At 41.4% G+C, this 105,371-nt stretch overlaps 2 protein-coding genes across 2 annotated transcripts; one reads left to right on the plus strand and one right to left on the minus strand.

The window, feature by feature from the left end:
- Positions 1-14,601: 14,601 nt before the first annotated feature.
- eps8a (EGFR pathway substrate 8a, signaling adaptor) lies at positions 14,602-39,191 on the plus strand. Its single transcript, XM_071527631.1, has 22 exons — positions 14,602-14,694; positions 16,697-16,773; positions 21,711-21,778; positions 22,223-22,384; positions 23,167-23,316; positions 23,664-23,746; positions 23,849-23,985; positions 25,164-25,237; positions 25,878-26,004; positions 27,580-27,668; positions 27,777-27,851; positions 27,955-28,103; positions 29,133-29,316; positions 30,051-30,187; positions 32,025-32,136; positions 32,516-32,656; positions 33,052-33,087; positions 33,366-33,389; positions 33,480-33,723; positions 34,165-34,348; positions 35,586-35,718; positions 38,461-39,191. Exons 1-22 carry the CDS (start codon positions 14,630-14,632, stop codon positions 38,569-38,571), a joined length of 2,562 nt encoding a protein of 853 aa, XP_071383732.1. The 5' UTR covers positions 14,602-14,629; the 3' UTR covers positions 38,572-39,191.
- A 7,499-nt stretch (positions 39,192-46,690) lies between these two features.
- On the minus strand, positions 46,691-78,557 carry ptpro (protein tyrosine phosphatase receptor type O). The gene is made up of 26 exons (XM_071527625.1): positions 78,405-78,557; positions 75,903-76,173; positions 74,827-74,982; positions 73,650-73,802; positions 72,486-73,049; positions 72,194-72,355; positions 71,588-71,784; positions 71,073-71,193; positions 70,237-70,430; positions 69,424-69,535; positions 67,801-67,964; positions 64,080-64,200; positions 62,227-62,360; positions 59,289-59,427; positions 58,049-58,169; positions 56,056-56,124; positions 54,467-54,550; positions 53,168-53,203; positions 51,711-51,792; positions 51,139-51,229; positions 50,900-50,976; positions 50,595-50,729; positions 49,494-49,616; positions 49,239-49,393; positions 47,913-48,048; positions 46,691-46,795 (listed from the first exon to the last, which is right to left on the minus strand). Exons 1-26 carry the CDS (start codon positions 78,555-78,557, stop codon positions 46,691-46,693), a joined length of 3,855 nt encoding a protein of 1,284 aa, XP_071383726.1.
- Between the last annotated feature and the right edge of the window lie 26,814 nt (positions 78,558-105,371).

Here is a 105,371-nt window from a genome sequence, read left to right on the forward strand (position 1 = left end):
TACACCTTACATTATAAGGCTTTCATTCCATTTTTGACCAGTTTGTTTCTTTTGCGTTTCCTGGTTGGATGCGGCATGGTATTTACACTTTGTTACTAATGTGGCCAAATGTGCATCTGACCACCTCTGGATATTATGCTTTGTTTTTACTCTATCCAATTACAATCCAGTCACCCAGGATAGGTGTAAAGGAGTAAAGAGGGTCTCAACCTTTTTGTTCATGACAAGCCTTTTCCTTTTCTTTGCCGTTTTGCCAACCTTTTCACAGCAAGCTCAGTAAAAGAACACAATACCATTTTTATCCCTGGTCTATCTCTGCTATTATGACTACAATACTTTACTATATTACAGTGCCAGAGTTGAAAACATTGTGAGACATAAGAAAGTGTCAATCTAGTCTGGCTTTGATCCATACAGTTTCATTACATCTGGCACAAATGTCCACTTGGACTCAAGGATAAACTGATCAGCATTTGGTGGTCAAAGGTCAAAGGTCACTGTGACCTCACAAAAGACGTTTTTGGCCATAACTCAAGAATTCATATGCAAATTATGCCAAAATTTCACACAAATGTCTAATAGGATAGGATAATAATAGGATAAAATGATGAAGTGATGACATTTTATATCCAAAAGTTCAAAGGTCGACTTCACTGTGACGTCATAATGTTTTGCTTACCACTGTAGCTGAGAAAACAATCTTGGGTCATTCTACAAAAACGGTGGAAGTGCTGTCCTGACCTAATAATCACATTAATTATATATGTTCAATAAATAAAGACTGTCCTTGCGATGATAAAACAAAGTTTATTGGTGGAGGCATACAATCGCGAGGCGGTTATTGCTAGTCTACTTTGACATGTGTCACATCAGATCAAAGCTTGATGATGCAGTATATCTCAATAAAGAAGGACATCACTGCTGATAGGATTCCTAGTTTAGGACCAAATGCCGAAACATGTGGTAGATGTTGTTCATTATAGCAATGGCCTTGGTTTTGATTTAAGCCACACAATCACATCTATCTATCTTAAACACCATGTAACAATCCATGAAAACAAAGTTTCCTACCGGCGTCTGTTGAAAGGCAACAATGATGCGATTCCTTCCTTGTTGCCGTCGACAACAAACAGCAGCAGAGTAAAGGATAATATGATTGCATGGAAGGTCAAAGCAAAGAGAAAACAAAGGGAGATAAAATCTTATCAATGGCCTGTTCTGCAGTGCAGCTGTCAGCACTGATTGTTATGACTGATGTGGTCTACTGTTCCAGGATCAGTGGTATTACAGGGACTCTGCTGCTCCTAAAATAGTCTTAAGTCTTACTTTTTCAGCAGTTTCTTTCTGCTGCATGTCCACTCTTATATTAATACAGAACAGGGTTAGTAGTACATTATGCCTCCTATCTGCTTTGCTAAACACAATTAAACTTCATGTCCCTGAACAATTAATTTCCTGCTGTTCTTTTTCTTATACTGCTTATTTATAGTTTCAGAACTTTCATTAGCAATTTTCAATCAGAAATAGGCTGTTTTGACAGGTTTGTTTATTCATTTTGGTTATTAAATTTGCCTTGAATTCAGTTCCAGGTAGCATTGAAACTAAGTAGGCATTTGAAAGTCCCATAATCACCCCCCCCTCTCACACACACACACACACACACACACACTGAGCAGAACTATATTCACCTACACTTAGACACCTTAGTCACCACATTACGCCCAATTATCTCCAACCTTGCTATTGCTCTAAACAACAACAGGATAACGGGAAAGCTGAAACAGCCCGCAAACCATTTCAGAAACTAAATTGTACCAAAAATTCACCGGCTAAAGGGACGACTCACTCTGCTGGCTCGGAACCCTGCTGTCCCCATCAGCAGTAATAAAGGCATTGGGATTATTATGGATTATTAACATTGATATTAGCGTGCAGGACCTTCATTTCCCGACTGCATCTCACTGACGAGGCTCATCTCGCGTTGAATCGCGTTCTTCCACGTTTGCGCACAGTGTCGCAGTATCGGGCGTTAATTAGAGGCCAGATTCCCAACATGTGCGGGTGGAGTCCAGTGGCAGCGGCTCAGGAGTAGCAGTCAATACCAGTTGCTATGTTGATAGATATGGATTAGGCTCAAATACACCCCAGAGGTGTTGAAACAGTATCTGCACTGTGCCTTAATCAGATCCTGAATGGCTGTAAATGGGCCCCATGCTAATTTATGGGGGTGACTCGATATGAGCAATAAGTCTTATGTGATTGCACCACTGAGTATAGTCATTTGTATTTTATGGAGGCATTCCTGTTTTTGAATTAATTGTTGAATTCTAACTGAGCTGTAAATCTCGTGGCCTATCGCTTCTCCAAGGCTCCCCACCTGCTCTTGCCTTTGTGGCTTTTTATTATTATATCACCAGAAGCTCTTGAAGTGTCCTCGCTCTCGGTATGTAGGTTATTCGGAGCACACGAAGCGCCAGAAATAAATGAGTCGCCACTCCCAGCAGTGTTCCATTGGCCCGGATGCTCTGGGGAATAAGAGGACAGGAGCTCTGTATCAGCAGATTAATCAATGCACAGCAGAGGCTGCTCTCATTCTCTTAGCCCGGGCACAGTGGTCATGTGTTGTGTGATCATTAAATCTGAATCAGCACAGTGTTTTCCACAGTGTATCAGGGCATCTGCAGGTTTCATTCTTTAAAAAAAGCAAAACAAGAATAAGGTGAAAAATACCTCTAATAACCGGATTTAAGACATTTTTAATAGTTTTAAGGCCTTAAATTGAGATAATTTATGAAGACTTGACACTTTATAAGGACCTGAAGATACCTTGTACTTAAATATTATGTGAGGATACTTGTATTGTCTGTTAAGATAAAGGTATAACATCATTTGGTGAGCGCACGTTGCAATCCAAGACTGGGGTCACAGACTTTGTTATATTTATTCTCTGGGCCTAATGGAGAGTAGGAGTCTAATATCCCAGCACCCTTTACTCATGAGGAGGAGGTAGGGATTAGTGTGTGTGTGTGTGTGTGTGTGCGTGCACGTGGATATGGATGTAAATCTTCTTACAAATCCTCTTTACTTTCCATTGTGGGACAGTAGCAGAGGAGGAGACGTCGGTACTTTGCCGCTCTGTGCTGCAATAGAGAAAGTCTGAAGCAGGAAGGGAAAGAGGGAAATTCAAATGACGTCTGTATGATGTAAGACTGGATACAGGTATGACCGGACTGGACTTCAGTTAAGACTTGTGTGTTTGGAATAGTTTGCTTGTAATTGTAACCAACTTCTCGATTAAAAGTGCTACGTGTGTCATTTTAACATCAGTAAATCATAACCACATTAATTTTGAGACGGTACAAGTGAACAAACGAGACCATCACTGAGAAGATTGGCAGCCTCTATTGGCCTCTACACTGCATTTTACATTGTATGCCATTGGGTCAGATTTGGCGGGAAACTGTATTGCTGATAAATTCTATTTCATTACTCTAACTGCATTGTTTCAGCTGGTTAGCTTACTTAGTCAGAATGCATTCACACAAAAATTATGTGTCATTTTTAACACATCTTTGTGTCTTCTTTGGGACAACACACACTTGCTAATGACAATACATTTGAACACAACATATGTTATTAACATATGTTGTGTTGAAAAGTAACACAAATGTGTGTCGCCCCAAAGAAGACACACAAATGTGTTAAAAATGACACATTCTGTTTAAGAGTGTATTGGCTGTTATCAAGGCTGTTATTGGCTCTTAAGGCTCATTCATGCTTCACGCAGAAATGGATATATATGGAGTGTGCGTGGTAAAAATGACATAACTGTCCAAAACGATTGGGTGAGGTCGCTCACCACCTGAAATTTGAAACAATGATTGGCTGAAGGATTGGCTGAATGATGAGGAACTGAAACCACTGGACAATTATGGTGTGTTTTGTCTTGTTGCGAGAGAGCTGAATCTTCCTAATCTTCCCACAGCGGCTCTAAAGTACTGGAGTTTTCAGAAGTGTGATCGCCGAGAAGTGTGAGAAACATTAAAGCCAAGGTACAAGAGTGGCACTTCTGCGTTCGTACAGAGCGTACACGTGTCTAGCCATACAGCAATTATCCTTCTTCTTGCTCTTCAACACAAACAATGCCAGGGAAGGGTGGGGGGGACAGGTAGAGTAGCGTGGAGTTGATTCAGACTCTGATTCTAATTGTGCGGGGGGAGATGGAATCAACTCCTTGACCTCTGAGGAAATAGCCTAAAATTAATAGATTAATAGACAGAATTCATGCAAAATAAGAAATGTGAATCATGTTGCAAGAGCAATCATAATTTTGCACCAGCTTACCTTAAATGCGTGAAATGATGCTTTCACGCTCCATCTCCGCCAAACAAAAACACCTTAAAGAGGATGTTTGAAATTTACATTTTCGCATTCCCAGTCTTATGACTGAATTATGGAGATTTGTCAGTATGAATTGCATAATGGCCTTTGATCCTCTTCTTGAGAAACACAGACAGCAGCGCCCATTTTCTCATCCAGTCCGTATATTGAATTACCCTGTAAGCTATTCAAAAGAGGGTTTTTCCTGTGTGTTTATCATATTACTTCTTCAAAAACAGTCAGAAATAAGTGCTTGAGTTGAGATCAATGGTGTGTATTGAACATGCTGATGTGGAGCATCTTAATCTTACTGGTTGTGTGTCTTCCAAAGAGTGCTTGAGGACTTCCCGTGAGATCATCAGAGGAATTGGTTTCATAATGAGAATAATGAGATATAGGACACTCTGATCAAAACTATAACTTTTGGTGTGATTTCTACAGCTTTTAATAATATGGGATATCATTCCATGCTGATAAATATCTCAAGTATCTCAAAAACATCTTAAATATCTGAAGGTCTTGGGTCAGATGCCTATCCGTTTTGCAGTCCTGCATGGTCAAATGCCTCAATATAAACATCTGAAATCCTCTGCTGTTGCATGACAAGCAGAACTGACTCCAATTATGATGCAAATACTGTGAAAAGGTGGTAGAAATTATGGTTTATGTGCCCTCAACATGGAGGACTTCTCACTGCCTGAAGTGCAGTTCCTCATTGGTAAGTCATTAACAGCTTGTTTGAAGAGTGGTTTAACTTTACTCGGTCTTGTGTGATGAAACAATGGTCGCTATGATTTACCATTGACAGACTGACTGGAAATAGTGGCAACCAATCATTTTCCAGTCATTGAGTTATTGCGTGGTTTTCTTGGTGGCCTTAGTTGAAAGGCAAGTTTCAGGCAATGTTGATCTGTTGGATAATGTAATGTGTGTGTGTAGGCTGTAGTGTCAATCATCCTCTCCTGCCCAGAGGTAATAAGCAAGGTAATAAGGTGGTGTTTCTTTGAAAAATAAAAAGTTCTTCATTAGATCAGTTCTTGTATCGGATACCACTGCTCATGGAATTTCTAGAATATTATGGAATTTAAAGAGCTGTTGTCCAAGGAAAGTGAGGAATGGATCGCCATAGCAGAATGTATTTTAGAACTTGTTTCACACATTCATTGCAGTAGATGGAGGTTTTCAGGCCTTGGGGTGGAAATAAGACTGCTTACCTCTTTTGAAAAACAGCAGAAACAAACCAGAAAGGAAGGACATTTGTAGGTTATGGAAGCGTTCCAACTTAGTCATGAAAAGGCACGGAACAGTCATGGAAATGTACGTGGGAACCCTGAGTGTGGTGACTAACTTGCGGCTGTCCAGCATAGCAACAGACTATCTCAGGTAAACTTTATGTTTGCACTGTTCTTGGAATGACATCAGAGGTCCATTACATTCCATTTCTCCACCTCGCCTTATCTCGGTTAGATATTGCCCAAGAGCTCGAGTAAATACAGTTGTCGCTAAAAATCCCCACACCGAGCGTGTAAGTCTTCCATCTCCCCAACAACATGGCTCAAAACCGACTGTGATAATATATGAAAGCGGCATTGCGGTCGATGTAATGGGGCTGGGTCTTTTCACTGCAGATGGTGGGGTCTGCGTTGCCATGGCGATGCCTCACACTGCTTCTCAGTGTATCTGCGGTCATCACCCGTTTCTTTTTTTTCCCGTCTTCAGGCATGCACACAAATACATCCATGCACAGTCAACACCACAACAGCATTGTTTATCATGATGAATGCAATTGAATTCAATACTGAATTTTATATACTTTTGGTATTTTGACCAAATGTCTATTGATCGTTTATTGAAAGAAATGTATAGTGTTTTCTTTCATTGGCAAATGTCACCCACCTGTGATTTGAGGGAGGTTGTTTGATTACATACTTGTTTTGATATCTTTGTATAATTGATATCCCGTTGATATTTTGATTGGATTCTACACATGTATGCATGAATATTTTCAGTGGTGAGTTTGTGTTTCATGGTTTGAATGCTGTTTCAGAGGCTTTTCCTCCCTGCCAGTACTTGTAATATTTTGGAATGTGCTGGTATAACATTTCTAGATAGTAAACTTGCTATTGAAGTCAAAATTGTGGTATGGTGACAGCACTACACCCACATGGCTTTCTTCAGAGAATACCACAGTAAACCTCTGCTGCAGCCCAGGTTGTCAGTGCAGTGAATTACCTCCCAGGCTGCAGTGAAGGGCCAGATCAGGCAGTAGGGGAAAACAAAGTGTACTTTGTGGGGATGGATGCCCAGCCCAGGGCAAACGGTGATAAAGGGCTGTGTGCTGCTCATTAGTCAGTTTACCATGGACATCTGCAGTCCTTAGATTTCTGTGTTATGTAATGGCCCAGCCCCGACATCTACAGGTCTGTTTAGGACCCTGAACTTTGTTGACCGTCTCTCTTAATGTTTGTTCCCATAGCAACTTGACGTGCATTTATGACTCGTCTGTATTGATGTCAGAACATGACTGTATATTTAGCACCTGGATGTTGTGGCAGCCTTTGTACTTTCTACATTCCTTCCACCATCTGTCATTGCCAGAAACTCTGAAATCTTTAGCTGTTTGCTCCGGAAGAACAGCGCTCTCTTCCTGTTTTGTGCCGTAAAGCAATACAGCAGATTTCCCGCCAAATCCGACCCGGTGGCACACAATGTATATTGCAGTGTAGAGGCTGCCAATCCTCTTGGCGATAGTCTTGTTTGTTTACAGTGATAATACTAATTTCTCAAAATTACGACAGTAATGATTTATTGGTGTGAACATGACACACGTTGCACCTTTAAGAAATCATCATGGCATATAAATCAGGATTGATACACACACCAACAGTGGTGCTTGGTTCCTGCTGTTGCAGTATATTAAATAGCTTTGCTGTGGCCGAGTGCCTCTAACTATGACAGACACTGCTGGATCTACAGGGACACATCTGCTGCGAAACCACCAGCTGTCAATCACCTCTCAGTCTCCGTTCTCCATAGCAGCATCAGCCCGGTCATTACAGCTCATCAGCACTGGAGGCATATATCACTCTGCTGGCTTCCCTCTGACAGTCTCCATCTCCCTGGGCAGTCAGGAGAGAGAAACGCCCCCGACCGATTGTCTCCAGCCCCGTCCCGGATAGGTGTTAGAACAGGCTGCGGGGTGACAGACAGTCTGGTCACAATGCAGCCCTGCTGGGACGGCCAGGAGACAGCGGCGGAGGAGGGAAGGGGGATGATAGGGGACGACTCACAGGGCTAAATTTGCATGAGTACCTATAATGAGGGTGATTAGAGGACAAAGGCCAGTTGGTAGTTAAAGTTGAAGCTTTGTTCCTCACACGACTGAGTGATAAGTCTGCCTACCGCCAGCTGCTAGGCCTGATAAGTCCATCTATGACCTCATCCATAGGATTGACTGTGGGAGGTTTTTGCCACATCTTGCAGAAACCAAAGAGCAGAATTGCTGTGGCGCACTTACTGCAGAGGTGGTAGACTGGGGCATGTAGAGGCCAGTGTGTGTGTGTGTGTGTGTGGCACATTTGCGTATTTGCGTGACCCACATAATGACGACACATCAGGTTGTTCATCTATCATTCATATGGGGTGTCAGTCTACCACCACGTGTGTGTGTGTACTCGTGCTACTCTCTGCTTCACCTTGCTTTATCCTTCATTTTCCTTTGCAGTTTTGGCCATTGTTTGTGTATTGAATGCATTTTGTATGCATGCAAATGATCCAGATGAGTTTTGGTGTAGTAACTGCTGAAACTGTTGTTTGGTGTTTGTTTGAAACATTTTTCCATCGGCCTTTCACTCCTTCCACCATCTGCCATTCCCAGAAACTCTGAAATCTTCCTGTTTTGTGCCGTAAAGCAATCCAGCAGATACCCGCCAAATCACATGCACATGAGATGCACATGAGATGCCATTTGGATAATGAATACATAATTCTTATTGACCACAGCAGTGTAGTAGATATTGCATAACAGAAAGCTTTATTACACTTTAACTGCTGCATGGAAGTTGCATTACAGATATCCAGCAAGCGTTTTCACATCCTCAGATTTTTGCCTATAGAGACTCAGAAAATGTTCTATTCTCTCTGTGTAGCTTAATGTATGACCCACTGCTGTCTGCCACTGCCTCCTGGCAGACTGCCTACAGCCTTTGAGGCCCATCAGTAGCCGTTTCATCCCTGTAGAGACGACCTGGCATACTGTGAACTCTCTCTGTCACACTTCCTCTTGGCCTGACCTCAGAGCCAGGTCAGCTAAGCCAGGGAAAGGCCAGATAATGATGTGTAACCTCCATTAGTCTAACCACATGAACCGCCCTCCACTGTAGTGACATTACAGGAAACAGACTTACAACCGCAGATACTGTTCAAGATAGTGAACCAGGGCTGTGTTTTGCTGATACAGTATAACCTCATGATAGGGATTTAATGCAATATACTTGCTGCTGGAAAAGTGTGTTACATATATAAGTTCTTGTTTTGACAGCCATAGGCTATGGTTTTCAGCAGCTTGGATTGTGAATCATTTTGCTGACATGTACAAATCCTTGGCCAGCTGGGAGATATAAAGGAGCTTCATAAGCAATATACATGCTACTTAGGATACCCCCTCAATTCTTAGTAAAACAAAAGTAGACTTCCTTGAGGTCACAAAAGTAAACCACCTGGCTGCTCAATCTGTTGGCTTCAGGATAAACTAACCATTTACCTGTTGTTCAATTATTCACTAACTGATACTGGTTTGGTTTCTTTGCCATTAATAATTATACACCGGGTGCCCTGGGACATCTTAATAAGAGAAATCAACTAGGCACATAGTGGATGTGTGGATTTTAGAGCATCATCCCTCTAAATGCAAGGCAAAGAGTGTGACCATTTTCCACTGTTGCCACTGATTTTTTTTTTTTCCTTTGGTTCCCCAGACCTACTGGTGACCTTTATCCAGTTGATACAGCACAATGACATTCTAGGCACAGCAGTATTAATGTCAACCCTGGGTTTGCCAGGGAGGCTCTTGCTCTCCATATCTTTTCAATTTATCTATCGAGCCTGCCCTGATAATGATTCAGATACATGAAACTTGGCACAGGACAGTTTCTCATGGCTCCTGTATGTAAATGTGTAGCATTTAATAAACCATTACCACATTCATTTTGAGTTTAATGCGGTAATGGTTTTTGATTAGTATAATTACCATAAACAAACAAGACCATCACCAAGAGGCAGTCTCTACCAGCCTCTACGCTGCATTTTACATTGTTTTGTGCTTTACGGCACAAAACGGGAAGACGGCGCTGTTCTTCCAGGACAAATGGAGCTAAACCTTTCAGTTTCTGACAATATATGGGAGACTCAAAATTCTCTCAAAAAACACTCTCACAAACAATACCACTGGTGTGAGATAGAGGCAACCAATTGTCTGGACCTTGGTCTCATTTTTTCACGATAATTACGACAAGATATCACAATTAGTTTAACGTATTGATGTGTCCTATATGTAGCACTTTGTAATTCCAACTCACCAGTTTTGGTCTTAAACTTAAATCTCCTGGAAGGTTAGATTCAACTCTTTATCAAAGGCGATTGACATTAGACCCTCTACTCACTGTGTTTGGGTCAGTGGACTTGGACCCTTCCTATAACGGATATGAAGGACAAGCTGTTTCCCTCTGCATTTTGTTAGCCAGACAAATTATTTTACAGCATTAGAAGTCAGAGTCTAGGTGTGTACTAGAAAGACACAAGACTTTTTATCTGGCAACCCATCATTAGCTAGTTTTTACGATCACTGAGGTAGACGGTCAGTGCCACATGATGTTGTTTCCCATGTTGATTTCAGTATATATTTATGTGTATAATTTTTTCCTTCTTTTCCATGATCTATTTCTTTTCCGCTCTTTGGTACTTCCATAGAGGATTGGTTAATTTGGTTCATTAACCTTCCAAGGGCTGACTGAGGGTTAGAGGCTAATTTTAGCCCTGCTGCTGCGACAGTAGCGAGCAAATTGATTCTCCATGCTAGGTGGGGCAGGGTGGGATCAATTGTGTGCCACAAACAGCCCTACTGATCCTGGGCAAGCTGGGTGTCAGGGAGTTTTATGAGAAGTTACAAAGCAACTCCTTGCAGCCTACATGCTCACCAGGGTATTAACGTAGTGGCTAGGCTAGCTAGTAGCCCTACTGAGAATTGGGGAGTGAGGATGTTAGAAGAGCTTTTAAATCACAACACTTAGGCTTGGACGATATCCAAATTTATACCTACCCAAAATATCGCCATATATACAATATTATCGAGGGGGGGTGGGGGTTCCGTTTTTTCCCCCAGGTTTTTATGGGGGGATATTCGATTTTATTTCGAGGCTATAAGATTAACAATTATTATTAACAGCCTAGAAATTTGATCTTACTATTCAAGCATTGGAAATATCGCGATATCCACAAAATATCGCAATATTCACTATATTGCGATATTCGATAATATTGAATATCAGCCAAAGTCTAACAACACATTTCAAATTGGTCTACTACTCCATACTGGGATTTACCTTCAAAGTGTTTACAATTGAAAGCTAACTCAGCGCTAGTTTCCTGCTTGCTAGCTGTGAGCGTCTTGGCTAACATGCAGTCTAGATCAGTGATTCTCAACCTTTTTCATATCAAGGACCCCTAATTTAGTCCACATTAGAACCACAGACCCCCATTTGATGAGATTTTGTCTCTCAGACCCAAATCTGAGAATATTTTTATTGTCAGATATGATTTGTTCCAGAATTCCATGACTATCTGTATTGTAGGTAGAGAGATAACAGTGAAACTATGATGAAAACACTCATTCTTCTACATTCTCTAATGTAGGAACCCCCTCAAGGACCCCTGGTGGTCCCCGGACCCCACGTTGAGAACCACTGGTCTAGATTACTGATCTACTGGTCTAGATTACTGTGACCGACTACAGTTGATGCTAACCTGAACACTTATTAACAAAAGCACAAAACCGGCCGTTGAAGAGCATTCCAGATCTTCCTTCAATATTTCATTTTCATATTTCCCTGATGTCATTCACTAGTTTTCCAGTGAACATCGTCACACTTGTGAGCCATAATACATATTTCCCATTTGTTTCTTGACCTTGGAACACCTGCCTTTATGTTATTGCTGTTATGCTTCTGCTGTCAAAGCAGTGATCGGGCTGGACTGGCTCCCTCAGATGTATTTGTACAGTGTCAGATACAGTATGTCTCACCACCCTTAACATGGTCCCCAAGGTTTCCATTCACACCCACAATATTGCTCGAGCCTCCTGTCATTACCCCATCCTCCCTGACTGTCGCTATGGCTACGAAGTCCAAAACGGTGCTTGAATTACCCCCACTTGAATAAAACATGAAGAAGAAATAAACTGTAGCCCTGGGAAAAGTAATCACTGCACTGTACATAGAGCAACACTATGCCAGCATAGTGAAACACACACACACACACACACACACACACACACACACACACACACACACACACACACCTCTCCACCACGATTCCATCTCCTCATAAATCACCTCGGAGACTCTTTTGTGCCGAGGCCTTTTAATTTCAGCCTCGCCACTCTCAATTTGGATGTGACATTTCCCCCATGGTCTATAGGAAGGTTTTAATGATTTGTTAATGAGTGGAAAAGATGGGAATGCCCTTTGTTCCCGTTTTTAACATGCCCCATGCCTGCTCTGTTACCTTGGCGAGACCTGAGGACTGTGAGGTTTTAGATGTAGTGTGTCATGAAGTAACTTGTGTGAGGGGCTTGGCGTCGTTTGGAGCCTCTTGAGTTGCACTTCAGATTTTGAAGTCATGCTTTACTGGAGGTAATACAAACACTGGGTGGAATGGAATGTGTATGGCTCTCACATGTTACTGAATAGTAAAACAGTCCTAAACCTATAAATTCTGCCTTTAGTATTCCATTTAGATAGCCCGTATTTGTTTACTTGAACGGTTATTAAGTAATTTATGACATTTATTGACCTATCGGGGACCACGGAATTGCATCAACATTGACAGGTCTCTGGCACAGCCTATGATGTCCAGTAATTCAGTGGTTCTCAACGTGGGGTCCGGGGACCACCAGGGGTCCTCGAGGGGGTTCCAGGGGGTCCCAGGCAGATTGATGAATTGTTCAACTTCACCATTATTTCATTTACAAGAAGTTACAAGAGGACTGTTTTGATAATAGTTTCACTGTTATCTCTCTACCTACAGTACAGATAGTCATGGAATTCTGGACAAAATCATATCTGACAATAAAAATATTCTCAGATTTGGGTCTGAGAGACAAATTCTCATCAAATGGGGGTCTATGGTCCTAATGTGGACTAAATTAGGGTCCTTGATATAAAAAAGGTTGAGAATCACTGCTGTAATTGACACAAATAATAGTCATATTTTCACAATAAAGAGGAGTAAGCTAGGTAGTTAGGGCTGATATCCATTAGAAACCTCTAGATCTAATATATCACCACTGTGTGCTATATCCACACAAGCTTAAATAACCTGTAAGCCCCTGCTAATGTTCCCCAGTCACTGCTTCTTTGCCGCAGCTGTCACATTATTCCTGACCTGTATTTCCCAGGTCAGAAGAGGAGTAGATGGCTTGCCCCCTGGGGACGGTTATTAGGTTATCACTTGTGACACTTACAAGGGGGCTCCATTTTAAATATAGCGAGCTAACAGTAAACATGTCGTTGCCTACGAATGATGCAGTCCCCCTCCGGGCCAGTCAGTCACAGATATGGCATCTTGTTTTGACCTGTAGTTGTGACCTTTATTTTACCCTTGCTTACCCCGGAAAAATAGACTCTACATGCCTGGTCTTTTTCAGCAACACCCTGCTTCATATTCATACATATTGCTTCTTTTTCTCTGTCCTTCCCAATGGTAGTATAGTATAGACAATAGTGTCAGAACATAACATATCTCCAACTGACTCTCCAGATGAGAAATACATTTGGATGAAGAATGAGGTCTGTGAACCCCATTATGTTTGGCAGTGGGGTGGCTGTGGTTCACTGACTCCAATAACTCTAACTATCCCTATCAAAGCTTAGTGTTTACACCAAGATTTATACCCTCACGAAGAATGCTAAGTGTAGACATTAGCCCATATCCTGGCCTGTCATGAAGCCATTGGAGAGTGAGAATGACATTGCATTCATTCTCACTCTTCGATGGGTGAGAATCTTTTGACTAATTGGGCTGCTGTGCTGTCTGCATTCCAGGTGGCAGGACAAAATTATTATTATTATGAGAAAAAAGTGGAATACACAGTGAGATCCTCAGTGGAAATGGCTCTTCTCAGACAATATCACAACGTCTGCATTACTGAAAGTGGGTAGTCCTTTCATGTGCTGAGCAATACACAGTCAAGAGAAGGAGCAAAGTGTTGTCAGGCAATACCTCCTGCAGCATTATCAGCCATTTCTGAACATATGTGTGGGAGGAGGGAAGCAATAGCTGATGAATGAAACCTTGAAGGGTCTTATCATTCAGAGAACAATCTAGAAGGCCTCTTCTCTTCTTCTGTCTGCTCTTTACTGGAGATAGCTTTATCCAAGAGTTTCAGAAGGGCAGTATACCAATTCAGTGGTCTTATCTTTACTTACCAACAGAAATGACGCTGTCTTCTAGGGCTGAACGATTTTGAAAAAATATCTAATTGCGATTATTTTGACTGATACTGCAATTGCGATATGATTTGTGATATTAGAGGGAATGATCATTTTTACATCATTATTCTCATTTTCATTGAAAAACGTATTAAAATGATTATGGTGTGATTTTTATGGGGATCTGTACCAAACAAAGATGTTTTCATAAGTCTGTAGAATATGATGTGTAGGCCGGGACATCTCTGCAGCACCACAGTATTTAATTTAAAATGGTATTCTGACACACATTTCACCTTTAACAAATATTGCGCCTCCTGCGATTTGAAAATTGCAGTAGGCCATATTGCGATTTCGATAAAATTTCAATTAATTGTTCAGCCCTACCGTCTACAGAATGATACTCGCTTTTTCCTCTAAGGATTGTTATGGACATTGACACACTTAATCCTTCTTCATGCTTTATGCAGAAACAAGTGATTGTGTGATTCATCTTCATCTCCCCGTCTGTTCCGTCCAGGTGACTGTCTACCGTGAAGCCCAGGATGAATGGGTATGATAACCCCGCCCTTGCCTCTGGCATGTTCGGCTCCTACAACTCCCAAGTGAAGTGAGTAACCTAGTTTCACCCTCCTCACACGCCAAGACTACTTCCAGTAACAGAATGACGTCTCTCCCTTTGAGTTTACAGGTGGTTGTCCGTGTCAATTTTCTCATGGCCATGTGTGCACCAATAAGGGTTAATAAGGTTCAATAATGGTTTTGTAAATTAATTCTTCATTTAAAGGCAGTAATGTATCCCATGTTTCCCTACCATTGAATGGGTGTGGTGGGTCACTCTGTCTTAAAGAGCTGCTAACCCTAAAAGAATTTCATTAGTCTGGGACTCAGTGGAGAGTTTTAGTGTCCCATGATGGTCTAAATGCTGTTTCAGAGGCTTTCAGTGTAAAATTCTAAGGGAAACACTGAGTACTTGCAATTTTTTGGGGCATGAAAATGATTCAATTTTAAGATATTAAATAATGGCACAAAATATTGGCTATTTGCAGCTTTAACACAAAACAGTATTGGTATCATCCTCAAAAAAAAAACATGACGGTCAAATGTGAGCACCAACTGCCCTGCTGCTAATTGATCCACTTATTAAATTATCCGTGCTAATTTCCCAAAGTCCGTTTCCAATTGAATTCCTCTCAAAGCAAATGTAATGGAAACACCTTAGGGTGTACAGGCAATGAGGCTAATGTACCAGTCAGGAGACCGAGGACCTGATCTAAAAACCAGCCAGTGACCCAGGCTGTAACTGAACCTCGATTTACAGGGACCTTTAAGCTACAGTCCTGCAAACATACAGTACATTTCAGTCTAGGTTTGCATGCGCTGTAAGAATACAAAGAACCCTGATTGACCTGCCAAAGAATCCCGTCTGGAATGGAATAATTGATTTGGAATCCGAAGAATCAAGCTCTCTAGATTGTAAAGTTCACAAAGTTGGACTGCAAAAGAGAACAGCATCCCATCCCTGCTAATTGAGACGATTTAGATTCACTCTATTTGCCCAGATTACATTGTGGTGTCAGGTATGGACACTGGTATGACATCTTATCCTCCCACAAGAAGTTATGAATTGAACCGTAACACTAAAATCCAAACTGTCTCCTACATTGCAGTGAACAGTGCTCCGTCTACAGAAATCTGGACTCTCTAATGTTAGATATGTGGATATCCTTTGGTATAAAGCATCACAGACCAGCCTGGTTGGTAAACATGAGCATGCTGTGTGCAGTTTACAGACGTCACCTTACAGGATTTCTGGGTATTGAAGTTCAACAGTTGCCCCTCCGATGCCATTTGGACCCAACTTGTGAAGTTGGCTCCAAGGCAGTGAATAGCAACAATCTGTCAAACTGCTGCCACTCTGGTTCCTCTCCATTCAGTTTGGAGTGCAGCTGAAGAGGTGCTGGTCCGTGCCCAGGCCTGTCAGCAATGTGAATTAGAACCATGCATTATTAATCAGCTGATCAATTAGAATAAGCTTGGGAATGTGAGAAAATATCAAGTGTCAAGGAGCTCATTAGTGCCGGTGACACACGAGCCCATCAGTGTTCCCACAGACAGATGACGGCCATCCTGTTCCGCCAGCCTTCTGCCCATGTTCAGTTAACAGGCTGCATCATGTCCTTTCATATTTAGACACTGTTAGACTGTCGATCATCACTGCTGTGAGGTTATGAGAGGAACAGCACTTGTGCTTCCTGTATTTTACAAATGTAGCATGGGAAGTACAACTTGGAATGTGTAACGTTAATCAGTAAAATCTGTATTTTTCAACCGTTTTTGGTGTAAAATCGAGCTGCTTTGGATATAAGGTAAATGTCTGAGAAATTTGACAGTCTCTTCTTCTTCTTCTTCTTCTTCTTCTTCTTCTTCTTCTTCTTCTTCTTCTTCTTCTTCTTCTTCTTCTTCTTCTTCTTCTTCTTCTTCTTCTTCTTCTTCTTCTTCTTCTTCTTCTTCTTCTTCTTCTTCTTCTTCTTCTTCTTCTTCTTCTTCTTCTTCTTCTTCTTCTTCTTCTTCTTCTTCTTCTTCTTCTTCTCCTCCTCCTCCTCTAACAGTGGCCATGGCTCACAGTCTCCTGAGCCCCCAGAAAATAAAGCCAACAAAGCCAAGTCCAGTGCCAAAACCCTATACGGTAAGTTGTTCCCCCTGCCTTGAAGAGCTTTCTAACCCTGAAAGAATGTAATTAGTGTGGTTTTCACTGGAGAGTTTTCGGGTACGTTCACACCTGGCCTGTTTGGTTTGATTCATCTGAACCCTAGAGCGTTTAGTCTTTTAGTGTGGTTCGTTTGGTCAGGTGAGAACAAAGCTAAGGTTTGTTTTGATGACAGGTTACCGAAACTGTCCAATGAATGAGTTCCCTGTCAATCCATGTGACCTTTGTTGATCTCTTGGTTCGTTTGTTACAAGGCGGTGTGAACTCTAAACGAACTAGACGCTTTTTCTGGTATGATTCGGACCAAAGGAAACAAACCGTAGGTGTGATCGCACCCTTAGTGTCCCCTGATGGTCTACATGCTGTTTCAGAGGCTTTTCCACCCTGACAAATATACAATTTTGGGGGAAACACTTATTTTTTTTAGCATGAGATTAATCAAATTTAAGGATTTTGAATGTCGGCACAAAATATCAAGACAAAAAAATGCGGTTTTGGTCCTTAAAAACCTGGTTAGACCCTAGTTACGTTAGTAGTCTATTATAGAGCTGCATGGTTCCAATCTATAGCGGTATTAGGATGCATAACATGTCCCCCAACTGTCTTCAGATTGCGCCCTAGGCTCTTGAAGCAGCGAGTTGAGAATACACATCACATCTACAGCATGTTGGTTGTCCTGGTCAGTTACAGTGGGCTTTTCCAGGTGGCGCGCCTTATCTCTGGCATACAGATCCACTTAAGATGAATCAGAATCTCGACTTGTAGCTCTTGTTATCGCCAAACTCAGGACCCCACCTCTCCTCAGACTGCCAGTAGATGAGGAATGAGTGTTTTGGAGGGTTTATTCTGACTCAAGTGTGTACATGTCTGTGCCTGACACACTCTGTTTAATAGATATGAAGTCAGTAGCGTAACTGCTTACTGTGGCATGGAAGCATCTTACTGCTTTCACTTTTGGTTTTCACCATCTGTGTAAACTCAGCATTAGCTGCAATTGCTCAGTCAAAGAGGGAGGGGGTAGGGCTGGGCGATAATTCAATATTTACTTTCAGTGGACTCATATCGTGATGATATGAAGATATTTTGATATCGTGACACACATTTCTGCTGTGTAAATTGATGATGACAAGCATATTTTACTTAAAAACTCTGATAAAATGCATCTGATAAAAAGGTATGGTAGGAATATTATTTGAAAATTTCGGTTTTGTTTGACACCACGCCTAACATCACCATTCGGTTCAATGAGATGAACATTCATTTGATTATTTAACGTGATTTTGCATACATGAACCATATCGTGATATATATTGATATCGAGAAAAATCCTTATGATTATCATGATATTGATTTCAACCATATCGCCCAGCCCTAGGAGGGGGGATATTCTGTTAACTGGTGAATCCTTGGCAGCAGGGAGACTCAATCACTGGTTATCAAAGGTTCATGTAAACAGCTCAACCTGAATAAGACTTCATGCGTTACTCTGCCATGTAAACATAGCTACTGGTATGCAGAGTTGCTGTGCTCAGTTGAACATGGATTCCTCCTCCAGACCCGGGCAACACCCACTACCACGAGTCAACCTGCTCCCATCTCCGTTTGGCAACACGACCACGCGGAGAGGGGGGGGGGGGGCGGGGTTAACCCCCCCCCCCCCCCAGACGAATCGAAAGCAATCCCCGGCGGTGCTTTTTTTTCTTTTCAGCCGATCTCAGTCGGGAGCTCCCCCCCCGTCTCCGCGTGCGTCCGCCGGAAAAGCTTTTAGCGGTCAGCACCTCTCGGCGCTCCCGCTGCGGCGTTCCCTGTCGGTGAATAAAAGGAGCGCGTGTTTACAGCAGCGAGGCGCCGGAAAAAGCCACTTTTGAGATGTGTGAAGGAATAGCGATGCAGAGAGGTGTGTCACGGAGTCTGCAAAGCTTTTTATTGAGCTCCAGTGGGTTTTTGATATAAAGCTCAAAAATCTGATTGCGTCTGAAATGAACTGATTCATAGGATAGAGGGGTAGGAAAAGTCAGTGAGTCAGCAGTAACTGTTTTTGAACCTTTTTGTAAATGGTCCATGAATCATTATGGGAGACTCGAGTCGGATAGCGTCCTCCTCCTTTCCTCTCACGGATATTCATTTATCCAGTTTTCCTCTCATTACCCCATTCCCACATTCACAGGAACAGATGGAATGTATTTCCTCCGCTCATCTGCCAAACATAAAAAGAAAAGTAAAAGCGAGCTGAGTAAGCTGCGTGTGTGTGTGTGTGTGTGTGTTAGTTTAAGACCAATATCGAAAGGCCGATACTGGACTTTTCCTCCCTGCCAAAAATTAAAATTCTGGGTGAAACATTGAATCCTTGGAATCATTTTAGAATTTTTTGACATGACGGTCAAATTTAAAGATCATCAAATATCAGATATAAGCAGCTTCAATCCAAAAAATATCAGCACCAGTATCGGCCTTGAAAACCCACATCGGTCAAACCTGTGTGTGTGTGTGTGTGTGTGTGTGTGTTGGTAAGTGCATGCCTGTGTGTGAACGTAAAGGGCCAAGGCTTCACAACCGTCTGCAAAGCAAAAAAAACATAACTAACATTCAAATTTGGATCATTTTACCAAATGTATCTCCATATAAATGCCGATCTAATGAATCCCTAACATTAAGAGCTATTGGTTTATGCAGAACAAACTGCTGTTGACCTTGCAGCCCTCTCTCTCTCTCTCTCTCTCTCTCCACTGATGTTGCTGTTCTCTTCTCCAGAGAAACTAAGTCAACCTTCCTTCCTCTCTCCGCCTGCTGGAAGTCTGAATTATTAAGCTTTCCTCACACAGTCACTGGCGGCCATCGTGGCTTATGACGGCTTGTAAGAGGCTTATGCAGGGTTGAGGAGGTTGCCGGGTTCCGGTGTGATCCTGGACCACTGTCCTCTCTGACCATATGGCCACAGGACCATACTGTTTAAATGTATACAGGGATGAACAATGCTTAGGCCTAATATAATGCATAATATGTCAATGGATGAGTAAACAGGGGGTTAAACTGGGATCCTGTTTGTCGTAATGATAACCATACGCAGTCGTGAATTTACAGCTTTGCTTTGCACTTAATTTTTTTTACTGTTTTGTAAACTTGTATTTCAAGTTTTGCACACTTGCTATAAAACGTTCTGTAGCTGTAATTCCAGTTTGCATACTTGCTAATGTATTTTGCAGGCTTGTAACTTAATGTCCTGACACGCTTGATTTATATTCGTGCATGATTTCATCCCAAAACCTCCTCAAATATGAAGTTACAAGCTTGCATAATACATTCAAAAGTGTGCAAACTGTAATTACAGCTACAGATCTTCTTATTGCAAGTGTGCAAAATGAAATTCAAGCACATAGCAAAGCTGCAAGTTCAGAAAAATGAAGATATTAGTATAATTATTCTGTCACTATATTAGCTCCTAAGTCTTCATTCACAGTTTCTGGCCAACTTGTTACATTAATAAACAGCAATTTGCATCATCATATAGGTTACTCAAATGTTTCCACGGACAAATGGAATCTCAACTTCTTGAGTAAGTGGTGTCCGGCAAGTATGCTGTGCTTATGTAACTGGACTTCTTACCCCTGCAATATCGTAACCCTCAACCCCCCCCACCCCACCCAGGCCCAAACCATCAGACATCTTCACCCAGTAACCGAACCCCTTACCTCCAGCTGAATCATGTTATTTAAAATAGTAGGGCTGGGCGGTATGTCCTGAGCTCCATATCACGATATATTGTCACATTTACCTCGATAACGATAAATGAAACGAACCTGACTTGAATTTAGCGCCAGATGAACATGTTTTTTGTGCCATGGGAAAAATACTTTGCCTCCTTACACAAGTTTATTCCAGTTCCCATGTTCAGTTTACATTATGGCAATGTCACATCTCTCTGCAGTCTGCAGAGGGAGGGGGCAAAGTCGTATAGTAAAAGATGTGTCGTGTCTGTTTTGGTAAATTTTCGATATACCGTCCAGCCCTACAAAACGGTGTATATGTGGAATCTGTAATTAGAGTGCGTTTGTGTACGGCAACAAGCAAGAGATGATGCCGACTTTACAGCTTAGCCACATTGATCCCTGCTCTAGATTTGAAGGTAAACGCTGGATGATGTGTGGTCATATTTTTTCATACATTTAAAAATTAATTGCTCTAAAATATGTAGACAACACCGCTTTATCATTCAAAGTTAGGCAAGCTGCAGAGTCGAAAACCAAAAACCAGGCCATTGCAGTATCCGTTGTGTGTCCTTCCAACTGGTTTGTTCCCCTTGAGTGTTGTGCAATTTTACCCACTGGATCTACTCCATGTCTTTCCCTGTAAAAATCCATGATCTTTTTATACTTAAAGGAATAGTTCACCCAAAAATGAAAATTCTGTCATCTACTCATCCTCATGCCAAATGAAACACAGGTGAAATGTGTTAGTCCATATAACACACAGGGAGGTTGCCAGCACAACTTGGTAGCAGCCTTCTCCAAAACAACTGAAGTCAATGGGGACCTGTTCTTTAGAGTTCCAAAACAAAAACAGCCAAACAATCACACTGTGAATAGAAAGACCTATACACCATTATTTGTTGCAAATCAATCAGCTGTAGTTAAGATTTGCACTAAATGATGGTGTAAATATACTGTAGGTCTTTTTGGAACTCTGAAGAACTGGTCTCCACTGACTTCAGTTGTTTTGGAGAAGGCTGCTATGGAGTTGTGCTGGCAACCTCCCTGTGTGTTATATGGACAAACTTCACCTGTGTTTCAACTGGCATGAGGGTGAGGAGATGATGACAAAATTTTCATTTTTGGGTGAACTATTCCTTTAAAAACACCATCAATATAGTGACTGTATAACACCATTATGAACACTGTTTCTTAATCTGCCTTCTTCAGAGCAAAGAAAACACTACACCAAAAACAGTATCAACAGCATGACGGACACGTCGCAGTACCATGTGGAGGTAAGATGAATACAGATGCTGCCATGGATGAAGAGTTTAGCATCAATAAATCATTAGTGCATTCATTTTGAGATATTAGTGTAATTACTGTAAACTAACGAGACGGTCACTGAGAGGATTGGCAGCCTCTACCAGTCTCTACAGTGAATTTTACATTGTGTGCCACCTGGTCGGATTTGGCGGGAAACCTGCTGGATTGCTTTATGGCACAAAGTTGTGCAAATGTTGATCCTCTTCAGTAAAGCCAAAGATGCCAGGGAGGGGGAAAGGGTTTATGGGAAATGTGGTATTAATTTTGAGAAACGCAAGCACTAATAATACCACTGGCATGAGATAGAGGCTACCAATCATCTCATCCATGGTCTAAAAATGATACATGTAGCACCCTTTAATGCCTATTATGCTTTTATGACAATTTGATTTCTGCAACTGTATTATTCTCAGCACCTGACCACATTCGTGCTGGACCGCAAGGACGGCATGATCACCATCGACGACGGCATCAGAAAGCTGCGGCTGCTGGATGCCAAGGGGAAGGTCTGGACCCAGGAAATGCTGATGCAGGTGGAGGAGAAGACAGTGAGCCTCATCGACCAGGAGACCAAGGTGGGCGTCGGCTCCCACATGACTGGGACTCGCGTCAGATTCGAGTCACAATTGTAATTGCTTGAGACTTGACTTGATGCATGAAGAGAAGACTTGAGACTCGACTCGACTTGGGTTCTGGTGACTTGGGACTTGACTCTGACTTGTACTTTGATGACTTGAGATCTTGTGTTTGTGTAAATGACTTAGATTGAAAGTGATGAGATTTGTTCCAGCAGACGACTGGATTTAAATTCTGTTTTCTGAATCTGTATGGAATGATTGAATTTATTGAAGTTGAAACTGATTCTAGAAATCAAACTCATGTTTTTATCCTATTAAAACCATATTGCATTGAAAAGTCCTAGATATTTCGTTTTCTTTAAGATATTAAATTGATACTGGACTCTTGATTTGTTCTGACTTGACATTAATGACATGGACTTGACTTGGACTTGACTTGGTAATCTACATTTAGACTTGAGACTGACTTGAGACTTGAGGAAAGTTGACTTCACATCTCTGTTAAATTGTCATCCTCAAGAGCCTTAAAGGATAAGGCCGGTGTTTTTTAATGCATTGCTTACCGTCAACAAATCCTATGAAAATTGTCCATTGTGAGAGTTAACTTAAGAACTGCTGAAGCCTTTGACACTGCATAAAGTAAAACTTTTCATGCCAGTTTAGATGCCTAAATTCAGTTGTGCCAAGTCACTGACATCACTGGCGTGGCAGTAGACTTTACTCTTCATATTTAAACCCCAGTTGATTCCCGTCAGACGAGTCTGGGCTTGTCGTTTCAGAACGAGCTGGAGAACTTCCCTATTGGGACGATCCAGCACTGTCAGGCTGTGATGAACGCCTGCAGCTACGACTCCATCCTGGCTCTGGTGTGCAAAGAGTCAGGTCAAGGCAAGCCCGACCTCCACCTCTTCCAGTGTGATGATATTAAGGTAACTTGCATGTGGTGTACGTTTCCAACACAGCATCAACAGGGTGGGTCCTGAAAACGTCTTAAAATCAATTATCTCAATTTAAGGCCTTAAAAAAATATTTGAATGTCTTCCATCCAGTTATTAGAGGTCTTGTTTTTTTCATCAAAGATTTATTAGCTTTGTTCAGGCTGTTTTTGCCAGCTTTGTTTCTTTTGTTTTTAAATTGGTGTTAAAATCAAAATAGCTTTAAAAAGGAAATTGGTTTTCTGCTGATTGATGTTACTTATGGTTCCTCGTGTCCTGTCCTCTTAGTATGTGCATTACTCAGCTATGTACTTACATTATCTTTGTTGACTTTCTGCTAGGCTAATCTGATCCACGCAGATATTGAAAGTGCCATGATTGACGCCAAAGGTGGCAAGGTGAAAAAGAGGCCAGACGCTCTCAAGTAAGCACCGCTCCTAAACATCAGCTGAGATGCTTTAGCTCTCTTTCAGTGCTGTTCTAAATTGTCTCTGTCTGATTGGACGGTCCCTTTGTCTGTCTGCAGGATGATCCTGAAGAGTGACGGGATCATCCCTCCCCCTCCCGCCGCCCCCGCCCCCGAGCCCCCAGCCACTGTGAATCAGGTGGATGTAAAGAGCAGAGTGGCTGCCTGGTCAGCCTGGACCACTGAGCAACAAGACTGTGAGTGACCTCATGTATATGTATGTATACATAGACAATAGGAATGTAGATTGTTATAATATTTTCTTTGCATTTTTTAAAATGCATTTAAACAGTCAATTTTAAAAAGTGAATTTGATCATCAAATAAACTTTGACATGAGATAAATAGGAAATTTTCTCCTGGTTCATCTTGCCTCATGGCTGCCTGCCTGGTTCATGTATCATTTTTAAACATCAATATATTATTGTCAAATTTATTGTGACACCTTGGTATAATTACCGTAAATAAATGAGAGCATGGTGGAGATGATTGGTCGCCTCTATCTCGCACCAGTGGTATTGTTAGTGCTAGTGTTTCTCCAAATTAAGACTACATTTCCCATAAACCCTGCTGCTTCCTTTCTCCCTTCCTGGTGTGTTTGGCTTTAGTGAAGAAGATAAACATGTTGCAAGTGATTTTTCCATCGGCCTTTCCCTCCTTCCACCATCTGCCATTTCCCGAAACTCTGAAAGCTTTAGCTCCGTTTGCTCTGGAAGAACAGCGCCCTCTTCCTGTTTTGTGCCGTAAAGCAATCCAGCAGATTTCCCGCCAAATTCAACCTGGTGGCACACAATGTAAAATAAAATCCAATCTTAAATCCAATTCCAGATATATGGAAGCCCATTTCCGCCAGTGTGATGAAAAAAAACGGTCCTGTAAGTCATTATTTTGAGAAAGTTTCTCATAATTTTGAGATACTAAGTCATTATTTTGAGAAAGTTTCTCATTATAATGACTTACAGGATCTTTTTTTTTTCATCACACTGGTGGAAATGGGCTTCCATACAGAGAGCATTAGAAAGGTCTTAAAAATTCTTAAATTGGCTTTCTGAAACCTGGTTGTGCGGTTGGACGATCTGTGGCAGAAACACACACACACACACCTACCTCCCCCCACTCCCCATAGGGTTACAGATATCAGTAATAACAACAATAACAATGACATTAAATTACGAATATAATATATAATAACATATAAAATTAGATTAAAAGGGGGAAATCGAACATGCTCGCTGCAGTATAGGAGTAATATTATTCTTTGAGTGCATTACTTTAGCTTTTACCACTCCTATCAAATCCACCTCCTCTACTGTAGAATCTCAGTAGTAAAGACGGAACCGGACGGGCTAATCTCCTGTGTGTTTTCCTGCTCCCAGACGAGAAACAGCGGCGGTACTCGGAGGAAGACGGCCCGGCGGAGATGACGGCGGCCAGGGTGGACCGAGACGTGGTGAGTTCAAATCCGTCCGGCCGTTTTGTTCCCGGATATATCCGCCCGTCGTCTGCCTTCATGTCATGTCCAGCTTCACTGCGGGGTCACGGAGGTGCATAGGGAGCCAGATGAAGGATTTAAGCTGATTTCACAATGTAGCAGTATTTTAAATGTAATCTGAGTTTTTTGAGGCATCGAGAAAAAAAAAATCTGGTTACGTAAAAGTAAAGGGATCGCTCAGATATCAAGGCCTTGATAAATTTGTACTTTGGCTTTGTTAGCTTAAGTTTAATCATTAGATGGAGTCGGCTGCTTGGCGTGCCTTGAGTAAATCAATGCAGAATAAATGTCATTTTAAGGACATGCTAGAAGGTGATATGAAACGCTTAACCCTCCTAAATCAGCTGAAAATGTGTTCGAAATTTTGTTAGAATCTTTTAAAACATGTTTCAGCACACACACACACGCACAGATTCCGGCATGGTGGGGATTTCCACAGACCGGTGAAGCAGTAGACACTTAGTCTAATGGACTACAGTACAGCAGTGTGTTTTCCAGCCTTGAGCCTCTTGTATCTGGAATTATCACAGCAAACACAATAAGACAGGGGTCTGGCGTGGCCTCGGGAAAACAAACTTATCGGTGTTGTGTTTTGCAGCAAATCCTGAACCACATCCTGGACGACATCGAGTTCTTTGTCACCAAACTTCAGAAAGCCGCCGAAGCGTTTAACGAGCTTTCCAGGAGGAAGAAGTCCAAAAAGGGCAAAAAGAGAGGCCCGGGAGGTGAGTCTGGACCCGGCTGTCACCTCCTCTGACTGACACGTTGCTTCAAGGCAGGACACATTTATCATCTGCAACATATTCTTGATGCGGCACGGATGTAATGTTATTCTTACTTGTACACAATATGATTTTGAGAGCGTAGATGGAATCCACATGATGTTGCACAATGCGAGGATTGTAGTCCCAAACACAGTGTCACAGAGATCTCAGTTTGGCAGCAATTGCGGTCTTTGCCTAGGGCAGTGGTTCAACCTTGTTCATATATTTTTTCTATTTTTATTGTTAGCTATGATTTTGTCCAGAATTCCATGACTATCTGTATTGTAGGTAGAGCAATGACAGAGAAACTATGATCAAAACAGTCATTCTTCTACTCTCTAATTGTGTTAACTTCTTGTAAATAAGATAATGCTGAAGTTTAACAATTCACCAATTTGCTGGGGACCCCCCTGGAACCCCCTCAAGGACCCCTGGTAGTCCCCGGACCCCACGTTGAGAACCACTGGTCTAGTGGAACCCAGAAATGCCTGGTTCCGGATAGTTTGCAGAATTAGAATTCGACTCATAGATCCACTAGGTTTTTTTTTACAACTAATTGTTTTAGTTCCATAATAACATGACTTCAAAGGGGCATGAACTTAATCTGACTTTTATTGCCCTCTATTGGTGATCAGTAGAAATTGCAACAACATAGACTGTGCCAATGGGTGGGGAGTTGTTGTTCCAAACAGACCACAGACCAGAAAGTGAGTTTTGAAAGCCAGAAATCTCAGCAACTGGCCCCAAGTCATTGGTATTTATCAACATCCCTATCAACCCCCGCAGATACATTACAGCCAGTTTGTGCTATGGGACAGTAAAAATTGTACTTAAAGCTGCAGTAGGTAGCTTTTATTATTTTTTTGATTAACATTTAGAAGTAATAAAAATGAATCGCCACGTTTTGATGGTCAAAGACGAGCAGGATAATATGTCAGAATCTCAGAAACAGCAGTAGGCCCATTCCTCTGCTGTTCTCATTTCAAAGTGAAATATGTGGAAACCCATCCGACCAACGAGGGTGAAGTCTGAGGCAGAAGCCGTTCCTTTTGTTGGTTTGATTTTCTGCAAATTTGATCTCTTTCCTCCTTACCTATTGCAGCATTAATGCACTTTTATTTTGAAAGATTAAGCAATACCTTTTCCAGCAGCACACTTGAGTTCTATTTCTGTTTGGAAGGTTTGGATTTGATGTGGGATCTTTGAGTTGATGTGACTGGCCGGGTTCTTCGGGGGGTGAAATGCAGCCTTACAGACAGACTACAGGGCCAAAAATGACTTTGTCTCTGTCATGTGACGACCTTGCCAGGTCCAATATTGGTGATTTTCAGAATGACATGGTCCTCTATGGGTTGAGAAAACTCCACCAGCCTTTGGCTTATCAAATCCTCTCAAAACCCATTGGATAAACTCCACATTACATGGTGGTCGGGCTAAAATCAAAGCAGTGTTTTTTCTTAGTTCTTGAAAATTTTTATTTTTGGATTGTATTTTTTTATGCATGTCAGTATATGACACAATGGTTTTGTCCACCAGAGGGCGTTCTAACACTACGATCCAAGCCTCCCATTGAGGAAGAGTTTGTGGACTGCTTCCAGAAGTTCAAACATGCGTTCAACCTGCTGGTAAGAGCATCTGTATTGGCTGCACACTGCATGTTAGCCGATGAAATCTTTTATTTTCTTTACTTTTTTCCCTTCACTGTCTGCTCATGAATTTACTCTGACCTACAGGGGAAACTGAGGGAGCACATTCAGAACCCAAGTGCTGTGGATCTGATTCACTTCCTCTTCACTCCACTGAGAATGGTAGGTCATGTAGTTTTTAACTTGCATACACTCATCTAAGCCAGTGGTTTTGTTTGTCTAAATCCAAAATGGTTAAAGTCATCAATCAATATTCACAATCCAGGTGATCCAGACGTCCGGCGGTGTGGATCTGGCCAAGAGCGTGGTGGTGCCACTGCTGACCAGGGAAGCCATAGACTTCCTGCACACATCAGGCACAGCAGAGGAGAGGCACCTATGGGTGGCACTAGGGGAGGGCTGGACCAAATGCAGGTAGAGTTCGATTTCCGAGTCCCGAAATGTGTTTTTCCTGCCACACCGGCAACTTTTTGAGACAATAAAATTTGAATGCCTCAGTTATAATTTCTCAGTTGTAATTCTCCATATCATAACATACACCTATTTAACAATAAATGCCCAAAAATTTACAAAACCTTTATTTTCTCGTATTATCAAAATCTTATTGCAGTAGGAGTACATAAAGTCCAAACAATAATACCATTACAGATTTTTCTTTTTTTTTTAACTGAAAATCTGCTTTTGTCTCTCACTGTTCCATACAGTAACCGATTCTATACACAAAATAGCATTAAAAATGTGTAGGATGATATATTTCTACAAAAAAAATTCTGATGATGATTTTGTCCAGTAAAATTATTCTTGGCAGACATGTTTTCAGAGCATTCTGAATCTCTGAGTATTGCTCATGGCATATGACAAGTCTGGAATCATAGGGAAATCACTCTGCTTCACAGAAATTGCCACAATGTGATAAGAATGATATGAGTTTGCAAATGGATTATCATGTTTCGCTGTATCCTACAAAGCATATCTGGATGTCCAGCTGTGCAGGTGGAAGTAATTCATTGCTGCAGATGATGAAAGGTCTTTTAAGGTTTTTTTCTTCAGGAAGCCCCAGAAAGCAAAATCGATATGTTAATGACATGGAACAATCTCCTCCTGCAACAAGAAACATGTATGGTGTGACTTGCCTCTGTGATTGTAGGAAATCTTGAATTATGTCATCATTTTGATGCTTGACTGTCGTATATCTCTGTCAGCATTCCCACTTGACATGCAATTTCTGGAATATCATGGAATTTAAAGAGGTGTATTCCAGGTAGGGAAACTCAGGGAATTTGATAAACTCTCGGTGGAAGTCGAGGAATATCAGGGAATTTTACAAATGGGTCACTTTACAGGAATATAGCAGAATGTATTTTCCAACTTGTTTCTTGGAGTGGAAACCACAGCGGGAACCTCGCTCTCTCCTCATCCACTCCTCTCACTTTTTCCCTCCAGGCTGGAGTGGCCTAAAGACCACTACTTCCCTCCGTGCGTGTTGCGGTTTCGGGACGGCTGGGAGCCTCCGGCGTTGCCCTACGCTGCTCCGTCCCGGGAGCAGGAGCTGGCCCAGCTGGCCGACACCCTGGCCCACGCCGAGATCCACAGGCAGGAGGAGGTGAAGCACAGACTAGCCCAGGAGGTGAGACCCCGAAGGGCGCTTTTTCATGGAAATCGACATGAATTGCATCCCCCCCCCTTTTGAACACAAATGCTTGAGCCCACCACCGCTATAGCCTAGTGTGCTCCCGTTCAGCTGTAGCCAGATATACCTCTGGGTAATTAAGTGCTTTAAAGTTTTGAAAATTCAACCGGTTATCTCTCACTGCCAGTCAGGGTGCAAAATCAACTTGGAGCTTGAAATAGGAACCAAAAAAAAAGTGCATTACCTCCTGCAGTGTAAAAATTACACACAGTGTGGGGGAAAAAAGCCTTGAGTGCTATTGAAATACATGGTTTGTTCTATCCTATTTTTCAACACAAAGAAAGTATTTATTTTTTAATGTGTGCACATGACTAATATTTCAGTAGGCTTAGAAAGTGCTGCGCATGAATATTATATATTTATGTTTGGAGAAAGATATGTTAAACAAACAGGAAAAAATGCTGTAAAAAAAAAATAAACGGGCAGAAATTCAAATGGGATTCATCCAATATGTGGTAGTGAGAGAATAAATATAAGAGGTGTGGTTGAACAAACAAAACAAACTAGTATTAATAATACAACTCTTAAGATAACATACCTCCATTATATACTGATCATATATAGATGATGATGTGAAAAATGTTTCCATTTCTGTCTCCTGTGACCTATTGATTTGCGTTACATGTATTTTCTCTTCTTTCTTTTTTCTTTTTTTTTTTTTTTTTTTACAGCAAATGGCAGGACCGAGTTTCCCCCCCCCCGCAGACGGGTACGCTTTCAGCAACACCGCCTACAAACGCATGCACCTCCTGGACCAGGACATGGCCGTGGCCGCCTTTAAGCAGGCCGTCAGCCGCCGCGTAGACCGGTAACGTTGAGGTCACATGACCGAAAAGGCGGCGCACCCTGGAGAACTGCTCCCACTTTACTGTCGCTAAAATCACCCCCCCCACCCCCCACCCCCCCACCCCCCCTCTCAACTGGGGGAAATATGTGTGTGGTCTTCTCTGGTGTCCGATCTGTTCATCTCCTGATTCTAACCGTAACATTGCTGATATATCTGTATCTTTGTGTCTTCTTGGGCGATTCTGTGCCCTGCTGTCCATGTATTAGTAGCTGTTGTGCCTCGGTATTTATTTCAACCTACGCAGGAGTTACTAGGGTTCGACTGATATGGGTTTTTGATGGCCAATGCCGATATTTTTGGATTGAAGCTGCTGATAGTTTGTGCTGATTTTCTGTATACTGTATATATATAATTTTGACCATTTTCAGCCCCAAAATTATTCCTCCTGAATTTTATTCTTGTTGGGGTGGAAAAGCCTCTGAAACAGCATTCAGATCATCATGAAACACTAAAAAAACTGAAAGCCAGAAGAATGAAAGTCTTTCAGGTGGGTGAGCAGTAGGGCTGGGCAATATATCAATATTATACCGATATCGTGATATAAGACTAGATATCTTCTTAGATTTTGGATATCGTAATATCGTGATATGGCATAAGTGTTGTCTTTTCCTGGTTTTAAAGGCTGCATTACAGTAAAGTGATGTCATTTTCTGAACTTACCAGACTGCTCTAGCTGTTCTATTATTTGCCTTTACCCACTTAGTCATTATATCCACATTACTGATGATTATTTATTAAAAATCTCATTGTGTAAATATTTTGTGAAAGCACCAATAGTCATCCATACAATATTGTCGCAATATCGATATCGAGGTATTTGGTCAAAAATATCGTGATATTTGATTTTGTCCATATCGCCCAGCCCTAGTGAGCAGTTCCTTAAGGCAGGTTTTATAGACTGAGACCCCTGAAGCTGTTGAGTAAAACCTCCATCATATTGGCGGTGGATAACATTGACTAGCCAGTATCGGCTCGATATATCAGTCTAACCCTAGAACTAACTCTCATTACTTGCACTGTGACTTACAGTGACTTTATTCAAATGTCTCGCCTTCTAGTTATGATCATTCTTCCTCTTCATTCAACATTCTTTCTCAGACTGCCTCTGAAAACTTTGGCCACCGATTGGCCGCCTGACTTCCCTTGGTGAAGAGCCTCTAAAGCTAATCTCTAACTTTACCCTTCATTTGTCTCTCAATAACCTGATATTAAAGTTGGGACACTTCTCCATGGCTGTAATATTATTATTGGCAAGTAGCAGTCACTGTTTGGCTTGCTCCCATTCCCATTATATTTATTCATTCAATAGCATGCATCACTGTCTTGTACTCAGATATCATCTCATCCTGTGCAGTTTTTTCATTTTGCATGTGTAGCTCCTTACAATTGTTTAGTCAGTTGTGTTCATGATTGTACACTGTGTTGTCAAAGTTGTGTTTTAAGCATCATTATCTCTTTGTTATAGTACATAGATTTGTTAAATGTGTCAGACATTTCAAGCGTAAATTAAAGTGTAACTAAACCTGATATACAAATCTGTGTAAAGCCTGACATCTAATGGTAAAATGCATGCCAATACATCACCTGGCACCACAGATCAGCCAATAGCAGATGGCCATTTCAGCAGCATGCTTTATCATTAGATGTCAGGCTTTACACAAATTTGGGTTTGGGGTTTAGTTACTTAAACGTGCTCTAACAGGTAAGTGCTGAATAGTGACTAATGGTGTCAATAGCTACATAGATTTATTTTTCTGTAATTATACCTCTAATGTTTTAATCTGATTATATGTTTCAGAAATTATGATGCTGACAGCAGAGGCCAGCCAAAAATGTTTGCCAAATCTAAATATGACTTTGTGGCAAGAAACAACACAGAGCTCTCTGTTCTCAAGGATGAGGTTGTTGAGGTAAACAAGCTTTTTTTTTTCTTCAGTTACAGTTCTGCTACAGTGTAGCCATGAATGCTAGCTAGGCGTTTCCGTGGTTACAATGCTGCTACAGTGTAGCCATGAATGCTAGCTACAGACGTTTCTATGGTTACATTGCTGAACTTTTTTTGCGGAATCTCTAAAATCATTTTAAATCAATATTTTGGGAACTGGTCATTATGGCAAAACAATCCCTTCAGGATGATCTCCACTTCATGCCGGGGTCTTGATTCACCCTGCTGGGACCAGCTCACTGTACATTATCCATTACGTAACAACCGACAAACTATAAACGAAATCCTAATCCCAGATCAGTGTACATCAATAAAATGTAACCCATGACACACTTCTCCAACAGGTTCTTGATGACAGGAAGCAGTGGTGGAAGGTCCGTAATGGCTGTGGGGCGTCCGGCTATGTGCCAAATAACATTCTGGAGATCACCAAAGCGGTGGACATAACAGGCAGAGGAGAGCCCATCTACAGCCACACCATACAGGTAGGGATGAACATGAACATACCCTCACAGAACGATATGCATTATGCAACTTGCTGACATCATTAACATCATTATGGCTTTTTTTATGGCTTTGATCATATTGTGTCATCCTTCTTGTCATTTTTGTTAAAGTGGTTTTTTTTAATCAATATTCTTACCGATATTCTTATGACAATGTAATAGTGCAGTGCAACCGATGGGTTTGGATGGTTGTAGTCACCATGAGTTCATTATATGCATCACTGTACTATCCTCTCTTGCCATGAGGTCATATCATGCTCTGTAAAACTCTGCATGCTCCTCATCAACTTTATAGTCACATCATGAGTTTCATTATCCGTTAAATGACTTCCTTTCATCTCCATCCCATGTGTTCTCCATTTTGACAATTAAAGCTTATGATGCCAAAGAAGGAGTTTGAGTTGTTCAAGGTAGGGCGGGTTGTGTGCCGAGTGTTTCTAGTGGAATTGCTTCCTCGCTTCCTCTTTCCTCTAGGCTCCCGGTTGTTGTGCTGCTGTTGTGCTAAAGCTGTTTTCTAGGATATGATCTGTTTGCTTAGTTAAATATTAGAAGCTCGCCACAATACAAGACAAAGTAGACCAATAATATTACAGTAGGTAATTCCCCTCTAGTGAGTTTGCAGTGCTGTTAGTAAACCATAACACCCTCTCACTATCACCGTGTTTTATTTTTCATTTCACCCTGCCAGCAATTACTGGGAGAGTTGAATGAGGTAAACAAACCACATCTTTGGAAATTGAACTAGAAGTGAGTCTGTTCTTTCGCTGGAGACAAAGCCTCATTTCCACCTGTCCTCTATCAGAAACAGACCACGAAGACAGACTTCATCCCCAGCAAACCGGTGGCGACGCCGATGCCTCCGGCTCCCATGCCCCCTCCTCCAGCCCCCGCGAGGCTCCCCACGCCGCCGCTGCCCCCCCCGGCCGCGGAGCCCGCCAAGCCGGTGGCCAACAGCGTGGTGAGCCGCCAGAACAGCACGACGTCCAGCGACAACGGCAGCGTCACCATGAGGGACCACGCCAACCAGCGGCCCCTACCCGCCAGCCGTGAGTCGCTCCATTACGGCAAATTGATTGGTCTTTGAGATGTGTTACATTAAAAGTGCTATGTGTAGCATTTTAACATCAGTAAATCATTACCAGAATTTGAGATATTAGTCTAGTTACCTTAAGAAAAAACGGGACCATTGCGGAGAAAATTGGCATCCTGTACCGGCCGCTACACTGCATTTTACATTGTATGACACTGGGTCAGATTTGGCGGGAAATCTGCTGGATTGATTTACGGTACAACGGGAGATTGCTTTGTGGCACAAAACATGAACCATTGTACTTGCGAGTAATATTCCAACTGCATACCATACATCCTCAAGATCATTGTTTATCAGCAAAACCATGGACTTTACTACTGTAAAAATATTTTCTATTTGGTTTCTGATCATTTGCATGCTATGTGTCCGAATGGCTGGTGTCTGTTTCTCCCTGTAGGCCGGAAATCCAACATGGAGGAGGTCCAGGATGAGCTGATGCACAGGCTAACTCTGGGCCGCAGTGCCCAGAAGAAGTTCCAGGCTCCGTCTCGTAGCACCAGCCTGCCCTCCATGAACATCACCTATGACTCCACCCCAGAGGATGTCAAAGCCTGGTTGGAGGTGAAAGGCTTCAGCCCAGTGTAAGTTCTTCTACTAAGGACATGATATGTGTCTGGTGGGTTCTTTCCTCTTCTTGCCTCTTCTTGGCCTGTTGTACAATCTCCAGCTCCTCCTTGAGGATCTCCAGGCCCTCCCAGGCCAGCTAGGAGATGTAGTACCTCTAGTGTGTCCTGGGTCTAACTCAGATTCTCCTCTCAGTCCTTCGTGCCCGGTAAATCTCCAAAGGGAGGCGGGGGTTCATCCTTACCTCAACTGGTTCCGCTCAATGTGGAGGAGCATTGGCTCGATTCCGCGGTCCTCCAGCATTGCTGAGTTCCTCACCCCATCATGCTGCAGAGAAACCTAATTTCTGCTGCTTGTATCTATGATCTCATTCTTTTGGGCAGTACCCATAGCTCATGACCATAGCTGAGGGTCAGAACGGTAAATTGATGATTGACAGAACTGAAGCCTCAAAGCAAAATTTACCTCTCTTCGCCACCGCGGTTCGATATGACCACATTCCTGCAGCTGCTGCACCTAACTGTCAGTTAAAGGATAACGCTGGTGTTTTTTAATGAATTTCTTACCGTCAACAGATCCTATGAAAATAACAAAATCAACAATGCGTTTGCTCTACTCCCATTACTTTCCACGTACCTTTTTTAGCCTTCAACCCGGAAGTCATTGGCTCCAATTGTAAGCTAAAAACCTTTAAATACAGCTCACAAAGACATAGTTTCTATTTTAAAAATCGCTAACTGTTACCACGAAAAGTCAGGCTGTTATTACCAAATCAAATTCAAATGGGAACAAATTCTTCATTACGCTGGGGACTATTTTCTGTGCTACGGAACTACTTTCCTGAGATGGAAAATGTGTTTACAGCCAGCCTATCAAGTTGTTTGAGGAAAAAGTCGGCTGGCCCGGTGCATCGTGATGATGAAATATGCTGCCAGAGCAATGGCATCTTTGACGTGTTTTTAATAGTTTTTTTAATACAATGGAGTTCTATGGCTGCTGGGACATGGCTGCATTGGGCATCGGCTACATGGACGAGACTTGTTGGCAAAACAAAATCATTGCTGATTTTGTTATTTTCATAGGATTTGTTGACAGTAATAAATGCATTAAAAAACACCAGCCTTATCCTTTAATGTCATAATACCTTCTACCCTCATTCATGTAGTATAGATTATTGTGTGATCTTCAGAAGGGTTAGGGAATTTCAGAGGTATCAAAATGCTTATAGATGGTCTTGGTCTCTTCTCTTCCCAGCACCATCACCAGTCTAGGAGTGCTGACAGGAGCCCAGCTCTTCTCACTCAACAAGGAGGAGCTGAAGACTGTGTGTCCAGATGATGGAGCCAGGGTCTTTAGCCAGGTCACTGTCCAGAAGGCTGCTCTCGAGGTGGGTATCACGGGTCCGCCATGGCATTGCTGCCATGGCTACAGTTGGGGTTATTGTGAATTGACAAAACATATCCTGCTGTTGAGATACTTTTATTTCTCTGATGCATCAATATGTTAACATAATTTTTTCTTCCATTTGAGAAGTTGCCTTATTCTGTGTGCTTTATCATGGGAATTGGGGTTAGACCAATATAGCGGGCCGATATTGAACTTTTATTAGATATCATATATTGGCCAGTCAGTGTCGTACACCTCTGATATGATGGAAGTTCCTTCAGTTTTTTTGGTTGTAAATTAGTTCTTCATTTCAAGGCAGCAATGTATCGCAGAGTTTCACCTACCATTGAATAGATGGGGTGGGTCACCTTGCCTTAAGGAGCTGCTAAACCTAAAAGAATTTCATTAGTCTGGGTTTCAATGAAGAGTCCATTTTAGTGTCTAGATTAGATTTTCTGTGAAAGGTTGCCTCATGCTTTATTATAGAAATGATTACCAGTGAGTCTAGTGTTACATTGTAATCCACAGTTTTGTTTCAGTATGTCAGTCAGTCTTTAGGATAGTCTATGGATTTTATGGCTGTTATTTTGAAGTACGTGCAGTGAAGGTGTTGAGATTGCAGGATGCATGGTGGCTAGGTCTGCTGGTCTACAGTGTCATGAAGCTGATATCCCCCAACTCTGGCAAGGTCTGGTCTGTGGTGTCTATTTCCTACCTGCAGGTTTTCTTCTGATCCTCCTTTGATCTTCTGATTCTATTGCCACATTGATTAAGGTATTGTGTGTACAATCGAGTGTGTACAATCGATGTTCACGGCTCTATTCTGTTGGCCAGCTTTAAAGGAACTATACAATTTTTAAAGTAATTGCACACGTTTCAGCCCATATAGTCTGGCATGCTTATGTCCTTGCCAAATAGCATTTTAATTGAAAGTACTGTATTAGATACTTTTTCGTATTTTCTTTCTCGTTCCTAATTCTGGCCAGCAGGATAACGCACCAAACCTATATTGTGTAGCAGTATTTAAAGTAGTATCAGTATATGTCTTCCTAAATAACTGCTGTGGCTGTACAGTAATCCTCCTTTAACTCCCTGAATGCACCAGCTCCAGAGTGTTCCACTTCCTCTGCCAGTCCCCATCTACATGTCTCTAACCCTCACCACTCACCCTTTGATCCAGCCCGCCCTGTAGATATAGAAGATGTAGAAGCTTGTCTGGCTGGAATGATATCTGGAAGAGACAAAAGCTCCGTACTATACTGTGTTTTCTGTCTCCTGGCTTTGGACGGCAGTCAAATTAATGTTAAAAGTCATTTCCAAATGGCTGTGCAATGCTTGCATAACATGGAACCCCATCTCACAATTATTTTAATTTGTCACACATAAGTATAATCTCATAAAGATTTCATTTCTGCTCTATTCATGTAAGTAGTTGTTGCTGCAGTGATGCCTACAAATCTAATACTAATATTCACTAATACATATTACTATAAACTAATACATATTTATTTTATTTGGCTCCCCAATAGCCGTTGAGCTGACAACAGCTCCTTTTAACCTGCGGTCCAAAAAATGAAATTGAAAAAAATTAAAATGTTCTTTACTTCCATTCACAAAGTACTATACTTATACATTCACTCTATTCTTTAACCAAACATCACTCTTAAAGGTGCTACATGTATCATTTTCAAACATCAATCACTGTCAAATTAATTGTGATGCCTTGGTATAATTACTATAAACAAATGAGACCATAGTGGAGACAACTGGTAGCCTCTACCTCACACCAGTGGTATTGTTAGTGCTAGTAATAAGGACCACATTTCCTATAAACCCTGTTGCTCTCTGTCTCCCCTCCCCTCCGTGAGGAGAATAAAAAAAAAAATCCATCGGCCTTTCACTCCTTCCACCATCTGCTGCCAGAAACTCTAAATGCTTTAGCTCCATTTGCCTTGGAAGAACAGCGCCCTCTTCCTGTTTTGTGCCGTAAAGCAATCCAGCAGATTTCCCGCCAAATCCGACCTGGTGGCACCAAATGCAAAATGCAGTGTAGAAGCTGCCAATCTTCTCGGCTACAGTCTTGTTTGTTTACAGTAATTATACTAATGTCTCAAAATTAAAGTGGTGATTTTTTATTCATGATAAATGTTACCTATAGCACCTCTTTAATATGGAATATTGAACATTCATAGTACATGTTCAATAACTAGAAACTAATGGTATGTGCCATTGATAAAGTTCTGTAGGAATCTCTGGATCAGCTCTCAAAACCCTTGCAGCATCTTACCCTGTAAGCTTTAAGAGCCTTTTCACCTGAGAACTTCAAACATGTTCCCTGACTAGACCAGATGATTCATGTAGGCATCCTCATCCATGTGGTCTTCATGGCTTGGAGTGGCAATTTGGCTATGCGTACTTCCTCAGGTCTGGTGAGGGTATTCTTATTAGGTCCTGAATGACCAGAGGATTTTCTCATCACATTTGTTGAGAAAATGTTCTCAGTTCCAGGAATGGGACAGGAGATCCGCTCAGTAGCTTCTTGGCAAAGAACTGTCCAGTAGCTTCCCAGCTGATAAGGCGCTCCTCTGAGTTTTCAACTGGTATCGTCTTCGAATTATCTGACCATTTATCTCTCTGGTTCTCTGTTGTTTTATTTTCTTTCTCGCTTTCTCTCTCTCTCTCTCTCCTCGCCTCTTCAACGCTCTGTCCTCCCTCTCTCTCTTTCCTCTATCTGTATCTACAGAGGAGTTCAGGCTCTGAGCTCCAGGAGATCATGAGGAGGAGGCAGGAGAAACTGGCGGCCAGTACCTGCGATTCAGGGGTGGAGTCTTTTGACGAAGGCAGCACCCACTGATCTCTAGTTTAAACCCCCCCCCCCCCGCTGTCTGTCACTATTGTTAATCCCCAGGCGGCGACCGACCACGCTGAGTTCCTCAAGAAAATGCGGCGCAGGCAGGAAATTTTCAGCTCGTCTCCGTAGAAAACAGAGCGACCGACCTTTGGGACCGTCCAGTATGCGCATAAGTACACAGAGCAACCACAAAACGGAGAAGATTCTGCCATGTTTGCCTGATAATTCATGTGAAGTTTTGGAATCGACACCGCGTCATTTTCTGGTTTGACTGACGCAGGTGATCAGAAGAGTTTTGTATATCTTTGGTATTTGAAAAGACTGAAGGAAAGTTGTACACATTTTCTAAAGCAAAGCCTCTCAGTATTTATTTAGGAGAATGGCTGTTAGGTAGTTGCTGTTTATGCTTACTGTCGGGTTGATGATATGTATGTGAAACAGAAGGTTTCAGAAATTGAAATGAACCAAAAACGGTGAATGTTGGGTACTCCTAATGTGCTGACTATTATTTCAGAAGAAAATAGTGAATAACAGACAATATAATTGTATACATTTCTGAGAATTATGATATTTATATACATCTTCCGTTTTTTATTTTACGGTTATACCAAAAGAGTAACTTGATATAACTGATAATAGAATTGACAAACTGAAAAAGCGAAGAGGTGAAAATAATGATTATACCTTTCCATTAAATGGACAATAACTTTATAATAATATCTAATTTATGAAATCCTACCGTTTATCTAAGTTCAACAATTTAGGAGCTAAGCAATCACAAAGGAACAGATTTCTTGGATGACATCATTAGATTTAGCTATTAGCATTTTTGCACAAGATTAAATATATGTAAATGTATATCTACTATTGAGATGAATCAAAAATCAACCCTCTAAAATCATTCATTATCGCAATTTAGTATTTCTGAGGAATGTGTATTTAAGGAGGACGGGAACAAGCGGGTACTACAGATGTTCTCTGTGCAGACCTGGACTGCAGCCACTGTAAATCTGTTTCTTTTGGCTTTGTCTTAAAGGGAATGGGACTATATTCATCCATATACCGAAAGGAATGTAGTCCAGTCACATAGTGATGTGAGGTATCTATGCTGGCTCCTTGGTTTGAACATAATAAACCATGGGATGCGCTTTCTCCACTTTGGATCCTCCACAGTACCAAGGGGATGTTTAAAGGATGATTGGGACATTGTCCCATTGTCAGCTTATGCATTAAATATAGACACCAAAATCATCTTGTGTCACCCGGTAGATCTTTGGCTAACATGCTATCCATGCTAACACTTTAGCATGCTCTATGTTGAGTGATGGTAGGCTACTAGCATTATCTCAATTCAATAGTGAGAAAATGAGAACTTGTAGCAGCTCTAAAGCTAAATGGTCAGTAATCTTAAATGATATGCAACCTGTCTGGCAGTTTTGTGGAGGAAATACATTAAATATGATAGAAAAATAAGTTACTGTTTTGAACTACCTTCCCTGTTTCTGTAGGAAGTCACGGTGGTGGGCGATGGGTGATGTCACAGCTAAAAATCACTGAGGAGTGGATGAATACGTGGTTGCACACCTAAAATAGTTCCAATTATAAACCTGGCTACATCAGCTATGTTGAGTTAATATTTTGTTTTGTTTTTTTAATTTATGAACCTACAGGCCATATAATAAAAACCACTAACAACTTTTTATTACTAAAAGGTCAGTCTTCTTACTTTGGATAATGCTACTGCTATACTATTCTAAAGTGTTAGCATGGAGTACCAGAGACAATGATCCACCAGGGACCCATGGATGATTTCGGTGTCTATGTTCTCATCACTTAACAGGGAAAATGACCAACAGACCAATCTAGCAAAAACTTGGTGGATTTCTTAAAGCCTGTGTAGTGGGAATCCAAAGTGAATGTCATCTTGCAAAAAATAATCGACCAAAAGCCGTTAAGAAATTTGGTGGCTGCAGAGGAAGTTTGTCAAACAGAGGAAATGCCATAAACAAGCAAAAAAAAAAAAGGATTATATTCCAACACAGGGATGAAGCTTAAAGCCCCACGACTGTTCTTTGGAGCAATTACTATACAGTAGCCTACTGCTATTACAAGAACACCCACTAGATGGAGAGAATGTTATATAGCACATGTATAAAGTAGTGTAAATGTCTGCACATAATTTGTACAAAAAAGTAATCGACCAGTACATTTTCTGTGTCATTGGTTGTATAGATTTTTTTTTTTTCCAGTTTTGCGCTTAATCTCTTGGGCCATTTCCTTGATGAGGTTGAGAAAGCATATGGACCCATGCATGTGTAATATGACAGGGTGAAGTGAGACAATGGTAAATGAATGAAAATCTATTGGTCTCTATTATGACAATAGGTCCTTGCCAGACCTGTAGCACAGCACTGTATGATGTTAATTCTTAAAGCTAAATAGTTGGCTGTAGAATGGTCCACTTAACAATTTATGGTTAATTGCTGTTGTGTTAATGAAATTGAGGGAGAGTTGTTATATTTAGTTGACTGTCCCTGATACCCAAACAGTTGTAGGTGTCAATCAAAAATATGAGAATTGAGAATTCATTGCATTGCAAATTGCAATTGTATGTGTATAGTTTTCATGGTGCCTTTTTCACATAAATCTGCTAATTCTGCAATAAACACTGTTCCAGAAACACTCTTCTTACTGTTGACAGTCTATACTCTGTTTGACCCAGCAAAACTGTGCAGGCATGAGATAACATAGTTCCCACTGTTCATGGAATTCCTGGAATATTATGTGATTTTGTGGTGTATTTCTGACTGGGAAAGTCAGGGAATTTGATGAATTCTCTGGGGAAGTCAAGGAATATTAGGGGATTTTACAAAAGGGTCACTTTACAGGAATATAGCAGAATGTAGTTTTCAACTTGTTTCACACATTCATTGCATTAGATGAGCTCAATTGTGGAAGCCTGCGGAAGAGGAATAGAAATGAAAAAATGTAGTTCTTATTTAGAGATTAAACACAGAATTTGACTTCAGAGAATCATTCTCAGAATTCTGTCTTTATTCTCAGAGTCTCAGAATTCTCACTTAATTCTCAGAATTCAGAGATTAATCTCAACTCAAATACATTCTAATCCTCTTCTGTAGAAATCAGCCTGAAACATTAACACACAAGAAAGGAAGAACATTTTTAAGTTATGGAAGTGCTGTAACTTAGTTATGGAAAGTCATGGAAATGTCATGGAATTTTCCATCAGAACGACAGAGGTAACCCTGATTTAAGAGACTCTTTGGAGCGTTACATAGCCTGTATATAGAATTGTTCAAAAGAGAATTGATATTGCAACATTTTATTTGTTTTTCCAACACGCACACACACATACATTAAAACTCTGTGATGACGATCCAAGGTAAAGATCATCCCTCTAATTTTAAGTGACACAATGCACAAGAATGGCACCAATGACGTACAAGTTTCGACTGGACACACACTGAGCAAGAGAAAGAATTGTAAAAGAGTGTACAGTGCCTAGCTATTGGAAATGTCTGTAGATTTTCTGTCCGTTTCGACAGCCGTACCAAAGTGCGTTTTCGCCGGCCACAGCCAGGGTTTTTCCGTGTCCACACAGTGGCTTCCAGCACCCAAGAAGAACATTGAAGATGCTTTCTAAAAAGCTGGGCGGTCTTTCCAAAACATCCAGCCGTTCATGTCGACACTGAAGCCCCCCCCTCCAAAAAAAAAAAAAACGAACCATCGTCGTAATGACAGAACTTAGTTTCTGGCTCAGGTAATGATGATTCACATACACAACAATTAAAAAAAAAATCAAACCTATAAAGCAACAAAGTCATTTCCACAAGAATTACTTTGTAATAACATGTCGAAACATAATAGTTAAACAGTAGTAGTATGTACAGTACATTTGATATCTAAGAGTGAAATGTAACCTATTTCAGAATGAGTGGCGACCACCCCGAGGTGTCAAACCTCTAATCTCTGCCTGGTCCTCCGATCCAGAAACAGGCGAGGACTTCAGACTGTGAAGAATCAGTATGATCAAAGGCCAGTATGAGAAATCGAAGTTGGCGTACTGCAAATATCCCATTTTACAAGTAAACATTGAATTGTCCAACGGCCTGATAGGCTCTGGCTTACCTCAGTTCTTGTGCACGTTAATTGATTTCTCCCAGTTTTTACAACCTGGATACAAGGTAAGGCCAAAATAACACGAACACCAGCATTAAAGAGGAACTAAACCCCAAACCCAAATCTATGTAAAGCCTGACATCTAGTGGTGAAAATCATGCTACTGAAATTGCCATCTGCTATTGGCTGATCTTTGGTGCCAGGCAATGCCACCTTCTATAGAGTACAACAGGTGGTGACATCACCTGGCACCAAAGCTCAGCCAATAGCAGATGGCAATTTCAGTAGCATGATTTTTACCATTCATCATTTATGTGTTAGCAGTGATGAGCTTTAAAGGTCCCATATTATATTTTTTTTTATGATTTTGTTTTTTAATATACTATGGTTCAGGATGAGAATACTGTTTTTCGTGATGTTTTGCAAATAAATGCAGTTTAGTTAAAACTTCAATTGAATTAGTTCAATTGAATGAATTTCAAGATGATGTCCTCACAATACTGGACCCTGATTGGCCGACAGCAATCCTCTAATTCAAATGAGGTAAACCTGCTGAGTGGAGGCTTTCCAGTTCAAATGTGGCAAACCGATTCGACGGATTTCAGTAATTCTTTAGTGAGGGGAGCCAATCAGGACCGAGTCCAGTTGTGATGCATTTCCTGGAGTTCAACTGTAAAAAATGACAGATTTTTGAAAATGCAATAACTTTCAATTGAAGCACTCAAACAAAATCAAATTTTAAAAATGTCTTCATTAAACATCTTTGATCAGATATGTATATAAATAGGAAAATTTGAATTCCTGCAATATGGGACCTTTAACCTAGCTGTTGAGAAGAGAATGGACTGAAACCTTCCCAGAAAAGTGATTACTCTTCATTAGCGAGCCAAAGCTTATGCTGGTTCATTATTTTGACAACCTGAATAGACTGTAAAAACTTGGTAAAAATCAAGCCGACCATTCTCATCTGTAAGCACACATTCTCTACAGTCCTCAAGGGTGGGAAATGTGGATTTTCTTCATTGCCCTTCAAGTCAAATGCTCTAGTAGAAGGATGATAAATGAAAATGACCGCAAAAGATGAGATCCTGAAAACTAGTGGACACCGATGCTCGAGAAAATGGCTTGAGAACAATTTCTGTACAGTAATCATGTATTCAAGAGACAGAGATATGCTTAGTAGATATGTTTCTGTCATTTCCCAACCTTCGGAGACGGAAGGGAACCCAGATATTAGGTCTCCACGCAACTTCTTCATGGTACCGGCAGTTCCGCTCTCTTAGTAATAGAACTAGTCGCTATCTTTAGACGAGCTACGATGGCTCACTTTACTCTAAGTGCCAGATATGATCGATTTCTAACATGCACTGTTCATTTCGAAACACGATTGTTGCAACCAATGAAATGTAACGTACCCTGGTAAACTGGAGGTTGGGACGATGACGTAAAAAAACCCCCGTCGTTTTAGGATATCCTACCTCTTCGGATTCAGACGCGCGTCCTTCTTTAGGAAGAGCCCACAGTGCACGGGACGGAACGAATATCTAGCAACACCGCTGTACAGTAGTTTTCCACAATCAGAAGCAGCAGCCACAGGGAGACGACAGCAGAACCCCCCCCCCCCCCAACCCCACCCCACTCCCTTCTTCTTCTCTCAGCAGGTCAGGCAGCTCCAAGGCCTCAGTGCAAATACAAACTACATCGCTACAACCACAGTCTCTAGCGTCTAAACTGGCCTCCGATTCTACCGCGCCTTTTTTCGTATGGGAGTTGGCAGCTTGAGGCGACAATGTCTGAAAGAAAGGCATTTCCCTTGAACCCGTTCCGTGCCCTTTTTTTTTTTTTACGTCTTGTGCAGACCCAGCAAACATTTGGACGTTGAATCGACGTCGATGCCGACGGCCCCCCCCGCGCTGAAACGAAAAGTCGAGACGACGTCCGCTTTCGTCCGTAGCTGCTACCTGCGTCGTTTGCCGAAATCGGGACCTAAATATCGTTCGGATATCGGTTCGAGACACTTTCCAAAAGCTGTTAAAATGCTCAATTTTTACTTTGCCGTAATATCGTACTGTAAAAATGCTTGTGCTCGTTTGGGTGGACGTTGGACTTCGCCGTCCGTCAAATGCTTGCTGGGTTCCTTCAGTCTATATCCTCAATCCGCAACGCCTGTGCAGCACTCCTGGCTACGAATTGCGTGTTCGAGCCTTGGAGCAGTCGCTACAGTAGTAAATCATCAACATGTTAGTCCCATGGAAAAGTATGGGTGGCAGTGTAACGTTGCTATTGACAGCCGTGGGTCGAGTCGGGCCCGTTCTGAACCCGACTCCTCGCTTTCCTTCGCTTAAAAGCCAGGAATGCTGGACAGTGCGGAAGATGTGAACACTACGAACTACCCAGTGAACGCTACAGTCGTGTCAGAGAGGGCGGCCGACGACGCGGAACGAACTGTGAACCTGATCGGCTACTCCCGAGCACGCGAAATGTCACTTTCTAAACGGTGAGCCACAGTAGCTGGGGTGTAAGCGGAGGAAGAGGCCAGTGTGCTTGCTGGTTTTTCAGCTAATCCTGAGATAAAAAAAAACCATAATTTAACGAGAACTGCTGACCGACTGACTCAGTTCCGCCCAATTTGTCGCCTCACGTTGTCTGAATGAGGACGGATCCACATTGGGTCCCTTTTTATAGACATCCATTCGCTCGGTAGGGCTCGTACGCTCCAACTCCAACCCCGTGTACTCTTCACATGAGAAAGTCCAGTTCAGAGGGCAGGATTGTGGTTGAATATGTGGTCGGTCAGTGAAGGCTCCTTAAGGCAAAATTCCATCCCATGCTTAAGACCAATTCAAACAAAAACTTGATTTCTTTTTTTTTTTCTTTTTCTTGTGTCGTCAGATATTTTGCTGTTTTTTGGTACTGATGATGAAGCGGATCTCTTTGCAGAGAATGGATGCCTGAAGCACAGGAGGTTGGGTGTGTTCACAGCCTGCAAGACAGGAAAAAGGGACATTCATTCATTCTTTCAATGTAGCTATGAACAATTCATCCTTACCAGCCTTGCCTATAAATAAACACCAGTGGTGGAAAGTAACTAAGTACATTTCCTCAAGTACTGTACTTAAGTACAATTTTGAGTTACTTGTACTTTACTTGAGTATTTCCATTTGATGCTACTCTATACTTCCACTCCACTACTTTTCAGATGGAGATTTGACACAATGGATAATATAACAAGCTTTTAAAATACAACACATTGTTAAAGATGAAACCAGTGGTTTCCAACCTTTTTGGCTTTTGACGTCTTACAAAAAGCAGTGTGTAGTTGGGTCACATTTCAGATGTCTGTGAGTTGTTAACAGCTCCACCAAATAGTGATTTTTCCCTCTAAACCTCACATGGTTTCATTTCAATAAATGTTCAAATGATCCAATATTTCAGCAAAAATCAAAGATTAGAGAAAAAGTCCCAAAACTGAAAACAGATTTGTGTATCAGAACTTTGTTTTTTCTTCTTTCCTCTCCCATTAATCATCTCACAACCCCTCGGATTTATCCGGTGACCCTTTGGAGGGGCCTGACCCCTAGGTTGGGAATCACTGGACTAAACTAGCTAACTGTATATAAAGTAGTTCAAACTAGCTCCACCTCCAGCAGCTACAACAGTAACATGCTGCTTACACACTGATGCTTCAGTATTAATAATCTAATGATGTCATATATAATAAAATATCAGTCAGAGGGACCAAACCACTACTTTACTACCATTACTACCATTACTTTAATACTTTAACTACATTTTGCTGCTAATACTTATGTGCTTTTACTTAAGTAGGATTTTTCATGCAGGACTTTTACTTGTAATGGAGTATTTTTACATTGCTGTATTGGACTTTTACTTAAGTAAAGGATCAGAGTACTTCTTCCACCACTGATAAACACACACTGAGCTCTAGGGTTTTTCTTACGTCTGGATGACTCTGCCATCATTATGTCTTGCTGGCGTTCTCGTAGATGACGTCACTGGTGATGGACTGCTGCTTCTTCTTCTTCCACATTAGCAGGACACACTGGTGGATGAACACATACTGTTCCTAGAAGAAGAGAGCACAAGAGAAGGTTAAAGTGAATTGGTGGATGTTTTTGGTCAATTATTTCTTCACTTAAAGCTACTAACGCCAGAATAATTTCATTAGTCTGGGTTTAATGGAGAGTTTTAGTGTATCATGATGGCCTAAATGCGGTTTCAGAGGCTTTTCCACTTACTTCCTACTGTCCACATTGGCACCATTGTATGTATGTGGCATAGATCAGATTTGTGTGTTCAGGCAGAGACACGTTGAAATGTCTCATATGCACTAAATGTCTGTTGGTACATCATTCTTAAAACTTGGATTTCATTTTCAACTCAATAGTAAGATCATTTAATTCATGGCCAAGGTATGCTTGATTAAAAAATAACAGATTAAGTGGATTAAGCTTTGCATCCATTTTTTATTTCAAAATTTTGAGTTAGACATTGAGTTTCAGTTCCTTGCTTTGATTTTTTTTTTTCCAGTTTTTAAGGTACAGAATGTAATTTTCTCAGAAGATGCCAATGTTATGATCAATGTTGTTTTGAAATGCTATTTTATCAATTGACTTTGAAAAGTGAATCTCTTGTATGGTTGAAGCCTTTAACAGTTGCATTAGATCACATAGAAAGAAAAGCCTGTGTGGCCTGGTGAATACTGTTGTTACACTGGGATGATTACATGCTACTTTCATTTCCATTTGGTCACACCATTGTGAAAGTGGCACAATTACTCATCAGGAAATGGGGTGGTGTGGGCATGAGGATTTTCAGTTTCATGTGTTCAGTCTCAGAGGCACTTGTAATTCATCAAGAGCTGCATGGACTGCTTTATTAATCAGATGTACGCACAATTTGAGAAACTGTTTTAATATGTGCACTTTTATGTAATCTGACATATGGCTGGAAATTGTAAGTCTAGATATCTCAGACTTTCTGAACTTGTGCTGCTAATATTGGTCATTACTTAAAATACATCCTCATTTTACTCATTGAAAGAGCTTCCAGACACTGGGTGTTCAGAACACAAATGGAAAAGCTTTCATGAACTGGCTACAGGTTGAATCTGTAGCGGTCGGGGATAGAGAGTTGCGGACATTTATTATATGAAAATGTTAGAGTATTAGTTAAAGCTTTACCTCGGTTTGGACCATAGACAGGCGATGCGAGCGCATTTCAGACACCATGCCCAGGATGTCAGCAAACTCATGCTCTCTGATGTGCTGCATCAGACGGTCCAGAGCAATAAACGTCCCTGTCCTCCCGACTCCAGCACTGAGGAACACCAGGAACACCGTCAGCAGGAGGTAATTTTTTATTTTATTTATAGCTTTTATTTTACAAGGACGTCCCATTGAGATTCGGAGACCTGGCCAAGAAGCATGGACAACTGACACAAGTACCATGACTGTAAGTACTCTAGATCTGGACAGTTCTCATAATGGGGGGATGAAGCATTCCAATATTAATAATGACTATACAAGAAGACATTACATCATTCCTACATTATTGATTTCTTATGGTTGTAATTAGTACATAAAACATGGCCCTCACCATTACCATTAATCTATGCTCCTCTCAGACTTGACGTTCAGGATATGAGCCATCTTCCTGCTCGTATACCTCTGACCACTTTGTCAATACTGAGAAGCTGGCCACACCATTACTGTGCTCATCTGCTTGGGTCTATGACTCAATGTAGTCTATGCTGCTACAGTAAATTACTGCAGACAGTGCTGTAATAGAGGCTTTGGGTCTCAAATCTAGCAACCACTGAGGTCCACTGGAGAATTAGCAATGTGCAAATAAATGCTAAATAACAAGTGAGCTAGAAAAAGAGATGCCTAAAGAAGATTGTGTGGGTACAGGTCAATTCAGTAATATTAAAATGAATAGTCTGATAAGGTGGATTTGTTTCCAAATGTAGTTTACTGTGACACAGCAAACATGTCTTTAGCTCTAGTCTCTACTCCAAAACACTCTGAGTTGTAGCTTGAGAAGAGTCAACTCAGTTAACCTGAACAAACAGTTGGTTTTGGGCTTTGTTATTTAGCTAACTAGCTACCAGGCTAAGCATCTACTATACATTAGCTAGTGCGCAAATCAGTTGCGTTTACAGTGATAGACAGTGATAGGCTAGCTAACAAACACAAAAATCAATCTAATATAGATTCATAGTGGCAAAATGTTCAATTCCCAAAACAGCACATAAATGTGTATTTGATTCTTTTGAGGTAGCCAAATACATTATGAACTGAGGATCTCCAATATGGCCGCCAGGGTGCATTAGGTCACCTGAAAGCCCTCTACAGATTCATAAAGAGCCATCCACACTCTCGGCAACATTTAGTGTAAATTCAAGGTCAGTGTGCTGTGAATACTGTAAATGTTTGTCAGTTTATACATCCCTGGCCTTCCCATAATGCTCTCCTATAGTATAATGTGGGTGGGAGAGCCCTCCTCACCTGCAGTGGACTATGATGGGGTCTTTGGTCCTGTTGGCCTGCTGGCGGACAATGTGGACGAACTGCAAGATGCTTTCGATGGCGTTGACTGTGGGAACGCCATGGTCCGGCCAGGAGGTGTAGTTGAGATGCAGGACATCTTGAGTCTCATCGGCCTGCAGGGGGCGACAACACAGGGATGAATGTGGATTAACAACAGTCTGCAGGGCTCAACACCTCTCTGTACTGAATGGTAGCCTGCACTGTGCCACTCACATATCCCAGTCTGAAGCTCCTGATGGTCCATTCTGGTGACTCTGTCTCTGAAAGCATCTCCACACTGATCTCTCCATACATCACAGGCTCGTCCGTAAAGGGCCAGTAGTGATCACATTTCACCTGCAAACAAATGATACAGTGCATAAACTATTACACATCATTGTAGGACCATGGCCTGCAATATCCTTAGCCATATAAATTAGCAAGCAGTTGGATACATTATTCAAAATGCAGTAGCACATGTTTTAACTAAGACGATGACAACTGACCATATCACATCAGTTCTAAAATCTCTACTGGCCTCTGATTAGCTCGAGAATCTATTTTATATGCTTCCATATAAACCAAATAGATGTCTTAAATCAGTGATTCTCAACCTTTTTCATATCAAGGACCCCTAATGTAGTCCACATTAGAGCCACAGACCCCCATTTGATGAGTTTTGTCTCTAAAACCCAAATCTGAGAATATTTTTTATTGTCAGATATGATTTTGTCCAGAATTCCATGACTATCTGTATTGTAGGTAGAGAGATAACAGAGAAACTATGATCAAAACAGTCATTCTTCTACATTCTCTATGGTGTTAACTTCTTGTAAATGAAATAATGGTGAAGTTTAACAATTCATCAATTTGCTGGGAACCCCCTCAAGGACCCCACGTTGAGAACCACTGTCTTAAATCATCTGGCACTGGCCTTTCAACCATCCCTAAATCAAGATACTATATTTTTATCCACTTTACTTGTATACACTTAATATACAAATATACTTTTCTATGCTTTTTAAACGTTACCTCTCCTGCTCTTATGTACCTTTATGGTGTTGGTTATCTTGACGCTTAAGGCTTTCTCTTTCATGACCCTGAACTGTTTTTAGACTATTATTATACAATGCAACTATTATGCAAACAGCGAACTAGCTTCATGAATTTAAAGATTATTTTTTGACACACGGCGAAGAATGACAGGAAATAGAGGGCAGAGAGGGGATGACATGCAACAAAGGCCATGAGCTGTATTTGAGACTGTGACATTGTGAGTAAACGGTACACCCCCCTGGTTTCCTCTCGGGATGAATGGAGAGTTAATGGACTCACCCTTCGCCGTTCGTTGCATTGTGTGAGCATGACAATGATGGGGGATTGCTGCTGCAGGACCATCTTCCAGAAGTCGTTGCGGGTCTCAGGTAGGGGGCCCTGGGTGGCGATGTACTCTTTAGGAGACTTGTATCCCTAAGAAGGTAAGAGACAGAATGGACATTGTCAATCTTTCCTTCCTTCCTTCCTGTCTACCTTGGCGGTCGCCCAAATGACTACAGTGATGATACAAACTCTTTCATTGAATAGTTCACAGTTATGGTTCTCAGGCTGGCTTGTAACTAACTCTAACATGGGCCACTCACTGGTATGTAGTTGGCATTGATGTAGTCCGACCCTTCATCGTTGTGCATAGAGATCAGCTTCACACGGCTGAAGTCATCTAGAGGAAAGATTTAAAGTTCTCATTAGTCGTGATTTTGAACACACTCTATGATCACCTTCATTTGGCGTGCTAGTTACAGGCAACAGAGGGTTTATTTCTTTACTGGATGCTCTCAAATTGTGTCTCCCCAGCCCCACAAAGCATCATCGAGCCACTCACAGGGAAGGATGTTGGTGTAGCGGTTCTTCGGCCGGTTGACCGGCAGGTCTGCTGCGTCGTGGGAGAGATCCAGGCCAACGCTCTTCAGTTCCTGGAAAACATGCAATTTGGTAGGGACTTAATGCAGGGTTCCAACTGGTCATAGAATTCCTAGAATATCATAGAATTTGAGGAGGTTGTATTCCAGACAGGTAAATTCTCTGGGGAATCCGTCAGGGAATTTTACAAATGAGTCACTTTACAGGAATATAGCAAAATGTATTTTAAAACTTGTTTCACGCATTCATTGGATTAGATGGTTTTCAGCCCAACTGGAGTGGAAACCAGACTGAACAAACCACGAACAAAGAACATTTTTAGGTCATGGAAGTGCTCCCGACTTAAAAGTCATGGAATTTTCCAGCAGGGCCACAGTGGAGCCCTGGTAAAGGTAATACGCATGCTTTAAAATGCTTTAAAGAGTAATCATTTTCATGAGGGCATCTGGCCATTTTATGGAAGGCGACCCCAGCTGCTGGTGGAAATGAGTGCAACCGTGCGTAGCGGGACGATTTCACTTTCGCATTCCCTACCTCAAACTGCAGGGAGAACTTGTAGGCAGAGTCTTTGCTCATGTCTTTGAGGTAAGTGTCAAAGTCATCCAGCTGGACAGGGCTGCAACAATAATCCAAATGTGTCAGAGAAAAAAGTACAAAGATATTCAAGAGTTCTTCATCATTACTTCATAAATCTCAGTATGACATCCCATCTTTACCCTTGACAAGGTAACATTTTGTTTTTATCTAGACAGTGGACAAAATGTTTTAAGCAAATAAACTCATGACGTCATTCACAGTCTATGGCATCCATGACTAGTCTAATGTAATCTATTGAGAAAACAAAAGAGCATTCACCTATACCATAAATGCTACAGTCTGTATAATTTATCTCTTAACCTTGTTGATTTGTTGAATCTCATTGGTTGCGTTAAACCTCAGTGTGGAGTCAAACCAGTTATTCGGAGCGCAAGTCAGCTAACTGGCAAACTTGAATGGCAAAGAAGGAATGCTGGTCAAAATATAACAAAACAACATAAACGGTAATGACTTCTTTTTGTCATACATTCATGACCATGGCATTCATGATGATTCATGATGGAAGGTCAGCAGTTAGCTAACTAGCTTACCTAGATGGTTTGAACTTGGAAGTTTGAACTTGGAAGGTCAGCTAGGCTAAGTAGCTAATATAGCTGGATAACTTCATATAGCCTGATTGCATTTTTTTCACTTAGTAGCCTAGGATTCATAATATTAGCCAATACGTCCTCTCTTACCCTTTGCCTTTTTCACTGGGCTTCAGTCTTAAAGGGATGGTCAAGTTTTGAGCATTCCTAACATCCAATTCCTGTACTGTAACTGTAATAAAAACATTCAATAACTGTAATAAAATAAAATAATAAAAGCTTGTGGGTGTGGCCTAAATTGACGGACAAGCCTATGACATGTCGGTTAAAGCGGTGGTAGGCAACTTTGGAGAAATGAGCAAGAGTAGTTCTTTGGCCCCGCCGGCTGAGGTTTAACTCAACCAATGAGATCGTTTCTGCCTCCAGAGAAAGCTCTGCCTCCGATAGATGTTTGGAGAAGTGAAATTCCAATCTGCTCATTATTACCAATATCCGTGTGGATTAAACATTGTTTGTTCACAGTAAGCAACCCTGTTTGGAGTTGTTATGATGAGAAAAGCTCTCATTAAAGAGGGTTCAAATTCAGTTTCATCCAGGATTAAAGATAAAAGGCTGGTAGTCAAAGTCAGTGCATTTTCAATTGTAACTGGTGCTGGTGTGATGACGTGCTCCCATCTTAATCTGTTGGATTAGCAGGACTCAAATGCTCCCTGCTTTGGGCTTCATTACTAGCTGAAGGCTGTTATTAGCGGAAGGGTAGCTAGATATGTTACATGCAGCTTTTTAAGCACAGACACACATATATACACACACGATCTTGAAGTGTACACAAGCTGAAAAACAAATGCTTTGGCTTAGTTGTGTTACCTTGTTAGCTTCCGTTTCTTTAGAGCTGTCTTGCTCCTACAAAATACAGAGATGCAAAGTACTCATGATGTCTGCATGTGTCTGGCACAACTCCACTCTCCATTCAGTAACTACAGTAGTACATTATATACTACACATCATCATACTTAGTTTGCTTAGCTATTGACCCATCTAGCATCGCATATATACTGTAAACAGTAGAGTTTGACCGATATGGGTTTTTGAAGGCCGATACTGATATATTTACACTACCAAAAATAAGTATTTAGTGTTTCGCCCACAATTAGGGCAGAAAAGCTTCTGAAACAGCATTTAGACCATCATGGGACACTAAAACTCTCCACTGAAACCCAGACTGACCCCTCCTATTCAATGGAAGGGAAACTCCGGGATACATTACTGCCTTTAAAGATGAACCACATGACTGGCAGATATCTGATTTTTTATAAAAGACCAATATCGGTACACAATATTGGCAAGCTGATATATCGGTCTAACCCTAGTAAACAGTATTTTAGAATAAATAACCCCATCACAACAGAATAGGAATATCATGCTTAGTGATTTGTTGCAGTCATCTCCACAAACTATATTATCTGCACTGTGCAGACAGTCACATATCAAACACACAGGCCTATCACACTTACAGTACTGTATCTTTCACTCGTCCATGCTTCTGTATTTGCATTCTGGAGTCAAATCTGGTCCTTCAACCAGCAACATGCACTATAGCACCTGCAGCCTACTAGACTTTACAGTGTAGAACTATGCTACAAGCAACCCACTACATACTGGCACTCTATTCCTAAAGTGAATTCTACAAAAAGAAAACAAGAAAGATGGTTTATCGCATGCAGACACCATACAGAGAGCAAAGCCATTGTTAGTACCATGCTACATACAATGTTAGTAGATACAGCCTCAGAATGACTTGGAGGAACTTAAGAGTTTGAACAGATCAGAGTTGTCCAACCACAGACACAGCATTGCAAGACAATGTTCCACATGTCAGAAAAATGATCTGCTACGGGTTACTTCCCATTTTCCCCATGAATGGCACTGGACTTACTTTTTGCTTTTTATTCCTTTTTTTGTTTTAATTTCACAATGCTACTGTCAGTGTTAGGGAAAGCATTTTGGATCCAGAGGTGATCTGGCGGCCCCTTCGCTGAGGTTGTTTTCATGTAAAGGGATAGCCTGTCTAGTAAAACAATGTCTAGAATCAATACTGTAGTGCTGTGGCTTTGCTAAGACATGCCCCGAAATGCAGTGGTGTTTTGGCCAACAGTGCTTACTTACCAAGGATTAATATAAAAAGCCAAAAGATAGTCAGTCCAAAGGCAGGATGGCAGTAGGGTAAGGAAGGCAAAGAGGCTTCTTCGCCTGAAGGGGGTTCAAAAAAAACAAAAAAAAACAAAAAAAATAACAAAACACCAGGAGGCGATAGGTTGGGACAAAACATGGTGCTCCATTAGTAAAGTGGCACAGAGCGATCGAGAGGTACACAATTAGTGCTCAACACAGAGTTAATGCATCATGCAGCCTTGTAGAAAGTGTACCCTGTTGTTTCACTGGTGGCTTGAGGACAATAGGAGTCTGTTTGCCGCTGCAGAGTGGAGGTCAATGGCCACTCTGTCTGATTTAACGACCTCAAGCGTGCGTATAGATGGCAGCCTGCTGCTCTGACATCACTTGGTCCTCCCAGCCCTCGCCCCCCCCCCCCCCCCCCAGTAATGCATTGATAAGTATTGAAACAGTTGACATTTTGCACTGCGGGACGGGGTAGTGACGTCAAACCAAGTGACTGCCACCTTCATGAGCCTGATCCAGTGGTAGATTTGCAACAGAATCGCCCCATTGATCTCACTTTCCCCCCTTTGCAATTTACTTCTTCTCTCCAATTACTCAGAATCAAGCTTTACTTGCCGCATCGCGCTGCTGGAACAGATCTAACACCAAGGTATGCTAACCATGCACAACGTATAAGCTTTGCAGAAATTAGATCCACATGAACACAACATTACCAATGCTGTCACATTAAGAAGAAGACACTTTGATGGGTATGTGCATTTAGTGATGGAAGGTATGGTGAAAATTCAATAGAATTGCAGATGGAAGCCAAGGTCTGCCTTAACTGACCGTCTTTCAGCTGTTATATTAATCGAGATAGTCCTTAGAAAAGGAGTAATGCTGTATGTATCAGCCAGATTGTTGTTTACCAATGCTGCTATATGGGTGAGTGCCCATTTTGGAGGTTTTTGCCTATTCCATGAAAAAATATCAGGTATAAATTAAAAACATTATCATTTCCTGTATGGTAGAATGGCACAGTTTACTCCAAACTCTACATTTTGTCCGATTAATCTAAAGATTAAGGGATGTGCTGCACTTTCGTCATCAACAAACACCATTTTAGCCGGGCAAAACAAAGAAGGCAGGGGGTCTGGGCCTCATACGGTTTGGTGAGCTCATCATCATTGCCTGGCGCTATGTAAAGCGCTGCGGCAGAGCTAAAATCAGTCGGTAAGCAAAGCGCTACATGGTCAAATCCCTAATCTGGCTCTCCAATCCCCCCATGCCCTCTAATCTCCATCTGATTTGGACTTTCTAGGGTCTCGAGTGACAGGCTTTGCCATCCAAACTGAGGAATCTGCATGTGTGATTACTGAGGCTAACATAAGTCAAAACAGCAAGGCATAAATCTCCTAAAAAAAAAAACCCATACATGTCCACTTAGGTCTCATGACTGCAAAGTGGAGTCTGTCCTTTCATCTTTTTTAGGATCAAATTAGATTTTAAACACTTGAGATTATGTGGTTCACGTTGAAAATTAATGGCTGTGCATTTAATCCCAATTTGAAGATGAAGAAAATAGAGGAAGGTCCTACCAGTTGTAGGGAAGCTTGCCATCTCTCTCAAATGAAGCAAAATTGACAAAGGTCTCCGCCCCGCACTCCCTGAAATAGAAAACATCAGTAGGCAACATTAGGTGTCAAACAAACGGATCACACAAAGCACATGTCGGAAAAAGTGGTGTGAACCGTACAGTACATTTTAGAGAAGTCAGCATTATTTGATGACAAATCAGTAAATAAAGGAAGTGAGAGGTGCTGCGGGGTGAAAGTAACAAGTTAGAGATTAAAACTGCGTATGGTCAAACAAGTTGATTATCATAAAGATAAATTCAAATTTCATCTCCTCTCATTCACCACTGACAACTTACTATTATGTGCATGCTAACTGTTAATTAAAAGCCCCGTTCATTAATTATGTCCATCCTTTTGTTTCCACAGCATAAAGACATGGAGGCCTGTCTGGGCCTCAGGGTGCATTCTAGTTCATACTAACACCCTAATACAGTGATTCTCAACCTTTTTCATATCAGGGACCCCTAATTTAGTCCACATTAGGGCCACAGAACCCCAATTGATGAAATTTTGTCTCTTGGACCCAAATCTGAGAATATTTCTATTGTCAGACAGAATTTTGTCCAGAATTCCGTGACTATCTGTATTGTAGGTAGAGAGATAACAGTGAAACTATGATCAAAACAGTCTTTTCTTCTACATTCTCTAATCACGTTAACTCCTTGTAAATGAAATCATGCTGAAGTTTAACAATTCATCAATTTGCTGGGGACCCCCTGGAAGCCCCTCAAGGACCCCTGGTAGTCTCCGGACCCCACGTTGAGAACCACTCCTCTAATATAAACCCCATTGGGTATAAAAAATTAAGACCATTGTATGAGCCCACAAAGTGAGTTTCTCATGCTATTCAATATTGCCAATATTGTCTGTGGGTCCAAGTACTGGTAGGTCCAAAATCACCAAACTTATATCAGCCAAGTTGGGGTTCAGGTGCAGAAATACCCCTCATACCCTCCAAAAGTCCAATCTCATATCATGCAGAGGTTAGAAGCTGAAAACTCAGTCAGAAAATTTTAATTTGTTTTCATTTATAAATACAGAGGGTGGACAAAATACCAGAAACACCACATGAAAAAGGACTTTAACTATGAAGTAAATCACAATTAGATAATCGGTTGTTGACTGAATTCTGTGGTCATTTTTGAGTCTGTTGTTTTTCGTGGTGTTTAACAACTATTCTGTTACAGTAAGTGTCCGTCTGTCTCTGTTGGCGAGTTTCCACTTGCCACCACTGTTCCTCTTTGCCAGTTCAGTTTCTCAGTTTGGCATATGCTGCCACGATTTCCCAGACTGTTCCACTTGCCAAATTAAATTTGCAGTATTTGTGGCCGATACTCCTGCATTTCAGGCACATACTATCTGTCCTCTTTGGATCTCTGTTAGCTGCTTCATGTTGCTTTGAAAAACACAAATATAAAAGTGATTGTCCAAACCACTTTTTAAGCTGACACATACTTGCGTTCAACAAGTCCCTTTTTCATATAGTTTTTTTCCATGCTGTATATTTTCACCACCTTTTTCCTTACAAAAAAATGTAATGGGAGTTTTAATGTCTGTAAGAAGTTAGATCAAATTTCCTTTTGAGTATCCAAAGTCTACAAAACTCTGAAGACGACAGCTTCCTCTGCTGTCATGTGAAAAGGTCCAATTTTGGTATTTTCATGTTTTCACTTGAGATGAAGGATTACATGTTGCTCTGTGGGTTGAGACAATTCTATGACCCTTGATTTTATGAAACACTTTCAAAACCCTATTGGATAAACGTAAAAAATGCATGGTCGTTAAGCTAAAAACACGTCTGTTTTTCTTAGTTCCTGAAAAGTTGACATTTTGGAGACACAAGGTTTTCGGTGGGGATAAATGATGAAAATAGTATCTGTTCTCTTTATCAACTCATTTTGGCATTTACCAAATTACATGAGAGCTTATGGTTTATTGTTGCTGAGTTATCTACCTGGTCATCTGCAGATGCTTCTTGCGGAGAACCAGCAGGAAAAGCACCAGCAGACTGATGAGCAGGACACTGAGGACAGCCAGAGCTGAGATGGCTGCCACGCTGGGGTTCATTTCTTTAGCTGCAATCACACACACACATACACACACACACACACACACAGTCATCAAGACTAACCGCATTACTAGCCTTACTAGCTGTGCTAAATGACTAATTCTTCTAATTTTACAGTCAGCAGTAAGCAGAGACGGTATGTCTGCATCTACATTCCACACATACAACCAACCTGAAACACTGGTGCTTTGGGTTCACTGGTATCTATTCCCCATTTCTCCTGTCTGTCTATTTTTACTAAGGCAAGGAACCACAGTTAAAAACTACTGTAGTGTCATAAAATATACAAAACAATCAAAAACAACTACAAATTGTTTATCTATACATTTTTATACTATCTGACCGCTAGTTTTGACCTGCTGCTTCTCAACAAAAATAGCTGGTAATTTACAGAGGCTTTTTTCTATTGCTTGTCATTTTTATTTAAGATTGCAGATCAGACACGTAGCATTTTATAAATAATTCATCAAAAATCCCTCTGCAAATTACCCACTATTTAATTATTCATCAGCATGAAACAGGAAAACGTACTCTTTATGCACTGAGAAAAAGAAAATCTAACTGATATGCAAATGTGCGCATTTTGATGAAATAAACTACTTTGAATATGTTAATGACAAAACAAATAAAAATCAGAATGCAAAGTGTATTTCCGTCCATATTCAACATGCAAAATTTCATTCTGATAACAATGGAAGGATTTCTTTTTCACCCTTTGGTGCCTCGGCTTAAGGTGCTATGTGTAGCATTTTGCAAAATAAAGACCACATTTCCCATAAAGCCCTGTTGCTTCCAGTCATAAAGAGGGCGTTGCTGTATGGCCCTCTGCTCGATTTGTTTTGAAGAGCAAGAAGAAGGATAAGGCCTTGAAAACAGCCAATATGCATTCTGAGTATTACAAATTAAAAGCGCTTCCTGTTTTGTGCCGTAAAGCAGTTTTCCCGCCAAATCTGACCCAGTGGCTCACAATGTAAAATGCAGTGTAGAGGCCTCTAGAAGCTGCAAATCTTCTCGGAGATGGTCTCGTTTGTTTACGGTAATTCTACTAATATCTCAAAATGAATGTGGTAAAGATTCATTGAGCGCCTTTAAGGCAGGGAGAAGGATACTGGACAGCGCCACCTACCCACGGTAGTGATGGCGATGTACGCAGGCTTGCTGGGGGTGCTGTAGCTGTAGCTGGTGACGGTGCAGTTGTACGTGGAGGAGGGCATCAAACCCGACACCGTCACCACGTGAGAGCTGGCCGTCTGGGGCTCCCGGGCCTGCGGGAAACAGCCGGACACGTCAAAACCCAAACCCAAGAACTCTTCTTTCCCGCTACACTTTTCCCAACATCGTCTCCGAGTCCGCTGAGGTCAAATCCGAGTCTTAGCATGCTTTAAATACCCACGAAGGTGCTGACAAACACATGACAGGAGAGAGAGAGATCGGCTGTCACACTCTCGGTGGCCCCCGGAGGAACGGTCCTAGCCACCTCCGCGACATGTGTGAGTCATTCTCCTTCAGTTAATTACTCTGATGAAGTGCGGGAGGGTTTGAAAGCCCTCCTGGCACATTGGCAACCTGCTCCGGCAAATGTCAGCGAGCCAGCAGAGCAAAGCGCCCTATAGTGCAACCTTTTCCCCTCGGTCCGCCTCTGAAGTTGCTGTTTGGCGTTAATAGTCTATCACAAAGTGGAGCTCTCCTCGGCAGTTAGGCTCTCTGTTTACAACGTTACCGTCTGCACAGAGCTAGACGGAGTGAAAACAATAGCATGTGGGCTGGAAATTAGGATTGTACTTTATTACTCTGAGATCAACCTATCAGCCTGAGAATCCAAATAACAGTTATTAGATCTGATTATACTCTAAACAACACAACCTCATTAATCCCAAAGCCTGGTTTAGAATGAAACGATGAACATGTTAAAAGCAACGGTTCCACTCATTGTTACACATTGCACATATATTGATATTTGATCATTTTTCTATTTTTTCTAATTCTACACCTATTCATAATGTACAAAGCCCACACTGGCTTTCTGCTGGTGCTGGTGTCACTGCTGCTATTTTACACCCTGTTAAAGCTGGAATCCAGACTTTTTTTTTGCACATTTTCATTCACACATTTCTACTTAAAGGAATAGTTCACCCAAAAATGAAAATTCTCAGTTTACCCATGGGGATCAAGAAAGTTTCATCTAATCTAATCATCTGCTGGTATTATTCCCATTCACTGTCTTGCTCAAGTTTAGAAAGTCCAATGTAAGACTTTTGAGGACCTGGAACTGAATTTTAAGACCAATTTAAAAACCAAAATAAAGAAACAAAGCTGGCAAAACCAGCCTATGTCTGATCGAACATAGCTGTGAAGCTGTGAAACTTGGACTAATAACTAAGAAAAAGGACACCAGGGTATTATTTGTTGATTTGAGCCTGGCTGTGTTTAGTAGGGCAGATAGGATGCATAATGTACTACTAACCCTGTTCTGTATTAATATAAAGAGTGCACAAACCTTAGACTTCTAATAAGTGGATTCAAGACATTTTAACAATTTTTAATACCTTGAATTTAGATAATTTATTTAAAGGTTTTTCATGCATTTTAAGAAAGAAACCCTACTGTTAAATGGAGCTGGCTGATGAAAGCTAATGAAAATCTACTTAATCATTAATGTTTTCCTGTCACCCCCACACACAAACTACCAATTTAGTGCATGGCAGAAACTTACTCTACACAACATTAAGTAAACAGCCAGTGGCTCCACTGTTGTAATCACTTGGCCGGGCACAACATTTAAACCTGAGACCTTTTCACTGCAGTTTCCAGGAATATTTGCACTAAATTATGAAAGAGCAGTAATAGGGCTGTAAATGTGGTGGGCCATGTGTTAATAAAAGCTAGCTAATAAGATACACTTGGTTTCCCCTGTAGAGAACAGGAGACATAAAATCGTTCAGTGTGCCGCTCTGTGATTGTGTCTTTTAATTTAAAGTGATAATCTGCAAGATCCACTTTTTTTTTTTTTTTTTTTTACAATTTTGTCTCCATCTTTGGTGCAAAGTGCTCAAAGCTGTGGTGTTTCTGCACTGCTCTTCCCAGAGATCACCTGTCAATCAAACAGTGTGGGCGGAGCTTGGATTTTCTGTTGATGCAGTTTGAGTTTCTGTAGGTTTTTCTCTTTTCTTTGTCTGTTCAGCCTTGGTGGCTATCACTGCTCATGCTAATAACTACCCAGTTCTTCTTCTGTGTTTTCCAAACAAATTGGAAATGTAAAACGCATCACTTCCTGTGCACCAGAGTGGTTTTCCCAGGAATGACCTACCAGACTTTTTAGAAAATGAGAAAGCTTTCATGAGCTGGATATAGGTTGAATCACTATTGTGTTATATCAACTGGGGAGAGATTAGCAAAACAGACATATATATGAAAATGTTGCAATTATACTTTAAAGGAATAGTTCACCCAAAAATGAAAATTCTGTCAGCATCTACTCAACCTCATGCCAAATGAAACACAGGTGAAATTTGTTAGTCCATATAACACACAGGGAGGCTGCCAGCACAACTTGGTAGCAGCCTTCTCCAGAACAACTGAAGTCAATGGGGACCTGTTCTTTAGAGTTCCAAAACAAAAACAGCCAAACAATCACACTGTGAATAGAAAGACCTATACACCATTATTTGTTGCAAATCAATCAGCTGTAGTTAAGATTTGCACTAAATGATGGTGTAAATATACTGTAGGTCTTTTTGGAACTCTGAAGAACTGGTCCCCACTGACTTCAGTTGTTTTGGAGAAGGCTGCTATGGAGTTGTGCTGGCAGCCTCCCTGTGTGTTATATGGACAAACTTTACCTGTGTTTCAACTGGCATGAGGGGGAGTAGATGATGACACAATTTTCATTTTTGGGTGAACTATTCCTTTAACCATTGCCCATGAGACTGAGATGTCAGCAAATCAGCCAACGAACAGCAGTATTCAAACAAAGTGAAATCAAAACAAGTTCTATGTGCATAAATCCTTTTTTTTTTAAGGTCTCACACTGTATCCATTCCTTGACATTGTAAAGACCCCTTTACCTTCAGCTCTTTGTTGGGCCGGGCCGGTTTACACAGCACCTGGTAGTAGTCCACCACTCCCTCCTCCGTCCACAGCAGAGTCACAGACGAGTGGGTCGCGTTCACGGCGTACAGCGACTTGGGTGGAGCCGGCTCTGTTGAAACACACAACGCCAAAGAAAATCCTTCAGTTTCGGCTCATGAGAAACTACCGCCGCAGTCCATCATGCTGCTCTCACACCCAGAGTACTGCGCGTGTGACACAAGCAACACCAGGGCGAAGGCTGGGCTCTACCTCACACCCCGAGACTTCCTCTATGAACAAAAATACATCGATACGCTCATAAGAGGAAGTGAAAAAATTGTGTTTTATATTTACTTTTGAGGTGGAGATGCCTTGTCAATGGCTCATTTCAGGTCTGAAAATAGGACATGATTTTTTTGATTATTTTAAATGGGTGATAGGAGGATAAAGCCATGGATCTGACAGAGGCTGCAGGTGTATTCGCCAGGATTAGCAGTATGATGAATTCCCATAATAAGTGACAGTTCATATGCGGGTGGGCGGGCTATTTTTATAATAGCTGTTCGGCAGAGGGCGGGCGCTCACACCCCTTCTGCCTTTCTTGGATCTCCTGTTCAAAAATCATAATGAGACCAAATTATACTGTGTAGACACAAAGCTGTAATGAGGTTTCTGTTTCTGTTTCAACGATAAAAACTAAAAATCTCAATGGCAATACTTGACATGATGCTCGTCATGCAGATTTATGTCAGGTCTAAAAAGGTGGTAAACTATTCTGCAAGTAAAACAGTGGGTCAACTGAGTTTAGGTGGGTTTACCCTCCACTACATACATGACTATAAGGCTTCATAAGTGCATCATAAACTCATTATGCATGCATGATAATTATTATAATCAGAGCATGATTTTCTGATGTTTGTCTGATGATTTTATAATAAGAAAAGTTGGCATAACCCATTAGAAGCAGAAATGAACTTTTCTTACAATATCATTTTCTTATAATAATTAATTTGGGTAACAGTTTACAATAAGGGTGACTAAGTTAAGGGTTAGTTCATGCTTAATAAGGGTTAGTTAATGCTTAATAAGGGTTAACTAACCCTTAATTAACAGTTAACTAATGTGTTATTTACTAATGGTGTTCATGTTAACTAATGTATTCATTTATACATTATTTAAAAAACCACCAAAACCACTCGGGTTTATAAAGATGACTATTAAATAACGTATAAATTAATACCTTAGTTAACATGAACACTATTTGTAAATGGTTACCAGACACATTAGTTAACTGTTAATTAAGGGTTAGTTAATGCTTATTAAGCATTAACTAACCCTTAACTTAGTGACCCTTATTGTAAAGTGTTACCTCAATTTGATATCACATCAACAATACAACTATACAGTTGACCCATAAAGCATTCAACCCCCTTAATATTTTGCACATTGTGTTTTATTGCATCATCCTCTGTTTATAATTATTGTCATGCACTTACAATGTGTTTATAATGTATTTAGGATGCCTTATAATGACTTATGAGCACCACTTTAAGTAAAGGTTTACTGAGAATTTATCTGCTTCTAATCGGTTTATAATCTACTTATAATGCATCAAAATGAGCTTCAAGTTAACAGTGTTAACCCATATTTCCCCGCTTTAATCACAAAATCCTTCTTCTCAGACTCTCAAGACCTTTTCTGTAGCCTTCCGCTGGTTTGAGAAAGGATGAGAGCCGTGATGTAACGCAGCATCACCCCCCCCCCCCTCCCCCCCATCGCCGAATCCCTGTATTTCTACACCTATATATATGTGCTGACAGCGTGTGCGGGAGAGATAGAGGCGGCTGACCTAGTTTGATGATGTTTGGCATGGACGTGTTCCTGCTGCGCTCGGTGCAGGCCGTCACTGTCAGGTTGTAGATGTCTCCCGGTGGCAGGGGCAGGCTGGCCCGCATGACGTTACGAGTCACCTAGGATGACCAGGACACACACACACACACACACACACACACACACACACACACTGTTACTCCTCGACAAACCGAGAATGATGTCCGCGGAAATTGAGGTACAAGGCTCAGTATCAATCCACTGGGGTATTTTGTTCAAAATTCAACACCAGATCGGTATCTTCCAGCCCTGCTGTTCCCATAATAACTCAGTAAATCCATACATGTAAGAAATCCTTACTCTTTCCCATTCTTCCCCCCATTCTGCTGTGTTGAATTGTCAACTACATATTCTTACATAGCTCCACAACTGTTTATATTCTGTTTTTATTGCTTTAGTGAATAGTATCCTATTAACTTTGCAGCTGCAACAATGCAATTTGCCCACAGAAGTCCTTAAAGTTTCATCTTATCTATCTCTGCAGTTTCGCAGTATAATGTTTCCTTCCTTTACATAGGCTACTGTAGAAATTCACTTTTCTGAATAGGGTGGACTACACATTACATCCAACCCACCAAGCACAAATTATTAAGAAAATTTCAACATTAAAAAACTGGTTCACCAGCTATTCCCTCATCTTCGGCACACCGAAAATACCTCCTGTTTTAAAAGATGAAAGGCACACAGTTTGACGTGACATTATCTTTGACTTAATGAGAGAAGCGATGGCACGAATTGGTGCTAGGTTTCTTCCCAAAATATGACTTAATCCCTCTTGAAATAAAATACTATAAATGGCACTTTCCATAATGTAAAATCCACAGTTCTCTTCATTCCAGTTAGTCACTGCAGTTCTCTCCCAGTCATCATCTTGTCCAGAAGCCTCAGGGGAACGGTTTCCCATTGGCAATCAATGTCATCATTCTAAATATTGATCTCAATCCTCAGCCAAACTGTCAATTCTCTAGCTGATCGAAGAGGTGCTATCACACCAGCAACACTTGTTCATTTGTCACCATGACAACTGGCAACATATTTCCGGCTGCCTAAATACCCTTAAAGGAATACACCAAATTTTTGGGAGATTGTCCTGTTGGTCAATCTGTTAAGTGATGAGAAAATAGACACCAAAATAACCCATGTATACCTGGTGGATGATTGGCTCAGGTGCTCCATGCTAACACTTTAGCATACACTATGTTGAGTTATAATAGGCTCGATGCTAACACTTTAGCATACACTATGTTGAGTTATAGTAGGCTTGATGCTAACACTTTAGCATACACTAGCATACACATTGAGTAATGGTAACTATGAAAACTGTATAAAAAACTGACCTTTTAGAAATAATTGTTACTGGTTTACAATATACGCCTGTAGGTTAATACATTTTAAAAATCAATATAGCTGACGTAGCTAGGTTTATTTTTGGAACTATTTCAGGTGAGCAACCAATATTCATCCGCTGTGATTTTTAGTCTCCCATCGCCCACCCCTTTCACTTTCTATGGAAACGGAAAAGTAGTCCCTGCTAGTTCAAAACAGTACATTATTTTTTGTCGATTTTTTGTAAATTTTTCCAATCTCCTACACAAAATCTCCAGACCTGGCTGCATATCGTTTAAGTTTACTTACCATTACAACACTACAAGTTCTCATTTTCTCACTTTTGAGATAAAGCTCATGCTAAAGTGTTAGCATGGAGCCTACTATCAGTCAACATAGTGTATGCTAAAGTGCTAGCATGGAGCCTACTATCAGTCAACATAGTGTATGCTAAAGTGTTATCATGGAACACCGGTGCCAACAATCTACTGTGGACACATGATTTTTATGTCTTCGTTCACATCCCAGCTAAGTTGTGAAACACATACAAAAGCATGTTAGCTCCTATCTGGACACAAGTTTTGAAGTTGACAATAAGCCTGAACCATCATTCATCGGGTGCAAAAAATGATCTATCCTGTTGTCTCCATGCACAGCATAGCAACACCGTAATGAAAATGTTCAAATCTCATAGGCTCTCAAACAGAGGTACAACACCTGCCTGTAGCCTATTTTGCTTTCTGAGAGTGTAGGCACTATCAGTCAGGCCAATTAGAACTCAAACAGCACCTACAACACTGAAACAGTTGGCCTCAATTAATTATACTCGGCTTATCTGGACTAAATCCCTGTCTGTTGGGAACATAATTGGCTTTCTAAAGGGGAAGATGTGTTAGACCTCATGCAGTCAGGGAGAGAGCAGGTCATCCCTCTGTTGTTAATTGGACCCCAAAAGGACCCAGCGGAGATAATCAATAGCAGCTTCACCTAACCCCATCCTAACAAGCCGCTAAAGGCTGTCAAGCTACACTATAGGTGCTATTGGGAAGCCACAATTAGCAAAAGCTTTAAATGGTAAAGATATAGACAACAGAGACTTATTTAAGGTTCCCTGAATGTTAGATTATAGATATACTTTAAGCCAGTGGTTCTCAACCTTTTTCATATCAAGGACCCCTAATTTAGTCCACATTCGGGCCACGGACCCCCATTTGATGAGATTTTGTCTCTCGGACCCAAATCTGAGAATATTTTTATTGTCAGATATGATTTTGTCCAGAATTCCATGAGTATCTGTACTGTAGGTAGAGAGATAACAGTGAAACTATGATCAAAATAGCCATTCTAAAATGACAAAATAATGAAGTTTAACAATTCATCAATTTGCTGGGGACCCCCTGGAATACCCTCAAGGACCCCTGGCGGTCCCCGGACCCCACGTTGAGAACAACTGCTTTTAAGCTACAGCCTTGACAAATGGACAGGATCACAACTTTTATTTACTGTACTTTACTGTAGGTTTCTGCTACATAGAAAAAACCTGAAAATGAGAGAAGAGGAACTGAGTAAAACCAGTGTAGGGGAAACTTACTTTTAAAAGTAATTAGTTACATTACTTCATTACTTCTCTTAAAAAATAACTAGTTATGTTACAAAGTTGCTCGTTATTAAAAGTAACCCATTAGAGTGGTTTTGCGTTACCCACTAAAATCCAATGCAAGACTATTGCCCTGTTTTTAAATCAATAAGCTATATTTATATCAAACAGACTTACATTGCAGTTTTTCAATTAGCAGCATGTTTTCTGCACAAGATGCTGCAGGATTTTCACTTTCTCACTTTTTGACAAACAAAAAATGAGGGAAAAATAAATCTAATGACTGCAAGTTAAATTTTAAAATTTTAAAAAGTAACTCATAACGGATTACAATAATTGAAAAACTAGTGCTAGTTACTATTTACCCCCCAAACAAGTAATATGAGTAACGCTTTACCCTCAAAACTGACTAAAAATATATAAATAGCATGTGAGAGGCAGGCAGAGAAACATGATCTACATGATCTTCCTGTGTTCGTTTGGTTTCCTCCCACAATCCAAAGACATGCAAGTCAGCAGTTCTCTCTATGCTAGTGGCGTCCGGTCATATTCCATGGAAGAGTCTGCAGGTTTTCAGTCCAGCCAGACGCCACAGCAGCTGATCCACACCCTCAACCACAGAGGAGGAACTAACCAGTGACATTAACTTGCAGATTCTTCCATGGGACAGGACTGAACACCAGTGGATTACAGGGAACATTACAAGTCAGGTGGATGAATGTGTCTGAATGAATGAATGAGGTAAGCAAGGACTCACATCAATGGAGTAGCTCTTCTCAGCGCCTTTCTTGCCCACCGCCACCACCTGCCAGTGCAGCATCCTGGAGTGCGACAGGTCGATGAAGAGTTCCCCGTAGGTCCAGCGCACGTACAGCACCCCGTGGGAGTAGTCCACCGAGGAGATGTGAGGGGCCTCGGGAGCTGGGGAAAGAGGGAAGGCTTCTGTCAGTATGAGTGAGGCTGTAAAATTCGATGGATAGTGCCAGTTGGCTGTGTTCCATGCACAGAGATTTCTGGATAAACTCATACTCTGATGATGAGAAACCTGGTTAAGATGTCTGGCTTACTCCCATATTAAACTGGTTACTTCTGTGTAATCCTTTCACTTTTTCACAGTCTGTGCAAACTCAACTCACAGAGCATTATGGGTACATTTTGAAGTCAACAAAGATGGCGGTGAGCAGAACTTACTGTTAATATTAATGGGATAATCATTTGTATTAGAAGTAAGCTACTATTACTTCAAAATATTCTGTTAACTGGTTTATTCATGGTAACAGGGAGACTCAATCACAGGGTATCAAATGTTCATGTAAGCATTAACCTGAATAAGACCTTAAACCAGTGGTGGAAAGTAACTAAATACATTTACTCAAGTACTGTACTTAAGTACAATTTTGAGATACTTGTACTTTACTTGAGTATTTCCATTTGATGCTACTTTATACTTCCACTCCACTACATTTCAGAGGGAAATATTGTACGTTCTACTCCACTACATTTATTTGACAGCTTTAGTTACTTTTCAGATGGAGATTTGACACAATGGATAATATAACAAGCTTTTAAAATACAACACATTGTTAAAGATGAAACCAGTGGTTTCCAACCTTTTTGGCTTTTGACGTCTTACAAAAAGCAGTGTGTAGTCGGGTCACATTTCAGATGTCTGTGAGTTGTTAACAGCTCCACCAAATAGTGATTTTTCCCTCTAAACCTCACATGGTTTCATTTCAATAAATGTTCAAATGATCCAATATTTCAGCGAAAATCAAAGATTAGAGAAAAAGTCCAAAAACTGAAAACAGATTTGTGTATCAGAATTTTGTTTTTTCTTCTTTCCTCTCCCATTAATCATCTCACGACCCCTCAGATTTATCTGGTGACCCTTTGGAGGGGCCCGACCCCTAGGTTGGGAACCACTGGACTAAACTAGCTAACTGTATATAAAGTAGTTCAAACTAGCTCCACCTCCAGCAGCTACAACAGTAACATGCTGCTTACACACTGATGCTTCAGTATTAATAATCTAATGATGTCATATATAATAAAATATCAGTCAGAGGGACCAAACCACTACTTTTACTTTAATACTTTAACTACATTTTGCTGCTAATACATATGTACTTTTACTTAAGTAGGATTTTTCATGCAGGACTTTTACTTGTAATGGAGTATCTTTACATTGCTGTATTGGTACTTTTACTTAAGTAAAGGATCAGAGTACTTCTTCCACCACTGCCACTGACCAGTAGCCATTTTCCTCTGCCATGCAAACACAGCCAGTGAAACAGAGAGGAAACGGGCAGAAGTATAGAGAGAACAGAGCATATCTCTTTTGTCACTTTCGCAGGGCCAGTGTATTGACAGAGCCGAGTACCTGTCACGAAGCTCACAGTGGAGCTGTCGCAGCAGCTGAGCGGCGGGTCGCCCCACGTCACCATGGAAACACGGAAATTGTAGTACCAAGCCGGCAGCAGATCGGTCACCCTCTGGGGAGAAATTAAAGAAAAGGGTTGAGAGGGGAAGCACAGCTGATAAAGCCGGCGAAAGAATAATGTTCACTTGCAGTCTAGTAGAAACAGTCCAAATTGTTCAGCTTTGTGTAAAAGCGTCAAAATTGGTGTACATGTGCATGTGCCATCGCAAAAATGGCACCAATTGGCTGTGGCGGCCATTTTTCCCCCGTCATTATCAGCAAATGGGTTTTCCTCCATATCTGCTGAACTGATCATGATAGGATTGAAAAAATATGTCTACACCTATGTTTTCATAGAACATTTCTTGATATGCCTGATTGTCATAGATATGGTAATGTTCTTAGTTCTCTTAACATTTTTATTTTATTGTATTTCTTTACACAGCATCATTGAATGTACAGTTTATGATGTTTTCCATAATGCTGTTATATGCAATGTCCATCAAAACATACAGCAGGTGTAGACATTTTCAACCCTATTATGGTCAGTTCAGCAGATATGGAGGAAAACCTATTTGTTGGTAATGGTGGAAAGAAACTTGGATCAGTACCATTTTCGTGATGGCTCCAAACTGTACATGTATACCATTTTTGCTGCTTTTACGCAAATGTGAATTGATGTGATTCACGCACATTTCACCTGGACTATAAGACCAAAAAATGAAAACTGGTTCAAAAAGTGATATCAGCCATCCCCAGGACACTGTGTGTTACCACTGATGCGATGACCGAGGCGGTGGCAGCGATCTCGTAGTAGGTGGTCCACTCTGAGGCCAGGGTGACGGGGTTGAAGAAGAAGGTCTGGAGGACGTACTTGCGGAAGGCGACGTGGTACGGCCTCTGCCAGCTCAGGATCACGGCCGTGGGGCTCAGAGGGTAAACCACCAGCTCCCGCACTCCTGTGGGCTCTAACACATGACACATCCAGTCAGTGAGAACGGCATGAAAACAGAAAGCCACATTTAAGACTTTTTAAGACCTTTTTAATGTGATCTGGACTTGGGTTTAAGACCAGTTTGACCAAAATAAACAAACAAAAAGCTGGCAAAACAGACTATTTCTGATTGAACACAGCTAATGAAAGTTATGAAATTATAAATGTGCAGAATAAGAAAAAATACGCCAGGAAATTAAGTGTACATGAAGTCCAGCATGTTTCATGTCATATTGTATTAACCCTGTTCTGTATGAATCTAAAAATGGACATGCATAGCCTTATTTTGTTTGCCTTACTTTCCAACTCTGTCACAACTAAATACCACGAAATATAAAGAATCTGTCAGTACCACTGTCTAATTTTATAGTTGCATCATGAATAAACCTGCATAACATGGTGAAAAAAACAACAACTTCTAATTAATATATTTAACTCATTTTAATACTAGTAAGTATACTAGTAGTACCTTCAATTTATTAAATGTAGGACTTTTTCAGGCTCTTTAAGGGCATGCAGATAACACACAAGCTATTTTAAAGTACACTTACAGGTTGGTAAAAAAAAAAGAAAATATGAATGTAAAAGAAACGTTGTAGTATATGAATATGCTCACCTATGTCAATGATGACAGGTTCAGAGGGGGGGCTGATGAGAGGTCCATTGGTGTGATAGACCACCACTCTGTACTGAGCCCCAGGGGTCAGGTTAGTGATGATGTCACTTGTTGTGTTTTCCTGTGAAAATGCCATCACATTCGCAATCAGTTCACCTTGTTTTTACCTGTACTCAGTGCCCCCCCTTGGATTAATCAGCGTAATTCTGAAAATGCTGAGAATGCAGTGATGAGATGCATCATTCCCCCATGTTTCGTAAAATCCGATTACTGGTATCACAGCTATCACATGTGACATGTAGACAAAAGAACGAACCATGTAGCGCCACCCTTGGGACAATCACAGAAATCTTGATAATGATGGAGTGCAGTGGTGAGATGCATCATCTCCCTAGGTTTCGTCTAAATTCCATCAGCGGTGTCTTAGGTATCGCATGTGAGATGGATGAACCAACAAATTAATGGACAGAGACAGATCTACAGTTGCTCCTTCGATTTCCTCTGCTGTGGGTTACCTCGCTGCAGTAGGTGTTCTCCATGCGCTGGCTGAGGCTGGGTTTGAGGCAGGTGGTGGACAGCACCGACACCAGGCTGCCATTGTGGCTCTCGGAGGAAGGACCCCAGGACACAGCGGCGGTACTGGAGCCCAGCAGCCTCACACTGACCGCCTGGGGACGCTCCTTAGGCTCCTCCAGCCACTCACCAGTGGGACCTGTCCACAGTAAAATACCTTTTTACTGCCAAGTGCCAAATGTAGTGACTTTTACCCTGGGACACCTTATTTATTTCGTCTACAAATCATTTGCTTCTCAATTTTGGGTCAATGTCAGAAGACATTTATGGTATGGATAGAATTACACAAAAAACCCATGAAAAAGAACTTGAAGTAACTAAATGAAAATTACAAAGGCAGCTATACAGGCAAGTCACATTAAAGCTGCACTAGCCAATCTCGCACCTTGGCGGCCCCAATTGGCAGCGAGGGGTAACGGTTTGAAATTTGAATACTTCATTACCCAGAAGTACTGTAGATTCAAGTGAGAATGGTGAGTGTAGTCGTGGTGTAATAACAGTGCTACTGTAGGAAGGCAATGCATTTACGAATTGAAATGTGTGCGTACTGAGGTAGAAAATGAAGCCTGTGTCCGCTGTGCTCTCCCTGGCTTCACAGTCTCCGGAGGAGCTGAGCGTGGTGACCAGGACCCGGTAGGTTCCCGGCTCCGTCAGCTCAGTGAAGAACTCGTGGGTGTTCTCATCCACGGTGGCTATCTCTGTGGAGTTACCTGCAGACAGGTGGAGGGAAGCGGAGAGAGAGCTTTCATCTTCAGTTACTTCGCTTATCATCAAATGCTGCCAAAACAAGACTTTATTGCTTTATTGCTTATCTCCAAACAAAAGCCCTTCGCTGCTTACCATCTCGGTAGATGTAGATGTTGAAGCTGTCGTAGGTGGTGGGGGGTCTGGGCGGCAGCCAGCGCAGCTCAAGCAGTATGGGAGGCAGTTTGGTGGGCATGACCGAGGGTTCCGAAGGCAAACCCATGGCTGAACCCGGCTCGTTTGAGTCCTCGTACTCCGGTACCACCGCATTGACAAACTCGTCCTCCCTGTCGGCGGGAGACGGGCCGCCCGTTGGATCCAGCCAATAGGGCTGAGTGAGCTCCTCCTCCGCCGTCTCGTTGGCGTTCACGTTGACGTTGCCGTCGCCGTAGTCCGCCAGAACGTCCGTAAGGTTGCGGGACGGGTTGTACGGGACCTGGGTGGCTGCTCCGGCCGCCTCCTCAGAAGTGTTCTCTTCCCCCTTGTCGTGCGCCTCGTCCTCCTCTTGCTCCTCCATCATTGGGACGTCCCGAGCCTGGCGGGAGGCGGGAGAGCTCTCCTGGCTCCCCTCGGGAAGGACGTCGTCGGGGGCTTCGCCCGGCGCCGCCCTCTGGCTCAGGTGGAGGATCTTACGAGAAATGTTGAGCGGCGGGTTGGGCACTGTAAATACAACAGAAGGCTGAGTGATGCGGGTGTCCCTCGGTGACTGTTTGAGCTCATCATGTTCAGATAGTGAAGTGAGAAATGCATCTAGTTTCCAGGAACGCCACTCCCTACTCTCTCCATGAGTGGAGGCGATTAATCAGTGTGAAGAGATGTGATAACAGTAATGAAATGTCTGCTGGTATTTATATCGTATCAATAATGCATGGCCCAGCAGGAGGCCATCCACGGGGAGCCTCTCTGAGTCAGTGCTCATATGCAGTCATTAGTGTAATGCCGTTATTATTATGCTCTGCTCAGGGGGTGACATTTTCCAAACCACAAATCACCGTTTAGCATGTTCAACAGCAAACATTCAGAGTTGCACAGGAGGGACAAATCAGACACCCTGGAAACCAACTATTAGTTCAGACCCATTAGTTCTCAAGTTAAATTAGCAAATTCAGTAATCCATCACATACTGTCAATTTGTCCAAATAAATCCATATCCAACAAACAACATTTCAGATTTCCTATTTGAAAATGATCTAACTTCCTTTGCTGAATAATGATGTGACCCATCGTCTTTTACCTAATCCTTTTATTCCAGTTGAGTACCTGTTCTGTGATGGAGGGGTTTGTGGGTGATGTCACTGTGTCGAACCAGCGTAGTCCTGTTGACCGTGGCCTCAGAGATCAGCTGAAAGGTGATGTTCCTGTAGCACATCCCCGGCAACCAGTGCTTGAACACTGTTTTACCCTTGTAGAAATCTACAAATGAGAAAGAAGAGGAAGATGATGAAAAGTCTGCTTGAATATCCACTGACATTTTATCCAAATCTACTAAAATACAAAGTACTCTCTCTTCATAATCCAGGGTATTTGCAGCTTTCAGAGCCAAATTTAAGAGTTTTAAAGACCTTTTTAATGCTAGCTGGAATTGGATTTAAGATTTAACAGCCAAAATAAAGAAACTAAGCTGGCAAAACAGCCTATTTCTGAATAAACATACCTAATGAAAGTTCTTAAACTATAAATGATTAGTATGAAGAATAGTTGAAAATGAATACTTTGCATATAGGCTTTGTGTCACAAATCTCCTATCAACCAAATCGGAGAATTGGCTGTGCAGCTCAAATAATGGCTAAATTTAGAACAAGCAGGCTAGAAAAAGAGAGATATAGTAGCTGTAGATACATTCAGTAATGTTCAGTAATGTTCTAATTAAAAGTGAATAGTTTGATGAGGTAGATTTGTTTCCAAATGTAGGTTAGGGCATAGTAACTGTCTTTAGCCCTAGTCTCTACTCCAAAACACTTGAGTTGTCAGCTCAGTTAACCTGAACAAACAGCAGGCTAAAGTAGCAAAGCAACAGATGGTAATGTTAACATGTGACTATCCACTACTGTGGGCAAATCAGATGTGTTTACAATAAGACAGTGTTGTTAGCTGCTAGCTAACAAGCTGACATTATCCACACCCAAAATCAATCAGATGTATGGGTGGAAAATTATCAGTTCCCAGTCAAAAGCAACACCAAAATTAACCGAGTCTTATTAGTTCTTTTGAGAGGGCCAAGTTGTACTTTTAGAAATGCAATCAGCTGTTCTCTATGGGCAGAAATATGTGTCACTAGAAACTGAAATTGAATTATTTATATTTGAATTTGAATTGCTCAACTTGAGTACTTTAGTACTTAAAACCTTAAATGTAGATAATCTAATTTAAAGACCTTTTCAGACTTTTTAAGGACCTGAGGATACCCCTTAACCAGAGTCAGAAACATGGACATTACCTTTATAGAGCATGGAGCGCCGCTCTTGCCCCTCTGTGTAGCTGATGTTAACCCGGCTGAAGACATTACCGGCTGGGGAGCTCATCTCAAACACCACCCCCGTCTCTGGAGACTCCTTATAGTCTGATATTAGCACACTGTCCACAGGAAGGGGCTCTGGGAAAACAGACCGTGACAGGTTAACCTTCACCCAGGCAAGGACACACACTCTAAAATACCTGGAGGCAAAAGAACACAAATTAGCCTCAAGGTATAAAATCCTACTCTAGATTTCTTGGACTCACTGCGTCAAATATGTATCTGTGACTCTCAAGAAAAAGAGATAAATGTAATAGCACAAATTGTCTTTTCTACACCAATCAGTCGCTCCAGGAAAACATGATAATAAGCATACTGCATATCATAGAAACTACTGGAATAACTTACAGCAAAAGGAAATACTGTGCTTGGATTCCAGTCTTTATAAAATAAACCTTCAACTCCACAGTAAGCACCAAATAAAATCAGTCCATTTGAATATGTTTCATGATTATATTACTGTATAATTTAATTGAAATAGTGCCCATTTATGTTTGAGGCAGACTTTGTGTTCTTCTGACTAACAGAATGCAAAGGGTTCCCATTATGGCCGTGACACTTTCAATAAGGAGTGCTTCCATGATCTAAACATTTCATTCCTTCCTGGTTTGTTTATGTTGTTTTTCCAAAGGGGTGAACCACTGGTTTCCACTCTAGTTGGGTTAAAAACCATCTAATGCAATAAATGTGTGAAACAAGTTGGAGGATACATTCTGCTATATTCCTGTAAAGTGACACATTGATAAAATTCCAGAATACATCTCAGAATTCCATGATATTCCAGAAATTCCATGACCAGTGGGAAACCTGTGAGTGGCCACAATTACACACGCTTTGTTGACTTGGCCCTTGGCCCTTTCATGCAGAAAATTGTGGTAATTTTGTAAAATTTGCTAGTTCTCGCAAATATTTCAACGATGGGTTGAATTTGCATTGCGATCGCAAAATCGCAAATCTCTAAAGGGACTGACCGATGCTAACAGTATCTAGTTTCTTACTTGTGAGGACGGATACGGTCTTGACTGGCTTGGACCAGGCCTTGCCCTCTCTGACCAGGAGGCCCACGGTGTAGCAGAGCCCATGATGTGAGGTGTTGAACACCAGCGGCGGCGGCAGGTCGCTCGAGTTCTGGAACTGGACCAGGTTCATCCGAGGTTCGCCTGAGACCCGAGCCGCGTACGCTGTGACATTCTCCTGCAGGTCCGAAGGCTCCAGGGCCGCTACGATCAAGTCTTCATCGCTCAGAGTCACCTGGAAGGCTGCGATGCTCTAAGGAGAGGAGACAGACAGCTGGTTAGCCACCCAGATCTTCATCAGGAGGCAGACGAACTAACTTAGTCAAATCAAGACATAAGCGACATAGGTTCCCACTGTGGGGAATTATATGGTGGGAACATGCAAGAATAATCCACAGAACTCCATACTTGAGCACACACACAATCTGAAGGAGTAAGCAAAGTTAATTTCCCACCCAGAATTATTCAAGTTGAAGTTTCACTTTGTTTTGACAGTTAGGGCGGGCTCAGCACTGGGCCATTGTGTTAAACCGTCCTTGTCCGAAACTGTGTTGCGACCGGCTGTTTGTTACCCTCTGAAGCAGAATACATGGCAGGCCCTTCTAATACAGAGACACTATTCACAATAAAGAAAGTCCTCTTGCAGGTTTTCTCATGGAAATCCTACCATAGCACGAGTGAAAAAACCACAACCAAAGCTATGAACCTGTATATCTATCCATGGCTCACGTAAATGACTCTACTACCCATATCTTTGCCAGAATTGTTTTCATCTATTCTACTACGGCTTACTATGCTTGTACTGCGACATGGCTTGGACAGAGCAGCAGGGAGTCATAATGATTATGCCACAATCTAAAAGAGTAACACATTGGCTGGAGGCTCCAGGGACAAAGCACTGTTTGTCCTTGGACACAGACAGTCTTTGGGCAGATAAAGGCCATGTTTGTGGGTTATGGACACTGATGCTTCACCTCCAAGCCACACTGTATGCAAACACAGTCGGCTATTCTATAGCAAGTCATGATGTGCTTGCATGATGTCAAAGGTCAGGAAAACACCTCTGAGGACAACGCTCTTAGTCTATACTCCGCAACAACAGGCCAATATATCCAACTCTCACACACATAAAGGCTCTGACTCTCATTTCTTATGTATTTATGGACAATCCTACCCTCAGTTACACTTTACATTACACGGTTGTATATCATCAATCTGTGACGTTCAATTCATTTCAGGAGTTTTGTGGAAAAAGTGTTGGAATTTACTTTTTTGGTGTATCCACTTTCCCTCAACCTGCCTCGTCTACTTCTACTTAAAGTCACCATGAAACTGCATTTTAAGAGCATCTTGCTTCCTTAATGTGATGTATTCATGCTGAAACACGCCGGGAGGGATCATTCAAAAGTGTAAACCAAAGGGACTAGTCCATACCCGGGGATGCGCGCGCCACAACTCCGCGCAGACTTGCCAAAAAATGCGCATAAACAGCGTCAATTTGGGAAAATGGAAAAATCAGCTTCGTCAGTCCCTGCCTATGCCAATGCTCAATGCCCATGTGCAGTTTCAGATTGATTGGCCAACCCATTGAGGAGCAAAATGGATGCAGACAGATAGAGTTTGCCTCATTTTATAGTAGGATATCAGTTAATGAGAGAAAGGCAGTTCTATTTGATGGGAAGGGCGTACGGGTGTCTCGTCTCTAATTGCGATCAGCGCTAATTGTGTGGGTGAGTCTGCACGATTACTTGATTACTTGATTTGAATGAATTGCACGTTAAGACACTGCAGATTGCCTTCACAACTGAAGTGGAAAACATTCTGCTATCAGCGGTCGCTATTCATTCTTTGTGAATTCACCCCCTTAGTGTTCGGGGTGGATTTTTTCCTTTAAAGTAACAAAAAGCGGCCTATTTCCATATTTATTATCTATCGCCAGGAGCTGCACTACTAGACATTTGCCTCGCTGTGCCAAATCCCATCATACATGCCTGCCGCTTCCATAACTGGCTCTCGGGGCACAGTCGCAGGATCAATGAGACAAATACAAACTCCATTACATCTCATTACAGTTAGGTCACCGCTATCAGGCGCTGCCCGGGCCGGGATGGAAACCAGACAGATATCATCCTTTACGAAGAGGAGAATCTGGGTTAGCGCGGCTCCCTCCACCCTCTCCGATAGTCTACCTCGGGCTGCTTGCATGGAGAAGCAGTTCAGAGAAACACGCTCCCCACGCAATCTAATCCCCTAGAGCCTGGTGCTAAAATGAAAGGGGGAAAACACAGAACTGTATATTTTCTTCTCTCCTCCTTTGCAATGGTTTGGGACTCCCTGGAGAGATTCTTTGAAGATCCTACCATTATCCCCACTGGCCCTTTTGCAGCAGCCTCCCTCCCTTCCCTTTTCCCTTTTCCCCCTGGTGAACTCTGCCTCTACAAAGGGGCTTCTGTCTCGCCTCGCTGCCGGTCAGGGCCGCGGCGCTTTGAGATCTGGCTCGGGGGCGATTCGCGCGTCAGACGCCTCCCGACGGTAAGCCGGAGCGAAGGAGGAGGAGATGGCGGTTGTCGGGGGGCCCTCCGACTCGCACACTTCGCTTTCCCCCCACTCCGCTCTGGCTGTCACTCTCGAAACCATCAGCGAGGGCCGTTTACAGGCTTAAACGGTATTGATGGGAGATGGAGATGACCTTTATGGCAGTGTGGGAGGCTAGATCACCATATTTAACCGCTCTAAATGATTCATGACTCCGAATACTGAGGGCTATTGGGGCGAATGCATTATGCCTAGTGGAAATACAGCAACCTACAGTAAATGGGAGTTGATAGTAAATGGCATTATAGGGATTAATTGCTGTGGTGCCATATTGTGCATCAAAACTAATACTTAATTAGAAGAATACTGACATTTATACTTTTCACAATGCTCTGAAAGCTGTAGTCTAACCACAATTTTACTTGAAAACTGGCAAAAATATTGATGATTCATATAAGAGAATGACTCATTTAAGAAATAATCTGCATGCTCTCTATCACCGATTGCTGTAACAAAACAGTGACTCAGCCTATATTCAGTTCATGAAAGCTTTTACATTTGCTGTTCTAAACACCCGGTGTATGGTAGCTCTTTGCTGGGAAAAATGTGATGCGGTTTACATTTCCAGTTTGTTTGGAATAAACAGAAGAAGAACTGGGTAGTTAGTAGGGCTGGGCGATATGGTTGAAATCAATATCATGATAATCATAAGGATTTTTCTCTATCAATATATATCACAATATGGTTCATGTATGCAAAATCACGTAAAATAATCAAATTAATGTTTATCTCATTGGACCGAATGGTAATGTTAGGTGTGATGTCAAACAAAACAGAAATATTCAAATAATATTACTACCATACCTCATTTTATGAGAGTTTTGAAGTAAAATTTGCTTGTCATCATCAATTCAGACAGCAGAAATGTGTGTCACGATATCAAAATATCTTCATATCATCACGATATGATTCCACTGAACGACGATAAACGATAATATTGAATTATCGCCACCATGACTGAACAGACAAAGAAAAGAGCGCCACCTACAGAAACTCAAACTGCATCAAGAGAAATTCCAAGCTCCGCCCACACTGTTTGATTGACAGGTGATCTCTGACAAGTGCAGAAACACCGCAGCAATGAGCACTGAGCACCAAAAATGGAGACAAAATTTAAAAAACACGGATCTCGCAGATTACCACTTTAAAACACAACACTATAGGCTTACAGTGACACTGCAGACACTGCATTTTTACAGCTGACAGCGAATTGAGTGCGCTCCATGCCTTGTAATGCAGCTAGCGAACATGACACAGCTTTTGATTCTCCTCCGCAAAAACACATCCGAGGCCATGGCTACACATGGGAGTCGAACGTGCCACACATCCCTACATCAGCGTCGCATCTGAAATCCCACCCACACATCCACTTCCTCACACTCCACTTTTTAGCATCCAGAGACCTAGTTCTCACTGTTGAACTTCAACTATATCACAATTTTATGCTGTGTATTTGATGTGTCAGCTAATATAAGGAACATGACAAGCTCCAAGACTCTGCATTGCGGGGGCTTGTGTGTTAGACCTGGATCAGGGAGTATAGTGCATGCCCCAGTGCTTCTTTCCACATGGAAAAGTTGACATTTGAAATGCTGAGCGGCGCAGTATTCCCGAACCCTCCCAGTCGTATCTAATGAGAGTCGAGATTTCAAGCTTTTCTAAGGGCTGAATCTCATTACTGTCTCTCTGCAGGACATCCTCCTTCATTCTCGGGCCTCCTGCTGGTGTTAGCCACCCCCTCGCCCCCCAGCCAAAAACAGAGAGGTCACCTTGCTGCCCTCTCCAACCAATCACTTTTTTGAAACTTTTATCTGAGATGTGAAAGCGGTGGAACGCAACCTATTTCTATTCCTTCCTCATATCCAGCACCTCAGGTTGCCATGATAACAGTGCCTCCTAACTTCGGGACAGTTAGGCGTTCCCTATAGCCTCTTGTTCTTCAATGTAACACATTGTGAAACACCACTTACTTGTGCTCACTGAAGCACAATAGTCACAATAGACAGGACAAAACACTTTCTTTTGAGCAGGAACTTGAATATTGACTTTTCATTAAAAAAAATTGAATCTGGTCCAGTCAGTGTCGTCCACCTCTGATATGATGATTATGATGCAGTTTGATTGATTACATATTTATTGTACAATTGATCAATAATACACTGGTTGTCTATGGCTATGTACACTATCGCTATTTAGGGCTGGGCGATAATTCAATATTATCGTTTATTGTCTTTCATTGGAATCATATCGTGATGATATGAAGATATTTTGATATCCTGACACACATTTCTGCTGTCTGAATTGATGATGACAAGCAAATTTTACTTAAAAACTCTGATAAAATGAGGTATGGTAGGAATATTATTTGAAAATTTCAGTTTAGTTTGACACCACACCTAGCATCACCATTCGGTTCAATGAGATCAACATTAATTTGATTATTTAACGTGATTTTGCATACATGAACCATATCGTGATATACATTGATATCAAGAAAAATCCTTATCCAACCATATCACCCAGCCCTATGGCTATGTATGAATGAGAGTAAATAGTACACATTGGAACAGAGCGGAATAAAATGACTAGACTGTGTCACTGGCTGTAAATAACGTCTGTAACCATATTAACATAACAGACCAATATGGCGGCTACCATCACCTGTGTTTTCAATTTACTAAACAGCAGTAATAAATATGCTAGCGTCTGATTGGCTGTCAACTTGTCAATCAAAGATCTGTTATTAACAGAACGGATACAGCCACAGTTATCAAGACGGACGCTAGATGTAGTGAAATTTTAGTGTTGTTTTTAGTGACTTTATTGCATTTTTAAGGTGATTTGTCAACAGCACAAACTCAATTTAACATCATCAACATGGGTCTTTAAAATCCCCAAAATATCAGTATTGGTATCGGCCTTCAAAAAGACAATACTGCTCTCCAATATGAACCACAGAGGACTTGGTTTCCTGTTTTTAAGGTAGAGTCCAGTCCACTAGGGCAGGCGGCACTGACAATATCTGGCATTAGAGAGATAAGGCGGTCTTTCATTAACTCAGACAGCGGGAGAGCCGACACCCTGGCTGAGGATCATCTGTCTGCCCATCTAAAGGTGAAACATGGCATCTGGCTCTGGCTGAAAACCATAATTTGCCTCCGGACACTATTTCTTCCTGTGCTAGTTATCTGCCCTCTGCCCCATGGAGAGTAATTACGTAAACTTGCCAACAGAGACAGCGATATCAAACCGAAATGCCTGACGTGAAAGGTGAGGTGGGACTTGTATTATACTTTACAGCACAGCACTCTCCAGGGTTATTAGAACAGTTGAGACATGAAGCGACAAAAGAGTTCAGAGAGTATATAACACCAGTATTAGATATCCAGGTAGCAGCCAGCAGTAGCGCCAGCAATGAAACTGAAAATGGTATCAAAATGTTCTTCTGCGCTCCACCCGCCAACAGCTTGAATTTTTCTATCAACAAATGAGATTCCAAAAAGGATGTTATCATGGTCATTAAAATGTGAAAGGGACCGTTTCTGTACATCTTTCTCTCTCAAATGTAACTGGATTGATTCATGCCTAAAGATGTTGTGGTTTAGGTATAGGCCAATTCAGCAACATTTTAAGTAAAAGTGAATAGTCTGAAAAGGTTACTGTGACACAGTAAACTACCATAATCTCTAGGCCTACTCCAAAACACGTGAGAAGAATCAGCTCAAACAAAGAGTTGATTTTTGGCTTTGTTGGCTAGCTAACTAGCCAGCAGGCTAATTTAATGTTAACATGCAGCTAGTCAATATCAACGCTAGCTTCCACTAGATGTTAGCTAGTGTGCAGATCAGCAGTGTTGGGGAGTAGTGAACTACATGTAATTAAACTAGCAGTTTAACTACATTTTGCAGTAGCTTGCTGGTAGTTCAACTACATTCATATTTGCATAGTGATTCAAGTGGTGAAATTACTTTTTTGCCATTTTTTGTGTAGTTAACAACTGAAACTACAAACTACAAACAAGTTTGGGCCATAAAAGGAAAGGAATGATTTTTTATTTTTATTTTACCATTACTGTAATTGGACCCCCTTTGACCAGCCCCGCCCCCTTTTAGAATTTATACTGCAGGAGCGAATGGGGAGTAAGCATTCCATTGTACTTGTTACACATGGCAATAAATGATTATTGCTATTTATTAACAAATGTTCAGAGAAATTGTTGCATGCTATTTTAGAAGTTACCTGCTAACTGAGTAATCCTTGCTGCAATCCCCCCACCTGGACTCTAGTTTCTGGAAGGCAGGTGTCTGACTGATGGACATTGTATACAAAACCAAAGCTGACCTTCCTTGCACTTTCCCATGAATAGTGGGGTATTTTATTTTTTGGTTTATGTATGACCTGTGAACAAGTGGGCACTTTTTGCAATAAACTCAATTGAGTGGCATTTTTTGCTCACATGTGACTTTTTTGTATTATATTTTGTTATAATTTTGTATCACATGTACATTGTCAATTTAATCATTTTTTTTACAAAGTAGTTTGAACTACTTTTTCTAAGTAGCTTTAGTTAACCAAACTAGATTTCTCCCTAGGGTAACTTTGCTGTAGTTCAACTACTTCCAGTGTGAAGTAATTGGTAGCTTGCAAAGCTATGCTTTCAAAGTAGCTTCCCCAACACTGCAGATCAGTTGTTACCCAAGAGCTGTGACCCTCAATATGGCCGCCAGAGGATGTGCTATGTCACCTGCCAGTCCTCTGTTGGACCCGTTTTCCTGACATGAGCTTGTCTAGACCGAAGTCTTGTGATAAATGTCTTAGATGATGACAGAAGGAGGTCTTGAGGCTCCTCTGGGAAAGCTTGTACTATAGCAGTCCACTTCATCCACCTTTACTGAGTGAGGCTGTAAATCAGCAGATAGCACAGAGTAACCCCGTGGCACTCTAGTCCATCTGCTAAATGAACAGAGGGAAGTCTGCATTGATGTCTGTGCTTATCAGCTACCTTAAAATCTCTTGATTCCATGCCAAGCTGCTCACTCACTGACTCAGTTCTGCCTCATAAACATGATAATGCAATCGACTGGCATCAGCCTTCTGATATTCTCTGCCTCTTCCTCCTTATATGAACTCAGTGGCACAAGTCTTGGTCTGTGTGTGTGTTTGGGTGTGTGTGTGTGTGTGTGTGTGTGGCTATGGGCTACCTATCATGGCTGTGTGCATCAGCATTGCAACAATAATTTTAAATTTCAATACTACTTTGACACCTTTGCAAAAGCTAGAATTCAATATTGAGTTTTAAAAACGTTCACACTTCACCAAATATGTTCAGCAAGGTGCAATTTCATTTCAATGACACCTCCAGAGGGTATAAACGTGTGGATAGTTAAAAGAAGAAGAAGGATTGGAATAGACAGAGTGTCAGTCTGGCTCTCGACAGTGGACTGCAGCAGGAAAAGTCAAATAGCTGAAAAACAGCATCAAACAATCCACCATGTCTTAAACTGGATCTCAGTCCACCGAAACTGGTTGACAACCTAGTACCTGGAACCAAATATGGAACTATTTAATTGCAGAGCTGACGGACACCATACCAACATCAAAACCTCTGTGCTAAAGTTGCTATAAAGCTATCCAGGTCCATGTGGCAACACAATGGGAGTGTATCTATGTTCCCAGGGTCCTATATTCCCCAGATTTATATGGCACATAATGGGAACATGACAAAGGGTCCTATGTTCCCAGGGTCCTATGTTTAACCCTAACCCTAACCCTAACCCTAAACCTAAACCTAAACCTAACCCTAACTAACCATATTAAGCGAATACAGAGCTGAGGAACATCTTTTTCAGATTCCCATTATGTGCTATATAGAGCTGGGGAACATAGGACCCTGGGAACATAGGAATGACTCCAACACAATTAGCAAAGCATTTCAGCAACCGTTGTTCTGTGACATTGCTTGGTATTTTTTCTTGTTTGCCATATGGTATTGTACTAGTGCCGAACATTTATCAAAGTCAAAACACTAGCAGTTTCTGCCTGGTCGGTGACTAGTTGGGCTGAAGAAGTGTATGTATGCTACTCTAACCATCTAAGCATTGCTGAGATAGTTGCCCAAGATTACCATATGAATTACTAAATCTTTTACAAAGTGTGCCATGCCTGTTTTTAAAAGAAAGAAACAAGATCTGGACCCTCAAAATGCCATAATCTCCACAGAAACAGAATATACACAATCTTTAATTTTGCCAATGGAAAAGACAATGTAGCCATACGCTCAGATTATTTCTGCCACAAGAGCAGCTCTGCATGTAAGAACCAGTGTAGGTGTATCTTTTACCCCTTCCCTGTATACAAGTCTATGTTAAATACAGTGTATGTGTTTCCTGTAGCATAGCGCCGTGTCCTTCATAATGGATACGAGCTGTCACACAAGTCAACAACTGTTTCTAATGAAAACACAGTGGGGTGCAGCGACAGGCAGGTGTAGCTGCTATACACAGCGCTGATGACCACGCTAACCCCAATTCACACTGTCACAAATCAGCGAAGAATGTTTTCTTAGATTAAGATGCCTCTGCCTGTGACTCCTCCTTTTTCGGATGATAATTGAAGGTCACAGCACGGGTGGATGGGTAATTTAGCGAGCAGTCAAGGACAGAGGAAAGGGACAGTTTACAGGAACTACAAACAGCATAGGAACTCCAGTGTACCAGTGATGAAAATATACACATTGTCCAGCCTAAAGGATACACCCGACTCTTTAGGCAAATGTCAGCAGGAGCAGTAGAAAGGGGATGTATCATCTTTCACTAAGTCCTCCATAAACCCTTGGTTACTTATCCTATTATAGTAAATACCAGCTCACTTGCCATGCTATTTGTCACAGTACAGTAACCGGCTTCCCAATGGTTTTCTATTGTTCCATTTGTTTTTATGATGCTATGAATATTCGGAGGCTCTACAAACAAAAATGCCACCCAACCAAAAATAGACGATTGCAGATTCTTTGAGCAAATGAACAATGTTAAGAGAAAATGGGAAACAGACATTTAGCATAGGAAAGAAATGTATCTAAACAATCTACATCTACACATAAATCGGAGCCTGTCGGTATAATATGTTCCATGTCAGCCTTTAATCCTCTTGGCCAACTTGTTCTCGTAAATCCCAGAATGCCCCAGTGCAGCACATCTGAAGTCATTCTGTTTGCTCTGGGTATCACTTCTGACAACTCCCTGGACGGGAGGACCCGGCAACACGCACGGCACTACATGGATACTCAGATTAGGAATCTGGGTCAAAATCCTGGGCTCTCCGGCTGGATTATCTCATGGTAAAGTCAACAAAATAAGAGTCCGCGCGCATCCAACCCAACGCTGCATTTTTCCGCTGTGTTTCGGTTACACAACCGGTGTCAACCCATTAGTAAAACTGTGCTTGTTGTGGCTGTGTACCTTGGCAGTTGTTGCGGTGAAGTTATTGATACGGGCAACAGAGGCACTTTAATCCACTCAGAACAATTCCTATAAAAGGCTCTGAACCGGTCATAATATGTAACGAATTCTCCAGCAATAAACTGGAATCCCTGCTACAAATATGCAAGTAAAAGTATTACATCAATGCAGTTACAATAATTCACATGGACAGACTCATTTTTCATTTTAGTCTGAACTCTATACAAACCCTGGCTAAACTGGGTGGGGTATTCTCGGATACGTGACAGTGATTTCTTGCTTTAAATGCGATGTCTGGTTTACAGTCTTGAGTGCGATCTTCTCACCACGAACGAAGCCAACTTGTCAATTTACCAATTACCTCTTCCCCCCACTCTCAGCCATTTCATTCCAGCCAATAAAGTTGGCACTAACACCACAGGCGCATCTCACCTCCCCCTCCCATCTCACTTCATTTCTCTCGCTTTGCTTTCACAGTCTGATAAATTCACAGCTCAGGACCTGTGCTCTCCAAATACCACAGCATTGTAATTAAACCGGAGTGGCGGGCCCGGCATTTTAAAAGGCCAAGCCGGTCCTTTATAAGGGTGCTCTTCAATCACCCACCTTTTCACAATGCTTCCCGCGTTGAGGGAGAGAGACAGCATGAGATGGGAGGACTATGTTTTCATTGTGAAATATACGGAGGCTGAGTTCCATTATCATGTTGAAAGCACATGAGCCGTGTGGCCTATAGAGATCAGGGATTGGAAGCGCTGTGCCTGAGGGGAAGAAGGAAGGAATGGGGTTTTTATCAAGTATAGTAAATGCAGTTAGCATGTGAGTTGGCTATTTAGTCACGCAGTCTATGAATAGGAAACCCAAACTGATTCCTTTCAATTTTGCTTTCAGTGTCTGATCAACTGGAAACGACTTTCCATCAGTCAGACTGGTGTCTGACAGCCAACAGAGCTGCAGGCCACTTCCTAATTCACTCCTGTTCAAAAGACACTCTGAGACCTCCGCCCTATATCATTATCATAAACATTATCAAACGACTGCACATTGTCAACTATTCACCAGTCTCCAGCATGCATTCTTATTGCATGTTCTGCAGCAAGAAGACAATTTTGGCTCAATGAGGAGCTAGACAAAATACAGATACCGATATTTTTCTACTGAAGCTGCTGATAGCTGATATTTTGTGCCGGAATTCAATATATTTAAATTTGACCATTTCCATGCGAAAAAGCATTCACTGTTTTCCCCAGAATTTTATTCTTGTCAGGGTAAAAGCCTCTGAAACATGCATTTAGACCATAATGGGACACTAAAAATACTTTTAGGGTTAGCAGCTCCTTAAGGAAAGACAACCCCCCTCCCCCGACCCCATCCCTCACCTCCCACCTCCACCATCCCTCACCCACACACACACACATGCACAGACACACACCTATTCAATGGTAGGGAAACTCCGAGATACATTATGCCTTTAAATGAGGAATTCATTTGCAAAAAACATTATTGAGCAATTGAATGAATAAATAAAATGTGCGATGAAAAAAAGCATTGCAGGTTTTTTTATGTGGCTGTAGTCAGGGAGAAACCTCCATCATATCAGAATTGGACAACATAATTGGCCAATATCCAATATCTCCTAAATGGCCATTGCCAAAAAAAACCTCTATTCCATTCATCAATATGCATGTCGAGATGTAATGCAGTGAAGTGGCACTTCTTCTAAATGTGGAGAAAAAACCCCACCACAGATAACCTCTAAATATAGGCCAAGAAAAGAGATTAACATTAACATTCTCTATCTGCTGCCCCAGAGGCTTGCTCCTCTCCATGGTGTCCATGGTAATCCAGGAAGCAGACAGACATAATGAGCATCTCCTTCTACCCCGAATGTGTCTCTTCTTTCATCTCTGTTGCCATGGCGACAACTGCGAGGCGATGAATTGAATGAATTGGTATAGATTTTCCTTTCCCATAGCCTTGCCCCCAGGATGATGTCTATTGGAACAACAAGATGACGGTGGGAATAAAAGACATACATGTTTGATAGGTACTCACTGTGAGACTGCACAATGACTGTGGACGGTGTTTGAGAAGATTTGTTTTCAACGCCCTTGACCCCCTATTCCATCAATTTTCAGTCTGATTTGTATGGGTCACAGACAATGTAAGATTTTATAATATTCAATATTTCATAATTGGACAAGTTAAGGTTTGAAGCTATAGAGGCTTTGCAGCTGTGTCACAAATCTCCTAGCAACAGCTGGAGCACCACTCATGTTCCAATGGAGAATTGGTTAAATAATGTCTCAGAAATATGTGACAATCAGCCATGAAATAGAGCTCAGTAATGTTATAAGTAAAGTGGACTAGTCTGATAAGGTAGGTAAATGTAGGTTACTGTGACACAGTAAACTGTCTTGTCTTTAGCCCTAGTCTCTACTCCAAAACACTCTGAGTTGTAGCTTGAGGAGAGTCAGCTCAGTTAACCTGAACAAAATGTTGTTTTTTTGCTTTGTTATCTAGCTAACTAGCCAGCAAGCTAATTTAGCAAAGCAATTCATGTCAGTGTTAACACACAGCTACTAGGCTACTAGTAGAATGCTAGTTTCTACTAGACACGTTAGCTAGTGCGCAAATCAGATGTGTTTACAGCAGAATAGTGATAGTTAGCTGACCAGAATCTGTGGTTAGCTAGCTTACAAATGGACAAAATCAGTCAGATGTATCAGTGGCAAGGTCCCGGTACAAAACAGCACAAATCAGCCATGTCTATTCCATACTGCTGAGACGACAAGGTTGAACCCTAACCCTAACCCTATGCAATCAGCTGTTCACAGCCACTGTTGCCTAAGAGCTGCAGGACCTCCAACATGGCCGCCAGAGGGTGTGTTACATAACCTGAAAGCCCTTTACATGACAGGGCACTGCAAGTCAATGACTCTGTGACTCTACTTTGTACAAATTAACAAACGGGTTCGTCTCTGCATTATTTATGCAGAAGTGAGGAGAGAGTTCCGAAGAGACAATTGAACGTTCAATACGACGAGAGACAACAAGCATGAGAGTGCCTTTCAACATTAGACTATTTGTTTGGATAATAAATTCACTGGCTTATCCTGATGTATATAGAGTATGGCCATAAACACTTCTGGCAAACTCCTAGCAGTAGCAGCCTAGTAGATTCACTTATTAAACTAGTAAGTGTACTTTATTTTGCAGTAGATTGGTGGTAGTTTAACTAGTTTCAACTTTAGATATTTGGACATTTTTTGTAGTTTCTTACTTTTTTGTAGTTTTGAGGTGTAGTTAACTATCAACTATTTTGGCTATTTTTTGTATCAGTCTCTCATGTAAACTCGCTGCCTACCTAATCAGGTATTTTTGGTGGTATTTTTGATTTTGCATTCTATGACACTGAAGATACAATATGATGTTTTAAATTACTTTAAACACACAGTATGTAATATCTGCCGCTAGGGGTCTCTAGCTAGTTGGCCGACTTCCTTCCTCACTCTCTGACGTATCATCTGGTGTTTCCCGTGTTTCCCCGGAAGTTAGGGGGTAAAGGGGATACAACGCCATTGACAGGCGACCAAATGAAACGCACCGTTACCTTGCATAAAATTATGGATTTCTCTGGGTTTGAACATTGTTGGAAACATTTGGGATAATGTAAGTACACAACTCAAAAAAATAAAGTACTAAAACTATGTCTTTTGAAGGAAGCTTTGCTGTAACTCTTCCAATGTGAAGTAACTGGTAGCTTGTAAAACTAGACTTTCCATCACTGTCCTCTTGTAAACGGAATAATGCCTCTTTTGCTTTTTGAAATAAGTCAACAGGCTGAGAACAGGAGTTGTGGTTTCCCCCCTCAGTCTGTTACATGGCTGTTATCTGACAATCCTGAGAGAGAAAGAGAGAGAGACAATAATTAGATCTCTTCTCTTTCACCAGAATGGAGGAACTGAGGAGAAATTTTCCTGACAGATTGCAGACAATAATATATTTTCTCTGACAGACTCTGCCATCACTATGAATCCCCCAAATCACATTCTGAGGACTTGATCTTTGGCTTGTTGTTCAGTCTACATTTTTAGGTCCCTTCCCATTCTTCAGCAAGCTGTCACACTCAGCCAAGAGACATACAGTGTAGCCGAGGGCACAAACATGACGCACACTCATTGCAAGCATCAACTATTTTTGAATTTCTTCTTTGTTTGGTTGCCTTATCGCACAAACCATACATTGTTGCAAAAAAAAGTTGTTCTAAGTCAGGAATGCCCCTGTCACATAAACAGAATTCTTCTTCCCTGTGAATCACATTTTTTTGCATATGAGGGTGGACAAAATACTACAAACAATTGGCAATTAGCAGTATGTGTCAGCTTTAAAAGAGGTGTGAAAATCACCACTTTTATATGCGAGTTTACAAGCAACATGAGGAAATTACCAGAGTTTTAAAGAGGACAAAAAGTCGGAGCCTAAATTGCAAGAGCATCAGTCATAAAACTGCAAAAATATTTACATGTATTTTGACACTAATAAATTGTTATCACATTAATTTTGTTACAGAATTACTGTAAACAAACGACACCATCGCAGAGAAGATTGCCAGTCTCTACCAGCCTCAACGCTGCATTTTATATTATGTGCCACTGAGTAGGATTTGGCGGGAAATCTGCTGGATTGCTTTACGGCACAAAAGAGTAAGAGGGTGCTGTTCTTTCAGAGCAAACAGAGCTAAAGCTTTTAGAGTTTCTGGCAATGGCAGATGGTGGGAGGAGTGAAAGGCTGATGGAAAAATCACTTCCAACATGTTGATAACCTTGGACCAAAGGAGCTCTTTCCTCTTTACAACAGGAAGAAATGGGGTGGTAACACTTTACAATAAGGGTCACTAAGTTAAGCATTAGTTAATGCTTAATAGGCATTAACTAACCCTTAATTAACAGTTAACTAATGTGTCTGGTAATCATTTACTAATGGTGTTCATGTTAACTAAGGTATTAATTTATACATTATTTAATAGTCATCTTTATAAACTATTAAATAATGTATAACTTAATACCTTAGTTAGCATGAACACCATTAGTAAATTGCACATTAGTTAACTGTTAATTAAGGGTTAGTTAATGCTTATTAAGAATTAACTAACCCTTATTAAGCATTAACTAACCCTTAACTTAGTGACCCTTATTGTAAAGTGTTACCAATGGGGTTTATGGGAAATGTGGTCCTAATTTTGAGAAACACTAACACTAACAATACCACTGGCGTCAGAAGAAGATTGAAAAAAGTTCAGTGCAAAAACACCACACTACGCACTAAGCACCAAAGATGGTTAGCACTATAAAGGTTAATCCTAATTCTAATTCTAACCCAAACCTAGTCCTTGTAGAAGTGAGGACCGGCCAATGTCACATTGGTCAGTTTTCCTCACTATCTTTGTGAGGACATTTGGTCCTCATAAGGATATAAGTACAACAACGTGCACACATACACACACACAAATACACACACAAAAAGTTTTTCAAAGTAAAAGAGCTGGTGAATGAAACTTGCAGCTGACCCCTTTGAATGAGTGGTGAGGGGGGGGGGTCAGGAGGCGTTGCCCTCTGGCAGCTGCCAACATTATCATGCAAACCTGGAGGTTTTGTTTCCTTCTCTGGAGTTCTGAGTTGGAGCTCCATATGTGGAGGAGGGCGGGGGCCACAGAGCAGAGCTGGCCCATTGACAGCTCCAACTAGCCAAGGACAGGGATCATACCAAGTCCATTAGCCTATGAATAAAGACTGATGAGGTCAACGCTACTGGCACTTTCTATGGTTCCTACATCCTGTTTCCTGTTTAAAGCTCATATGCTATTATTAATGTGGCAGATATCCAGACTACACACATAGGGCTGCAAACCTATGTTCAGACAGAATGTGAAAAAAAATAAAGGTGGTTTGAATGGATGCAAAGCCAATGGAGGGAGGTGAATTGAGTGAGATGGACACAACTTCGCTCTAGGCGGCGAGAAACGAATCAAAGCAGCATTTGCTGGAGTTGAGATTTTTCAACGTGAGTGATAAATTGGCAGTGATAAATAAAGCAAAAGCCAATCAGCTTCAAGCAGGACTCTATCCAGATGCCTGTAAATTTGCCACAAGTTCTCATTTACATCAGAATCTTGCATCAAAATCAGCCTACATCACTTTTGAAAATAAATGCTATAGAAATTGTGGATGCCACAATGTAAGCTCATCTGTCTTCACCAAATCTTGAATTGAAAGTAGCCTAATGCAAAAATGCAAAAGCTACTTTGCATTCAAAAGAAATATTGCCATGTTACATTCTCTGGTCTGATAGAGCAGTGATTCGCAACCTTTTTCATATCAAGGACCCCTAAGTTAGTACACATTAGGGCCATGGACCCCCATTTGTCTCGGACCAAAAATCTGAGAATATTTTTATTGTTAGATATGATTTTGTCCAGAATTCTATGACTATCTGTGTTGTAGGCAAAGATAACAGTGAAACTAGTCATTCTCCTACATTCTGTAACTGTGTTAACTTCTTGTAAATTATATAATGGTGAAGTTTAACAATTCATCAATTTGCTGGGGACCCCCTGGAACCCCCTCAAGGACCCCTGGTGGTCCCCGGACCCCACGTTGAGAACCACTGTGATAGAGTGTCTTATTTGTGTGGCAGAGAGTAGGAAGATAGTGAAGAAAAAAAACCATTATTGTTTTTATTCACCATCAAAAAAGGAAAAACAGCTGTTATAATGTCTATATCATGTAATGGAAAGAAGTTTCCTAACCCTGCAGTAAGCCTCTTAATACCACTGTAAGGCAGTAATTCGGTTATTGTTGCAACCTTATATAAACAGTAAGAAATCTGTTTTAGCTTTACACTCTGAAGAGAATTTAAAAATGTAGAGATAAGCTGATTTAACTGTGACACTACTAGCTAATGGCAGCCGATATTTCAATGCAGGAAAAAAAAAAAAAAAACACCTACAAGGCTTCATTGTGAGGACGAACCTCTTTACAGTGCTGTTTGGATTATCATTGCCGGGGTTAATGCCCATATGTGAAAGTGCACTAATAATCTGCGGACATAATCTAGGCTGGCCAGTAACAAACAGGGGCAAGAGGCCCAGACTGGAGCAAGGGAAGGTCCTACTGATGCTCTGATTAGTGGCACTTGGCTCAGCAGACGCATGCATGGGAGCCAGAGTTTAATCAGTATGAATTAGGCATGGGGAGGAAAACACATCTCTTATTCTTTCTGTTTCAAATTGCTGCCTGGTTGCGCACGCACAAACACACACACACACACACATAGTTGAGTCTTAAAGAGACAAACCGACCATTTCAGTTCAAGAGCAGAATAACAGAGATAGAGTGGTTCTCAACGTGGGGTCCGGGGACCACCAGGGGTCCTTGAGGGGGTTCCAGGGGGTCCCCAGCAAATTGATGAATTGTTAAACTTCAGCATTATTTCATTTACAAGTTAACACAGTTAGAGAATGTAGAAGAATGACTACTTTGATCGTAGTTTCTCTGTTATCTCTCTACCTACAATACAGATAGTCATGGAATCATGGACAAAATCATATCTGACAATAAAAATATTTGGGTCTGAGAGATAAAACCTCATTAAATGGGGGTCCACGGCCTTAATGTGGACTAAATTAGGGGTCCTTGATATGAAAAAGGTTGAGAATCACTGGGTTACACAACACAGCAGTGGGAAGACAACAGTGTTGTGGTGACATCAACCCAAACAAGCCCAAACTTTTTATGATGTAATGGCACGGTAAAAATTCATATTCAAACAGTTTTACAAAAGTGTTTTGAACTGATATCAGAAAGATATTTAGGTCCTGATTTCACAAGACGATGCAGGTAGCAGCGGACTACAGACAGAGCCTCTACTTTCATTTTGGTGCTGCACTTACAGGTTTTTATCAAAGTCTATTCAACGTCAAAGCGTTCGCTGGGTTCTCTCCTTTCAGAGCGCTGGATCACTTCTGCCTCACTGACACAGTTTCTATACAGCCGGTGTTGAATGCAGCCCCATGCTCCCTGTATAGTTTCTATGTATGTCTGAGCCTGAGTTGCACTGCAGTATGCAGCACACGTTCCACTTTGGCTTCACGAGGAAACACTTTTTAAGGAGGGCATCAAAAAAGGAAGCAAAACAGACAAGCCGTATGGAGGAATATTCATGACAAAATTAAATAAATAAATAGTGAAATGTTACAAATAATTCAACATATAAATACACAATTAAAAATAGAATGTTTATTTATTTATCTATTCATATTTTAATGAATGTATTTACTTCAGTGCCACACGATGTGATGTAATATCAACATCAATAAAAGTCAACATCATCCATAACTAACTAATCTAACTTTTGATTGGTGGTTGGACTTGAATCGATTGTTCATGCCTATTTCAAAATGGCGGCGCCCAGGGCAAATGTTTACTTAGACATTTTGTGTGATGAAATGGGAGATATGTTCACATTAGCGGACCAAATGGAAGCAATTGGTCATTCTTCTGATATCTTAGAGCAAGCTGAAGACTTTGCTGAAGCATTTGCAATAATATTGGCCGTCTATGACTATGACATCGATGATGCCGTGTTCGCAAACTTTCATTTAAAGTTAGCTATTAACTTACTCCTTTATCCCAATTTACAATTTATATATGTATTTATTTATTTCATATTTGTCCAAATAATTTCTCCATAAAGCAGTGATGTGGTGGTAAAACAACCACCAATATAAAATAAAAATCAGTCACATTTCAGCAAAAGGTTCTGTCCCATGAAAGACCCCAACTTACATCAGTATGCTGCTACTCCCTGCACTGTATGCTATGAACAGTGGTGGAAAGTAACTAAGTACATTTACTCAAGTACTGTACTTAAGTACAATTTTGAGTAAATGTATTGAGTAAATGTTTGATTTTATTTCCATTTTATGCTACTTTGTACTTATACTCCACTACATTTTAGAGGGAAATATTGTACTTTTTACTCCATTTATTTCACAGCTATAGTTACTAGTTACCTTTCAGATCAATATTTTATATTTAAAACATTTGATCATCTTTATAAAATAACTATAAAATAGCATTCTTATAGATTAGACTACCCAAAAGTATAGCTAAATTGTTAAGATTAGCTTCACGTTGACAACTTTAAAATGCTGCTTACATGTACATGTATGTCAATAAATCAGTATTAATATTCCAATAATTTATGAAAAATATAACTCTCTAAATGGGGACAGTTTGCATAATGAGTACATTTACTTTGATACTCTAAGAACATTTTGCTGCCAATAAAAGTACCATGTACTTTTACTTAAGTGAGATTTTGAATGCAGGACTTTTACTTGTAATGGAGTATCTTTACATTGCTGTATTGCTACTTTTACTGAAGTAAAAGATCTCAGTACTTCTTCCTCCACTGGCTATGAATTTACCTCACGCAGATTTATGTCACGCCAAAAAGGTGGCAAACTCTAATCTGCAAATCAAAAGGTGGGTAAACCGAGTGTCTGTGGGTTTACCTTCCACTACAACCCTGCAAGACAAGAAAATGGCCGAGGCCGAGCAGAGAGAATCGGTCTTCGGCCAATTTGTTGACGCTCGCAGTTTTGCCTCCTACTCTGACAAAACATTCTCCCGTCCAGGACAATGCAGGCCCACAAACACGGCATTAAGTTAATGAAAACCGAAGAGGGACTGGGGAGGTAATTAAAGAAAAATGCTCCAGTGACTCCAGCCACTGACAAGCCACAGTGTAGTTGAATTGCGAGCCGAGGCGCCTCCGCGAGCTTTTTTCCCCCTTTGGCGTTTAATCAAAGTAAACAAAGAGGAATGAGCAGCGCCCTATGTTCTGTGTTGACAGCAGCTCCCTCCTTCCAAATAGAAAACAATGAGTCTTCACCAGGGGTGCCCACCCGCCTCCTGACAAACTCAATGAGAGCCGCAACAATGGCTCCTTATACAAACTCGACACCCCTCCCAAAACTGAATGAGGCTCCCAGCAGTGCGTGAGGGCAGGAGATAGCTCTTAAAACGCCTGTGTTTGGCCTTCCTCTGCTCTTCTTCCTCCCTCCGACAGGATGCTGCTGGCAAATCAATAACCTCCCAACTGATCGCGGTCTACGTCAGCATTCTTCTTCTTCTTCCTCCTCCTCCTACGACTCTCCGGTCTCCTTATGGCGGGTGTCACTACAACTTCTCACGGAGACTCGGCCACCTGTAGTAGGAGGAACCCTAAGGAGAACGCTCTCTGTGATCATAGCACTTTGGGTGCAGAGAGCTTCAAGAGGGTCGATACCAATACCAATATTCTTAGACTGAAGTCACTGATAGACAATATTTTATGCCGATATTCAATATGTTTAAATCTGACGATTTCCATACCGAAAAACAACATGTATTCTGTGTTTCCCCCCAGAATCGTATTCGTATCGAGGTGGAAAAGCCTCTGAAACAGGATTTAGACCATCATGGGACACTAAAACTCTCCACTGAAACCCAGACTAATGAAATTCTTATAGGGTTAGGAGCTCCATAAGGCAGGGTGACCCACCACAGTGGTTCTCAACCTTTTTCATATCAAGGACCCTAATTTTGTCCCCATTTGGGCCCCGGACCCCCATTTTGGATTTTGTCTCTCAAACCCAAATCTGAGAACATTTTTATTGTTAGATATGATTTTGTCCATAATTCCATGACTATCTGTATTGTAAGTAGAGAGATAACAGAGAAACTATGATCAAAACAGTCATTCTTCTACATTCTCTAATTGTGTTAACTTCTTGTAAATGAAATATTGGTGAAGTTTTGCTGGGGACCCCCTGGAACCCCCTCAAGGACCCCTGGTGGTCCCCGGACCCCACGTTGAGAACCACTGACCTACCACACCTATTCAATGGCAGGGGAACTCTGGGATACATTTCTGCCTTTGAATGCAGAATGAATTTACCAAAACATTATTGAACAATGAAAAAAAAATCATACCAGGTTCCCCCTGTTTTCTATACCTGTCAGGGAGGAACCTCCATCATATCAGGGGTGTATAACATGACTGGCCGACATCTGATATTCCATAAAAGGCCAATATTGGCCCAATATCTTGTTCTAGCCCTTATAGAAATTGGTGAATTCAAGCTTCAATCACAGGCAACCACTTATCTTTTGATATAACCCTCTACATACTGTCCACTGCCTGAAAGAAAAAATCCTGTAAAAGTTCCTTTATACACCAGCAAAAGATCATTTCAACATTGGGTTGAATCACTCATTTCATTCAAGGCCAAAGAACATCACAGCTAATGGTGCACAAGGATAGCGAAAGCACACGAGGGTTGCCAACTCTTGTATTCTGGCATTCGGAGACCTTCTATCCATTCTGCGTCTGCCAGGCGGGATAATGGGCCCATACAGGTCATTAACAAAAAATGCTCCAGTGACTGGCCACTTCATGCACTGGAGGACAGGGGCAAGAGAGGGAAGCAAAGGTTCTGAGAGAAACCCCCAGTGCAGCCTGTGAAACCAAATCAGGTTCAGTTGGGCAGCAGTGGGTATTTTCCTCAGGAATGACAGATAAGAAAGGGATTTTGTCATCTGAGGTCCAACCCCTAATGGGACTTCACACTGTCTATGCTGAGCTGCCTAAACAATGAAGCAGCATGGTTCACTCTTCAGCAAATACCCCTTAGACTTAGCCTGTGATATGCAAATTGAGACAATGAATTCATACCGATGTGCTCCAAACAAGCCGTTTGATGAGTTATTCATAACAAAATGTTCAGCCTACTACCCGTGCTCCTGTACCATTAATAAATCATAATAATAAAAGTTTCTCTGCCCGTGCCATAGCCAACCTTGTACACTGTGTTTTGGATATAGTGTTTATGAAGACATTATTAGATATTTAGTAAGTTTCAAAAGGATTGTGGGAGGAGTCGATCCCCTGGTGGTTGGTCTTTGATGAGTTTTTCATTTGCCATACGGAGATGAAGTTAACCCTAAAGCAGACTGATAGCACCAGCTAATGAGCTCACATGGGTGGGTAATAAGGTCATTATCACACTAATCACCATGTCAAAACTGGTATCAGGGATTATGATGGGGAACTTGCTTCATTTTGTTATGCTAGGCTTTCCGAGCATGAGGAACTTGACAAGGAATGCTTGATCTGGACGCTCACTGCTGTCTAGGTCAGTGATTCTCAAACTTTTTCATATCAAGGACCCCTAATTTAGTCCACATTAGAGACACAGATCCCCATTTGATGAGATTTTGTCTCTTGGACCCAAATCTGACAGTATATTTATTGTCAGATATGATTTTGTCCAGAACTCCATGACTATCTGTATTGTAGGTAGAGAGATAACAGAGAAACTATGATCAAAACAGTCTTTCTTCTACATTCTCTAATTGTGTTAACTTCTTGCAAATGAAATACCGGTCAAGTTTAACAATTCATCAGTTTGCTGGGGACCCCCTGAAACCCCCCCCCCAAGGACCCCTGGTGTTCCCCGGACCACACGTTGAGAACCACTGGTCTAGGTGACACTTCTGGATTTCATTTTTGATTCATCACTTCCTCTGCAGGGCAAATTTCTCACCAGTGACCATACCGACACCAGAATTCCATTTGGGCATATAGGGTGAATCTACAGTGGAACATTCCAGTACTTTCTGCCTGTGATTGAAACTCCCTTAAGAATTGTCCCGGTGAATGAATTCAACTTTATCACTGCCACTGTCATCAGCTTGATAGTGACAGACAATGATGAGGAGCCTGTGTGGGCGATCCAAGAAAGTCAAAGTGATAACATTATCTGCTGGCTTGATGTGGGGTGACAACAGCAAGTGGTGAGATGTTTCTGTTGCTGTGATTCAAGCTACCTCGCTCAACACTCAAATGATACTACTGGTACCATAGAGATATAACACTGAATGGGTGAAAATGTGTGTATTTATTGTACAAATACATTATATGCTGCTGATTCGTGTCCAGCAAAGAAACACAGTGAGGAGTCATGATGGTCTGATTTAAAAGTAGCCTCTGACAAAATGGCTGCTTAATTCCGACGGGTACTCTACAACAGTGGTTCTCAACGTGGGGTCCGGGGACCACCAGGGGTCTTTGAGGGAGTTCCAGGGGGTCCCCAGCAAATTGATGAATTGTTAAACTTCAGCATTTCATTTACAAGAAGTTAGAGAATGACTGTTTTGATCATAGCTTCACTGTTATCTCTCTACCTACAATACAGATAGTCATGGAATTCTGGACAAAATCATATCTAACAGTAAAAATATTCTCAGATTTGGGTCAGAGAGACAAAATCTCATCAAAAAGGGGTCCGTAGCCCTAATGTGGACTAAACTAGGGGTCCTCGATAGGAAAAAGGTTGAGAATCATTGCTCTACAACACCTTTGATAGTACGTTTAGCTTTATTGCCGTGATATAGTGGACAGAGGAGCGAGATGTGACTGCTGGGGAATAGAGAAACAATGAAACCTCTGAAATGGGAGACAGAGGACAGACTGAAGCTAGAAGGCATCACTCAGAATGGATATTGTCATACTCCTTGTTTGAATTAAAGGTGCTATACTGTATGTAGCATTTTTAATCATCAATGTATCACTATCAAATTAATTGTGATACCTTGGTATAATTACCGTAAACAAATGAGACCATGGTGGAGACGACTGGTAGCCTCTATCTCACACCAGTAGTATTGTTAGTGCTAGTGTTTCTCAACATATAAGACCACATTTCCCATAAGCCCCGTTGCTTCCTGTACCCCCTCCCTGAAGAGGATAAACATGTTGGAAGTGATTTTTCCATCAACCTTTCCCTCCTCCCACCATCTGCCATTGGCAAAAACTCTGAAAACTTTAGCTCTGTTTGCTCTAGAAGAACAGCGCCCTCTTCCTGTTTTGTGCCGTAAAGCAATCCAGCAGATTTCCCGCCAAATCCGACGTGGTGGCACACAATGTGAAACGCAGCGTAGCGGCCTGCAGAGCCTGCCAATCTTCTTGGCAATGGTCTTGTTTGTTTACAGTAATTAAACTAATGTCTCAAAATGAATGAGGTAATGACTGACGTTTAAAACGCTACATGTAACACCTTTAACATTTAGTGAGAACACCATTACATCATTAAGATGACAAGCCAGCAGACTCACATATATATTTTCAAATGTATCAACAGCGTGGCAGTGCCTGATATTAACAGGAAATTGAAAATGCACACCATCAGATAATGCTGCACATAATACGGTCAGATACTGGGTGTGTTTTTTGTGCGCTCTGTCTTGCGAGACTATGAAGATTTTCATAACATTTTCAATGATTTCAATATTTGTACTTATTTATTTAAACTGAAAACTAATAATAAATGAATCGCTGAAATCAGATTAACTGCATAGACCTTTGTTAGGATTGTGATGGAGTTGGAGCAGGCCATGATGGAAATCTAAAAGACTTTTCATTTCTGACCAATCAATAGGCTTAACTTAATCAATGAATCCTGGGGCTACTTTTGCCGACATTATGTTCAGGTGTGAAGGGGCAGTCGGCTATCTCTGTGCTGATTTAGAGCAATGGCTGTCAAAATGGGACCCGGGGAACTCCAGGGGCCCTCGAGGGGGTTCCAAGGGATCCCAGCAAAATGAGGAACAGCTGAATTCCACTATTATTTAATTCACTCAAAATGATCCCAGTTTGAGAATATATAAGACTGACTATTGTAGTGCTAGGTTTCACTCTTAACGCTATTATCTCATACAATGTAGACAGTCCTACAATTCAATACCACATCTATGTTGTCTTGATGCTGCTTTCTTGGCCAGGTCTACCCATTCTTACAGTCAATATGGCAAATCTGGTTAAATAAAGGTTAAATCAAACCCTCCCATCAGGATCCCTGGGACTAAATGGTACCAAATGGGGGGTCCGAGGCCTAATGTGTGTCTATTTGGGGGTCTGGGACATGAAAACGTTTGACATCCACTCTTCATTGGACATAGAGATAAAGCAGAAAATGTCTGGCTGTAGCCTATAGATGTAATGCAGATGATAGGCTGCATTCACCATGTAATGAAGGACAAAATTATATTTCCAGAAATGCTTATGCTTGCTATTCCAGCAGCCTGGGTTCAAGGAAACTGGGAAAGCAAACACTAGTGAATTGTATTATGTGCCGGGTCCGCTAACCCGACCACAATACATTGCAGCAACTAGGGAGCAATAGTAGGCCTCATTGGTGTGGCTGTGAAGGCATCTGTCCTCCACACTCTCTACATTTGTCTTATATTTCCCCCCCCCAGAAGGGTTTTTTATTGTGCTGATGTTCCAGTGTGGATGCAGGCCCACATCCACAGTGATGGTGACATGGCAGGGAGTCACAGAGCAGCCGACTGACCCAGTTTCTCCCGGACTAACGGGCTGCTACAGAAACCGACTTGCTGTGCCACAACGCGTTATCTCCTAACTTCACCATCATCCAGCTGGGAATAGAAACACAGCACTGCTCGGGCCTATATTTATATAAATATAACTTCTGCGTTTTTGTTTTTGTTTTATATCTGAATACACTCCACTAGCCTATTTACTAGTCTGTTTCCCCCCACAAAAGCCATAAACCGTCATGCTTCACATGACATCCCATCCACACAGGCGGAGCGGCTACAGATACAATATTTACCCAATAAAACGGCCTCCTTACCTGGATCAAACACGGGAGATAAATCGCGAGGAGAGCCGCGGGGACCATGGTAGCTTTCGGTCAAATCAGATGAGAAAAAAGTCTGTTTTATTTCCTCAGCTTTGGCCAGTATGCTGCGCATCCAAACAATGGCGATTTTTCTGCAGCATCGGAGCGCCACAGCGCGATGCTCCCAGCGCCTCCACACACACACACACACACTCTCACACACACTCCCTCTCTCTCTCACACACACACAGTAGCTTCAGTCTGCAAGTTACTTCTCATGCAGGGATCCGCACATCCCTAGGGGCAAAGCGCGCATAGACCGAGGCTGGAGCAGGACACGGTGTTTTTTTTTTTTTCTTCAGTCGGCTGTCTGGCATCCATGGTGCGCCGGAGGAGAAGATGAGGCTCGTCCGGTCGTCCGCTCCGAGTCAGACGGACTGAGGCTGCCGGTCGCCCCGCCCTGCTCTCCGGAGGCTGGAGGTCCTCATCATTACGGCGCTCACTGGGAATCACCGTTAACTCTCTGTGGAGGAGGCGGGGGAGGGGGAGGAGGGATGCGGGCCTTTGGTGCGAGGGGGGGCGGGGGGAGTCTATAGCATATTACATGCATTTACATCGGCTCAGTATCTCATATCGAAAGAGACAGTAGCCTATGTATCAGTCAGGGCTCGACCGATATAGGCTGGATGATTTTGTTTTAGTTCCAGTATTCAATAAGATCTCTTCAGGTTTGACCATTTTCATGCCAAAAAAAAATCAAATATTACTGTTTTCCCCCCCAGATTTTTATTCTTATCAAGGTGGAAAAGCCTCTGAAACAGCTTTTAGACTATCATGGGACAGTAAAACTCTCCATTAAAACCCAGATTAATGGAATTATTTCAGGGTTAGCAGCTCTTTGAGGCAGGGTGACCCACCACACCTATTCATTGGCAGGGAAATTATGGAATACATAACCAATTAGGGGAGAGCGGGGCTAGTTGACACATAGTGGCTTTATTTCTTAAACTTAATATTTTAGAACCAAAAGTCCAATTACACAAATGTTTTTTTTTTTTTTTACTTAATAAGAGGTGGATTACAACCATCTCAAGTCAAAACACTAAAAACAAGATTGATACCTGAAAGTAGGCTAAATAATGAAAATCTTAGTGTTTTTCTAGCTAGAAATCTAGCTAGAGAAATAAACATTGTATCTCAGTAGTAAGGCACTGCTGAGAAATACACCAATGAGTAAAAAGTGTGACAACATGCCCCGGTCTCCCCTAAATAAAAAATAAAATGTGCAAATACAAAATTCATATTAGGTTTTCCAGACTGTTTTTCTGTAGCTGTGGTCAGGGAGGAACCTCCATCACAGCACTGACTGGCCAATATCTGATATGTAATAAAGAGCCAACATCGGCCCAATATTTCAGCAAACCCATAGATCAGTCTAACCTTAGTATCAATGCGTTCAGTAAGAGGATTGACAGCAATTAATTTGATTAGTGTTAATCATGGTCTATATAGCCAAAGGCCTTGTCATAACTAATTAGGAACAAATTTCTAAAAAATGAAATGAATAGGCCAAGTGGGTTGTTGGGATAAAATAGTTTCAAACTATTCCATAACAGCATCAGTAGAAGACATGAAAGGAACACCTTCTACCTTAATGGGTTGATCTATATAATCTTTTTAACAAAATTCCCAGATATCCTGCTGATATAACCGTGAACTGGATTATTATAGGGTTATTTGCACTGAGAAACCCATCATGTATCTATCTTATTTCTGAATCTGGGGATCTGTTTATTATAAAGACAGGATTCTATTCATCATGTCACTGTATGTCCACACTACAGCCTGGGAATGGCTGTATTGTGTCTCCTGTGGCTGGATTTATTTAAATCTGTGTCTCTCTCCATATCTCTCTACATTGCTTGAATGCAGACTGTGTCCAGACTATGTGGAATTCAGGAGTAATGTAGTTACAGATCAGAAGGTAAAAAATGAGACTTCACTGGGCTGCTGAGGATCCAAACAACCAGTGATGTACTGTATGTGGTACAACTAGCGCTGTCTGCCTCCCTGTGGTATGAGCTGCAAACTGCTGTTCATATGAGCCGGACCACTGAATATATGATGCCCTCTACTGTTCAAAAAGACTTTGTACATGTAGCATACAGTCACATAGTGCAATGTCCCTGTTTTTTCTTGAATTGATGAATAATCGTAGACATTGTTGGGCATTAAAACTGCATAAATGATCCATGTGAGAAGCATCACGGCTGGAACTCAGATTAAGGTGTCCCCTCAATGTGTTGAGCGCCTCATTAGAAGCCTGAATGAAGAGTTTGAGAAGTGCTACTGTACAGGGAATCCAGTTAAGTCTCCAGTAAAGCCTCCCTGTCTGGCATAGAAGTCAGGACTGGGAAGAAGTGGAGGGCGCAGGATCCAGCTGAACACTGACATCCAGCAGTGGCGTGTCTAGAACATTTTGAATGGGGGGCCCAGGCTGGGGCACAGACTCAGAGGAGGGAGGCCGGTGATCAGCGTGTACTGTACATATATATATATTTTTGCCAGTGATTGCGCATCACCATTGCCTCTGGCAAGGAATTCTGGGGCACTTCCTCAGCTGTTAGGCTTAAAAGGTAACTGTAGCCACACCGAATGTTAAGCCCGTTTTCCAGTGTGCCCCGTCTTTTTTCTTAAAATTCCTTGGGATGTCCATGTTATTATTATCACCAGAGAAACAGTTATCATGTAACATATTTCTCTACCTCTAGATGTCATTCAACTCCAAACAATATCAAAACCAAATTTCTGAGACAGCAAACTAAGTGTTGTAATGTAATGTAAGATGTGTGTATCTAATTTACAATTTTTTTTGCCAGGCCTCGCCCAATAAAGCAGTAGAAAAAACATTGTTTTGAGATTGAAAAGTAGCTCCTATCCAAATACATTTCGACATTATTAAATTACTGCACACATTCAGAAAGACCTCATTGAACGAACGGGGTAAGAGGAGGCGTGTCTGTGACATTAGGCAAAAATGTAAACATTTGAACGAGGAAGTAGGCAAAACACCATAGCAGCATAGTTGTATCGGATTCTAAACACAAAAAAAATAAAAAATACCTATCTGAATGCTAACGTGACTCACTGGGCCAGTTTCACCCAAAATTCTCACCACAATCTTTGCTTACACTTTTTTGTTTAGATGGGAAGTCCCGCATTAGACGTAAGCAAGTTTTATTCTTCGACATGTAGACACACAAATCAGTCAGATCTAATGATAATAAAAAGCTTGTTTGTACAAGACCTGTTTCAAACTTCAGAATATATACTGTAGGTAAAATTTATCGACTTCTGTGAAATCCATCTACCTACAGGTTACCACAAAAAAAACACAGGTTTTCATAAGGGGAGCTCATTGTTAGCAGCAAGAGGCCTAGCAACAGAGCTCACTGTTTCAACCAACAACTGACTCTGGAGCCAATATTCTCTGTGGGTCAAAGAATTACTGGTATGTAAGAGACAAATTATATATAGGTCCAAAATCGCTGAACTTATCCTTTAAGTCAGCCATTGTGCTGATGTTATAAACCCATTCAGATGGTCATGCTTGAACTCCCTTTTCCTTGGGAGGATTAGATGGAAGAG

The sequence above is a fragment of the Centroberyx affinis genome, unplaced genomic scaffold (genome assembly GCF_046629955.1).
Source record: "Centroberyx affinis isolate AG114_WGS23_722 - 3 ecotype Tasmania unplaced genomic scaffold, CSIRO-AGI_Caff_v1 ptg001550l_1, whole genome shotgun sequence".
In the NCBI taxonomy this organism is placed as follows: domain Eukaryota; kingdom Metazoa; phylum Chordata; class Actinopteri; order Beryciformes; family Berycidae; genus Centroberyx; species Centroberyx affinis.

Coding starts and splice junctions, on each gene's coding strand:
- eps8a (XM_071527631.1), top strand. CDS start 14,630: ATGAATGGGTATGATAACCCCGCCCTTGCCTCTGGCATGTTCGGCTCC. Junction 16,774..21,710: donor CAGTGCCAAAACCCTATACG/GTAAGTTGTTCC, acceptor TGCCTTCTTCAG/AGCAAAGAAAACACTACACC. Junction 32,657..33,051: donor TCTACAGCCACACCATACAG/GTAGGGATGAAC, acceptor TGACAATTAAAG/CTTATGATGCCAAAGAAGGA.
- ptpro (XM_071527625.1), bottom strand. CDS start 78,557: ATGGTTTCGAGAGTGACAGCCAGAGCGGAGTGGGGGGAAAGCGAAGTG. Junction 62,361..64,079: donor GCCAAACATCATCAAACTAG/GTCAGCCGCCTC, acceptor GTGTTTCAACAG/AGCCGGCTCCACCCAAGTCG. Junction 56,125..58,048: donor AAGCATCTGCAGATGACCAG/GTAGATAACTCA, acceptor TTTCTATTTCAG/GGAGTGCGGGGCGGAGACCT.